We start from the raw sequence: 143,010 nt of genomic DNA, 5'->3' as shown, positions 1-143,010 counted from the left end.
GATGCCTCGACATCTCGAGGTTTATGGTGAAGGTGCTTTAATTCTTAATTTTCTTATTTAATTACTTTGTTAAATTTCTTGTGTAACACATTTCAATCTTTCCTAGTTTGATTTTAATTAAGCAGCACAAATTTGGGTTAAAACTCCTATATATTGATGAAAAATGTCCGATTGAAAATTGGCATGATCGAGCTGGAGAATGCTTAACATACCTGCAGGTAGAATTTGAGTGTCTTTCAGAAAATGGAAAAGCATGAAGTGCTTCTTAGTTTTACCAATGTAAGGTACACTTCCTATATGGACTAATGCCAATGGCTGCACTGCACACATATTGGCTAATGCAGCTTGACATGCAAAGAAACACAGTATAAGAAGAAAGATAATTAATTCTTAGATCTTAAGTTTATCAAAGATCTTAGAATTCTTCTTAAAACTATAAAATCTCTATGATTTAAAGGAAAATATGAAGAAAACTGAAATTATAATGAAAACTACGCTTTTGGAGGTTATAATGATGTATTTATAGACCCCCAAAACCCTAACCCTAAAATAAAGTAAACAAAGTCGGTTTAAGCCAAAACACGGTTCCGCGTCCGAACGGGACAATTAGCCATCCAGACGGGAACTAAACTTAAAATAGGAAATTGCGAAAAACTAACATAACGTCCGGACGGGGTTCGAACGGACTCCGAATGGAGCATTCTGACCCCTCTCGGGTTTTTCCCACCAAAGCTACATGTCCGGACGAGCCTCATGGCCGTTCGGATGGTCTTCTGCTGTTGCGCGAGTCTGGGATCGTGTCAACATTCTTCGGGGTGTCTTCACACTTACATCCGCTTGGGTCTTCTTCATAAACTCTCAAGCACTCTGGTCTACATCATCCTCCCTAGCTTGGGCAGAATTCGCCCTCGAATTCACATCCTCATCCGAGGAATCCCCCGTAAACGGCACAAAATGTTTGACATTGAAGACATCCAAACTCTTAATGTGGCTGGGCAACTTCAGTTGATAAGAATTGGGGTTGATCGTCTTCACAATCTCCACCAGACCAATCTTGCGGGCCGCTAGCTTATTGTACTCTCCAACAGGAAACCTATCCTTGGTTATGACTGCCCACACAAAGTCACATTCTTCAAATTCTAAAGCATGCTATTTCTTGTCCGCATCCGCCTTGTACCTTGTCGTCGAATCTTCCAAGTTCTTGATGGTTAACTTGTGGCCCTCTTGTATTTGTGCAATAAGATCCTCCTTCGTGGTGTGTGTCCTCTTCAAATCAAGGAGATGTGCTAAATCCAGTGGTGCACGCGGATTACCTCCATAGATGATGATGAGCGAACTAAGGCCGGTGCTCCGGTTGGTTGACCGATTGTAGGCGAACTCAGCTTGGTACAATTGCTGGTCCCATGACTTGAGATGCTCACCCACCAAGCTCCGAAGCGATGCCCCCAAAGACCAATTAACAATCTCCGTTTGTTCGTCCGTCTATGGATGGTAAGCGCTATTGAAATCGTGCCTCGTGTGAGATAGTTGCCACAAACACCGCCAAAAGTGGCTAAGAAATTGCGTGTCGCGGCCTGAGACTATGGACAATGGTAAGCCGTGCAATCGGTAGACCTCTCAGAAGTACAATTGCACCACATTCACGGCATCGGCAGTCTTTTTACACGCAATTAAATGAACCATCTTAGAAAATCAATCAACTACCACAAAGATGGAATCATTACTTTTGGGGGTTCAAGGTAAACCCAATACAAAGTCCATGCTCACATTAGTCCATGGAACCTCCGGGATAGGCAGTGGCATTTATAATCCAGCACTAGTAGCCGCCCCTTTTGATACTTGGCACACCCTCCAACAGCGCACAAACTTCTCCACCTCCTTCCTCATACTCGGCCATTAAAACTGTTCCGCCACTAGTTGGAAAGTTTTGTGTCGCCCTATGTGTCTTTCATTATGGCACTCTTGGATAATTCGCAACCGTAGGCTACAGTTGGAAATCCATAGTTTGGTGCCCTTGAAGAGGAACCCATTATACAGCCCAAAGTTACTCCGTACTCCCGAAGATGCATCACCAACAATAGGACAAAGAGAGGATCAGTCGATAAATAATCTTTTAAGAATTCAAAACCAATTACCTCACTCTTCATGGTGGTTAGGAGTGTTGACTTCCGGCTGAGGGCATCGGCCACCTTGTTCAGAGCTCCCGATTTGTGTTTGATGGTGAAGGATAATTGTTGCACATATGCAGCCCACTTTGCATGCCGGAAGGATAGTTTATCTTGACTATTGAGGTGCCTCAATGCCTCATGATCTGAGTAAAAGATAAAATCATTGTGGGCTAGATAAAAGCTCCAATGCCTCAATGATTGCACCAATGCGTAAAACTCCTTGTCATAGGTGCTATAGTTGAGCCTTGAACCACTCAACTTTTCACTAAAGAATGTCACCGGTCTTCCCCTTGACTTGGCACCACTCTAATGACGATCTTGGAAGCATCATAATGCAACTCGAATGGCAACTTAAAATTTGGGAGAATAAGCAACAGGGCCGTGGTCAGCTTGAGCTTAATCAACTCAAAAGCTTTAGTAGCTGCCTCACTCCAAGAGAACTTTCCCACTTTCATGCACTCCATGATAGGCGCCATGATGGTGCTAAAGTCATAGATGAAACGCCTATAAAACGAAACCAACCCGTGGAAACTTCTCATCTCATGTAGTGTAGTGGGAATGGGCCAATCCCGAACGGCTACCACCTTTGACTCGTCCACCACCAATCTAACCTTAGACACCACATAGCCAAGGAAAAGCACCAAATCTGTCATGAGAGCACTTGGCTGGCGATGCGAAGAACTTCTCCCTCCGGAGCACTTGAAATACTTCCTTCACATGTTGAATATGTGCCTCTCTATCGGGACTGTAAATAAGGATGTTATTGAAGTATACCACTACGAACTTCCCAATGAAAGGCCGAAAAACTTTATTCATCAACCTCATGAAAGTGCTAGGTGCATTAGATAACCCGAATGGCATCACCAACCATTCATAGATTCCCTCCCGCATGTTAAACGATGTCTTCCACTCATCACTTGGCTGCACCCGAATCTGATGATACCCGCTCCTTAGATCAAGCTTGTGAAGATTGTTGCCCGCTCAACTGGTCCAACAAATCATCCAACCTAGGAATAGGAAATCAGTACCTTACAGTGATCTTATTGATGGCTCGACTATCTATGCACATCCTTCATGTGCCATCCTTCTTGCGAGTGAGCAAAGCCAGTACCACACACGGACTCAAACTCTCTTAAATATGCCCCTTGGCCAATAACCCCTCCACTTATCGCCTCAACTCTTCATGTTCTTTAGGGCTCATGCAGTAGTGTGGCCGATTACTCGATCCTGACACCAAGTCAATTTGATGTTGTATGTCACGAAGAGGTAGGAAGCTCGTAGGGTAACTCCGCCGGAAACACGTCGGCAAACTCTTCCACTAACCTCTTGGCCTGTTCCGGAACCTCTTCTATTTTGTTGCCCTCCTTGCCCAACAGTATATACACCACCTTTGATGCCAACATCTCCGTAATAAATTCCCGTTTTGTCAAGAGTGATTGAGAATGGCCCTCCCCCTTTGCGGGTTTAGGTCCATTTCCCAAACTTGGTTGGAGTGTCAATTTCACATTGTCTACCACGAAGCTATATATGTTCTTCCGTCCATCATGGTGCACATTCCGGTCATATTGCCACGGTCTCCCTAATAACGAGTGGCACGCATCCATGGCCACTACATCGCACCACGTCTTGTTTTTGTACTTGGATCCAATTGAAAAAGACATAAGACAACGCTTAGATACAATTACCTCGGTGCCCTTTTTGAGCCACTCCAAATGGTAGGGATTGGGGTGTCGTTCAGTCTCTAGGGCCAACTTCCATACCGCTTCCTTCGCCACGACGTTTTCACAACTTCCCAAATCAATGACAAGTTGACATACTTTGCCCTCAATAGTGCACGTTGAGTGAAAAAGATTGTGGCGTTGCTCGTCTCCACTTTTTGCCTTCCGGGGTGTAAAGCACACCCTTCTTACCATCAAAAGAGGACCATCATCCCCAGTGACAAACTCTTCATTGGCCTCTCCCTCACCGTAAAAAACTACTTCTTGTCCTCTCCATTGCCTTGCTCATCAAAGGCTTCCCCCGCATCAACAAGTAGGCCCTTACCATACTTCTCTCCCTTGCGGCAATCGGTCATCCGGTGACCCGCCTCACTACATCGAAAACACTTGGGACCGGTAGTGACCCCGGTTCGGTTTGGTTGCCCCCCGATTGCGGAAACTCTACTTTGGCCAGCCAGTTGAGTGGCGCCCCTAGCTTAAATCGAACCACTTGATCGGTTGTAGCTCCCACTGCCCCCACGTCCAAACATGCCCAAGGGACCTCACGCTAACGTCTTCTTAATTAGTAACACTCTTTGGTAGGCCTTCGAAACATTGACGGGGTCAAAGAGATCTAGAGAATCTTGGATTTGTTGCCACATACCTCCAATATACTGGGACACTACTGATCTAGATAGATCCACTCGTGTCAAAAGTTTGTAGAATTCCTCCGTGTACTCATCCACGAACTTCGAACCTTGACTCCAACTCTGCAGCCGTTGGTACATGGTTCGGGTATAGTTGTGGGACAAAAAGGCGGACCACATGTGCTTCAACAATTTCTCCCAATTGTCGATCTTCATCTTGCCTTGCTGCACCCTAGATTGCTTCAACTACTGTCACCATGCCGCAGCTCTCCCTACAGCTCTACTCATCCACGGACTTCGAAACTTGACTCCAATTCTGCAGCCGTTGGTACATGGTTCGGGTATAGTTGTGAGACAAAAAGACAGACCGCATGTGCTTCAACAATTTCTCCCAATTGTCGATATTCCTCTTGCCTTGCTGCACCCTAGATTGCTTCAACGACTGCCACCATGCCGCAGCTCTCCCCGCAGTTCTTCTTCTTCTTCTTCTTTTTCTTCTTCCTCTTCTTCTTCTTCCTATTCTTCTTCTTCAACATCCAGTGTCCTCTTGATTGCTTTGGCTTGGAAAAAATGTTGAGGAACCACCAAATGAATGGCCGCCTACAGAAAAATGCAGGAAAAAAAAGGTGATCAGTAGATCCAGTCAGAAAAATAAAAGAAGACGAAAGAAAAAAAAAAAAAAAAAAATTAAGAAACTTGAAATGGGATGATAGTGTGTTAAACTTTTAAACCCCAAAAAAGATTCAAATTAGAAAGGAGGGTTGAATCTGTGTTCAAAATTCAAAATTTGAAATTGGTGTCTGTTGAACAGTAAACCGACACTATTATTAGTGTCGATTTTTGCTCAATTGACACTAAATTAAGAATGGTGTCGATTGAACAGTAAACCGACACCTTTATTAGTGTCGGTTACTGTTCAACCAACACCATTTTTAATTTGGTGTCGGTTGGTGTCAGTTTCTTAAACCGATACTATCCAAACCGTTATTAAAACCAGTTTTTTTTTTTTTTTTTTGTAGTGTAATTTCTAACTTACTATCAGTACCCAATGATTATACATAAAGGGAAAGAAAACTTTTAGAAAGCTGATGAAATGCAATGAAGAAAGATGTATGGGGTTTGATTATCACAATTAATTTAAACAAGAAAAAAGAATATATCAATACGATAAGATCCTCCTTCTTAGTGGTCTAATATATTTTTCACTAATAGAGTAATCTTAATCTGCCAGGGGCACATGAAGTAGCATCCTGACCTTTAGTACAATTTAAATTTGAGCCATCCCATCGGAAGTTTCCAGTGCAAAGGCACCTCCTCTTTCTATCTCTTGCCACATTGCAAGTTGAGTTTGGCCAGTCCTTGCAATCTCTAGACGAATTACAGCTTGGCTCCATTGGAGGCTTCCAACTAATCTCTATTTCATCTTTAACTTCAGAACTATAATTGCTAGAATCAATGGTCGAATTAAACGGTAATGACTTATTGAGCAGCAGAATTCTTGTTGAATTTATATCATTTCCTACATATTTGACTTGGATGACAATTGTTCGTGTACTTGGATCGATACTCGCAACTCAATAGGTGCCATTAGCCGTGTTGAAGCAAACCTGACCTGATGAATAGTTGCAGTAGAAACTGAAATACATGGAGTCACCACAATTTGGTCTAGTGCTGAGCGGATAGGGGATTGGGTTTGTGCCACATGGCTCATAATTTATTGGAGTTAATCCTGCAAAGATATAAAGTCTGAAACAAGAGCTAAACATTGAAAATGAGCTATAGGCCTTGTAGTATTATGAACCTGTCTAGCATTATAACATGGTTGTGAGCTGCTTGACATGTAAAATACTTGTGTAAATAGCCTGACCGCCCAAGGGCTAAGGTGATAGTGAAGCATAAAAAGAAAGATTAGTTAGTGCTATGATTTTAAAAACCCATACCAGCAGAGTTGGTTTCTCACTTCCTTTTTACCATCAATGATGTTTTTTTAATTAATTAAAAAAAAAAAAACTTTACTAAATCAGCCAGATCAGTATCTATTGATGCAATTGAGCTACGGAATTAATCCCAACATGTTCCAATATGTAAAAGGAGTACGTACCTATAACAGATTTTGCCATGCGGACAGAAACGTTAAGACCGGTTTTGTACTCCTCTTGAAGATTACTTACATCCTCTGTTCAAATTTGGCAGGAGTACTCATCAGATGAATAAGACTTGCATTGGCTGTTGTTAAGGCACTCCTTTCTGCATTCTGATTCTTTGAAAGATGATGTTGAATGCAAATGTTTGCATACGAATGGCCTATTGTTAATATTGCAGCTGCCGAAATTCCCACAAGCATATATTGTAAATGCTACAATTTTTGTCTTCCGGCTTTCTCCAAACCAAAGACCAATTTCCCTGTCCACACCCGAGTTCGATAGTACAGTAATAACCTCGTATAATTCATCACTAACCTTTCGTAACTATGATCCCCGCTATTGCTGGAATTCGATAACAAGTTTAATATGTAATAGGGCATTTCATCAATCCAACTATTTCTCCAATAATAGAGTCCTCGCTTTTCTGAGCTGGATATGTGAACAGCCTTGCCTTGTTGCAAATTAATGTGTCATTCTGTTAAATATTTACTTTGGCTGTGTTTTATTAAACTATGGTTTGTAGTAGGTGATTATGTGTGTGGATGGTGAAGCCACGTGTGTGTGGTTCTAGAACCTACCTTTGTAAAGTGTTTATGTAGTTGAATTTTCTACTTGGCAGCATCTGGAAAGTAGATGAGTAATGAGTGAAAACTATGTAAAAAGAAGAACAAAGAGTGTGAATGTAGTAGACGAAAAGGCTAGAAGCTCTCTTCAGAAAAAGAAAAAAAAAAATTCCTCCTCTCCCCTGTTTTTCCTCTGTTTTTTACTCATTTTCTGCGAAAACTCTGCAGCAGGTTTTTCTATCTTATTTCTTGTGTTTCCCTTCTCTAATTTACTGTCGATTGAGGAGAACATTCAGCCAACAAAATTTGGTATCAGAGCTTGGTTCAAAGAAAAGTTTTGGGCAGAAATTTAAATAGAAAGAAGAGTATAAGTTCAAGGAGAATCCATGGCCAGCACAAGCAGCAATGTAAATTGGACTAATGTCCATGTACCAGTTTTTTCCGATGAAAATTATGATTTCTGGTCTATAAATATGAAGACTTTGTTTGTCTCTATAAATTTATGGGATATAGTAGAATCAGGATATGAAATCTCCATGGATAATTATGCCGTTTATTATTTAACCGGCACAAATTACATAATTTGTGCCGCTTGCACAGTAAGCAGCATCACTTTTGATGCCGTTTACTGTACAAACGACACAAATTACTTAAATTGTGCTGCTTGCACAGTAAATGACATAAAAATTTATGCCGTTTATTGTACAAATGGCACAAATTTTGTAATTTACAAACGGCACAAAATTTTTTAAATTTATTCCGCTTGCATAGTAAACGGCATAAAATCTATGGTTTAGGGCTGTTTGAGCAAAACGGCATTGTATATATTTGGGCCGGTCTGTAGGATGATATCTCTCATATATATATATATATATATATATATATGATGATGAAAATGTGATTACTACTGATTTTTCTTTTCGTTAATTATAACTCAGAGAGAATTTTGGTTGCTTAGGAACTTCCTTGTAAGAGCCATATTTTGGTTGGTCGTCATTGACTATGTTTCTACATGATGCTACACAAAGATGCCCCAGTGGTGGTGGTGGGAAAGGGTGAAAAGTGTGCTTAATTTTATTAGTCGCAGCTTGATGAAGACCATTTTTATCAAACTTCCAAGAATTGTAAAGATCGATGTATTTTACGTACTTTAAGGCCTCCAGCCTCTCATTACAGGCTTTACAGCTACCCATCGAGCAACATCTATGTTATATTTGCACTCAACCGGCCCATCAGATGTTGGGCTTCAAAGAAAATAACAGGCCCATAACCTGGATAGTAAGATTCTTGGGATTGACCTTATCCCGGGACCAAGAGTCATCTGTTAAACACAAACCCCGGGACAAACACCTCTCGGGCAACCAAGCATAACCGGAACAAACCTCACTCAGGGAAGTAAAGCATACCTGAGACACATACCTCCCGAGCAGTTAGGCATACCCAAGACAAACACCCCCTGGGGATAGTCACTTACGAAAGATTCTAGGAACCTTTTATAGATGTTATTATAAAAAAAAATAAAAAAATAAAAAAATAAAAAAAATAAAAAAAAAATCTGTGCTTGTCACATGTTATTTAAAAAATAATAATAATAATAATGTATTTTTTACATTAAAAGTGACACATGTTATTTTTATAGTATAGGTTGTAAGAATTTTCTTCAACCCAATTTGGAGAATGATTCTCAAGTTGGCTAAGAAAAAGGTAAAATTTATCTAGGGGAGAGCGGTTAGATTATCATAAACTTGATAGTTAATTTTATATACCAGAAAATGGTTGTCAAACCTTCCTTATGTTTGAGTGTCTACTAATAAGCAAAAGGAATCAAATAAGCAACTATTGATTGGCATTGTAATGTTACACCAGAATAATAGACTATAGGACACAAATTTAAAAGAACAAAAATGAGAAAATACATTCTTAACCTGTAAATCAATCCAGCGGTCGCATCCGATAATTCTTTTTGGGTGATTGTTGGGAAATTGTAGATTACTTCTGGGTAGTTTGGTTGCTGACTAGTCCAGTCTTCCGAGTGAGAATCATTCCTCTAACGCGCGGGAACCCAATCACACAACTTATTGTTGATAAGATTACTGATATGAATACTCCCAAGACGAATATAATCACAAACTCACGAGAATGAAGCCAACGTCTCTTTCGACGGCACATTGGAATGCCAGCAACTCTGCCTAATACTGTCGTGCAGAGTCGGCGATTCTCCAAGAAGGACATATTTGTTATCGAATCAAAGATGCCACCAGTGGGAATCGACCCTTCAAAGTGATTGAAGGAAAGATTTAGATAGGTGAGCGTTTGAGTTTTACTGAGGCTTACTGGAATCATTCCAGATAAGTTGTTTCGTGAAAGATCAAGCACTTCGAGGTTTCGTAGTTCCCCTGTGGATTCTGGAAGATGCCCTTCAAGAGAGTTGGCCGAGAGATTTAACGTCCTCAACCCAATGCTGCTCAATAACTGAGGAAAAATAGTTCCTGTAAGTTTGTTGGAAGAGAAATCGATCTCTTGCACATTTTCCAGCTGGATTGGCAAAGGCCCTTCAAGATGATTGTGTGAAAGATTTATGAAAATTCTGTTCTTACGCAGACCTGCAATCTCTGGAGGGATACTCCCCGTCAATTTATTATATGATAAATCAAGCTTGTACAACTTTGTGCAATGCGCCAAAGTTGCAGGTATTGTTCCTGAGAGGAGGTTGTTGTCCAGAAACAGAGAATTTAGTTGAACCAAATTTCCTAAACTTGCTGGGATTTCACCAGAAAATTTGTTGTGTGACAAGAAAAGCTGTTCCAATCTTGGCAAGCTACTCATCTCTTCAGGTATGGTTCCATTTAAAAGATTGGATGTCAAGTGGAGACTTACAAGGTTGGAAAGTTTCCCAAAATTTGGAGGAATTAATCCGAAGATATGGTTTTCCTGTAGGTCAATAACTAATAGGGTGACAGGACATTGGCCGACGGAAATCGGCAATTGCCCCCCGAAGCCCATGCCGGCAAGTTCGAGCTCCTCTAGATGAGTGCAGTTTCCAAGGGCAGTGAAGAATGGATCAAGATTGGTGTTGCCATCATGACTTATCATCGAATTATATGATAAATGGATATATCGAATGTCAGGCTGCTTCCTTACAAACTCTGAAGGCAGGTCACCAGAAAAATGATTGTACTCTACATCAAGGTTGTAAAGTGAAGCATTAGTTAAAGACAAAGGAAGTTGTCCAATAAATTGGTTATTGTACAGATTGACAGTCCAAAGAGAAAGACAGTTTCCAATCTCGTCTGGAATTTTGCCTGTCAGAAAGTTTTCGGAGAAGTCAATGTTGTCTATCAAAGTGCAGTTGGAGAATATGGTAGGTGGAAGTGTACCGCTTATGTTGTTTCCTTTAATATGTAATATAGTAAGTTTGGAAAGAAGGGCTAAGGAGTCTGGTATTGAGCCACGTAGATTGTTTCCCATAAGCCGGAGATGGCGGAGATGTCGAAGGGAGGAAAACTCGGGCGGAATGCTTCCGAACAAGTGATTGTCGACGAGCACCAGTTTACGAAGGCCAGTGAGATTAGAAATGGAGGGTGAAAGCAGGCCTACAAGTTGAGTGCCACTCAGTCGGAGTTGTTCTACAAACTGGTGTTGTATGTCGCATGTCACACCGGTGAAGCTGCACACGTCAGCAGCCTCGTCCCAGTCAGCAAGGGTGAAGTAGGGATCGAGGATGATGGTCTTTTTGAATGCCAACAGAGCAGCCTTATCGGAAATCAAAGAGTGGTTCCCCTTCAATATTTTGGCTCCTCCTAACAAACAAAGAAATTGTGTGTCAGTTTTGCTTGAAAACCCATATTCCAAATCCACTCTCAAGCTTGAAAACCCAATCTGCAGCAAACGAGAGAAAAAATGGAGAGAGAAGGGAAATTTTTTTTTTTAAAAAAAAAAATCCAAGGTTCTTGAAAACTCATTCCAAATTCACTATCAAGTTTATTCATTTCCCTTTTTCTCTCTCATCTACCAAGAACAAAAATCACACATACCCCTTTAAGAAAAAAAGAAAAAGAAAAAGAAAAAAGCTTTGTAGATATATGCATGTATAATAGTGACAATACCAGGAGGCTTGGAAGTCGGAGATGCTGCTGGCACAATTGCAAATATTATCAGTACTCCACCGACTATGATTTGCAAAAGCTTCCCGCACAAGCCCATGGCCACAACTTTTTCAAGGAGATATATTGTTTTGTTATATTTTGTGTTTTGATGCGGCTGTGACTGTCCACTGTCTTCCCTTTAAAGGCGAATGGACCGAAGGCCAATTCACCGCCCCAAGCTGTGGGTTAGAATAAAATTTGAAAAATAAACTTTTGTCTTCTTTATTAATGTTTTCGGTAACTGGTTGTGCATGCTGTGTTTATCAGTTAATTAAACTAGCCTATAATCTGCTCTATTGGCCGGTTTTATTCACTATAATCCATCCAAAAAGTCTTTTAAATATTGTCAGTAACCTATTTTCTTCTCCTCACTCAATTAACCAAAAATAAAATTAAAAAAATATTTATAATATCATTTTAGCCATATTTCTTTACCGGCCCAGTAGCATAAAACACACATATCAAATAAATTTTTTATCCTTAAAAATTGGAATATGTTAAATATTTGTTCCCATAGATGTTGTTTAAAACCAAAAGAACAGTAAAGAAACAATAAATTACCAAAATGAAAATCTAGATTAATCAATAATAAAAATAAACAAAGTCACAACAACCCAATTAGTCGCAATCCATCATATCCCAACAATAATACCACCACTGCAAAATATTTTGACTAGTGTGATTGTATTTTTTCTTTTTTATCTGGTCATTGCAAGCAATGATATTATGGAAAATGGTTCGGATACCACTATCACCTTTATCATTGCGCGTGTGTTGAGCTATCTATATTAGGATTGAGATTCATAATAATTAGCTAACCAAATTATTAACAATTTTGCAAATCCACTTATTGTGGTGAATCCAAATCCATCTATCTTAGCCCTTAATGTTTTCATAATCTCATCAATAATCTTTATCATCTGCGGTAAGAAGACATGCTTGTGACAAGTTGGAAGTTGCATCATAAACCACTACCAATATATATACCTTTGTCATCATGTATTGATCAACTGTCTATTTTTTTTTTTTTTTTATTTCTTTGTATCTTTTTAATAGTATTTCATATATTTGTAAGTATGTTAAAGTTTAACTTTACGAGATAATTAATGATGAATAATTATTAGCAGCATGTTGTGTTTCACATTTCTCTTATACCTAAAATAATTGGTAGTGCGTTTCATGGATCACGCATAAGATCGCCAACTCCTAACTTGAGAAGAAACATGCTCTTCTCAAGTTGTGCTTCTGTCATTATCCATGGCAGACACGTTTCTTCCACAATCCACATTCAACCCAAGTTGGAAGGTACTGTGCTGCCATTATTATATATATATATATAAAGTAGTTAAACTGTACGTTGAGACAGTGTCTTATTGTGCGACTCAAGGTTTGGCGTCGAGATTACTTATGACTTTCAGATCTTGTGAGCTAACGATAGTATTTTGGGTTTTAAGGAAAGTAGGATTGTATCCTAGATTTTATGTTGACATATTGACTTCTTGGCTATCGGGATTGAGAACTAGGATTGAAGTACGGACCCCAATCGGCTGTGGTCTTCAAGGGACGGAACTTGATAGTGGCATAGCTGAAGGAATGGCCTATCTGGATCATCACTCCCCTGTCAGTCATTTACTATGATATGAAGCCAAAATACTCATTAGTCATTATTTTATTGGGATAGCCGATAATAACTGTAATTATTGATTACAATAACTGTATAAATACAGATAGTTATTGCATAATGTAGATACAGATACCAAAAATTATTATCTGCATCCGCAATTTCATCTCTAATTTTAGCAATGAATTTCAATTTTTTTAAATAAAATAAAATTAGTTTTTTAGCTTTTTTTTTTTAATGAATTTATTGAGTGTTTTGTCCTATTGAAAACATTTTAGCGTAGAGAAATTTACCGACTTTGGTAACTGTAGAATTTTTCTTTAGGGTATTAACAATTCTTTTTTTTAGTCTGTGGTGACATTGTCGGAATGTAAAGTGCATGACAACCTTGGAACAAACAATCAAATTTTGGACTTACTGCATTATCTCATCACTTTTACTACAATCTCTTCTAAACAAATTCCTATTCTTATTTTTTACTTCTGCCAAAGTATACTTGCAAATGACGTGTCTATATATGTAAAGCAGGGAGTTTTGAGCCAGAGTGCCTGTGGTATTGACAAGTGGCTATTTTGAAATACTGACACCTGTCTAAACTGTGCGTTTCATTACATCATATTTGGTTAAACTGTGCGTTTCATTTCATCTTATTGTTCAGTTTGTGTAATATTTTATTTTTCAGTGCTTTGTTAGTGCTTTACTGCTTTATTGTGCATGTATTTCATTCTGCATATCTCAATCCCTGCAAATCACTCTCTGCATCAGGGTGTCTCTCTCACGCATAGAAGTAAGTCCTCCTTTGTTGAAGCTTTATTCCATTTCATTTTGTGTTGTCTTGTGTTTCTTTATAATGTATGTTGCAGCTGCGTGATCCTCTGCTTAGTAAGTCTACTTTGTTCAAGCTAAGCTTGATTTATTGATTTCACTTCTCTACTGTAAGTCTACTTTGTTGAAGCTATGCTTGATTTCTTGATTTCACTTCTCTACTTAATTTGTTGAAGCTAATCTTTATTTCTTGATTTCATTTCGTGTTTCTATTACAAAAAATCTTGACAGCAAATTAATTAAATAAAAAATAAATTCTTAAAACAAACTGTTTCTCTTGGTTTTTCTTCTCCTTCTTTCTCGGTCTGCATCTCTTAGCTTCTGAATCTGTGCAAAAGAAATTTGCAGTTGCTAAAGAAAAGAGAAGAGAAATAGAAAAAGACAGAGCTGTGTAAACAAATGGAAATATGAAACCCCATGTGTTAGACAACTAGCTTTATTAGGAAAAAAAAAAAAAATTGCATTATTTTCTGTTTGGTCTATTAAGGCAATTATTCTGCACTTTTTTGGTGTATTCAAGAAAATGGGATGCATTTTGTCGAAAAAAACATTGCAGGATAAGACCATTATTTTGCATTTTTTTTTTGGTGTTTGTGTTTGGTGTATTCGACAAAGTGGGATACATAAAAATATAAAAAATATAAAAAACTTTTTCGAGAATGATTTTTTTTTTTTTTTTTTTCACTTTTTAAAAAATTAATTTTATTAAAAAAACGTTTCATTTCTTAAAAAAAAAAAAAAAAAAATCGAGAATGAACTTTATCTAGTTTTTAAACAATTATTTTTTAGTTTTTATTTTTTAAATTTTTTTAAGGGTTAAATACTAAAAATCCACTTAGAGTTTGAACACTTTATTTTTTTCTCCCTAAGTTTTGATTTGTATCACAAAAGGTACCTGTGGTTTTGATAAAGACCAAATTAGTTATTCTATCCATTGACCGTTAGTTGACTTAACGAAAGTTTACGTCACTGACACGTGGACCAATTAAAATTCGACATATGGCATAAGTGGCCACGTCATCAGTGATGACGTCGCGTCATCAGTGATGACGTGGCCACCTACTTAAATTTTTTATTTAATTTTTTTAATGAAAAGAATATATATATTTTTAATAAAAATAAAAATTTAATTAGGTGGCCACGTCATCAGTTTATGCTAGATATCGAATTTTAATTGATTCACGTGTCAGTGATATAGACTTTCGTTAAGTCAATTAATGATCAATAGATGAAAAGACCAATTTAGTCATTATCAAAACCACAGCCCGCATATCTCTTGTGATACAAATCAAAACTTAGGAGAAAAAAAATAAAGTGTCCAAACCTTGGGGCGTTTTTAGTATTTAACCCTTTTTTAATTTGTAAACAATATTTATTTTAATATATATATATATATATATATATATATATATATATATATATATTTTCATGCAAGCTAATTTGTCTTTTTCTTTTTTTTTTCCCAGCAAGCTAATTGAGTGACTCAAGATATTTCATTCTCGAAAAAGATTTACTTTAAAAAACATAATTTTAAAACTTTTTTAAAAAACAGATTTTTAGCTTTTTAAACAATTTTGTATTATTAAAAAGGGTAAAAATATTATAAGTCCTGAGTGAACTCGCCCAAAAAATAAAATCTATAAGTTTTTTTTTAAAAAAAAAAAATTTACTCCATGAGTCAATAGAAATGTCAATAAAATCTTTATAGTTAAAAGTTTTTAACTGCAGTTAGATTGGTTGAAATGCATTGTTTTGTCACGTCAATATATTTAATTTTTTATTAATTTAATTTAAAAAATAAATCTTTTTTTTTTTACTGCAGTTAGATTGGTTGAAATGCATTGTTTTGTCACGTCAATATATTTAATTTTTTATTAATTTAATTTAAAAAATAAATCTTTTTTTTTAAAAAAAAAAAAAAAACCACCATCTCCCCCAGATCCATCTCCTTCTGTCCCTTTCTTTGCATTTTCTTTGTGATGTTGTGTGTTGGTCTCTGGCGTTTTGCTGCGGAGTGGTGATTGTTTTTTTTTTTGGGGGGAATTTCATTTTTTGTCTTTTGGGTTTTCCTTGATTTTTGTTTATTGTTTGATTTTTCTCGGTTAATTTCACCTGGGCGCATGCACATATCGATCTGTTTGATCTTTGGATCTTGGGTTGTTTCTTCAAGTAATCAGCAGCAGGCAATGCTGGCATTCCTTTTAGAACATCAAAGCCAAACACCCGTAACTCCGCAAGGGCACCCCATTGCCACTGCCAAAGCTCCGATCTTGGCCGTAGTTTCGATGATTCCGATGACGCCATGTGCCCTCAAACTCTTCCTCCACGGCCCCATAATCGTTCTCATCGAATATGCTGTTGTCTTCCGTACAAAGAAGGCTTGAAACTGCACAGTAATTATCACAGTAATTTTCATTTTCTATGAATTCTGAACCAAAGATCCAAGATCCAAAAATCCAAAAATCAAACAGATCGAGATGGTTTGATCTGTTTGATCTGTTTGATCCTTGCCGGAGATGGTTTGCTCTGTTGGAGATGGTTTTTTTTTTTTTTTAATTTACTTTTTAAATTAAATTAATAAAAAATTAGATATGCTGACGCCTGTGTGATTCAGCTAATCTAATGGCAGTCAAAATGCTTGTGTGATTCAGCTAATCTAATGGCAGTTAAAAAATTTTGACGTTAAAAATTTTATTGGCATTTAAATTGACAGTATATTTTTTAAACAAACTCAGGAACTTATAATATATTTATCCTATAAAAAAATAAAAAATATATTTTTCTCTGCAGACTAATTAAAAAGAGAATTCACACTAATCACTACATTGAAACAGATTTGGCTTACATGCTGTTATTAAAATAAAAGCATATATACTGTAGTTTAATCAACGGTTAAGATTGAATTTCTCAAAATTTCTTTTAATTTTCTCTATCCTATTAAATGCTTATAAAAATAAGTCAACTTTAAAATTCAATATTGACCGTTGATTCAACTACAGCATACATGCCGTTATTAAAATAACAACATGGAAGTCGAATTCCATTAAAACCGGGCGTTCATACTTTTTTTTGGTGTTTGTGTTTGCTGTATTAGAGAAAATGGGATGCATATATATATATATATATATATATATATAAAAGTTCATGAGTCAAGTTATAAAAAATAAAAAATAAAAACTCATTTTTTTCAAAATTTTATTTTTTTATCAATGAAATGTCAATAAAATTCTTACCCTTAAAATTTTTTAAGGGCTCTTAAATTGGTTAAAACACAACGTTTGCCACCTCAGCATAGCTAATTTTTTATTAATTTAATTTATATATATATATATATATATATATATATATATATATATATAAAAGGGGTGACTGGAATCAGGTGGTCGGCCTTGCTGCAGTGCCCCGTGGGTGGGGGGGGGAGAGGGAAGATGGAGATGGAGGGAGAGATTTGGGGATTTAAATTTTGAGTGAAATTTGGATTTCCTAAAATGGGTTGTAGGCGAAAAAAGAGTTGGGTTTGGCAAGCAGATGGCCGGAGAGAGAGAGAGTGTGGGTTCGGCCGGAGACAGAGAGAGATGGACCAGATGGTTGAATACTGGGTTTTTTTTTTTATGAATTTGAAACTTGTTGATTGTTCTATGATGTTTTCTTGTAGATTGATTGTTCATTTTTTTGGGTATTTTTGATTTCATTCCCAATTGCATGTTTTCAGAATTTCAGAAATCATGGCAAGTATGCAACCATCTCCAGCAACGTTGAATTTGTTACGGGGGAAGCTCAAAAGCTGGTACTAACCCAATACAGGAAACGAATTTCGTGCTTAGTGACTGTAATCTGGAGAATCACGAAGTAATTTTTAAGGCCGTGCAAGCGGTGAAGAAGCAAAGCGGCATCGTTGTTGTCTGGTACAATGCGTTCTCCAAGGAGTCCTGGTGGTGCAGTGGAGCAAGAACCCAGTTGCTGCCGATCGGAGAAGGGTTGCTTGTGACTAGAATTGCTCGGACTGCCAAAATTGGTGGCACTGGCTGTGGAATTGGGAAGAGTCACTGGGTCGGGTTTGAGAAGGATGCGCCAGTGGCATGGTCCAGCCCGGTTGGATTAACGTCTCCCAGAAAGACTGTGGGGTTCTGATAATTTGCGGTCTTCTGGGTCGGGTTTGAGAAGGAGATGGATCTGGGCAAGTGGAAGAGATTGAGGAGGTCTGGTGTTGGGGGATACAGAGATTGAGGAACTTGATTAGTTATTATTTAATGATTAATTACAAAAAGTTTCACCACTGAGGATGATTAATTGTCTATTATTTTGGGCTAGGGAGTATTTGCTGCACCTATTCATCCCCACCTGGATCTGCAAATCAAAATATCAAAGACTTCTCTAAATAAAACAAGCAAGCCTCTACTGTCTAGTTAAGAGAACTGTTATCATTCAACTGGGTAACCATACCTTTTCAGGGGTGAAGAGAATTATCCCCGGAAAATATGGTGCTTTTCTTAATGAAAGAAAACTAGATTACAGTAAACTATTTTGAAAACTGGCAACCAAATTATGGCGACTCCTTGAAGTTTTTAGGGGATCATTCAATGGATGTTGCAGGTCAATCATGCAGATCCATATAGGAATAGTCTTTATTATTAATCCCTTTAGCTTGGGAAATTCATTCAGGGATGCTTAGCCACATAAGGAAAGAAAGACTAATCATACACATTGAGGTACATCCTAATGACTTGTATATGATAGGAATGCTTCTTGGTTGAACGGCTTGACTTGTACATAAAATAGGTAACCACGACTCATTCAGTCAGATTAGACCACCAATTGACCAATTCTATGGTTCGTGCCCGATTTCTCAAGTGCGTAATATAGGTCCTTACAGGAAATTTGGCCTCCTTCAAAGAAAAGTTTGAAAATAATTTTATGTATGATTTGTATTAACATAAACCATCTTTAATTAGACTTACAAACAGATAAGATAAACAATCGTCAAACTAATCATAAATCTATTTTTAAAATAATGATACTAAAACGGTACGTGAGAGATCAATCTGATATTATATGGCCTGCTCAGGAGCGAAAGGGTCAACAGAATTCAATGCCCATGTACCATGAATATGATACAGACGCCAATATATATATCTGCAGCTGCTGATGGTGCAGCAAGGGATATGCCACATGAAAGCAACATGGAAGAGGATACAAAGATGGATGGCCTTATAATTGGTCAAAACAGGAAAAGTATCTGCTTGTATGTCTATACCAAGGACAGATTATAAGTAAAACATCATGTAATCTTGGGTTCAGCTAATCTTGTCGCTAGTTTGAGATCACTAGTTTCTTGTAACATTTAGCTTGTCTTTACTATTGGTTGAAAATGTTATCATTATGTCTGCAAAAGACAGGCTTTCTCATTCTTCAGGCTGGCATCTTCGTATAGACTAAACCTCAACCCCACCAAGTTACTCTTGACTTTATTCATATGGTCGTGTTAGTTTAACTAAAATGATATAGTCGAGTGCACAGTATAGCCAATTTCATTATTTAAGATTTTGAAGCAATGCTTCCATGGAATACACAAACGCTCCTACCAGAAAAAATATAAACCATATATAACAGATATTAGGACACAAATTTAAAAGAACAAAAATGAGAAAATACACTCTTAACCTGTTAACCAAACATATATAAGAGCTCAGGATGTCTTCATTTGATTAGTCTCAAGACTTTGAACTCGTTGATGACACGCCACTCTTCGACTGAGAGGAAGCAGTTGAAGCGTTGCTCCGTGCCTGTGAACTTTGGCTTGAGGATGATTCAGTGAAGAAAATTATGTTCTCCTCGTTGTCAGCAAACACTTGGAGAGATCTTGGAATCGGGGCAAGGTTCACATCTAAAACTCCCTCAAGGATTTGAACTACCTGACCCATCGGCGGCCTGCTAGTTTCATCATCTTGGATGCACCAACAAGCAACTTTACAAACTCTTGTGAGCTCTTCTACATCAGCGTCTCCCTCCAACCTGGGATCTAACAGGCTAAGGACATCGCCCCCGTCACCAATGAGGCTTGCAGCCAGTTTTGGGAAGAATCTTATTTTGCCATCTGCAGCTGGCTCAGAGTTTCTCCTTCCTGAGACAAATTCGAAAAGCATCATTCCATAGCTGTAAACATCGGCCTTGGCTGTAATGGCCACCCCTGAAATCCACTCCGGAGCAAGATAACCTCTTGTGCCTCTCATGGTTGTGAGGACTCGGCTGAACTCCCGCCCAACAAGCTTTGCAAGGCCAAAATCTGCTACTTTTGGACATAAATAAGCATCTAGAAGAATGTTTTCTGGTTTTATGTCACAGTGTATGATGCACTCTCTGCATTTCTCATGGAGATAAGCCAACCCTCTAGCTGTTCCTAGAGCAATCTGGTATCTTGTTTTCCAGTCCAAAAATTTTTCATGGAAAAGATGAGATTCTAAAGAGCCATTTGGCATATAATCATACACCAGCAACTTTTTAGCACCTTCTGAACAAAACCCTCGAAGCCGAACAAGATTTACATGTTGGATTGTCCCGATTGTACTGACTTCTGTGCGGAATTGCTTCTCTCCTTGGCTGATGCTTTCAAGTTTCTTGACTGCTATGACTGTTGAATCAGATAATGTCCCTTTGAAAACAGAACCAAAGCCTCCTCCCCCCAACTTGTCCGAAAAATTCTTGGTCGCATTTTGCAAGTCTCTGTACCCAAATGCCACCAACGAACCCTCTACTGTTTTTCCTGTTCCAACAGCTCTCCTCCTTCTTCTAAGGATCACAATCACAAAAATGCCTAGCAGAACTGCTGCAACTGAGCCCGCAACAGCACCAACAATAATTCCCTTGTTATTCTTTTTACTTGGAAACTCAGAAGCTGCAAGTTTGAGATATAGAGTTCTCCCATTAGGATCATCTCCTGTGAGTTGTTTCAGATTCAAGAGATCTCCAACCCAAAATGAACAATTGTTGCTTGCATAAGCGTAAGCAGTGCAAGAGCAGTTATCCAAGCAGGTGGATTCACATTCTGCAGCATTTTCAGCCCCAACGGATTGTGGTTGTACAGGAGAACCCATGCTGGGCATTGGTAAAAATCTGTCCTCGTGCCCATTAGTAAGATTGGTATTCTTACACTGTAAAGTGGTTATCCTCCTGCACCCACCAGAATAATCCGATAAATTCCAGTCGTTCTGCGAGTTAGGAACAAAACCTTTCAAGCAGGTACAAAAAGGCAAGGAATTTGGGTTGCAGCTACCAAAAGCCCCGCAAAAATCATAAACCTCGCATTGTGTTTTCGGTTGAGACCAAAACATATTCCACAGATTGGTATTGTTTAGCCAGGTCAGTTGCTTAATCTGCCCAGAAACATCCATCACAAATCGAGAAATGATGGAAGGATCGTAAAGAGAATAAGTGAAATAACTCTCATTTGTATTGTTAACATAACTGAAGTTGTAGATATAATTGGAGGTCATTTCAGGAACTAAGCTAAAAATCTTCCCATCCCAAGCTCCACTAGTCCAATACTGAATGGACTTATTCCACAGAATAATATACGAACTGGTATTTGCCTCTAGCTGAAGATTGAAGAGGCCTGGTGCAGGATCCTCCTCATTCTTCCATGAAATGAGGCGTTGGTTTTCATTGGTAATTTTGTTGAATGCAATCTTACTACCAGGAAGCCATGTATGAGCTGGGTTATCAAAACTTTGCCATAAATATTGTGATGAATTAGACCCATCTTTCACAACAAGATTTCCATCATCTAGAAGAACAGCTTCTACAGGACTCGATGAAGTGGTGGAGGTCAAATTTGTGGACCAAACTGGGATTTGGGACTCATTAAAGAGAACCAAATTACCATCCGAGATTCTTAATACAGAAGAACTTTTATCAGAGACCGGTTTATCTCTGTTTGCCACCCAAACTATGGTTTGGGTTGAGACTTTACTTGTACTGTACCACATGCCTACGTAGTATTTAGAAGAGTTACCTGGTTTGAAGAAACCCAGTACAAAGTTCCCACCTGCAGAGACGATGGTTTGGTCACCAGAGAGAGATTCGTTGGCGGAGATGGTGTCAGCTCCAAGGGAAAGATGGTTGTTGACAGATAAGCCGAGGAAGACAAGAGAAAGCATAAGCCATGGATTCTTCTTGGTATCCATGGCTGCAAAGAATATTTGCAGAATAGCTTGAGAGAAGCGAATTCAGGAACGGGTCTAAATACTCGTTTCGCTTCCGTGTGCCAGAGGAAGTTGGTGGTGTCAACTGACGAATACGCCCGTCAGGATATTGCCTTTTTGTTGTCGCCTTGAAAGTTCGTTTCGGCTCACGACTTTTCCGAGGAAGCCCTATAATTGCGGTGAGATGGTAAGGATGAATGTTGATCATATAATTTTGAGAAATGTTTTGTTTTCAATTTTTATTTTATTTTTTGTCCATGTCTATTGTCTGTATAAGAGATAATAAATTCATTATTGAATTTGTGAAACTCAGAATTTTATAAATTTAATGATAAATTTGCCCATAATTTCGAAACAAGACGACGTTTGGAAATCAATTCAACTCAAATTTGGATCCTAAACTTTAAAAACTCATGTAATTATGGATGTTTTGAGTGTTTAGAGTTTGTACCGAATACAGATTTTATGACAAAAAAAAAAAAAAAAAGGTAAAACTTTGAATTTTTTCACATAAATTTACATATGAAATTGTACTAAAAACAGAAACAAGAAAGTTTACTACTGAGACTATTTCCTCAACAGTAAATTAAAATAAATCTTCTATACATGGTGGGCAATGAGCCTCTTCATATATAATTATGAAATAAAAAATACCAGAAAGTTTAACTTTCCCGACAGCTTGGGACAACTTTGAATGGAAAGCTTGTGTAGGTGTGAAAACTCTCCATAAAGAATCCAGTTTCCCATTCCTCCATATTCTCAAAATATAAAGCCTCCAAGGATCTAAAAGGTCGCAAGCAAACTTCCCCATAAAACTGCACCAACACTCTTCACTATGGTCATGCCTATGATAAAAAGGACTTTGAGAGATGGTAGTTGCCCGATTGGTGGCAATGATGTGCACTTTTTACACTTTTCAATTCTTAGGCGTTCCATATTAGGAAATGAAGGAGCTCTTAACCATGCCGAAAATTTTATACCACCATAGGTCCATAGCACCTGATAGTGAGCTTTTTCAAAGCCTCATGAAGCTGCAGCTCATTAAGTACCTCTAGATCAACTGTTCTGTCTTGTGGCTCATCCAAGTTGGGAGTCCATTTCAACAGCAACTCACCAAGATTGGCCTTTTGAATTAAATTGGCGTCTGTTGCATCTCGAGGTTGAATCACATTCTCTAATCTTGAAATGTGGAGTGTCTCTCGGAGATGCAACAAATGCCCTATCTCTTTTCCCGGAGCATGAACCTTTTCCCACAACTAAATTAGACAATGTCTGGAGACAAGTCAATTTACCCATTTGTATAGGCATTCCTACCAATGAACATGTTTTTCGGATATTGAGGTGGCGCAAGTTGACTAGGTTCCGAAATTTTGAAGGTAATCTCTCTAGCTTTGAACAATTCTTTAATATCAATGTTTGTAAGTTGTGGAGAGTGGTTGATGATTTAGGTATACTCACGATACTAGTGTTAGAAATGTCAAAGTATCATAGATGTTTCAAATTACCGATTGATTTTGGTAACTCAATTATATGGTATCCCTTCAAAGAGAGGACCCTTAAGCATCCTAAATTTGTCAACAATTGAAGAGGAACGTCACTAGTCAAGGAATGGGTCCCTTGCTTTGGCAACACAAGAGGTAGGAAGGTTCGTAAACGTGTAAATTCAGATAAAGCCTTAAAGTTAATATGACAAATACTGTTGCCACACAAGTAAGACAAATGCCGAGCCTTTTTAGGAATTTCCTCAAATCTGTCATCCATCCTAAAGCATGTACCTCTTGCAACCCACTGAGCCAAAGCGTTGATAAAGTCATGCATCATATTTCGTGATTCATCCTTGCTTGATTTTTGGAAAAATGACTTTTTTACCAGCTCTTGAAAATATTCACTAACCAAATCTTCCATTTGTTTTTCCTGTTGTAGCTGAATTAAATCTTCTGCCATCCACAAGAGAACAAGCTGCTTCTCTTCAAAGTCATAGCCCTCCAGCAGTATGGAACAATATGCAAAAAACCTTTCTGAATGTAAATCTAGATGGTGGTAACTCCACATAAGAAATGGAACACTTTTATCTCTCTCTTCTGGTGCATCCAATATCCTCATGTTGGATACTTCTACCCACCTGCGATGATCCGGTTCATCAGAGTGTAGGAGGCCTGCAAAGGTTATGGCCGCCAAAGGCAAGCCTTTACACTTCTTACCGATTTTCTCACCAATACCTTTAAGGTTTGGAGCTGCACTAAAGTCACTTACTCCCAAGACATGTAGGGTAAATATAGAGAAACAAGCATCATCAGACAACAGTTGCAGAGGGTGAGCTAGAACTTTAGTTTCTTTACCCATCATCTTTGATGAAACTTCCCAATCGCGAGTTGTGATGATAATTCTACTTTCTGTAGTAGTCCCTCTAAGGAAAGGAGTACGTAGGCTATCCCACTTCCTGTAATCACAAGTCCAGACATCATCCAGAATGAGTAAAAACTTCTGAATTTCCAAGCAGTTGATTCTTTAGTTTGACTTGCAACATTTATAGATTGCCATTTCATTTGAGTTTCAAGATTTCTATATCTTTGGCTTCACTGGTTTGAATTGGTTGGGTGATAACAGATTCAAAAATAGTTTTTGTCAGCTTTTCAACATCAAAATCTTTAGAAACATGAGCCCATACTTTCACGTTAAAATGACTTTGCACACGTTTATCATTGAATACAAGTTGGTCAAGAGTTGTTTTTCCTACGCCTCTTATGCCATGTATCGAAATCATAGAGATCTCAGCGTCATTATTATATGTTTCACTCAGCAATAATTCAACTATAGCCTCTTTTCTCTCTCCCTCCTATAAACACGATCTTCATACACTACAGAAGTCAAGGGCGTCTTTCTTATCCTCCTATCAACATTTTCTATCAAACCTAGTTCATCTTTTTCTTTCATGATATCTTTGAATCGCTTAGTGACTTTATTTATTAAGACAAGAGTTACAAGACCTCAAGAGACAATGGTTACAAGAGATCAAGAGATGTTAGTTACAAGAGCTCAAGAGAAGTAATAAGAACTTAAGTGACAAGAATTACAATTATGGTTGTTAATGTAGAAGTAAAAGAGACTCATACTATTTCTCTATAAATCGAGCATTGTATACAATCAAATAATAATAACAAAAAAATTAAAATAAAAGATGTAACCACAAAAAGGCTTTGATGTGTGAACGTAAGCCATAAGCCGAACCACCTTAATTCTCTGATTCTCTCTTCCTTATTCTCATTTCTCTTCTCTAAATTATAAATTCTAATATGGTATCAGAGCTATAGGCTAACGCCAATTTTGGATCCTATGATTTTTTTTCTCTCACAATCTCTCCCCCCACATGCCACATCTTAAAATAATAATAATAATAATAATAATAATAATAATAATCCATATTTGGCATGAGCATCATCAACGATGGTTTCTCTTTCAATTTGCTCTTTTGTTCATCTACCGGGATATCATGATACCCTTGAGCAGCACAGAGATAGCTCCTAATGCATGAAGAAGAAATCACCAAATCCGAACGAAGAGAACTCAACCCATCGCAAGTCCACCGATTTTCGTGTCGTCTCTTCAAGTAGATGCGCTTGCTCCAACCACCCTGAACACTTTGTCGTTATCCGAAGCTCCAACGGACACTCCATCATGGATCTATGTGCCACCAGCTGAAGCCCATAGACTGGCTGTTTCACAAGATGCAATAGTTGCAGAGTTTATTTATTTTATCTATTTATTATTTTTTCCAGTTTAGCCATTTGGAGGTTGCAGCTTTTGATTTTATGTTTTGTAGCATTTAAAAAAAAAAGAAAAAAAGAAAATAAAAAATAAAAGCATATGTTTAATCCATGCGACATATTTAAGGCCCATAGTTGGCCCAATTTTATTAAAGGCACATCTCATATCACCGTCGCCGACCACCTCTAGCCAATACAGTCCAAGAAAATCAAATTCAAGGCTTCAGCAACTTCCACCTTGAGTTTGAGGGGGAATGTTAGAATATATTGTGTGAGATTTGACATTATGAGAATATATTTGTATTGATTGTAATTGATAAAATCAAATTAGAAACATTCAATACTGATTTGATTTTATCAACCATATATTTTTGTATTCTCTTCACATCCCTATAAATAGGGAACATTTGTATTGTAAAACAATCATTCAATACGAGTATAATGTAGCCATTTAGGCTTTATCTATGAACGTAGGCCATAGACCAAACCACGCAAAATATTTTGTCTCTTGTTTATTTTATTATTTTGCATTTGATATTCATAACATTATAAATTTCTTCATGGTATAAAAGCCACTAGCCTACACTAGTGATCGATCCAAATGGTCCTGTGGACTTTATTTTGGTTTGTTTTATTTTTCTTTGATATAAAAGAAAGAAAAAGGGGGTGGAAGAGCTCTGTGAGAAGAATCCACCAGTTTTCTTCTCCAGCGAATCCACCGTCAACCTCATCTCCTCGAGCCTTCGGCTTTAGCATCTTCTCTAGAGTTGTCCAAAGCTTCGAAGTACCCTCTCTCCACCCGCCACGTTTTGCAGAGAAACCTTGAAGCCCCTTTGACCACATAACCGACATCTTCTTTGCCATCTTCTCCACCAACTTCTCCTCAGATTTCGCCTCCAACCGGAACCATTCGGCCAATGATCCATGCACCATCACGCCGTACCTGTTGTCCGTAGCTGTCATCAATCCACACCATTGCGCCGCACCGAAGATCTTCTCCTCCACCATCCCTTGACCCAGAGATACCTACTGTCTAGCATCAGCCCACCTTACAGAAAGTGTCACTCAGCTGCACTGTTCACAACCCATGCCATCACTGCCACCAGCAACGTGTGCTATCAATTTGGAGAAGAAATTGAAGGAGATGAATGGTGTTTGGTAACGGTTTTGATTTACCCTTTTTTGAGTATGCAGATATTCCTATTCTAGTTTAGGAATATATATCTTGATTTAGTTGCTATAGGAGTTCTGTTTGATTACGGGATTAAGGCACTCCTTATCCCAGTTTATGTAATCTGCAAGCGGGATATTCTTGAGAAAAAAAAAAAAAAATTGAGTAAAAAAAATGGGGAAAAGAATCTCGGTTGACAAAAAAAAAAAAAAAAAATCAAAAGAGGCCAAGTTGCCCGTCTTTAGGCCCATAGTTGGCCTCTTTCTGCTCGGCCTTTGTGGTATTGTTTAAAACCCTGACCACTTCAGCCCAAAGTTGGCCTAATCATTATTTGCTCTATTGTTGGTCCTTTGTTAACCTAGACCGATTTTTTGGCCCTTTGTTGGCTCAAAGTCTTTCAGCCTTTGTGGTATTGTTTACAATGACATTTTTGGCCCATAGTTGGCCCATTTCTCTTCAGCCTTGTGGTACTGTTTAAAACCCAGGCTCATTTCAGCCCATGGTTTGCTTTTGCATTTTAGCCCATAGTTGGCCTAATTTTATTGAAGGCACATCTCATATCACTGTCGCCAACCGCCTCTAGCCAATGCAGTCCAAGAAAATCAAACTCAAGGTTTCAGCATCCTTCACCTTGAGTTTGAGGGGGAATGTTATGATATATTGTGTGAGATTTGATATTATGAAAATATATTTGTATTAATTGTAATTGATAAAATCAAATCAGAAACATTCCATACTGATTTGATTTTATCAATTATGTCCTTTTGTATTCTCTCCACATCCCTCTAAATAAGGATAATTTGTATTGTAAAATAATCATTCAATAAGAGTATAATGTAGTTATTTGAGCTTTATCTATGGACGTAGGTCATAGACCAAATCACGTAAAATATTTTGTCTCTTGTCTATTTTATTCTTCTGCATTTGGTATTCATAGCATTATAAATTTCTTCAGTTTTCACACTATATATCCATCATGCATGTTTGGTCACCAAAGGTTACCAAAACAATTAAAGAAGAAAAAACCCCAAAAAAGAAGGAACAATTAGTATGAAGCATAACAATTACTAAAGCAATAGGGATGATCAGATGATAAACTAAATAACCGCAAATCCCTACACCAGTAGCCATAGCCAATTGCATTATTTGAGATTTTGAAACAATGCTTCCATGGAATACACAAACCCTCTGGTAGTAGTGTCTCATACGACTCAACATCCATCTCATCATCATGGCTTAAGACATGGGTGGTAGTGGGTAGTTAACTTCATCAATTATTATCAATATTTGTTAACATGGGTAGTGGGTAGTTTTTTTAGTAAAAGTAGTAACCGTTGTTGTATTAAGTTTATATATATTTGTGTCACTAGAATAGGAAGAGTAAAGAAGAAAGTGTTTATACTGTGATATTCCTCCAGCTCTAAGTGGAGATTTGTATTGTAATTACTCCCATCCTAAGTGAAGATTATCAATTTATCTTTATTGACTCTGATAGGGACCTATCACACTCCAACCAGAAAAATATAAGCCCTATATAACAGTTCTTAGGACACAAATTAAAAAGAACAAAAATGAGAAAATGCGTTCTTTACCAAACATATATGAGAGCTCAAGACGGCTTCATTTGATTGCTCTCAAGACTTTGAACTCGTTGATGACATGCCACTCTTCGACTGAGCGGAAGCAGTTGAAGAATTGCTCTGTGCCTATGAACTTTGGCTTCAGTGTGACTCGGTGTAGAAATCTATGTGCTCCTGGTTGTCAGCAAACAGTACTTGGAGAGAATATGGAATCGGGGCCAGGTTCACATCTAAAACTCCCTCAAGCATTTGAGCTACCTGACCCATCGGCGGCCTGCTAGTTTCATCATCTTGGATGCACCAACAAGCAACTTTACAAACTCTTGTGAGCTCTTCTACATCAGCGTTTCCCTTTAGCCTGGGATCTAATAGGCTTAGGACATCGCCCCCTTCACCTATTAGGCTTGCAGCCCTAGTTGGGAAGAAACTAGTTTTGCCTTCCGCATATGGCTCAGAGTTTCTCCTTCCCGAGACAAATTCGAAAAGCATCATTCCATAGCTGTAAACATCGGCCTTGGCCGTAATGGGCATCCCTGAAATCCACTCCGGAGCCAGATAACCTCTTGTGCCTCTCATGGTTGTCAGGACTCGGCTGAACTCTCGACCCACAAGCTTTGCCAGGCCAAAATCTGCCACTTTTGGACATAAATTAGCATCAAGAAGAATGTTTTCTGGTTTTATGTCACAGTGTATGATGCACTCTCTGCATTTCTCATGGAGATAAGCCAACCCTCTAGCTGTTCCTATAGCAATCTTGTATCTTGTTTTCCAGTCCAAAAACTTTTCATGGAAAAGATGAGACTCTAAAGAGCCATTTGGCATATACTCATAGACCAGCAACTTTCTAGTACCTTGTGAGCAGAACCCACGAAGCCGAACAAGATTTACATGGTTGACTGTCCCGATTGTTCTGACTTCTGCGCGGAATTGCTTCTCTCCTTGGCTGATGCTTTCAAGTTTCTTGACTGCTATGAGTGTTGAATCGGATAACGTCCCTTTGAAAACAGAGCCAAAGCCTCCTCCTCCCAACTTGTCCGAGAAATTCTTGGTCGCATTTCGCAAGTCTCTGTACCCAAATGCCACCAATGAACCCTCTACTATTTCCCCTGTTCCAACAGCTTTCTTCCTTCGCCAAAAGATTACAACAACAAAAAGGCCTATCAGAACTGCTACCCGCAGAACGGCTACCCCTGCAACTGAAACCACAACAGCACCAACAATATTTATCCCCTTGGCCTTATTATTCTTTTTACTTGAGAACTCAGAAGCTGCAAGTTTGAGATATAGAGTTCTCCCATTAGGATCATCTACAGTGAGTTGTTGCAGATTCACGAGATCTCCAACCCAAAATGAACAATTATTGCTTTCAAAAGCATAAGCAGTGCAAGAGCAGTTATTCAAGCAGGTGGATTCAATTCTGCAGCATTTCCAGCCCCAACGGATTGTGGATGTACAGGCGAACCCATGCTGGGCATTGGTAAAAATCTGTCCTCGTGCCCATTAGTAAGATTGGTATTCTCACACTGTAAAGCAGTTCTCCTCATGCAGCCCCCAGAAAAATCTGACAAATTCCAGTCGCTCTGCGACTTCTGAACAAAACCTCTTAAACAGCTACAAAAAGGCAAGGATTTTTCGTTGCAGCTACCAAATGCCCCGCAAAAAGCATAAACCTCACATTGTGTTTTCGGTTGAACCCAAAACAAATTCCACTGATTGGTATTTTCTAACCATGTATATTGCTTAATCTGCCCAGAAACATCCATCACGAATCGAGAAAAGGTGGAAGGATTATAAAGAGAATAGGTGAAATAACTCTCATTTGTGTTGTTAACATAACTGAAGTTGTAGATATAATTGGCCCTCATTTCAGGAACTAAGCTAAAAATCTTCCCATCCCAAGCTCCACTAGTCGAATACTGAATGGACCTATTCCACAGAATAATATACGAACAGGTATTTGCCTGTAGCTCAAGAGAGAAGAGTCCTAGTGCAGGATCCTCCTCATTTTTCCATGAAATGAGGCGTTGGTATTCATTGGTAATTGTGTTGAATGCAAGCTTACTACCAGGAAGCCATGTATGAGCTGGGTGATCAAAACTTTGCCATAAATATTGTGATGAATTATACCCATCTCTCACAACAAGATTTCCATCATCTAGAAGAACAGCTTCTACAGGACTCGATGAAGTGGTGGAGTTCAAATTTGTGGACCAAACTGGAATTTGGAACTCATTGAAGAGAACCAAATTACCATCCGAGATTCTTAATACAGAAGAACTTATATCTGAGACTGGTTTATCTCTGTTTGCGACCCAAACTATGGTTTTGGTTGAGACTTTACTTGTACTGTACCACATGCCCATGTAGTATTTAGCAGAGTTACCTGGTTTGAAGAAACCCAGTACAAAGTTCCCACCTGCAGAGACCATGGTTTGGTCACCACAGAGAGATTGGTTGGCGGAGATGGTGTCAGCTCCAAGGGAAAGATGGTTGTTGACAGACAAGGCGAGGAAGAGAAGAGAAAGCATCAGCCATGGATTCTTCTTGGTATCCATGGTTGCAAAGAATTTTTGCTAGAGAGAAAGAATCCTGGAAAATACTTGTATCGCTTCCTGGTTGCGTTTGTTGAAACAGGGGAAGTTGATATAGTCAACGGACTTATAAGCCCTTCAAAATATGAGTTAATGAGCTTGTGTTGAAAATTCTTTTTTTATCACGGTGAGATGTTTGTGTTTTGTTTTGTTTTTTTTTTTTTTTAGTACGGTGAAGTGTTTAGGATGAAAGTAGACGATATAATTTTCACCGAACGAAGTTACACTTCACAGTGGATGGAAATAAATTCATTCAATTTTTTTTTTCTAATTAAAAAAAATATATATGTTTAGTCTATTAAAATAATATGTTTTTACAAATACCTATTAATTTTTATATGCATTTTTAATTTTCACATGGATTGAAAAATGTATGTCATGAATAGGTCATTGGTCGCACACTAAAACCTGGATCAACTATGACCAGAATGTAGGAAATAGAGAATGGTCAAAGTAACACACTGGTAGTCATAATTGAAGAGGTTAGTGGGTCACACATAGAGCCTTGAATCAACAATGCCTACAAAGCAGGGAAAAGAGAAATGTCAAAGTGACCCGCGTGATCCTAACTGAAGAGGTTAGTTGGTCGCACACATTGCCGTATATCAACAATGTCTACAAGGTAGGAAAAAAAGAAATGTCAGAGTGACTTGCTCGTGGTTAAGCGGAAGTGACTCTGATGCTTATGTCAGTGAATGACTTTGAGAAGTAAATTAAGCAGAGAGAGTAAGTGTGTTTGTTAAGGAGAATGGACGTCCCTCTCAATAATCCACCCCTTTCCTTTTTATAGAATTTCTCATGCACAATCAATTGAGGGAAGAGATTCAAGGATCATCGAATTTAATTATGTGACACCCACTCTCTTAGCTCACGTTTCCATCATTTTCTAGTTGTATTAGAATGCTAGTAATTCAGGTGGCAAGAACTAAGATATTGTGGATGTTGCTTCTTTTTGTACCCTCTATATCTGATCAGTCATGATAAATTTGGTCCAGCTAACCTAATCGATTTAGGTCTGGTCGGCCTAACATAGATGACGTACGACCGGCTTGTAGGCTCCTTTGCTAGTGGGCCTGGCTTAAAGTGTATTTAACGTGAGCTGGTTTAATATCCAAGGAAGGCATACTCTCAAAACGCAGGGGTGTACAAGCAAGACAATTATTAACCGCTAACTGCTAATAACTGCATAATCGACTAGACCGATTGCAACTAGCTTAGGGTTAGAAGAAAATGATTAATAACCAGTAACCAGTTTGTAATATATATTATATAATTAATAATAATGTGGTTTTGGTATAGGATTTGAACCTCCTCTTACTACTTTCTTGTCTCAATTTTTTCATTCACATTTCACACTCTTCATCCAGACTCTTAAAGCTCACACTCTCTTAATCACTAGCACTCAGGCTCTCCCATACTGATGACTCCTATGTCCACTCTAAACAGCTCTCTCTTCAGCTTCGGAGGTACGATGTTTGTTTGATTGCTAAGACTGCCCAAACAGTATTAGTCGTTTCTAATTAAGTGTTTGGTTGTTTGAATTTGTAATGTTTGTTTCCCCATTCTACTAATATGGATCCATTCTGTATGGCTTAAATGATAATCAGCAGAGAGTTACTATCGAGGATGATACTACAAGCCCATTTGTTTGCCTTGGAAATAGCTATTACTCATTTTATTATATGGCCTACATAAGTTTAAAATAGGCCTTAAAAAGAGGTTTAAGACACTAAAAGAGGCTCAAAAGACCCATTATTTGAAAAGCGATTAGCGGTTAATAACTGTCAGTTGCGATTAAATGCTAACCGGCCTGACGGTTGGGACTACAATTACTTAAAAATAATAATTACTAAAAGCGGTTGCAGTAAAAAGGGAATAACCGCTACCACAATATTTGTATAACCATACCAAAGGGGTTTACTAACTCTAATACCCCACTATAACATTACATTGCAAATTAAATTCTACCAATTTGCCTATCATTTGCCGCCCCTTCGACTGGAACCTTGTCCTCAAGCTTCCATGGAATATACGAACACTCCTACCAGAAAAAAATATAAGCTATATATAGCAGTTATTAGGACACCCATCGCTTACCTGTTAGTTTCATCATCTTGGATGCACCAACAAGCAACTTTACAAACTCTTGTGAGCTCTTCTAAATCAGTGTTTCCCTTTGGCCTGGGATCTAATAGGCTAAGGACATCGCCACCTTCATTGTAATGACCTAAATTTTAAAACTCTTATTTAACTAATATTAAATAGATTAAAAATATAATCAATAAATTAGAACAATGATATGTGGATTAATGATATTAAATAACTATTTAGTGTTAAAGGTATATTACATTGATTTTTTACCTCTTATGTATATTACTTCAATTCTAAAAATTTAGCTTCACTAATATGTTTATGGGCATAATTAAACCCAATTTAGTAAATAAATTATTTATATTGGCGTTTAGTGAAGTCATAAATTAATTTCAAGCTTTTTAATTTTTAACCTAAAAAGCGGTGTCTTAATTTTCATACTGTCTAAATGAGATTAAAACTGCTAAAGAAAGATATCAAGACTAGCCACCTTTGTTGAAAGCTTAAAGTCTTCTAGTAATGAGGGTTATGGGAAATATCATGATAATAATAATTTAATAATGCAAGTGGCGAAGTGGGAATACAAATAGTTAAAGCCTAAGTTGAATTGGAAACTTTGTACAGGCCAAAAATAGACTCAAACAAACTCGGATGAAGTCAAACCAAAAATATAAATGTTTTTCTTGGAGTCCTCTATCTACTCTCAAAATTTCATGTCAATCGGAGTACGTTTGGACATTGAAAAACGGATCAGGATACACTGCCCTCATTTTAGACGAAAATACTAATTGGTATAGAGCATGAAATATGGACTAGGTTCATTCTTTTGGTTAAATACATCTCAACCCTTAGATCAAATGTGTAAAAATAAATCATAACCATTCATTCTCTTATAAATAGAGCCTAAGCTAAAGTCACTTTCACTTGAGCTTTTCATTTACAATCTTAGAACAAGTAAAATTGTTTGCTCCTCCTTTCATTTTATTTCTTAGTTCTAGTCAAATACCATATAGCTTAGATCTTTCTTATAGTGTTCAAGTGTTCTTAATTTTCTAAACTAGCTACCTAGAGAAGATTTGGTGGAGTTTTACTTTTAAGGATTATTGGGTAAGTGTTTCTTGTATAAATATCATGATTTATTGCTTGTATCACTTGTTATCATTTAATTGTTTAAGACCCAATAAGCGTATAATGTAAAATAGCGTAATGGATACAAGTGAATTAATAATAATGAGTTAGTAGACAAAATCAATTAAGGGCTTATGATATTATCTATATATTATTTACTTTACAGCTTTTCCATTCAGTCATTTCTTTTATTGTCATTTAAATTTTAATTCATATTTTTGGCGGTCATCCCCAGAATATGAATTAAGTATTTACATTCAGTCATTTCTTTTATTGTCATTTAAATTTTGATTTATACTTTGGTAGGTATGGACCATTGGTCTTATCTCCGAAATATGAATCATGCTTTATATATATTATTTATAATATTAGTTTGTATTTAGTGATACTGGCCATTAGCCTCGTCACCAAAAATGAATTCAGGCATAAAGCTAGTTATAAGTGACTATCTTAGATTAAAATGAGTAAGTAAAGATGAAGTGATGGATAATAAATAAATATAAAAAGATGAGGGCCTTTAAACAATGATATTATTAGAGAATGAACTAAGTATTGTTTGTATGTATGTATTTATATGCAAAAGTGGAGCAGAATACTACCCTAAGGAGTGTAAGTATGGATATACTTACTGAGTACTAGCTTTGTTTTATTGTTATAGGAATTCTTATTTTGTCTTATTAATATAATTTTATAATACAACTGCTGCATAATATGTCTAATAAAATAGGCTGATAAGATAGCCACCTTAAGAACAAGATGGGTGAATTGCCGCGAGGAACTTTCGGTATCTTAGTGGATGGGGGTATATAACCGTCCAACAGGCCTAATATATAACTAAGCTGGGGCGGTGTAGTTGCTAGCACCAAACAGGTAAATCTCTAAAGTGTGAGGGACATAACGGACCTAAGCGGGCTGAGAGCTCATGACAAGAGATCTGAAGAAAGATTATCATAAAACATAAACTAATCTGTCATTACGCTGCATTCACAACTCATTCATTATTATATATTTTAGTCTTTAATCTTACTTGTTCAAACTAGTCTTTTAGTCTTTATCTCTAGAAAAATAGATTACTCACTTGTTTGCCTATGTAAATATGATAACGTCATATTTACATAGATCTTGATGCAGGAATAGAAAGTGAGGACGATGGTCCTTTTACTGGTTTTGATGGTTGATAGACCATCTACTGCAGGATTGATGCTTACTTTATGGAGCAAGACTCATTTATGTTAACCGCTTTTATTACGTATGGTGATGTGTGTGAACTTAATAAATATTACTATATTAATTTAGATGCCGTCAGTGGCACATATTTGGTACACCTAGTGTGTACATATGTTGTAATGAAAACCATGTTTCTATTTTATATTGCCTCGAGGTATTTCAGTCAGCTCAATTGTGTTGTGTAAGTTATTCCTAGGTCATAGAAAAATAAAAAAAATATACATACTCCGCTGTAAGATTGTATTTTCTAAAGTTGCAGCGTCATGACTTCGATATTTGCTAGCTCAAATATCGGGGCGTTACATTCACCTATAAGGCATGCAGCTCGAGTTGGGAAGAAACTAGTTTGCCATACATTTTGCCATTCGCATATGGCTCAGAGTTTCTCCTTCCCGAGACAAATTCAAAAAGCATCATTCCATAACTGTAAACATCGGTCTTGGCCGTAACGGGCATCCCTTTCCACTCCGGAGCAAGAGAACCTTTTGTGCCTCTCATGGTTGTCAGGACTCGGTTGAACACTAGCCCAACAAGCTTGACCAGGCCAAAATCTGTCACTTTTGGACATAAACGAGCCACCTCCGGCAACTTCTGGGGTGGCTGCCTTTTTAAAAAAATAAAAAATAAATAAAATTAATTTATAAGTTTTATATATTTATATATTTTGTTTTAATTATTTATTTCGGGGTATTTTTGTCTTTTAAGGAGATTTAACGTCTAAAAGAGAATATTCCATCAAATTTAATGAGTTTGACTGACAGAAGGGAGTTTTGAGAAGAAAATGATAGTCTGATGGAGTCTTCCTGTAAGGTTGGCAGTTCATGGGGATATTGACATTGCGTGGTAGTTCACGGGAAAAAAAGGTAATTACCAAAAAAAAAAAAATAGTACTAAGGATTACATTGAGAATAACTTTAATGTGGTCTTGGCACAAATCAAGGCTTTTATGCCCACCATTCAGAAGTTGACACACATCAGCTTGGAACAAAAAAAAAAAAAAAAACACATGATACAAAACACAGGATTTAACCCACCCTTATTTTATTTTATTTTTTTTTTTTTTTTAAAAAAAAAAAACCCTCCCAACATAACCACAGCCAACCACGCTAGATTTTGTCGCCACCCATTGAACCCCACCGACTAGGCCAGTATCTCTATCCCTCTCTCAATCTCTCTTCGTATCTCTCTCTCTCTCTCTCTCTCTCTCTCTATGGTAGCTCTGAGTGGTGATTCTTGGAGATTTCGGCATGGGCAGTGGGGTTCGACTTGGACGGCGGCGTATGGGCGTGGGCATGGGCGGTGGGTGGGCAATACTTGCATTTTTGGCCGTTGTGGTAGGATCAGACCTACGATGAGAGAGAGAGAAAGATCCGGCATGGGCAGCGGCCTATGAGTGTGGGTGGTGGGCGAGATGGAGAGAGATCCGGGCGGCGGTGGTAGGTGATGGGCGGTTGGCGAAGGTGAGCGGTGGGCTGTGGCTCAGAAGCTATGTTGGAAGGATTTTTTAGAGAGTGAAAAAGATTAAATCTTGTGTTTTGCTAACATATGATTTTCTTGTACCAGGCTGGTGTGTCAACCTCTAAATGGTGGGCACAAATCCCTTGATTTCTACCATGACTACAGAGAAGTTGCTCGTGGATTACACTATGCTTTCATTAACTTGATTGTTTATCATACATAGATCCTTAATTATAATTGAATAAATCGATATTTACAAGTAAACCTAAATTGACTTATACTTCTTCCCCTTTTTTCTCACCTTTCCCTAAAAAAATCAACTTCAAATCATTTTAATTTTTTTTAACTTTCTATACCATATCAATCACTTTTTATTACTATTTAAACACAAATATTTACTACAAAACAAAACTTTTTTACTTTTCCAACAAAAAATTCAAAACTTATTTCTACTGTTGTGTCACCATAATCACTTTTTACTAATATTATAAAAATAAATAAAATAAAACTCAACTCAAAATGCTTTACCAAATATACCCATAAATCATTTCTAAACTCTCATCAGTTTTCTCAGTGGTCTGCACATTGTCTATTTGTTGGCCTGAGGGGACTTTGACAATTTTTTGGTAGTTTGTGAGGACATTATTGCAATTTAAAATTTGGCGACATTGTCCAATATAAAATTTGAGAGAAACATTGTCAATTAGGAAGTAGTTTGTTGGGTGATGGATCAGCTCTTAAGGCCCAACAGATCCCAAATCCGATCTCAGCAAGTCAACATACCCGACAAGGCCTCGGACAGCTTAGCCTGAGGAGGTGTCGGACACCGAGGATGTCTCGGACACCGAGTCCGAGACTCAACTCCTTGGTAGGTATCAGACACCGAGTCTGGGACTCAACTCCTCGGGAGCAAAATAGTCAAGAGCCGAGGGTAGACTCGTCATTCCACAACAGACGGTCCTAGCCCATTTGAAAAGGCTCCTTACAACGTAGACAGCTGTTAGTATATCAATTATCCCTATACAAACGGGATAAATAATCATTCAAATTCAAAAGGTTATCTCACTCAAACAGAAGCCTTATCACTTATCCCGGGATCTTAGGTTACTAAGATCATAAAGTGGCGAACAAACCCTACCCTTCTCAAATAACTGCAAAACAGTATTGAGGGATAGGAAACCCGAGACGTACGGGGAGCAAACTCTGCTCCATGCCTATAAATACAAGTCTTAACTTAAACCAAAGGTAAGCGTAATCCTAGCTCTAAACCTTTGATTGCTTATACACTCTTCCCTTAAATTCTAACTTAGGTATCGGAGCTTCTCCGCCGAGACACCACCAAGGACTCTAATCCTATTATTCTTTTCGTGTGTAGTATGACGTATCCTCAAAACTCTCAACACCTACCGGAAGGCGTGCCATGTCACCACTCGAAAAACTATGCATCAACAATTTGGCACCATCTGTGGGAATGTTTGATCAATTCTCACCATCCACGAATCCGATATGGTGACTACACGTTCCCATTCTCAACTGGAGCACCAAGCCGACATACCTCGCGCTGTAGCCGGAGTTGCCCCTAATATAGCTGATGTCATGAAACAGATGACGGAGTCCATGAATGCCTTAAAAAAGCAGAACGATGATCTTGGTGCAAGGCTTACGATTGCCAAAGGCCGAAATAGCCGGAGGGATCAAGAGCGGGAGGAGAGGTGAGGAAAAAAAGTGAGGATAGGTGTGAGAAGGAGAAACACGACGAGATCCACAGAAGGAAGTAGATCTAGAACCAGAACCAAGATCACGAAGATGATATGAGTTCAGTTCAAGTCAGCCATCACACAACTGTCCAGAACGAAGAGTATCGCCAATGGACGAACCCTGAGAGGTCTCATCATACTAGGCCTCGACGAGAACAATCCCGCCAAGAAGACCATCATAACAAAGGGCATAACGAGAGCAACGTTAATGTTGACCTGGAGGATCTCAAGAAGAAATATGTAGAGATGGCTCGCCAGATGGTAGATGGCGAAGAGAAGTCAACTGCAGGGGAACTCATGGAGAACACGAATCTACCATTCACCACTCGAGTCATGAATTTTCCCTTACCTGACAAATTCAAGATGCCCCGAGTCAATAACTATGATGGCACAAGATATCCTGCGGAGCATATGAAGAGTCTCCGCGCTCATTTCATCCTCCATGACATCCCAGATGAGATTTCATGCAGAGCCTTCCCCTTAACTTTGGCTGGAGTAGCCAAGGATTGGTTCGGAAGGCTCCCAGCCAATTCAGTAGACTACTTCAAAACCCTAGGGCGCCTCTTCTTAAGTCAATTTTTAGCTACTCAGAAGAGGAAGAAGAATCTGGCCTATCTACTCTCCCTTGTTCAAGGAAAGGATGAGTCATTGAAGGAGTTCATGCTTAGGTTCAACAAGGAGAAGCTAACGGTTGAAAGCCAGAATGAGCAAACGATACTTGATGCTTTGATGCATGGAGTGAGGGCTGAGGGGCCGCTGATGGCTGAGCTAGTGAAAAAATCCAAATTAATAACTCTCCGCCAATTTTTGAAAAAGGCTGAGGAGTACGTTAATCAAGAAGAAACTATCGGGGATCTCATGAAGTCTTAGAGAGAAGAAATCCAAGCTAAGGTTGGTGTTGGTAAGGTAGTACCAACAAGCTTTGGAAAAAAAAAAGAAAAGAAAAATGTGAAGAAGTCAGGGAAGAAGACAGCCCCATCGTATCCAAGGATGGATCCTCAGAAACTGCAGAGCCCGAGGTTCACCCCACTGAATACTAGCATGACCGAGGTATTCATGGCGATCAGGAGAGATCCTACCTTCAAATGGCCGAGCAAGTTGAAAGGTGGCCTAAAAAGATGCGACCCTCAAAAGTTATGTGAGTATTACCATGACCATGGTCACTTAATTGAGGAGTGCATAACCCTACGACAAGAAATTGAAATTCACATCAGGAACGGGAAGTTGGAGAGATTCCTGGCAGATGAGAGAAACCGAGGAAGAAACCTCCAAGAACCCCCGTTACTCGAAGAAAACCAACAAGCCCTCAAAAACCGAGAAATGAGGCCGAGGGATGATTGGTATGTTGAACCGATGCCTAATCAGTAGGCAGAATTGAGACACAATCGGAATGCTCACCCACCTTGGAATCAAGACGTAGTGAGGGAGATCCACACTATCTCTAGGGGAATAGCTAGTGGAGGAAGATCCAGTTCATCTAGAAAGGATTATGTGAGAAAAGCGCAGACGAAAGATGAAGAAGTTTTTTCTGTGCAGAAACCTCCAAAGATCACAAAGAAAGATTCGATGGCTATGTCCTTCTTTGAAGAAGATGCTAGGGGGGTCATGATTCCCCATGATGATGCGTTGGTAGTAACGCTGACGGTGGCTAACCATAAGATCCATCGAATCTTAGTGGATAATGGCAGCTCGGCTAACATTTTGTATTAGTCAGTTTTCAAGCAAATGGGTGTTGACCAGGATAGGATCCAACCATTTGACTCACCGTTGGTAGGATTTGTAGGAGAGCAAGTCCAGCCAATAGGACTCATCTCTCTCCCTATCACTCTAGGAACATCTCCTAAGCAATCTACAACCATGGTGGATTTCTTAGTGGTCGATCGACCGTCTGCTTACAGCGCAATTATTGGTTGACCATCCCTCAATGAGTTGAAGGCTATAACTTCAACTTACCACCTAATGATAAAATTCCCTACGGAAGAAGGAGTCGGAGAAGTTAAAAGAGATCAAGCCGCAGTAAGGAAGTGTTACAACATTTCCCTCAAGAAGAGCTTGGATCGTATCCCTTTAACGATCAACACAGTGGAAAGCAAGAACAAACACCCACCAAAAGGAGAACCAGCCGAGCCATTAGAAGATGTGATATTGGGGGAAGATAAATTTGTGAAGGTCAGAACACAGCTCACCTCAAAAATCCGAGACGCTCTAGTAACTTTTCTCAGAGAAAACCTGGAGGTATTTGCATGGACCCATGTAGACATGTTGGGAATCTATCTCGATGACATTCTCCATTAGCTTAGTGTAGATCCGAGCATGAAGCCAGTGAAGCAAAAGCGAAGGAAGTTTGCTCCAGAGCGGACTATGGCCATAGCTGAGGAGGTAGAAAAACTACTCAAAGCTCTGTTTATCGAAGAAGTCTATTACCCCGACTAGTTGGCTAATGTCGTACTGGTCAAAAAATCCAACAGGAAATGGAGAATGTGCATGGACTTCACAGACCTCAATAAAGTATGTCCAAAAAATAGCTTTCCTCTACCGTACATCAATGCGTTGGTAGACTCGACAGCGGGATATGACCTGTTGAGCTTTATGGATGCATTATCTGGTTACAACCAGATCTACATGCATCCAGAAGATCGAGAGAAGATTGTGTTTATAATTGACCGAGGCCTGTACTGAAACAAAGTCATGCCCTTTGATCTAAAAAACGCAGTAGCAACATATCAGAGGCTGGTCAATAAAATGTTCGGAGACCAAATTTGACGCAACATGGAGGTCTACGTTGACAACATGCTGGTCAAGAGTGTGCTACCACAAGACCATGTATACGACCTGCACGAAACATTTAAAACATTGAAGCAATACGGAATGAAGTTAAATCTTGAGAAGATCCAGGCAATCTTAGATATGCAATCTCCTAAAAATACAAAGCAACTTCAACAGTTGACGGGTAGGATTGCAGCGTTGAACTGATTAATTTCTCGGTCAACTGAAGTGCCTTCCATTCTTCAAAATCTTAAGAAAAGCATTTGAGTGGTCTGAAGAATGTGAAGAGGCCTTTGAGCAATTGAAGAAGTACCTGGTAAGTCCACCCCTGTTAAGCGAAACTGTTCTCGGAGAAGCACTATATCTATACTTAGTTGTTTCTCCAAAAGCGGTTAGGGCAAATCTTGTCCGAGAAGAAGATGGCGTACAGAAGCCAGTGAACTTTGTTAGCAGAGCATTGAGAGGAGCCGAGGAACGGTACCCTCAAATGGAGAAGTTGGCATTCGCACTAACTATTGCGTCTAGAAAGCTCCGTCCATATTTCCAAGCTCACACTATAAAAGTCTTGACCGAGTATCAATCAAAGAAAGTACTCAAGAAGTTAGATCTGTCTGGCAGATTGGCTAACTGGGCAATCGAACTCGGAAAATTTGACATTGAGTTCCTTTCATGGAATGCTATCAAAGGGCAGGTACTGGCTGATTTCTTAGCAGAATTCACCAATTTACCTAGCACCAAGGAATGGCCGTGAGATGGGACATGGGTAGTCTATGTGGATGGGTCCTTAACAAGGAAAAATGGCGAAGCTGATGTAGTGTTGATCACTTCAGATGGAAAGGAGTTATATAGCTCTGTGAGATTGGAATTCAAGACTACAAACAATGAGGCCGAGTACGAAGCAGTCCTAGTAGGACTCGGCTTAGCTCGTGAAATGAGAGCCGAGTTCGTTGAGTTACGAAGCAATTCATAAGTAGTTGTCAGACATATCCGAGGAGAGTTCGAAGCCAAAGGAGATAAAATGAAGCTGTACTTATCGAAAGTATAGGATATGCAGAATTCTTTCAAAAAATTCTGCATTATGATGATCTCGAGGGAAGAAAATTAAAGAGCTGACCAGCTAGCTTGGATAGCATCGACAACCACCAATGACATGGAAGAACCCGAAGAACCCATCCAGACTTTAACACGACCTGCCATAACCGAGGCGGTCTCAGTCTCGATCACCAAAATTATACCCAAATGGCAAAGAAGCATAGTGGAGTACTTGGAAAATGGAATTCTCCCTTCAGACAAGAAATTAGCAACTCAGATGAGAACTAGAGCTGCGAGGTTTACCCTTATCAATGGGACCATGTACAAGCGGGGTTTCATGCCGCCACTCCTCAAGTGTATCTCCGAGGAAGAAGGGGATTATGTCCTTCACGAGATCCATAAAGGCGTCTGCGTCAGTCATTTAGGAGCAAGAGTGCTAGCACACAAAGTAGTCCGAGCTGGTTTCTACTGGCCAAACATGAGTCGGGACTCGGTACAAACAGTGAGAAATTGTGACAAGTGCCAACGTTTTGCCAACATTACCAAACAGCCCCGAGAGGACTTAAGGTCAATCTCCTCACCATGGCCCTTCTCACAATAGGGAGTAGATATAGTAGGACCATTACCTCGTGGAAAGGGGGGTGTTCGATTTGTAGCCGTAGCTGTGGATTATTTCACCAAATGGGTGGAAGTAGAGGCCCTAGTGAACATCACAACCAAAAGCATAGAGCGGTTCCTGTGGAAGAACGTTGTCTGCCGGTATGGCATTCCATATGCATTCATAACGGATAATGAGAGACAATTCTACTGAGATTCATTCCAAGAATGGTGTGCCAAGCTCCACATAAGAAACTACTACTCCTCTCCGGGCCATCCCCAGGCGAACGGACAAGTAGAAGCCACCAACAAGACAATCTTCAAGATTCTGAAGAAAAAACTTGGAGATCGGAAGGGAGATTAGGCAGATGATCTCCCAGAAGTCTTGTGGGCATACTGAACAATGAGAAGAACTCCAACCGAGGAGACCCCATACGCTTTAGCTTTCAGTACCGAGGTAGTCATCTCAGCCGAGGTGGGCTCGGGTAGCTACCGAGTGGAGACCTTTCAACCCGAGACTAATGATGAAGGCTTCCAACTACATCAGGACTTGTTATAGGAGAAACGGGACCAGACCCAAGTAACATGTTAGCTTATCAGGAGAAAGTAGCTCGGTACTTCAACAAAAGAGTCAAGCATAAAAGCTTCAAGGTTGGAGATCTAGTCTTACAGAAGGTCACCATCGCCGCCAAAGACCCAGCTGAAGGAAAGTTAGCTCCAAACTGGGAAGGACCCTACAGAGTGATCGAATGCAGAAGAGCAGGAGCTTACTACCTCAAAAATTTGGAAGGAAAAGCACTCCCCAAGCCATGGAATGTTGAACATCTCAAAAAGTAATTGTCTAAGTTATTATAGTAAGGTGATTCTTGTTTTCTTTGTAATTTCATTACATTTCATTAAATAAGAGAATCTCCTGAAATTTCAATAGCCTTCAAAGTCTACGAAAAACAAAATAAATAAAATCATTCTCGGGGTATACAGCCGAAGAGGCTTCCCCGAAAGATTGAAGCAGACAACAAAAAATGCTCCCTTCAACTCAGCATAGCTGAGTCATCTAGAAAGAAAAACCTAAGAGCTTTCTCGACACTGAACTCGGTGGAACATAACTATGGCATTCTTCCAAAAATAACCCATCAATAACGTAAATCCTTCAAAGAAGGTGTGTTCGAGAAAGGTTAAACAAATAACTCGTCAAGAACGTAAATCCTTCAAAAAATGTATGTTCGAAAAAGGTTAGACACTTTTTCTGAGACTAGGCACATAGTCGAAAACACTCTACCAAGTAGTCACAGGTAATTCATAAATTTTTATCAAGATTGCTAAAGAATTATACATGAGTAATTTCATTAAAACCTGGAATATTAAACCTATGATTCGCAAGTCAGAGAACAAGTATACTAATAATCTCATTGCAAGCAAACAAAATTGATCATAATATACAAATACGCCAAAAAGCTACTCTATACATTAGCCCTCCTTCAGGTTTACAACACTGGTCTCGGAAGCAGAAGGGGCCTTGGCACCGTCACCAGAAGCAGTCCCTTCACTATCCGAGGACTTTTCCTCAGAGTCAGGGAACGGCTTATGAGCAAACTTGTCGATTCCCTCTGCATCAACTAAGTTGTTTCAAAGCTTTATCAGTAACCGGGATAGTCTCAGGCTTCACAGTGTTGAGGTCCACAGTGCGAGCAGCGTCCTTGGCCCAGGATTGAAAGGTCGAAAAACCAAGGATGATCCAGTTTGCCCAAGCACTGATAAGCGCCGAATGTTGCACATTCAAGCCCCTTAATTTACATATGTTAATTACTTAGCATTGTTATTTGTTTGATTTTGTTTTGTTTTTGTGTTTCAGGTCTTATTTGACAAACCATTGAAAATTGGGCTTAAAAGGGCAAAAAGCTGGACATTCTGGATCCAGGATCGAGCACAGCTGTTCCTGAGCTCGAGCGCACGTCTGCGGCCAAGGATCGAGCGTATGCCTGTGCTCGTGCGCACAACAGCTAGGCTCGAGCGCACAAAACCTCGGATCGAGCGCACTCGGGCGTGTATTGTACGGCAACAATCCTTTTCCAGCGTGGTTTTGGTTTTCAGTCTCCCAATTGGACTGGGAGACTGACCACCGGTTCTCTGAGGGTTTCTAGGGCTTTTAGGGTTTTCCTAATCCCTATAAATAGGGCTCTAAACATTGTAAACAGACACACCGCTTTCTAGAGTAAAAATTCAGTAAATTTGCCTTTGGAGCTTAGAAGATCATGAGCGGCTAAATCCCTTCGTGGGGTGTTGATGTAACCCTATCCAAGCACAATGGTTTGATTGTATTTAATTTTTAGATTTTCAATTTATGCATGTTGATTGTATAACTATGAGAATTGCTACCTTTTGATTATGTTCTTAATTATTAAATGCACTTGTTCTTAAATTCCAAAACCAATATTTGTGAAATTATTCTCTTGTCTTAGAAAGTATTTTACTTTTATTGATCTCAAATCATTCTTGTTTTCTGTGATTATGAGGATGATGGTTATACAATGGGTTTAATTGACATATGATCAATAGGATTTAATAGGCCATGCCTAGGAAAGACGGATTGTACTACATCCTAGTTTAATGTAATTTAGGTAGACAGTCTGTGCCAACCGAAGATGGGTTATACTTATTCAATGATTGTATGTATCCTGTTAAAGAATTTGATAATTTATACCTAGGGAAGACGGGTCGTACCGCATCTTAGTGGTTAGGTGGACGATCCGTGCCAACCGAAGATAGATTATGCGTATTCTTTAATAAGATAATTTCTTCTTTATTTATAACATGCATAGAATGAATTTCTAGAATTAATTATGATTAACCATTGTTGTGCGGATAGAGGTGAAGTTAATACCCTACACTCTCTCTCTTATTTTAAATCTCTTTTATTTTCATGCACTTTAGTTTTAAAGAAAATCAAATCAAATATCTTTTTAATTAAGTTAATTTTAATCTTTCGAATTTGATAACAAAACCCCTACAGTCCTTGAGGTTCGACACCCTCTCTATAGCCGTATCCTACAAAGATTCGTCTTATTGCGAGTGGTTATTTTTATAATTGATATTTTTGGTCACAAAAATACCACATCAAACGCTGTCCCAAGTCCACGAGGCATATGACAGCTATTGTAGATAGTTGGCAGATCGGACCTCGGCTTCTTCCAGTCGCAGTTTCCTTTCATCATGTTTTCCTCGGAAGAATTTCAGCCGCTCCTCAGTAATTGTCCAACCCTCGTCGGCCTCCTTGAGCTTGGCCTTTTGATCGGCAGCCTCGGCCTGAGAAACCTTTAGCTACTCCAAAACTTATGCATGCTTTCTTTCGAGTTGAAGTAGATCCTCTTTGATGATGGAGTTGTCCTCTTGAAGTTTCGAATGTTTAGCACGCATAAGTTTTGGAGTAGCTAAAGGTAAAGGTAGGGCTTTGATATCCACCACTAATCATACTTAGCTAATATAACAATATGCCAATGCTTTGATCATGTTATATATATCTAATGTTTGTCAACCTAAGGGCATGGCGTATACTCCTTAAGCTATAGATTTCCCTAGGCATGACGTATACTCTAACTCTTTTCTTTCCTAAAGGATTTAGCATGGTGTATACTAAGTTGTTCCTTAGGAAAGCATATGTTCTATGGAAATCGACAAACACATGAGGCCTAGGGCATGGCATATACTTCCGGTTCTCCATGTTGATTAACCCAAGAATCGCGGTGTGGATTCTTTTGTTACTTATGTTAAACCCAGGACTCGGCCATCCAAATTGATTTAACTAACTAGTCCATACCACATGCATATGTTGATCAGGCACACACATATGAGGAATTCATGCAAGTAGGCATTAATCAAGTTAAATAGCAAAATAAGATCATCACAAAGGCGCCAATATTGAAATATTAACTAAACATAACTAGGGCTTCAATCAAGCCCTACTAATTAAATTAGCTACACATAAAATTGATGTTAAACATCTTCATAAAGAAAAGAAAGGAAAGGGAAAGAATAAACCCGAGACTTAAACTTGAAGAGCTCCTCCTCTTCTCCTTACAAAGTATATCAATTCTAGAAGCTTAAGGGTCTATTTATAGGTTTTAGAAGTTCTTGACAAAGTAGCAAACCTAGGGATTTCGTAGGGTTTTGAGACCTATTACAATTAGGAGTTGGAAAACCCTAATATGGAAAGAGAGACATTCTGGCCGCCACTTAATGTGTCTCATGCGCACGGGTGCGATCGATCGCAACCCGTGTCCGCTCGATCGCAGGTCTACGATCGATCCCTCTTCTATCATGCGCTCGATCGCTCCTGGCCTAATTTGTGTTTGATCCTCTCAGGTACTGCGCTCGATCGCAGTTACCCTGTGATCGATCGCAGTGTTAGGGAGCTCCAATTTTTTTCATCTTCTCTCTTTGAGCTCAAATCATTTCGATGTACTTCATTTTCTTCCAAAAGCATGTAAAAGTATGAAAAACACAAAAAGGAATTAAAATGGCTTAATTAACTAAAATCAAAGGATTAAAACCTGCAAGTTAAGGGCTGAAAATATGAATATTTTAGCACTTATTAGCAATCGGTGATAAGACCCGAGGTCTTCCCCTTTCTTCCACCGCCTTGGTGCGCACTATATTCTCGTCAAGCTCCATTCCAACCTAGTTGTCCGATTCCAAGAATTGGTCTACCTACTTTAAAAGTTGTTGAATATTGGGATCTGAGTGCACGGGGGATGCCAACTCTACCAGGATAGAGGTAGTGGGAGCAGCACCAAAAGGATTCATCGGAGTTGCCGCCAAGGGAGTGGCAGCAATGGGGTTATCAGCATGAATAGCCTCGTAGGTAGTTACTGAAGCCACATCAGGCTCTAGATTAACTCTCATCCGTGCGACCAAAAGATCGGCAAAGAGGGATTTCCCCTTGTCAGCCTGAACAGCAGGTTTCTTACCCTTCACTAGTCTCCTCTTTTTCAGTTGAGGGACTTGGGGTTCCTCGGGCTCGTCAATCAGCTGCAGAGCTTTCTTTGCTCGAGGCTCGTCCACCTTTCCCTTGCCCTTGTCCATAATAGGCTTTCGGGGGGTGGCGCCTCGGGTGTTGGCCACTGAAGGGGTCAAATCTACAATTGTCGGAGCTGGTCTCTTCCTTGACTCCCCTGCGCCATCTCTGGTGGCATACAAACAGCTATTTAGCCTAGCCGTCATGACCAACTTCTTGTAGGTCATAGCCTGTTCATGTGTCTGGGCTCAGGCCAATACCTTGTTTACACGGGCCATTTCATCCTTTGAAAGGCAAATCTCCTTGTGAAGGCCCAAGAGAGGGGCGGTCATTTCCCGAGGTACTCTCAGCCCCTCCGCCTTCTCTCCAAGAGCGAATTCCCACTACCCCTGTGCGAAGAAATATTTCTTCTTCCATTCATGGTTGCTTGTAAAGGTCTTGTCCATCTGAATGAACTTCCCTCTTCTTGTTTGGAAGTTGCAAGACCATCGCTATTGGGATTCTTTTGGATTCGGTACATCCATAAGAACTCCGAGACTATGAGACGCTGCTCTTCTCCGAGAGCCATGGGCCATACGGCAACACAAGCAAAAAACACTCTCCAGGCGTTAGGAACCAGTTGATGCGGAGCCACATTCAGATGGCCTAGAAGCTCACGTACAACCCTTGGAAAAGGTAATTTGAGACCTGCTCGGAACATATCTTCATTAAGACAGACCTCGTGTCTTCCAGCGTCTACTATTGCACCCTTCCTTTCATCATCAAAACGGAGCTTCACTGATTTAAGGATGTAGCAATCCAGAATGATTATACGCTCGTCTTCTTTAATCAAATCTGGCCTCCATAAGGCTGGGTAGGTCTTACCCAAACCATAGTTTGATTATGATCCTTCGTCTTAAGACATAGTCGGATTCGAGTTTTGCCTAGAGGGAAGAAAGCAAGAAATTTTTCAAGAAGGCTGGGTGCAAGATAAGTGGCAAAGAAAGAAAGAGAAATCTTTTATAAATCTTGAATAGGCCAGATGGACGGTCAGTGTCGGTTGGAGAAGCAATGAGGATGAGAACGCGTAGCCCTAAGAGGTGCCTCGAAAACATGCGCAATAAATGCGCCAAGAAAAACGCGCCTCTGCAAATCACACGTGACAGTTGACACCCGACAACCGAAAGAACGTCCACACAGACACACAGACACGTGGAAAACCGACACGTCCTCGGCCATACCAACCAACTCGGCAAAAAATTGGAGGGAAATTTCCTGCCAAAATTTGAAATTCAAACTTCCCGCCTTAGAGGCCTTGGACTTTCACTTAAAGAGAGTCAGGCCTTGGAAGGCCAATCCATTTATGAACAAGAAATTTCTATAGTCTTTCAGACCAGAAAATTGGGGGGTAACTGTTAGGTCATGGATCAGCTCTTAAGTCCCAACGGATCCCAAACCCGATCTCAGCAAGTCAACATACCCGACAAGACCTCGGATAGCTTAGCCCGAGGAGGTGTCGGACACCATGGATGCCTCGGACACCGAGTCTGAGACTCAACTCCTCGGTAGGTATCGAACACCGAGTCTAGGACTCAACTCCTTGAGAGCAAAATAGTCAAGAGCCGAGGGTAGACTCGTCATTCCACAATAGATGATCCTATTCCACATTTGAAAAGGCTCCTTACAACATAGACAGCTGTCAGTATATCGATTATCCCTATACAAACGGGATAGATAACCATTCAAATTCAAAATGTTATCTCACTCAAACAGAAGCCTTATTGCTTATCCCGGGATCTTAGGTTACTAAGATCATAAAGTGGCGAACAAACCCTACCCTTCTCAAATAACTGCGAAACAAATATTGAAGGATAGGAAACCCGAGATGTACGGGGAACAAACTCAGCTCCATGCCTATAAATACAAGTCTTAACTTAAACCAAAGGTAAGCGTAATCCTGGCTCTAAACCTTTGATTGCTTATACACTCTTCTCTCAAATTCTAACTTAGGCATCGAAGCTTCTCCACCGGGTCACCATCGGGGACTCTAATCCTATTATTCTTTTTGTGTGTAGTCTGACGTATCTTCAAAACTCTCAACACCTCCTGGAAGGAGTGCCACGTCACCACTCAGAAAACTGTCCATCAACATAGTTTAAAGAGCTATGTAGACTTTTTCTCTATTTCTTTCGGATAAATGTTACGCACTGTCAAGTGTTCACTTTTTTATATGACAGTAAAAATCATCATTTTTTTATGGAATAATAAATAAAAGTATGTGTAACATGCAATAATAACTTTTTCACCCAACAATTTATATTCATTGGTCGAAAGAAATTAATCAATTTTAGTCTTTGAAAGAGAAATGCTACACAAACTCTTGAATTTATATTCTCAAATGCTTATTCTCTGACAGTAAAAATCAACATTAGATCCAAAATACAATTGTAATTTTTCACTGTTATGTCAGAGAATAAACATCTGAAAGTAAAAAATTTGGAGTTTGTGTAACATTTCTCGTTATTAAATTGATATATATCAAAAGTATATATAGTTTTATATGTATTTTTAAATCTTATATATAATTTAAAAACATATAAATTTAATAGATTAAATTAGAAAAAAAAAATTATTCTAAACTTAATTTGAAAAGCAAAATAAAAAATTTGAGAAGCGTAGGGTTTATCTTTTCTTTTCAAAAGCACCTTTTGCGGTTCTCTCTCTATCTCTCTCTCTCTCTCGCTCGTAAGAGTCATCTGTTTGACAATTAATGACAGTAACTATGTTATTTTTATTTTTTATTTTTATAATCAACAGTAACTATGTTATTAACTTGCATAGGAATAGAGTTGACGCAGGAAGTCGAGAGAGAGGAATAGGTGATTTGCGATTTGTAGATGAAGAAGGGGAATTCTGTGCGATAATTTTCGTCTGAATTGTACAAGGATCCGTTTACTTCCAGGTTTTTAAAACATAATTTTTACTGGTCAAACCGAAAATGATTTTCGTGTGAACCAAAAGCCTTTACATTTTTTAGAAAATGATTTACCATTTTCCCGTACTCTTTCAGACAGACTCATCCTAAACCCGACTCTTCTCTCCGTTCACGCTCAAAACACACGCTTCGCACAACTCCTCTCTCTCTCTCGGTCGATTCTCATCTTCTCCTTCACGCTCAACAAGCAGTCATCTTTCTCGGTTGGCATCTCAGGTACTCTCATCTCTCTCTCTATTTCTTTGTTGAATCGTATGGAGCGTTTCATTCTCTAGAGAAAAAAAAAAATTCAGATTTGGTAATTTTTGTTTGATTTTGGTTTCTTTCTCTGTAATCGTATGGAGTGTTGGTGGTGGGTGTGATGAGAAAAGTGATTTGTGGATGGTTGATTATATGGGTGTGTCCAGGTCCAAGTCTCTTTGTAGTTTCAGGGGCGGTTGGCTGTTTGGGTCAGAGGATGGGCATCATTTAGTTGTGCTAGGAGTGCTGGCGTCTATGGGGGACTTCTTTTAGATTCTGGGAGAAGAAGTGGGTTAGATTGAGGAAAAAATGAAGGTTTATTGACTTGAAGCTTGATTACTCATCAGAACCAATGCAGGAGTTCTCTGCTGCAAAAATGGTTGTGATGACAGATCAAGAGATAGGTTTTGGTAGCATGAGAGGGAGTAATTTTGTGGCACATGAATGTGGTGGTTCGTTTGGTAATTTCTCTGGAGATGGGAGTTTCAGTAATGGGGGTTCCTGTAGGATCACGGTGAATGAGGGTTTCTTTCTTGATTCTGTTTACATAACTAGTCTAAATAATCGCTCTTTGTGATAGAATTACATAATATGTTTAGAATTTTATGTAATTCTTCAACTATGTTTAGAATTTTTCTTTCTTTCTTTTTTCTTTTTTTATTTCCTCAAGTTAATTGCGAGAAATATGAGAACGATAATTCTGCGGTATTTGTTGCTGCCCAAAATCTGTGTTCTCACTTTTTGATTTTCCTTTGAGCAACTGGGTATTATTATTTTGTCTCATGTCAGGACCATGCCAATCCAATTTCAGCCTGGAGAATCTAAAATGTGCTTCTTTTTGTTTTGTTCTACCCCATGATCCTTTCACATCTCTTGAAGCTAACTACAATCATAAATTATTCAAAATGGTTTTTGAAATATAGTAGAGATGCTTGCTTAACAAATTATAGCTAATATGAAAAACTTTTTAAAATGTGATAAGTGAAAATGTAAATAAGTTAAGCACCTGTCTGTATAAAGTGAAAATAGAATAATTTTTGGGTCATATCTCCCTTAATCCAGATTATGCTTTAACTCCCCCCATTAACTCCACGTTGGGATCTCCTAAAACTAGACTCTTTAGTGGATTGAGATCAAGCAATCAACTGGAGGAAATTATTGGTTGCAAGGCGATTTGATCCCACCATGGATCATATTCCTTTCTTTTCTGTTTCTTTTTTATTTTTTATTTTTATGATTTAGACTGTAACAGGAACATCTCACCTAAAATATTATTGTAGTTTTTCAGCTGTGGAATTGTTGTTGTTGAGATTGTATATGCATGGTATTCATGTTCTCAGCATTGTTGCTGTTTATGCATGCATTTGTTGCCTGCTTTAATTTCTATGGGGATTGGGCCTATTGCATGGGTGAGGGAGCTTGTCGTTGGCATTTGCCTCTAATTTTTTTTTTGCTCAATGTTTGCTCAGTAAAGTTGTATGTGACTAATATATAAGAGAGATGTTGTGGTTTGTCTTTTGACTGGGAATTTGCCTCTTTCTCTGCAACTGTTCTTCTGCCAGTTGTGAATATATATCTTCCTTTCTGTCTTCACTGAATGGCACCAACGTTATACTTGGGCTGATTCTTGTCCTGTGTAAACATTTTATCAGTTGACTTAAAGTACAAGACTTGTGTTGCTGGTTTGCTTCGAATGAGTATGTTGCTGGTTTGCTTCGTTGGCTTCGAATGGTTTGCTTCAAATGACCATTGATATGATGAGTTTATGCTCGCATCTGCATTCGATTATTTGATGGGAGATGAGAATGTTGCAAAAAGATTTCTGGCAAGGAATGCTAAGTTTAGAAAGTTTTTGTTGGACAACTTCTTCAAAAACCATGAAAATTAAAATTTGCGTATTATCGATATGTAGTAAGATACTAATTAACTTGGATGGTAATTCTTTGGCCAAAATATTGTAATATTTGTGGTTGAAGTAAATGGAGCCTAATTTTAGTTTGATTTTCAATATGAAATTTTTGATTTCATCTGATTTTCCATTCACAATTTGTGATTTTGTCTTATTTGCGTTATTCATCGGATTTTTGTGTAAATAAAATTTTTTAAAAACGATTGTTTTAATAAAATATAGAAATTTAGATAAATGATTGAATATAGGTTTAACAAAGTGGTTAATTAAACTAGAAAACATAGATTTTAATTACACCATGGTCGTCCATTCTCCAGAATTCTTCCAGAAAGCTTTGTTCTCTCTCCTCCAGAAACCAAATCCCCTACTATCTTCGGCCAGCTAGGGGGGAGGGAGTCATGGCTCCCTCCTCCCATCTTTCCTCCCCTTTCCTTCCCTCTCCCTTTTTAGCCGCCTCTTTAGGGGTGTTATCTGCTTCTTCGGAGGTTCTATCCGCTTCTTCGGATGTCCTATCCACCTCCTTAGAGGTCCTATCTTTGTCCAAAACCATCACCAGGCCATTCTCCACCGTCAGTAGCTCGGTTGCAGCTTCATTCCACCGTCCTCAACCTTCGATCCGCCAACTTTTTGAAGTTTTTGAATTTGATTTTTTCAAAATCAGATTTGTAAATTTCAAGAAGCCACTCCCAAAGACGCGCCACTCCACCGGGATCTTGGGGCTCTCAACTTTTAGCCGCCATTTGTCATGCCTCCATCGGACCTCCACACGCCCGAGAGTAGATCTTACTCTCCAGTGCGTGTACCACACGCATCGTCGCGTGGAGCACCCTCTGCGGCGTGTGCAGGCTTGCTTCGCCACTCCACCCAGCTGCCGGCCTCTTCTGGTGTTCCCTGTTGTCTCGTTGGCAAATATTGCAAGCGCGTGCTCCTCACAAGCTGGCAGGTTTTCCGCCACTCCGCCTGGACTTAGATTTTTTTACTGTTTCCAGTCTTGTATTTTATTTTTGGTTTGTTGTTGTGTAGCTAACTATTTAAACCGATCTGGTTGGGCTTCAGACTCTTTGTCTATGAAGATGATCTTTTTTTTTCTCTTTTTGGTTTTTGTCTAGTTCTTTGAGGTACTAGTAGACTGTTTGGATTGGGTTTTTATTAATCATAACCGGTTGGGCTTCAGACTCAATGTCTGTGAAAGAAACCTTTTCTTTTTTTTCTTTTTTTTGTCTTCACTGTTAGATTTCATTTAAACCTCCATTGCTTCTTAGGAAGCTTGTTTAGATGTATGATAGGAGTATTCGTACTCCAAATGGTAGTATCCATTAGATTGTGCCGCGGCAAGGGTTTCCTCGGGCTGCATTCGCAGAACCTATTCATTTTCTCCTACTTAGAGGTGCTAGTGGTCTATCTAGATTGGGTTAATTTGTCCAAGCTTATTTTTAGCTTTATGTCTAAGCTTTTATTAGCATCATGTCCGTTCTATAACATGTTTCTAGTTTAATGGATGCCGGTTTGTTACAAAAAAAATAAAATAATAATAATAATAATAATTACACCATGGCCTTGTCATGTGCAAAATTTCCAAAATCTTATTCAGAAACATTCTCATTCCTCAAATGTTCAAAGTCTACAACTTATACTAGGGGTGTCAACCCGGTCCGGTTTCTCAATTTTTGGCCAAAACCGGGAACTGAAACCGGAACCGGGACCCCGGTTAACCGGGATCCTAGATACCAATCGGTTCTGATTTTATCTGGTCCGGTAACTGGTTTTTTAAGAAAATTGTTTTTTGGGCTTATTTTAGGTATTGGGCCTAAAATAAGCCTTTTTTTTTTTTTTTTTCATAAGTTGGCTCATTTTTAAATAAAATCTATTAGTTTTTTTGTCTAAATTAAATGAGTTATGTTGTGATTGTTTCAAATAATTATTACAACAATAAATATAAACTACCAACAATAAATACTTTATATATATTCAAACAATATATTTCATTGTGAGCCTAAGAAATTGTAAGAACCAAACTTTACGCAAAGAAAAGCATCAAATAAGTGACCCAATTGACCAAATTTCCAGATGCTTAATACCCCAACATTAGAAAATGAACAACTACTACAATCAATCCAATCAACCCAACATCAGAATTCCATCAAATATTGTTTAGATGTTAATATTATACACTAAAGTAACAATATATATAAATATTACAACAATAAATATAAACTACCAACAATATATATATATATATATATATATATATAATATTTCTTTGTTTTCCATTTTTCCTACTTTCTAAACTGACTGTCTAAAAATTTTAACTTAGCATAATAATATATATATTAAATATATAAATATAATAATATATAAATATTATTAAATAAAATGGAAACCCAGTTCCCGGTAAAAACCGGGTACCAAAAACCAGGTACCGGAACCGGGTACCTGATTTTTGGATTTTTTAAACCGGAATCGGAACTGGGTCCCCAGTTTTCCGGTAATTTTTGACACCTCTCACCTGTACATGTACTGCCAAAGAATGTTGTAAATGTGTATTTCAGGGAAAAAAAAAAAATTGAATTCTTTCAAATATTCAATGCACCTTTTATTAGTCTCCAAGCTCACAAAACCATACATGCCCCACTTCCTGATTTACACTTCACAGCCATTGAGGGACTTCATTTCTGTTCCTTGTTTCCCCTCCAAAGTCCAAACCAAATCTCTTTCCTTACCCTTTTTGAAACCCAAAATTCCCTAATATTTTCCAGCGTTTCCTACCACAAACCGTATAATAAACATGCTGTCCTACAATAATTTGCTAGTATGAAGCATAACAATTAGTAAAGCAATAGGGATGATCAGATGATAAACTGAATGACCGCTAATAGTTACACCAGTAGCCATAGCTAATTGCATTGTTTGAGATTTTGAAGCAATGCTTCCACGCAATACACAAGCACTCCTACCGGAAAAATATAAGCCGTATATAACAGTTATTAGGACACAAATTAGAAAGAACAAGAATGAGAAAATGCACTCTTGACCAAACATATAAGAGCTCAAGATATCTTACATTTGATTGCTCTCAAGACTTTGAACTCGTTGAGGACACGCCACTCTTTGACTGAGAGGAAGCAGTTGAATCATTGCTCTGTGCCTATGAACTTTGGCTTGAGGATGACTCAGCGAAGAAAACTATGTGCTCCTGATTGTCAGCTAAGTGCCTGTGAACTTTGGCTTGAGGGTTACTCGGTGTAGAAAACTATGTGCTCCTGGTTGTCAGCAAACACTTGGAGAGAATTTGGAATCGGGGCCAAGTTCACATCTAAAACTCCCTCAAGAATTTGAACCACCTGACCCATCGGCGGCCTGTTAGTTTCATCATCTTGGACGCACCAACAAGCAACTTTACAAACTCTTGTGAGCTCTTCTACATCAGCGTTTCCCTTTAGCCTGGGATCTAATAGGCTTAGGACATCGCCCCCTTCACCTATTAGGCTTGCAGCCCTAGTTGGGAAGAAACTAGTTTTGCCTTCCGCATATGGCTCAGAGTTTCTCCTTCCCGAGACAAATTCGAAAAGCATCATTCCATAGCTGTAAACATCGGCCTTGGCCGTAATGGGCATCCCTGAAATCCACTCCGGAGCCAGATAACCTCTTGTGCCTCTCATGGTTGTCAGGACTCGGCTGAACTCTCGACCCACAAGCTTTGCCAGGCCAAAATCTGCCACTTTTGGACATAAATTAGCATCAAGAAGAATGTTTTCTGGTTTTATGTCACAGTGTATGATGCACTCTCTGCATTTCTCATGGAGATAAGCCAACCCTCTAGCTGTTCCTATAGCAATCTTGTATCTTGTTTTCCAGTCCAAAAACTTTTCATGGAAAAGATGAGACTCTAAAGAGCCATTTGGCATATACTCATAGACCAGCAACTTTCTAGTACCTTGTGAGCAGAACCCACGAAGCCGAACAAGATTTACATGGTTGACTGTCCCGATTGTTCTGACTTCTGCGCGGAATTGCTTCTCTCCTTGGCTGATGCTTTCAAGTTTCTTGACTGCTATGAGTGTTGAATCGGATAACGTCCCTTTGAAAACAGAGCCAAAGCCTCCTCCTCCCAACTTGTCCGAGAAATTCTTGGTCGCATTTCGCAAGTCTCTGTACCCAAATGCCACCAATGAACCCTCTACTATTTTTCCCGTTCCAACAGCTTCCTTCCTTCGCCAAAAGATTACAACAACAAAAAGGCCTAGCAGAACTGCAACCCGCAGAACGGCTACCCCTGCAACTGAACCCACAACAGCACCAACAATTATCCCCTTATAATTCTTTTTACTAGGAAACTCAGAAGCTGCAAGTTTGAGATACAAAGTTCTCCCATTAGAATCATCTCCTGAGAGTTGTTGCAGATTCAAGAGATCTCCAACCCAAATTGAACAATTATTACTTTCATAAGCATAAGCAGTGCAAGAGCAGTTATTCAAGCAGGTAGATTGACATTCTGCAGCATTTCCAACCCCAACAGATTGTGGTTGTACAGGCAATGCCATGCTGGGCATTTGAAAGAACCTGTCCGCCTGCCTATTAGTAAGATTGGTATACTCACACTGTAAAGCAGTTCTCCTCATGCACCCACCAGAAAAATCTAACAAATTCCAGTCGCTCTGCGACTTCTGAACAAAACCTCTTAAACAGCTACAAAAAGGCAAGGATTTTTCGTTGCAGCTACCAAATGCCCCGCAAAAAGCATAAACCTCACTTTGTGTTTTCGGTTGAACCCAAAACAAATTCCACTGTTTGGTATTTTCTAACCATGTATACTGCTTAATCTGCCCAGAAACATTCATTATAAATCGAGAAAAGGTGGAAGGATCGTAAACAGAGTAGGTGAAATAACTCTCATTTGTATTGTTAACATAACTGAAATTGTAGATATAATTGGAGGTCATTTCAGGAAGTAAGCTAAAAATCTTCCCATCCCAAGCTCCACTAGTCCAATACTGAATGGGCCTATTCCACAGAATAATATACGAACTCGTATTTGGCTGTAGCTCAAGAGAGAAGAGTCCTGATGCAGGATCCTCCTCATTCTTCCATGAAATGAGGCGTTGGTTTTCATTGGTAATTTTGTTGAATCCAAGCTTACTACTAGGAAGCCATGTATGAGTTGGGTGATCAAAACTTTGCCATAAATATTTTGATGAATTAGACACATCTCTCAGAGCAAGATTTCCTTCATCTAGAAGAACGGCTTCTACATGACTTGAAGTGGTGGAGTTTAAATTTGTGGACCAAACTGGAATTTGGATATCATTGAAGAGAAGAACCAAATTACCATCGGAAATTCTTAATACAGAAGAACTACTATCGAAGACTGGGTTATCTCTGTTTGCCACCCAAACTATGGTTTGTTGGGTTGGGAATTTACTCATACTGTTCCAAATTCCTATGTAGTATTTAGAAGCGTTACCTGGTTTGAAGAAACCCAGTACAAAGTTCCCATTTGCAGAGACAATGGTTTGGTGAGCGGTGATAGATTCCTTGGCAGAGATGGTGTCAGCTCCAAGGGAAAGATGGTTGTTGACAGACAAGCCGAGGAAGAGAAGAGAAAGCATGAGCCATGAATTCTTCTTGGTATCCATGGTTGCAAAGAATTTTTGCTAGAGAGAAAGAATCCTGGAAAATACCTGTATCGCTTCTTGGTTGCCTGTGTTGAACAGAGTCAACGGACTAATACGCCCTTGAAAATATCAGTTAATTAGCTTGTGTTGAAAAATATTTTTTCCCCAACTTTTCCGAGGAAGCCCAAATCACGGGGAGATGATTGTTTGTTTTTTATCGGTGAGGTGTTAAGGGTGAAAGTAGATGATATAATTTTCACCGAACGAAGTTATACTTCACAGTGGAGGTAAAGAAATTCATTCAATTTATTCTATTAAAATAATATGTTTTTACAAATACCTATTAATCTTATATGCGTTTTTAAAAATGTATGTCATGGAGAGGTTAGTTGGTCTCACACGGAAACCCGGATCAACAATGCCTGTAAGGTAAGAAATAGAGAATGGTCAAAGTGACCCACCGGTAGTCTTAATTGAAGTGAGTCAGACACCAAGCCTTGAAGCAACAATCCCTACAACAAAGTAGGGAAAAGAGAAATGTCAGAGTGATCCGCTGGTGATCCTAGCTGAAGAGGTCAGTTGGTCGCACGCATAGCACTATATGGGGGTGTTTGTTAAACACCCCAGCACTGTTCATTTTACAGGACACTGTTCATAGATAAAAAAAAAAGAAAAAAATAATAATAATAATTTGTATGGAAAAATGAAAAAGTGGTATTGAGAAATAAAAAATTTTGTTTTGTAGTGATTTTTTTATTTGAATAATAATAAAAAGTAAATGATTAGATATAAAAAGTGAGTGATTTGATATAAAAGTAATAATATTTTTTTGGGAAAAAAATGAAGTGAATAGTGTGGTGGATGTGGGGAATGTGAGGGAGTTTAACAAACACTCCCATTGACAATGTCTGCAAGGTAGGGAAAAAAAAAATGTCAGAGTGACCTGCCGGTGGTCCAACGTGGGTCACTCTAATGCCTATGTTAGTGAATGACTTTGAGAAGTAAATCAAGCAAATAATGTGTGTTTGATAAGGATAATGGGCGTTCCTCTCAGTGATCCAACCCCTTTCCTTTTTATAGAATTTCTCGTGCACACTCAATTGCATAAAGAGATTCTAGGATTCACCAAATTTAATTATGTGGCGCTCACTCTCTTAGCTCACATTTCCGTCATTTTCTAGTCGTATTAAAATGCTAGTAATTTAGGTGGCAAGAACTAGGATATTGTGGATGTTGCTTCTCTTTATGCCCCCTATATCTAATCAATCATGATAAATTTGGTCTAGCTAACCTAATCGAGTTAGGTCTGGTCGCCCTAGATTAGCTCAAGCTTAGTCAACCTAACATAGATGACGTACAACTAGCTTGTAGGCTCCTTTGCTAGTGGGTGTGGCTTAAGGTGCATTTAATGTGGGTTGGTTTAATACCCAAGGAAGGCCTGCTCTCAAAACGTAGGGGTGTACAAGCGGGATGGTTAATAACTACTCACCGCATAATCGACTAGACAAGTTGCAACTAGCTTAGGTTAGAAAAAAGCAATTAATAACCGGTAACCAATTTGTAATAAATATTATATAATTAATAATAACGTCGTCTTGGTATAGGGTTTGAGGCTCTTCTTACTACTTTCTTTTTTTAGTTTTCTCATTCACATTTCACACTTTACAGTCAGACTCTCAAAGCTCACACTCTCTACACGTGCAAACTCACTGAAGCTCCCACCTCGTAGTCACTCCGGCTCTCCCAAGACTCCTAAGTCCACTCTCGACTACTCTCTCTTCAACTTCGGAGGTACGATGTTTGTTTGATTGCTAAGACTGCCCAAACAATATTAGTCGTTCTTGTTGTTTGAATTTGTAATGTTTGTTTTCCCATTCTACTAATTTGGATCGATTTTGTATGGTTGAAAGCCTTAAATGATAGGGGAAACTTCACAAAAGACCCTCAAATTCTCACGCAATTTGAAAAAACCTCTTAAATTTTAAAACTTCTCAATTTTGGCCTCCCCCCCCCCGAACTTTTAGTTTGATGCAATCTACTCCATCAATTTTTGGATGTTAAAGTGTTGATGAAATGACTTTTATACCCCTAAAACTTTTATAAATTTATAAATTTATCCTTAATTTCAAATTGAAAATTAAAAAATTGAAATAAAAAATTGAAGGGTAATGTGGTCTTTTTAATGGTTTCTGTCCGGACTTAACAAAAAAAAAAATTAACGGAGGGGTCAATTGCATCAAATTGAAATTTCAGGGAGTGAAATTGAGAAATTTTAAAATTTAGAGGGCCTTTTTAATTCGTGTGGTAATTCAAAGATTCTTTGTGAAGTTAACTTTAAATGATAATAGATCGAGTTATTACAAAGCACATTTTCTTTGCTGTGGAAATAGCCATTACTCATTTTATTATATGGCGGCTGGCCTAAAGAAGTCTAAAATAGGCCTTAAAAAGAGGTCTAAAATGCTAAAAGAGGCTCAAAAGACCCATTATTTGAAAAGAAGTTAGCGGTTAATAATTGTCTTCAATAATCACATAATCGCAAATCGCAGCTAATTGACCTAGCAGGTGGAGCTGCGGTTACTTCAAAATAATTATCACTAAAGCAGTTGAGGTGAAAAGGGAATAACCACTACCACAACCGTTTGTACAACCATACCAAAGGGGTTTACTAACTCTAATACCCCACTAACATTACATTGCAACTTAACTTCCACCCATTTGCCTATCATTCGCCACCCCTTCAGCTGGAACCTTGTCCTCAAGGTTCATACTTGTTGCTCTGCCTCTCCTTTGGTCGCCACGACCTCCAATGGGTTGGTCATTCTCAATGAAAAGGAGTTTAGGTGCACGACATTTATGCCCTGGAGTAAATCGTTTATTGCAATTGAAACATAACCCTTTTTTAAGTTTGTTTTGCATCTCCTCTCAACAAAGTTTCTTTACCGAAAAAACGGGTTGAGTGTTAGGGATGTTGCTGCATCACTATCTAGAATGTGAATTGCCCTTTGTACATCCGATTCAGTCAATTGATGTTGCCGGGCCAATCTCTTATCTTGCATTCAGGACATCTATATGGTTTCCCCAGGGACTTGGGTCCAAACATCTTCACCTGTGGGACTATCTTTGTCTTCATTAGATCCTTTTGTTGCTATCCAATAGCCCTATTGGCCAGCCTCTCAATAGTTACTAATAGATACGACCATAGGTACATAACCCGCCAACTTACTAATAACCCACTAACTCACATGGAGTAAAACAGTATATACAAAATGTCACTATTCAAACGTCCTTAATTAAATAGAAATGTTTTTTGGGCGAAAAATGTCATCTTGCAAACATCCTGATTTTGCTTAATTTTTGTAGTGAGAGGATATTCATGTGTATTTTATTATTTTTGTATTATATTTTTTTTCATGGTATTAGAGCTAACATCAGTTTTCGATCCTGTAAATTTTTAATTTTTAATTTTTTTTCTTTTTTTTTTTCTCTCTCTCATCATTTCTCTCCGATTTCACTTATATCATAGCACAAAACGTATTTGGGGATCCATTCAAAAGGGGAAAAAAAAAAATTTGTGCATGACTAGCAACCTGGGTAGGGGTCTTGGTGGTCAAAAACTTCTTTGAAATTCGTTTCCAATCAATCATCGTTCCCAAGCTTCTCCAGATCAGCTAGAAATATATTATGATGCACGCCAGATGAGAAAAAAATAAATTAATCTTTAGTTTTATTTAGATTTTATTGATTAATTAGGTTTTTTATATTGTAAGAGTTTGTACTTTTGTAATTTAATAATGGGTTTGACCCATAGTGGGTTGGAGTTATTTTGTAATTTAATAATGGGTTTTGCTCAAAAGTCAATCAATTTAGAGTTAGAATTTCTCAACGTCTATTTAAATGTTCATTTGTATTCTAAAAAGATTAGATTATGATTACTAAATAAATGATGTTTTCTTGGAGGCATGATTGCTCTCGTCTTCTTGGTGATGAGACTCTACCAAAACTCCATTGTTGACCGGTGAGACTCTGTAAACAGTTTGTATTATTTTTCTGTTATTATTTTTTTTTTTATCTATTTTCTATTGTTCTCTTTCCGTACTGAGTCATATTATATGCTCTGCGTCATTTCATTAAGAGATATTTTCGAGATTAGCAGCGCATGAAGAAAAATCAAAGAGAGTAAACATCAAACAATCTCCCGTGTCTTCTCTGGCATCCTTTCTTGACACAATCTCCACTCGCCTTGTCTCCCACCTCTTTGGCAAACCGTGTCTTGTCCAGTTACTCCACTAGGCCCAACTTTTGGACCCAGGTTCATTTAAGGCCCTTTGTTGGCCTCATTTATGGCTCATAGTTGGCCTCATTTTAGCGAACAATTGGTTTTTATTTTAGCCCATAGTTGACTCCTATTTTAGTTCATAGTTAGCTCTCTTTTAGCCCTTTGTTATTAAAGATCCATCTTTGATCAATGTCGCCAACGGCCTCCAATCACTATTGCTGGCCTCCATTAACACAGCGAGTTTCCTGTCATTGCTGAATTCAAATATTTGAATATATTTAAATTTGATAACCTAAAAAGTAGAATATTACAATCAAATCTAAAATACTGTATTCCTATGGAATAAAATTAACCAGTCAAAAAATTATTCAAACCTTATATTATTTGTAAGAGTGAGAGCTCCACTAATTGTTTATATGAGGTATTGAATTCCTCGAAAATCTTATCATATCTATCAATTCGTGTTAATTATCATCCCATGCTACTATGCATACAAGATTCATGATCAATCAACAATGAACAATGGATTTTACAGTCATGTATTTTGCTTCCTCACTTTTGCCGGACCTAGATCCTCTCCATTTCAAATGAAATGGAGGAGATCCATTTAGTTATTTTTATGAGGCAATTTTGTCATTTTATATTTTTTGGACAAAAATGCTCCCTAATAGTAACTAAATAGATCTCCATTTCATTTGAAATAGAGAGAATGCTTCTCCACTTTTGCAAGCTTTAATCCTATATTTTGCTTCCTCACTTTTGCAAGCCGACGAGTAACAAATTCTCCAATGCAAGCTGACGAGTAACAAATTCTCCAATAAACTTGGCGACATCATGTTTTAGTAAAGACCAACATAAATGATCTTGTAGCCAATGAAAAGGCAAAAGGCAAAAAAAATAAAAATAAAAATAAAAAATAACTCCATTTAATTGTACAAAACCAAATGCAAAGAGCTTTATGAATAGTATCACACAACATGTTTTTAATGGGTAATTCAATCGGTTAGAGTTTATGTTTTATGAAGTTTATATTATTAGTTCAAATCTTTTTTCCACCTTAATCTTTATTTGTGTAGACATGTCAAAAATAAAAATAAAAATATTACCTAACATGTGGCGTCACACTATTCATGAATGCATAATAATTTTAACCTTACTCTCTTTTTTAAAGTTTCTTTCTCGCAACATGGCAATGCTAACTTGGCTGAGCGATGATGGTTGAGCTGCTCACAGTGTTCCTGAAGGAGATACGGTGGAGCTTGCTGGCGACGATGGCCATGCAGGACCCAAGGGTTGAAGGAGATTTGGTGCAGGCTCAGGAGGAGGCACCACGTGTTGCCTCCGTTGATTAGGAAGAATATGATGATGGCAGACGCGATATTATATATGGTTCAGTGACGAGAGAGAGACTAGTTGAGTGAAGAGTAGGGCGATTTGCGATTCGTAGATGAAGGGGAATTTTGGTGATTTGTAGATAATTTTCGTCTGATTTTCAATTTGCAATTTGTGATTTCATCCGATTTCGTTTGATGTTCGATTTGCAATTTCGTCTAATTTGCGATTTGCAGTAATTCGTCTGATTTTTGTTTGAATGAAACATTTTAAAAACGATTATTTTAATTAAATATAGAAGAAATTTAGATAAATGGTTGGATACAAGTTTTGAAATCTTAGGTTTAGAAACGTTCAAAGCCGAAGAAAGATGTAAATGTGTCTTCCAGGTCAATGCATCAGCTCTGCTTTGTTATCGTACTCGCATGGTATTCCACAACAAAATTGAATTCTTTCAAATATGCAGTACACCTTTTATTAGCCTCCAAGCTCACAAAACCATAAATGCCACACTTCCTGATTTACAGTTCACAGCCCAGAACAGCCATTGAGGGACTTGATTTCCCTTCCTTGTTTCCCCTCCAAGCCAAATCTCTTTCCTTACCCTATTGACACCCTAAATTCCCTAATGTTTTCCAGAATTCTGAACACAAACCCTATAATAAACATGCTGTCCTCCATTAATTTGCTAGCGTGAACCATAACAATTAACAAAGTAACAGAGATGATTAGATGATATACTGAATAACCGCTATTAACAACTCCAGTAGCCATAGCCAATTGCATTATTTGATATTTTGAAGCAATGCTTCCATGGAATACAGAATCACTCCTACCAGAAAAATATAAGCCATATAAAACAGTTCTTAGGACACAAATTAGAAAGAACAAAAATGAGAAAACGCGTTCTTTACCAAACATATCTGAGAGCTCAAGATGTCTTCACTTGATTGCTCTCAAGACTTTGAACTCGTTGATGACATGCCACTCTTCGACTGAGAGGAAGCAGTTGAAGAATTGCTCTGTGCCTATGAACTTTGGCTTGAGTGTGACGCGGTGTAGAAATCTATGTGCTCCTGGTTGTCACCAAACAGTACTTGGAGAGAATTTGGAATCGGGGCCAGGTTCACATCTAAAACTCCCTCAAGCATTTGAACTACCTGACACATCGGCGGCCTACTAGTGTCATCATCTTGGATGCACCAACAAGCAACTTTACAAACTCTTGTGACCTCTTCTACATCAGCGTTTCCCTCCAGCCTGGGATCTAACAGGCTAAGGACATTGCCCCCTTCACGTATGAGGCTTGCAGCCCCAGTTGGGAAGAAACTAGTTTTGCCATCAGCATATGCCTCAGAGTTTCTCCTTCCCGAGACAAATTCGAAAAGCATCATTCCATAGCTGTAAACATCCACCTTGGCCGTAATGGGCATCCCTGAAATCCACTCCGGAGCAAGATAACCTCTTGTGCCTCTCATGGTTGTCAGGACTCGGCTGAACTCTCGCCCCACAAGCTTTGCCAGGCCAAAATCTGCCACTTTTGGACATAAATAAGCATCTAGAAGAATGTTTTCTGGTTTTATGTCACAGTGTATGATGCACTCTCTGCACTTCTCATGGAGATAAGCCAGCCCTCTAGCTGTTCCTATAGCAATCTTGTATCTTGTTTTCCAATCCAAAAAATTTTCATGGAAAAGATGAGATTCTAAAGAGCCATTTGGCATATAATCATAGACCAGCAACTTTCTAGTACCTTTGGCGCAGAACCCTCGAAGCCGAACAAGATTTACATGGTTGACTGTCCCGATTGTACTGACTTCTGTGCGGAATTGCTTCTCTCCTTGGCTGATGCTTTCAAGTTTTTTGACTGCTATGACTGTTGAATCAGATAACGTCCCTTTGAAAACAGAACCAAAGCCTCCTCCCCCCAACTTGTCCGAAAAATTCTTGGTCGCATTTTGCAAGTCTCTGTACCCAAATGCCACCAATGAACGCTCTACTGTTTTTCCTGTTCCAACAGCTCTCCTCCTCCTCCTCCTAAGGATTACAACCACAAAAAGGACTACCAGAACTGCTGCAACTGAGCCCACAACAGCACCAACAATTATCCCCTTATTATTATTTTTACTTGAGAACTCAGAAGCTGCAAGTTTGAGATACAGAGTTCTCCCGTTAGAATCATCTCCTGAGAGTTGTTGCAGATTCAAGAGATCTCCAACCCAAAATGAACAATTATTGATTTCATAAGCATAAGCAGTGCAAGAGCAGTTATTCAAGCAGGTGGATTCACATTCTGCAGCATTTCCAACCCCAACAAATTGAGGTTGTACAGGCAATGCCATGCTGGGCATTGGAAAGAACCTGTCCGCCTGCCTATTAGTAAGATTGGTATTCTCACACTGTAAAGCAGTTCTTCTCATGCACCCACCAGAAAAATCTGACAAATTCCAGTCACTCTGCGACATCTTAACAAAACCTTTCAAACAGCTACAAAAAGGCAAGGATTTTCCGTTGCAGCTACCAAATGCCCCGCAAAAAGGATAAACCTCACATTGTGTTTTCGGTTGAACCCAAAACAAATTCCACTGATTGGTAGTCGCTAACCATGTTAGTTGCTTAATCTGCCCAGAAACATCCAACACTAAGTGAGAAAACATGGAAGGATCGTAAAGAGAATAGGTGAAATAACTCTCATTTGTGTTGTCAACAAAACTGAAGTTGTAGAGATAATTGGATTCGTTGAGATAATTGGACCTCATTTCAGGAACTAAGCTAAAACTCTTCCCATCCCAAGCTCCACTAGTCCAATACTGAATGGACCTATTCCACAGAATAATATACGAACTGGTATTTGGCTGTTGCTCAAGCGAGAAGAATCCTGGTGCAGGATCCTCCTCATTCTTCCATGAAATGAGGCGTTGGTTTTCATTGGTAATTTTGTTGAATGCAAGCTTACTACCAGGAATCCATGTATGAGCTGGGTGATCAAAACTTTGCCATAAATATTGTGATGGATTAGACCCATCTCTCACAACAAGATTTCCTTCGTCTAGAAGAACGGCTTCTACTGGACTTGAAGTGTTGGAGTTCAAATTTGTGGACCAAACTGGAATTTGGAACTCATTGAAGAGAACCAACTTACCATCCGAGATTCTTAATACAGAAGAACTTATATCAGAGACTGGTTTATCTCTGTTTGCCACCCAAACAATGGTTTGGGTTGAGACTTTACTTGTACTGTACCACATGCCTATGTAGTATTTAGAAGAGTTACCTGGTTTGAAGAAACCCAGTACAAAGCTCCCACCTGCAGAGACGATGGTTTGGTCACCAGAGAGAGATTGGTTGGCGGAGATGGTGTCAGCTCCAAGGGAACGATGGTTGTTGACAGATAAGCCAAGGAAGAGAAGAGAAAGCATGAGCCATGGATTCTTCTTGGTATCCATGGTTGCAAGGAATTTTTGCATAGTAGGCTTAATAGCTAGAGAGAGAATCCTGGAAAACACTTGTATCATTTCCTTGTGGTGTGTGTTGAAACAGGGGAAGTTGATATAGACTATATAGTCAATTAACCAACTAATACGCCGTTCAAAATATCAGTTAATGAGCTTGTGCTGAAAATTCTTTTCTCCTCAACGACTTTTCCAAGGAACCCCAAATCACGGTGAGATGTTTGTTTGTTTGGTTTTTTTTCATTTTGAGTACGGTGAGGTGTTAAGGGTGAAAGTAGGTGATATAATTTTCACCGAACGAAGTTTTACTTCACAGTGGAGGGAAAGAAATTCATTCAATTTATTCTTTTAAAACAATATGTTTTTACAAATATCTATTAATTTTATATGCGTTTTTAAAAATGTACATCATGAAGAGGTTAGTTGGTCGCACACGAAAACCTGGATCAACAATGCATGTAAGGTAAGAAATAGAAAAATGATCAAAGTGACCCACCGATAGTCCTAACTGAAGATGTCAGTGAGTTAGACACCGAGCCTTGAAGCAACAATGCCTACAAAGTAGGGAAAAGAGAAATGTCAGAGTGACCTGCTGGTGATCCTAACTGAAGAGGTCAATTGGTCGCACACTTAGCCCTATATCAACAACGTCTGGAAGGTAGGGAAAAAAGAAATGTGAGAGAGACCTACCGGTCGTCCAGCGCGGATCACTCTGATGCTTATATCAGTGAATGACTTTGAGAAGTAAATTAAACTGAGAGAATAAGTGTGCTTGGTAAGGAGAATGGGTGTCCCTCTGAATAATCCAACCCTTTCCTATTTATAGAATTTCTCATGCCCAGTCAATTGAGGGAAGAGATTCGAGGCTCACCGAATTTAATTATATGGCACCCACTCTCTTAACTCACCTTTCCGTCATTTTCTAGTTCCATTAGAATGCTAGTAATTCAGGTGGCAAGAACTAGGATACTGTGGATGTTGCTTCTTTTTGTGCCCTTATATCTGATCAGTCATGATAAATTTGGTCCAGCTAACCTAATTGAGTTAGGTCTGGTTGGCCCAACATAGATGACGTACAACTGGCTTGTAGGCTCCTTTGCTAGCCGGCTTGGCTTAAAGTGTAAAGTGTATTTAAGGTGGGCTGGTTTAATATCCAAGGAAGGCCTACTCTCAAAACGTAGGAGTGCACAAGTAGGACGGTTATTAACCGCTAATTTAGGGTCATTCAAGTAGACTCTAACAGCAGCCACCCCTCTCTTTCTTTTTCTTTATATGTATAGTTTTACGTGTGTAGGTGAAAGATAGAGAAATTTTGAAGTTTTTAGATGTGAGTAATTGTTATAAATGCAAATTTTGAGCGCCCATATTTTCAAAATTGGAGACGTTTAAATCGTAACACACTCTTCAAACATTTCTATTCACGCGTGAAAGGCGATGTTTTTCAAAAAGTCACTAATTGGCCTTTTTTTTGTAGTGTCTCTAGCTAGTTCTTTCTTAAGCTAATATATTTAGGTGCAATGTGCAAGGATGTGTATCTACACACAAGTATGTTAATAATCAATGACAAAAATCGTTGCACGAAATAAGGAGAGAGAGAGAGAGCTGGGAGAGGAAAAAATCGTTGAAAAAAACAAAATGTTAAAGAAAGAGAGAGGGAGGGAGAGAGAGAGAGAGAAATAGCAAATAAATCATATAGATATCATCTAGCATATATGACACTGTTCATAAATGCATCTAAAATGCACTTTAGATGGCTAATCTATGTGGGGACACTTTTAATCATTTACTTAGCCATTTTGCATAAAAGTGCAATATGGCTAATCTAATGCGAGTGCTCTAAGAGATAATAATTAAACAATGAAAGTTTATAAAACTAAGCATGGAAGGTTGATTTTTAAAAGGTGAGAGTGGTTTCAAATCGTGCCTACAAGAATTAAACTTGGAGTAAAACTCCTTATTAACACCCTACTTGGCGATAACTCCTACTCACCCGGCTAGAAGATTATTTATATACTAAGGGCATATTTGAGATTGTATTCAAAGTATAGAGCTTTTAAGAGCATGTTTGAACTTGTGTCTGAGAAATAGAACTTTAAGTCAAAAAGCGTTTTTTTGGCAAAAGTTGCATTTTTAAGCTTTTGCCAAAAGTACATTTAGGTCATTTTTAGGCTTTTTGGACCTTTAAAAGCGCTTAATTTTTAGGATTTTTGGGCTTTTTGAGTGTTAAAAGCACTTTTAGGCCTCTTAATCGCAACCCCAAACAGGTCCTAAGTCAAAAAGCATTTTTTTAGCAAAAGTTTCATTTTTTAACTTTTGCCAAAAGTGTGTTTTAGCCATTTTCAAAGTAAAAAATTAAGTCAAAGAAATACTTTTAGAATTTTTTATCAAACATGCCAGTTCTTGTTTGACAAAATATTTTAAATACTAAAAGTACTTTTTAAGCTCTAACGAAATCCTAAATCAGCCTTAAGGGTACCAATGATTATTGGAGTGTTCCGATTTTGTCTATTAACACATTGTGGCTATTGGTCAACAACTTTCCGAGTCTTTTCGTCATCTTCTAGCCCCCATTTTCGGATCTTTTTCCAAAACGCATTGTCGCCACTTAACTAGTAAGTGGAAGACGTAGAAAAGCACAAGCAATGGAAAAAGAAGACGTACTTGATAAAAAGTGAGAAAGTTAAACCACCACAACAGCTATGGCCTTCATGTGACATGGTGTGAAATCATATTGCACTCAATAATGGAAGCATCTGAGTCACACTTTTTTAAAATCCCATTTGGAGTCTGTAGGCTATAAAAGCCCTTCACTTGTAGTTCTGGCCTTTATCAAATTAAATAGCGAAAAACATAGTAAAAGATCATGGATAGCTATTTGTCTCACTCCATGTTCATGCGCTTGCTTTTTCTTCTCTCAATATTGTTCCTTGTTATTTTAACATTTCTTTCTCGCAACATGGCAATGCTGCCTTGGCTGAGCGATGATGGTTGAGCTGCCCACAGTGTTCCTGAAGGAGATCCGATGGAGCTTGCTGGCGACGACGGCCATGCAGGACCCAAGGGCTGAAGGACACTACTTTCACAACGTTCTTGAAGGAGATTTGGTGCAGGCTCAGCAAGAGGCACCACGTGTTGCCTTCGTTGATTAGGAAGAATATGATGATGGCAGACGCGTTATTATATATGGTTGAGTGAAGGGTAGGGCGATTTGCGATTCGTAGTTGAAGGGGAATTTTGGCGATTTGTAGATAATTTTCGTCTGATTTTCAATTTGCAATTTCGTCTAATTTGCAGTAATTCGTCTGGTTTTTGTTTGAACGAAAAATTTTAAAAACTATTATTTTAATCAAATATATAAGAAATTTAGATAAACTGTTGGACACAAGTTTTGAAAAGTAGTTAACTAAAATCGTAGGTTTTGAAACGTTCAAAGCCAAAGCATGTTGTAAATGTGTCTTCCAGGTCAATGCATTAGCTCTGCTTTGTTATCGTACTCGCATGGTATTCCAGAAAAAAAAAAATTGAATTCTTTCAAATATGCAGTACACCTTTTATTAGCCTCCAAGCTCACAGAACCATAAATGCCACACTTCCTGATTTACAGATCACAGCCCAGAACAGCCATTTAGGGAATTGATTTCCCTTCCTTGTTTCCCCTCCAAACCAAATCTCTTTCCTTACCCTATTGACACCCTAAATTCCCTAATATTTTCCAGAATTCTGAACACAAACCCTATAATAAACATGCTGTCCTCCATTAAATTTGCTAGCGTGAACCATAACAATTAACAAAGTAATAGAGATGGTTAGATGATATACTGAATAACCACAAATAACAACACCAGAAGCCATAGCCAATTGCATTATTTGATATTTTGAAGCAATGCTTCCATGGAATACACAAACACTCCTACCAGAAAAATATAAGCTATATATAACAGTTATTAGGACACAAATTTAAAAGAACAAAAATGAGAAAACAGATTATTTACCAAACATATAAGAGCTCAAGGTGTCTTCATTTGATTGCTCTCAAGACTTTGAACTCGTCGATGACACGCCACTCTTCGACTGAGAGGAAGTAGCTGAAGCGTTGCTCCGTGCCTGTGAACTTTGGCTTGAGGATGACTCAGTGAAGAAAACTATGTGCTCCTGGTTGTCAGCAAATACTTGGAGAGATCTTGGAATCGGGGCCAGGTTCACATCTAAAACACCCTCAAGGATTTGAACTACCTGACCCATCGTCGGCCTGTTAGTTTCATCATCTTGGACGCACCAACAAGCAACTTTACAAACTCTTGTGATCTCTTCTGCATCAGCGTTTCCTTCCAACCTGGGATCTAATAGGCTAAGGACATCACCCCCTTCAGCTAAGAGGCTTGCAGCCCGAGTTGGGAAGAATCCAGTTTTGCCATCTGCTGAAGGCTCAGAGTTTCTCCTTCCCGAGACAAATTCGAAAAGCATCATTCCATAGCTGTAAACATCAGCCTTGGCCGTAATGGCCACCCCTGAAATCCACTCCGGAGCAAGATAACCTCTTGTGCCTCTCATGGTTGTCAGGACTCGGCTGAACTCACGCCCAACAAGCTTGGCCAGGCCAAAATCTGCCACTTTAGGACATAAATAGGCATCAAGAAGGATGTTTTCTGGTTTTATGTCACAGTGTACGATGCACTCTCTGCACTTCTCGTGGAGATAAGTCAACCCTCTAGCTGTTCCAATAGCAATCTGGTATCTTGTTTTCCAGTCCAAAAACTTTTCATGGAAAAGATGAGATTCTAATGAGCCATTCGGCATATAATCATAGACCAGCAACTTTCTAGCACCTTCAGAGCAGAACCCACGAAGCCGAACAAGATTTACATGTTGGATTGTCCCGATTGTACTGACTTCTGTGCGGAATTGCTTCTCTCCTTGGCTGATGCTTTCAAGTTTCTTGACTGCTATGAATGTTGAATCGGATAAGGTCCCTTTGAAAACAGAACCAAAGCCTCCTCCCCCCAACTTGTCTGAGAAATTCTTGGTCGCATTTTGCAAGTCTCTGTACCCAAATGCAACCAATGGACCCTCTACTGTTTTTCCTGTTCCAACAGCTCTGTTCCTTCTTCTAAGGATTACAACCACAAAAAGGCCTAGCAGAACTGCTGCAACTGAGCCCGCAACAGCACCAACAAGTATCCCCTTATTATTCTTTTTACTTGAGAACTCAGAAGCTGCAAGTTTGAGATTTAGAGTTCTCCCATTATGATCATCTCCTGAGAGTTGTTTCAGATTCAAGAGATCTCCAACCCAAAATGAACAATTGTTGCTTTCATATGCATAAGCAGTGCAAGAGCAGTTATTCAAGCAGGTGGATTCACATTCTGCAGCATTTCCAACCCCAACGGATTGTGGTTGTACAGGCGATCCCATGCTGGGCATTGGTAAAAACCTGTCCTCGAGCCTATTAGTAACATTGGTATTTTTACACTGTAAAGTGGTTATCCTCATGCACCCACCAGAATAATCCAATAAATTCCATTCGTTCTGCGACTTAGGAACAAAGCCTTTCAAGCAGCTACAAAAAGGCAAGGAATTTGGGTTGCAGCTACCAAAAGCCCCGCAAAAATCATAAACCTCGCATTGTGTTTTCGGTTGAGACCAAAACATATTCCACATATTGGTATTGTTTAGCCAGGTCAGTTGCTTAATCTGCCCAGAAACATCCATCACGAATCGAGAAATGATGGAAGGATCGTAAACAGAATAGGTGAAATAACTCTCATTTGTGTTGTTAACATAACTGAAGTTGCAGATATAATTGGAGTTCAATTCAGGAATTAAGCTAAAAATCTTCCCATCCCAAGGTCCACTAGTCCAATACTGAATGGACCTATTCCACAGAATAATATAGATAATGGTATCTGCCTCTGGCTGAAGATTGAAGAGTCCTGGTGCAGGATCCTCCTCATTCTTCCATGAAAAGACGCGTTGGTTTTCATTGGTAATTTTTTTGAATGCAATCTTACCACCAGGAAGCCATGTATCAGTTGGGTAATCAAAACTTTGCCATAAATATTTTGATGAATTAGACCCATCTCTCACAACAAGATTTCCATCATCTCGAAGAACAGCTTCTACAGGACTTGATGAAGTGTTGGAGGTCAAATTTGTGGACCAAACTGGGATCTGGGACTCATTGAAGAGAACCAAATTATCATCCGAGATTCTTAATACAGAAGAACTTTTATCAGAGACTGGTTTATCTCTGTTTGCCACCCAAACTATGGTTTGGGTTGAGACTTTGCTGAGACTGTACCACATGCCTATATAGTAGTTAGAAGAGTTACCTGGTTTGAAGAAACCCAGTACAAAGCTCCCACCTGCAGAGACAAGGGTTTGGTCACCAGAGAGAGATTGGTTGGCAGAGATGGCAGAGATGGTGTCAGCTCCATGGGAAAGATGGTTGTTGAGAGAGAAGCTCAGGAAGACAAGAGAAAGCATGAGCCATGGATTCTTCTTGGTATCCATGGCTGCAAAGAATTTTAGCAGAGTAGCTAGATCTTCTGAGGAACAATAGCTATGTTTGGCGAGGGAAGAGCCCCGCACTGCACCGTTCCAGCTACAGTGCCAATTGACACGTGGCAGCAGAAATTGATTTTTTTATCTTAATTTTTTTTTTTTTTTTAAATCAAAATATTAAAAAAAAAAAAAAAAAAAAAAAAAAAGAAAAAGAGGAGACCGCTGGGGTGGTTCCAGCCACCCCTTGGCCAAAATGGGGTGGCCGGACCACCCCATTTTTGGCCAAGGGGGTGGCTGGAACCACCCCCTGGCCGATCTGGGGGTGGTCGAACCACCCCCGTGGCCAAGGGGGTGGTCCGGCCACCCCCTTGGCCCAAAAAAAAAAAAAAAAAAAAAGGGAACGGGTGCATTTGGGGGTGGCCGGACCACCCCCAAGGGGCTGGGGGTGGTTTCGACCACCCCATAGCGGCCGTATGGGGTGGTCGAAACCACCCCCAGCCCTTGGGGGTGGTCCAGTCACCCCCAAATGCACCCGTTCCCTTTTTCTTTTTCTTTTTTTTGGGCCAAGGGGGTGGCCAGACCACCCCCTTGGCCACGGGGGTGGTTCGACCACCCCCAGATCGGGTAGGGGGTGGCTGGAACCACCCCAGCGTTCTCCTCTTTTTCTTTTTTCTTTTTTTTTTTTAATATTTTGATTTAAAAAAAAGATAAAAAAATAATTTCTGCTGCCACGTGTCAGTTGGCACTGTAGCTAGAACAGTGCCGTTCCAGCTACAGTGCGGAGCTCTTCCCTTGCCAAACATATATATATATATGTGTGTGTGTGTGTGTGTGTGTGAAAGATAGAAAAATTTTGAAGTTTTTAGGTGTGGGAAATTGTTATAAATGTAAATTTTGAGCGCCCATATTTTCAAAATTAGAGACGTTTAAATAGTAACACACTCTTCAAACATTTCTATTCAAGCGTGAAAGGCGATGTTTTTCAAAAAGTCACTAATTGGCCTTTTTTTTTTAGTGTCTCTAGCTAGTTCCTTCTTAAGCTAATATATTTAGGTGCAATGTGCAAGGATGTGTATCTACACACAAGTATGTTAATAATCAATGACAAAAATCGTTGCACGAAAGGAGAGAGAGAGAGAGAGAGAGAGAGCTGGGAGAGGAAAAAATCGTTGGAGGGAAAGAAGAAAAAAAAATGAAAAGAAAGAAGAAAATGTTAAAGAAAGAGAGAGGGAGAGAGAGAAATAGCAAATAAATCATATAGATATCATCTAGCATATATGACACTGTTCATAAATGCATCTAAAATGCACTTTAGATGGCTAATCTATGTGGGGACACTTTTACTCATTTACTTAGCCATTTTGCATAAAAGTTTAATATGGCTAATCTAATGCGAGTACTCTAAGAGATACTAATTAAACAATGAAAGTCTATAAAACTAAGCATGGAAGGTTGATTTTTAAAAGGTGAGAGTGATTTCAAATCGTGCCTACAAGAATTAGACTTGGAGTAAAACTCCTTATTAACACCCTACTTGGCGATAACTCCCACTCACTCGACTATGAGATTATTCATATACTAAGAGCATGTTTAGAATTGCGTTTAAGGTATAGAGCTTTTAAGAACTTGTTTGAACTTGCGTCTAAGAAATAGAGATTTAAGTCAAAAAGCGTTTTTTTTGCAAAAACTTCATTTTTAAGCTTTTGTCAAAAGTGCACTTTTGTTATTTTTAGGCTTTTTTTACCCTTAAAAGCACTTAATTTTTTTTTACCAAACGAATATTTTTTTCTTCAAACAGATTTTTTTAGTGTTAAAAGCACTTGCAGGCCTCTTAATCGCAATCGTAAATATGTCCCAAGTCAAAAAGCATGTTTTTAGCAAAAGCTTCATTTTTTAACTTTTGCCAAAAGTGTATTTTAGCCATTTTCAAAGTAAAAAAAGTCAAAGAAGTACTTTTAGAATTTTTTGCCAAACATGCCAATTCTTGTTTGACAAAACATTTTAGATACTAAAAGTACTTTTTAAGCTCTATAACGAAATCCTAAATCGGCCATAAGGGTACCGATGATTATTGGATTGTTCCGATTTTGTCTATAACACGTTGTGGTTATTGGTCAACAACTTTCCGAGTCTTTTCGTCATCTTCTAGCCCCCATTTTCGGATCTTTTTCCAAAACGCATTGTCGCCACTTAACTAGTAAGTGGAAGACGTAGAAAAGCACAAGCAATGGAAAAAGAAGACGTACTTGATAAAAAGTGAGAAAGTTAAACCACCACAACAGCTATGGCCTTCATGTGACATGGTGTGAAATCATATTGCACTCAATAATGGAAGCATCTGAGTCACACTTTTTTAAAATCCCATTTGGAGTCTGTAGGCTATAAAAGCCCTTCACTTGTAGTTCTGGCCTTTATCAAATTAAATAGCGAAAAACATAGTAAAAGATCATGGATAGCTATTTGTCTCACTCCATGTTCATGCGCTTGCTTTTTCTTCTCTCAATATTGTTCCTTGTTATTTTAACATTTCTCTTCTTTCTCTCTTTTTTAACGTTTCTTTCCCGCAACATAGCAATGCTGCCTTGGCTGAGCGATGATGGTTGAGCTGCTCACAGTGTTCCTGAACGAGATCCAGTGTAGCTTGCTGGCGACGACGGCCATGCAGGACCCAAGGGCTGAAGGCCACTACTTTCACAACGTTCTTGAAGGAGATTTGGTGCAGGCTCAGCAGGAGGCACCACGTGTTGCCTTCGTTGATTAGGAAGAATATGATGATGGCAGACGCGTCATTATATATGGTTGAGTGAACGGTAGGGCGATTTGCGATTCGTAGTTGAAGGGGAATTTCGTCTGATTTTCAATTTGCAATTTCGTCTAATTGGCAGTAATTCGTCTGGTCATTGTTTGAATGAAAAATTTTAAAAACTATTATTTTAATCAAATATAGAAGAAATTTAGATAAACTGTTGGATACAAGTTTTGAAAAGTAGTTAACTAAAATCGTAGGTTTTGAAACGTTCAAAGCCAAAGAATGTTGTAAATGTGTCTTCCAGGTCAATGCATCAGCTCTGCTTTGTTATCGTTCTCGCATGGTATTCCAGAAAAAAAATTGAATTCTTTCAAATATGCAGTACACCTGTTATTAGCCTCCAAGCTCACAGAACCATAAATGCCACACTTCCTGATTTACAGATCACAGCCCAGAACAGCCATTGAGGGACTTGATTTCCCTTCCTTGTTTCCCCTCCAAACCAAATCTCTTTCCTTACCCTATTGACACCCTATGTTCCCTAATATTTTCAAGAATTCTGAACACAAACCCTATAATAAACATGCTGTCCTCCATTAATTTGCTAGCGTGAACCATAACAATTAACAAAGTAATAGAGATGATTAGATGATATACTGAATAACCACAAATAACAACACCAGAAGCCATAGCCAATTGCATTATTTGTTATTTTGAAGCAATGCTTCCATGGAATACACAAGCACTCCTACCAGAAAAATATAAGCTATATATAACAGTTACTAGGACACAAATTTAAAAGAACAAAAATGAGAAAACAGATTATTTACCAAACATATAAGAGCTCAAGGTGTCTTCATTTGATTGCTCTCAAGACTTTGAACTCGTCGATGAAACGCCACTCTTCGACTGAGAGGAAGTAGCTGAAGCGTTGCTCTGTGCCTGGGAACTTTGGCTTGAGGATGACTCAGTGAAGAAAACTATGTGCTCCTGGTTGTCAGCAAATACTTGGAGAGATCTTGGAATCGGGGCCAGGTTCACATCTAAAACTCCCTCAAGGATTTGAACTACCTGACCCATCGTCGGCCTGTTAGTTTCATCATCTTGGACGCACCAACAAGCAACTTTACAAACTCTTGTGATCTCTTCTGCATCAGCGTTTCCTTCCAACCTGGGATCTAATAGGATAAGGACATCACCCCCTTCAGCTAACAGGCTTGCAGCCCGAGTTGGGAAGAATCCAGTTTTGCCATCTGCTGATGGCTCAGAGTTTCTCCTTCCCGAGACAAATTCGAAAAGCATCATTCCATAGCTGTAAACATCAGCCTTGGCTGTAATGGCCACCCCTGAAATCCACTCCGGAGCAAGATAACCTCTTGTGCCTCTCATGGTTGTCAGGACTCGGCTGAACTCACGCCCAACAAGCTTGGCCAGGCCAAAATCTGCCACTTTTGGACATAAATAAGCATCAAGAAGAATGTTTTCTGGTTTTATGTCACAGTGTATGATGCACTCTCTGCACTTCTCGTGGAGATAAGTCAACCCTCTAGCTGTTCCAATAGCAATCTGGTATCTTGTTTTCCAGTCCAAAAACCTTTCATGGAAAAGATGAGATTCTAATGAGCCATTTGGCATATAATCATAGACCAGCAACTTTCTAGCACCTTCAGAGCAGAACCCACGAAGCCGAACAAGATTTACATGTTGGATTGTCCCGATTGTACTGACTTCCGTGCGGAATTGCTTCTCTCCTTGGCTGATGCTTTCAAGTTTCTTGACTGCTATGAATGTTGAATCGGATAAGGTCCCTTTGAAAACAGAACCAAAGCCTCCTCCCCCCAACTTGTCTGAGAAATTCTTGGTCGCATTTTGCAAGTCTCTGTACCCAAATGCCACCAATGAACCCTCTACTGTTTTTCCTGTTCCAACAGCTCTGTTCCTTCTTCTAAGGATTACAACCACGAAAAGGCCTAGCAGAACTGCTGCAACTGAGCCCGCAACAGCACCAACAATTATCCCCTTATTATTCTTTTTACTTGGAAACTCAGAAGCTGCAAGCTTGAGATATAGAGTTCTCCCATTATGATCATCTCCTGAGAGTTGTTTCAGATTCAAGAGATCTCCAATCCAAAATGAACAATTGTTGCTTTCATATGCATAAGCAGTGCAAGAGCAGTCATTCAAGCAGGTGGATTCACATTCTGAAGCATTTCCAACCCCAACGGATTGTGGTTGTACAGGCGATCCCATGCTGGGCATTGGTAAAAACCTGTCCTCGTGCCCATTGGTAAGATTGGTATTCTTACACTGTAAAGTAGTTATCCTCATGCACCCACCAGAATAATCCGATAAATTCCATTCGTGCTGCGACTTAGGAACAAAGCCTTTCAAGCAGCTACAAAAAGGCATGGAATTTGGGTTGCAGCTACCAAAAGCCCCGCAAAAATCATAAACCTCGCATTGTGTTTTCGGTTGAGACCAAAACATATTCCACATGTTGGTATTATTTAGCCAGGTCAGTTGCTTAATCTGCCCAGAAACATCCATCACGAATCGAGAAATGATGGAAGAATCGTAAAGATAATAGGTGAAATAACTCTCATTTGTATTGTTAACATAACTGAAGTTGTAGATATAATTGGAGGACATTTCAGGAACTAAGCTAAAAATCTTCCCATCCCAAGGTCCACTAGTCCAATACTGAATGGACCTATTCCACAGAATAATATAGGAACTGGTATCTGCCTCTAGCTGAAGATTGAAGAGTCCTGGTGCAGGATCCTCCTCATTCTTCCATGAAATGAGGCGTTGGTTTTCATTGGTAATTTTGTTGAATGCAATCTTACCACCAGGGAGCCATGTATTAGCTGGGTTATCAAAACTTTGCCATAAATATTTTGATGAAGTAGACCCGTCTCTCACAACAAGATTTCCATCATCTCGAAGAACAGCTTCTACAGGACTTGATGAAGTGTTGGAGGTCAAATTTGTGGACCAAACTGGGATTTGGGAATCATTGAAGAGAACCAAATTACCATCCGAGATTCTTAATACAGAAGAACTTTTATCAGAGACTGGTTTATCTCTGTTTGCCACCCAAACTATGGTTTGGGATGAGACTTTGCTGAGACTGTACCACATGCCTATATAGTAGTTAGAAGAGTTACCTGGTTTGAAGAAACCCAGTACAAAGCTCCCACCTGCAGAGACCATGGTTTGGTCACCAGAGAGAGATTGGTTGGCAGAGATGGCAGAGATGGTGTCAGCTCCATCGGAAAGATGGTTGTTGAGAGATAAGCTGAGGAAGACAAGAGAAAGCATGAGCCATGGATTCTTCTTGGTATCCATGGCTGCAAAGAATTTTTGCAGAGTAGCTAGATCTTCTGAGGAACAATAATTACAAGAGGGATTCAGGGAGAGAGTCCAGGAAGGGGTCTAAATACTAATATCTCCACCTCGTCCCTGTTGCCACTTGCCACTTGCCACTTGCCAAAGGTAGTTTATAGACCACACTGGCGACTACACCCTTCAGCATATTTGTCGTGTTGCGTCGGGTATTGTGGGGGCAAACTATTTCTTTTTGCCTCTTGACTTTCATGTAGAAGCCCTTAAAATCACATGGTTGTAGCCTCGAAGGGGAAAGTATATCTTATAATTTTCTCCTCCCACTAAAAAGGGAAACAACAAAGAAAATAAGACATTTTTTTTCTTGTTATTCTTTTTAAAGTAATTATAAGAAAGTATAGGAAGAATGGATGACACCCATAAATATGAGATCAAAATACATAGAAACTACAATAAAAACTTACCCATGCATTCATTCTCTCAATTTTTTTTTATTAATTAATTAGACATAATTGTCTTCAATTCAATTGCAAAAACCTTGCACAATAGATCTTAATAGGCCTATTTGACCGATTAAATGTTTGGACAATTCAAAATTTATTCGGCCAAATGGTCTCATCAGGGCCTTTCTCACAATATACTATATCTAAATTTTTTAGAAATGGTAGTATTATCAATCAGTTGTAGACTACGCCTCATGAAGTAAAGATTACTAGTTTAAATTTTTTTCTCCCTCTTTTCTTATGTGGGTAAGTCAAAAAAATTAAATAAAAATTAAAAAATAAATAAAAAAGGACAAAAATAAAAATGTTCCTGATTAGATATGAGATGGCCATTTTGGTCATTTTGGAGGAGATTGAGTGGCCACATCACATGCCCCGTGCTGCCGTGCACTATGCGGCGAAAAGTCAAAGAAACGCTTTCAAATCCCAGTGCAAGACAACCTTGGAACAAAAAGATGAAATTTTGGACTTTACTACAATATTTAGCATAATTATTTCTTCACTTTGTCTCTGTAGAAGAAGACCTTGGCTGGGTCAAACTTGTGGTCACAGTTTTGCACGCACAGACCACAACCACATATAAAACCTTTCGATTTTCGAAGGATTTAGATGTGAACGATTATTTGTGGCATGACTTGGTCCACCACGAGTCACAGCTTACAAAGGTCAATTTCACCTTTCCAATTTGTCCTACGTGTAGGTCCACTGAGCATCATTTGGGTATATATAACACATCCATGCCATACGTATTTCTGACCGAATCAAACCTACAAAAAATCACGTCCATCAACGGTGTTAAAAGAAGTTAAGACTCAAAGCCACATACATCTATTAATCTCCATATGATAATGGGTCTTGTTTCTTATGAGAAACAACAAAGCGAGAAAGGCATATACGTGTGCCGTGTTGGAAAACATAGACAAGTCATTTTCACTCGGAAAAAGATTTTTGGTACTGGTGGGTTTTTGCAGTTGCGCCTAATTGGGTTCACATGCCCCACAGATTTTGACCCGCTATTTTCTTGGATTCGGCTATAACCCACCATTGGTCAATCTGTTAGAACGTTCTCTATCTCGGCCATGACTTGCGGTCTATCTAGACAGCACCAAAAGAGACCCCAGTAGAAGAGACACGAGTCTGCTGCCGCCAGCTCGCATTAATTTATTTTCCACCACCCAGACTTTTTCTCACATCAGGATGGTAAAAGAGTCATGATACACATTTCTCTCAATTATTTTTCAACCATCTTTTTTTCTAAATATAATAAATTTATCATTGATTTGTGAATTTATGTAAGTTACACAAAAATTTAATAGTAGATTCACCTATTTATTATAAGAAGATTGTTGAAAAATCGTTGAGAAAATAATTTTTATCATTTCTCAAGCTCCTCAATCACACGGCATGAGAACAAAAGCGTGAATTCTATGATATCAGTCAATGTACCTAATGGAGGACGTTGGTTGAATTTAAAAATATGAGAAGGAAGAAAGTTGAAACGCATAAAGAACAAAAGTTCAGAGGGTTAGACTATCTCTCATACAAATTACAGCACACGTTTGCCACAAGAATTTCTAGATAGTCCGCCCATAACACCTTATTGCCGTCAAGCCATCATATGAGAATTCCCACTTCGATCTTTCTCAGACCTAGACTGCTACAATGGCTTTTCTTTTCTTTTTTTGACAAATTACAGATAGCTTCTTCTTCTTCTTCTTCTTCTTCTTCTTCACTAATGTCAAACCAGATGACCAGAATAAACATTTTCTTCTTCTCCATTAAAAACCCTCTTCTGCTTCTTCTCCACTAATGTCAAACCAGATGACCAGAAAAAAACCTCTTCCTAAAAGTCCTATGAATACCTAGGAAACAAGTGTATGACAAGTCATGACCAAATCCCACTCCACCACATGCATTTTCTTCCGGAGGAAACTCTGATACTAAGGGCCCGTTTGGTTTGCGAATAAACCCCTAGAATAGAATGACTATTTCCATGAAATAGTCATTTTTTTATTTAGTAGGGATTTATTCTTAAAAATAGTTATTCTCATAAAAATGATTAATCACATCCACACAGGAATAGTTATTCCTTATGGGAAGGATAAGGTTTTTCAAATTTTTTTTTTCCTTAAACTTAAAATAATAAAATTAAAAATTAAAAAATATAAAATATAAAATATTAAAAAATTGGTTAAATGTGTGGTGGCCGACCACCCAAACGGGTGGCCAGCCACCACAGAATGCACTAGGGGTGGCCGCGCCACCCCCGATGTGAATCGTGGCCCCGATGAGAATCCAGGGTGGCGGTGGCGCAGCCACCCCCGATGTGAATTGGGGTAGCTAGGCCACCCCAAAATCTCACTGAGGCCACGATTCACATCGGGGGTGGCGCAGAGGGCCTCGGTGGCCAGCCACCCATTGGGGTGGTCGGCCACCACACGTTTAACCTTTTATTTTTCTTTTTTCTTTGTTTTTTTTTTTAATTTGAGATTTGGGAAAATTAGAAATCAAATGGGTTTTTTAGTAATTTTAGTTCAATTCCAATTATAAAATCTGTATTGCTATCAAACTAGAGAATTTGAATAACTATTCCATTTCAACTTCTTCCATTCTCAGTAATAACTATTCCCTTTCCTAATGGAATACGCATTCCGCAAACCAAACGAGCCTTAAGTCTTAGTTCCATGAAGTCAGTTTGATTGCCAAACTCTCAAATATAACTCATGTAAATTTGTAATAGAGTTTTTAGGCATCATCCCAGAAAACCACCAAGAAAAAATTAATTGAGAAATTTATATTCAAAATATAGAATAACTATGCAAATCTCTCATAAAGTCTTATCTAAAATGTGTGTGATGCTTAAAAGCTTTATGTTTTCCATGACTAATACCCTTCCTAGCTGCATTCTAGGTACATAAAAATGGCATTAAACATGCAGAATCAGATCAGTGAAATTGTTTTGAAAGCTTAGTCAAGACTCAAAATTCTTTACACATGATAACCAACAAAATTATACAATGGACACAACTACAGCCAAAAATCTTAAACAACAAGAAGGGAACGTTCAAACAAATACCTTTCTTCTTAAATCAACATGTTATCTGTAATGCATATGTAGCAACCCAGATTTTTAAAGTCTTATTTTAGAGATATTAAATTGATGCTATGATTATATTAATATTCATATTAGGTAATGGCATTTACTTTGAGGTTGAGATATTTATTGATGATATTAGGTAATAATATTTATTCTTGAGGAATTTATTAGATCTTATGAATATTATTGGAATGAATATTTATTTGAGGTTATTATATCATGATGATGATTTTATATTGATTATTTTATTGGGAGATTTAAGAGATATGATAATTGATGATTGATTGGTATAATTTGGAGTATGATTGTAATAATTGGTGATATAATAGGATAGTAAATGGTAGGTATAAGGATGGTAGAATAAGAAGGTAGAATAGTATAGGGTTGGTGAAATAGTATAGGGTTGGTAGAATAGTATAGGGTTGGTGGAATAGTATAGGGTTGGTGAAATAGTATATGGTTGGTGAAATAGTAAAATGAGGGTATAATTGTAAATTGAAGGTAGAATAGTATTTGATTTTCTCCTATAAATAGAACTCTTCTCCTTCACAATTTTCACCACTCATCTCCTCTCCCATCTCTTGCATATATTCTTCCTTCTTCCGCTTTTTACTCGGTCTTTCTTCTTTCTAAGAGTGTTTACTCAGAACAGAGAGAGAAAGGGCGAGACCAAGCGCTACAAGAAAGAAAGAACACAAGAGAAACCGAGAGTGAGATGGAAAATTTAAGACAGAGAGCTGAAGAGGAAGAAAGAGAGTTTAGGCGAGAGAGAGAGAGAGAGAGAGAGAGAGAGAGAGAAAGAAAGTCAGTGAAGGGATTGTTATGGGTATGGACCAACTGCAGCTGAACGGGTTTCAAGTAATTACCTTTGATGATCCATTCATGTAATCCACTGTAAGTATTCTTACTTACTGAGTATGATATTGATATCCAATAATACGGATTTTTGTGGTTTTATAACTTGTCTAGCATTTTGCTATATATATGATTCAACAATGATTTATATTGTCGGAAATCAATTGACTCACTACTTCACAGTTTTTTGTAGTGCTTGCAGGAATGGAAAATCAAGGTAATTATGCAGTTGTGATTAGAGATTCATATTGAGATGTACAGAGATTCCAAGTTGGTTAAGTTTTGTCTAGAGTTTAGACTGTCGGATAGATTTGTATAAATGCCTTGTACGACATAGCTTTGGGTATTTTTGTATAAAGAAAAGTATTTTAACAGTATTTTTTTTGTATTGATAATTACAGTTTTTCCGCTATATGAGATTGTTACAGCATATCCTCGGAACAATTTATTTGAACAGAATTGCAATGGCCATGTAATAGTGGATTCTTTTCTTCTCAACAACTTAGAGGTGCTTGAAAGACTAAAAGCAAGAAAAAATATTTTAACACAATGTGCTTGTTGATTTTCAACACGGCTTCTCTACCATATATAAGCAGGTAAAGAACATGTACTCATATCCCAGAGAAAACCAAAGACCTACCTTCGATCTTCCTGTTTGCAGCAGTTCATCCTGAATTCCATTCTGTAATGCAAATTATAACTCTCGGATATATGTGGGAGAAAAGGAATAAAAAGATCCTTCTTTACACCTATATGTCGCGGCAGTTTCAAACTTTACAATTGGATACTCAAATCTAAATTTTACACGCAACATCAGTCATACCTTTATACTGCCGACAATGAATGCTAATCAATTCAGACAGTCATCTTCCATAATCTTTGCACCACGCTGTATTCGTCTCAATGCACTTATCCTGCTCACATGAATACCTGAATGTTTCACCATCACTGTCCTTTCTCTTGTCCTCTCTGACTCAGCAGAAGCACCACCACTGCTAAAGGCAGTTCTAAGACAGACAGCTGGAACTCTTTCATCTCTCTCCTTTCTCTTGTGTTTGTGAAGTGATCTTTGAACTGGTTGGTTCGCTCCACAAAGGCATCCAAAATAGTACAGAGGATCAACATAGCAAGATGATGAAGAGACAATGCCTTTCATGCTGGTTGGCTGGACAAGTTTTATAAAATCCTCTATCTCTGAAAAGCAAGAATGATCAGAGTATGGAACAGTATAGATGTACTTATGAAACCTTTCAACAGAACCTGAATTTGCATTTGGGTTATCATTATGGTTCCCACTGTTTCCACTCCACTTACTTTTGTTGTAATGAGAAGTTAAAAGAGAACCAAAAAGTTTGTCACCTCTTTCAAGAGATTTTGTCACCCATGGAAGACCAGATGGCATGATGCCAATAGTTGGGCGCATTGTATTTAGTCCCTCTAGAGTTTCAATGTTAAAACTGTAACGAGGAACAGCTCGCACTCTTGTAAGAGAGGTCTTGGTTGTAAATATGTCATGGAACCCAAGAAGGTGCATAGTTCGCAAGCGTTCCGGCCACACCCAAATCTGTAATGAAGAAAAAAAGAGAATAGAGTGTAAAAAATAAATAGGCAACTAATAAGAACAAAAAAAACATTTAAGATAAAGTGTCAATATTTGTATACCTACTTAATTTTACACAGGGAGAAGAGGCACTAAGCATATAGAGAATCTTTTAGTCAGATGATCAACGACACAGTATAAGTTTTCCAAATAGTTTATGGTATTATTATTTAATTTGCTGTTTAGAAAAAAAAAATGCAACAAAATTGATCAACGATCAAAAGGCTTTCTAAAGGTGATTTCCAAAGTGAAAGTGCCATTTAGCTGCATATGCATAATAGTACATCATGCACTTTCAGAGACCATCATAATAATCCATATATAAAAAGCTAGATTTTTCTCCTAATAAATGGGCATCAACAGACCTTTATTTTAAGCGTGCGTGAAATGTGAAGCAAAAGATCTTCTTTCCCCAAAGTGTCAATCGCAATAATGATATCATGTTCAGGATGGGAGACAATGATATCGACAACCTGTAACCAGCCATAAATTTAATTAGCAGTAAAACAAACATCTCTTAGCACTATTACATCATTGTAGGGAAAATTAGTATGATATTTGATAGGAAAAAAAAAATTGGATTCTGGAAAAGACCCTAAACTAGTACTGGTTGTCTATCCTAACTTAGTAATGATATTTAGAAGGTTTAACATAGTAGTGCCGATTGTTCAGTAACGTGCAGCTATAAAGTGAATAAAACTGCATCATACGATCAAGGCAAAACCAGAGAACCTTGCAGAGAAATGAGGAAGTGCACCTGCTGAGCTGCAGCTTGTCGAGAAGGAAAAATGTATGATGGATTGCAGTATGTGTTATCCAAGTAAAGGATGTCGACTACATCATCCTTGAGAGCATCAAGGAGCATGGTCCTTCCTACCTTTGCCCTCTTACTAGCTGTTTCCCAACGGAAATCACCAGTGAAAAGCAAACAGCCAAACTCTCCACGGAACAAAAACATGACTGCGCCTGTTGGATCAAGAAAAACAAATGCACAATAACAAGTATTTTCAGTAATTGCACCATCAATGAATAAAGGCCTCGCAACAGACAAATTAGGTTCAATAATAGAACCAGGTCCTGGATTCAATCATATTCTCTATGGTGGCTATGGTTTTCACTACAAAAGATAAAAGATTCTACCACAACTTCCACATAAAAAAACAGACTGCAATATCTTCTCCTTCAATGTTTACGACCAGAATCCACAAACAACCTTAATTAGAACAAGAATGTGATGGTACTCTTGAAGCTGTGTTTGATAAATGTAAGCTACCATCTAACTAAGTATAAGATATGCTTAACACTCTTTCCTCCGTAAATAGAGGAAATTTGAAAGCATTTATTTTCATCTAAAGCAAAATTGTTGTCATTGAGGATAATCTATTAAAATATCTTGTTATGCACATAATTATTGCGTTGGTTAGCACATTCAAGCACTAATCTACCTATCTAACCCATCACAAATGCTGCCAAACAACAAAACAAATTGAAATTATGGCATCCGAATTGCATCTTCCAAACAAAATTTTCTTTGACACCTTTACAAATTACGAGCATTAATCTACACGCGCAAACAAACCCTCACAGACACATATCAATCAACAATCCATAAATATTGAGATCGTAATTTATCCTATTAACAAGAATTCCCTCTTTCTTAACATGTTGCTAATCTAAAATGCAAACTAATCCAATCCAATCCAAACCACATTATATTCCATAAGAACCTAAACCAAGCAACTGGAGAGCAAATTTACCAGGACAATGGTGAGCGTCGATGGCCATGACCTCGACGGTGATGCGGGACTGTAATGTGGAAGAGGGAGAGAGAAGGGAAAGGGAGTGCCACGCGCCGAAGGGATCGAGGATGCGGAGCAAAGAGAGGTTGAAATTGGGGAATTTGGAGGGGAAGAGGTTGGCGGTGAGGCGGGAGCAGAAGAGTGGGCCCTTGGCCCAGGTGGGCGACAGACCCTGGGTGTGGTCCGAGTGCAGGTGTGTCAAGAAGTAGGCCTGGCTCTGGCTCGTCCACCGGTCCACCGATATCAGCCCCTTCTCCATTCTACGCAACGGTGGCGTTTTGCACCGGCATGTGGAGAGAGAGAGAAGGGGGGAAAGTGGATTGTGTTATTTTGGCGGAGTGGTTGTTTTTGAAATTTTCATTTTGAACTTTGGGGATTTATAGGTGGTGGCGGGAGTTGTACGGGAGTGAGGGAGGGAATTTGAACGGGCCTCTTGGAGCCTTGGACTTGGAGGGCAGCATCCCTAATTGCGGATCGGAATTCCATTATTATCCCTGCTCTGGTAGTGGGAAGGGGATGTGAAAGTGGGGTTTTTTGTCATCCGAGTAAGTTGTTTGGATAGGGCATCTTACAATTCCCTATAATTTTCTCTCATCTTTCTCTTCGGACAAAAGATGAAGGGATCCAAATTTCTTCATGGATTTACTGTCCGTTTGGTATCTGGAATAGTTATTTTTTTATTTGATAAATGTCTATTATTAAAATTAATTATTCTCATGAAAATTACTATTATGTTACACACATTTAATATGCAGATATACTCTTATATCTGTTTAATAATTATTTCTTTGTTTGGTAGTACAATATTCTCTTTAAAATAATAAACTATTCCTATAGAAAGAAAAAAGAAAAAGAAAAAAAATTAAATGAAATCTATGGATAATCATGATAAAGCTGAGGGGTCAAAGTAGCATGCTAGTTGTGACAGCGAAACCACTTCTAATGCTTAAGATAGTGAAAACGGATTTGAAAAGGTGTACAAATGAAGTGTACGCAAAAATAATGTATAAAAACTAGTGTACCTATGAGATGGTTTGTTTTACTTTTTGTAGAGGCTATCCATCCTTAATTAATAAGTTGGCTTGATAAGGCAAGTCCCACCACTCGTTGGGCATAGGAATCAATATTGAATGTGGTGTATCTTTGTAATTCAATTTCCTTTCGAGTGTTGGATCCGTCAGCCCTTCATCATTACCAAGAAGGCTTGGAATCAGTGAAACCCTAAGCCTTGTGAAACCCTAAGCCCCCCCTCCAGAGCGTCGCCGCCTCAGCGAAGAAGGGATGCCCGTTGCCTGCATCCCTCCTCCCCTCGACCTCTCTGCTTTGGGTGCTAGTATTTTACTTGATGTCCCTAATCCTGGTGCCCCCTCTCTTCCCCCTTCCTGCCTCTCCTTTCCCCCTATGCTTTTTCTCCCTTTTTGCCTCTGTGTCATTCCCCTGGGCGCTCTTTTCCCCGCCATCTCCATTTGCAGCGCTCCCTGCTTGGGTTGAAACGAGTTGGGTGTTGGATCGGCTTGCCTTCGCCTGGTCCTCCGTCCTCCTCCTGGCTTCCCCCGATGCCTGCCCACCTCCTTGCTTTCCGATTCCGCTGTGCCCATCCCACCTTTTGCACGAGTTCTGTCGATCCGGCTGGGTTTGTTTTTCGTTTCTCCCTGATTGCGCTTCTTTGCTTTCGTTCTTTGATTTTGGTTCTTTGCTTCCCAATTTTGTTTTTAGGCTTGTTTCTGTCTTTGGTGTTTTTTGTTCTGTTGTGATTGTGTTCCCTCTCAGTGGGTACTGTTATTGGGGGTTTTCACTCAAACCCCCCTCCTTATTTGTTTGTGTGTGCCACCGATCTCCTCCATGCCCGCTTCACCGCTCATCGCTCATTGTCGGGTCTTTTCACGCACCCCTCCCGCGCCAAGCTTTTTGTGCCACCTTCCGCGGCGGTTTCCGGCCAGCTCGCGATCAGCCTCCTCCAGCTGCTATGACCCACTTTGTGTGTTTTTTTCGCGTTTATTTCGCATTGTTGTTTTTTCTGTTTTGTATTCCCTTTGAATTTTCCTGTATTTTGTTTTCTTTGCTGTAATTTCTTTTCCTGCATTTGTTTTGTTGTTCCCTTTATTTCCCTGTATAGTTTTTCTTTTTGCTGGTATTAAGGCTCTCCCCTCCTGTTTTGTTGCACCTGGTTGCTGCCCGTTGTTATTGGTCCAGACCCTTGGGTTGTGGATGTAAACTTTATCCTAACTTTCGGGTTGATGAAGATGAGTATCGACTTAGGGGTTTTGCTCTCAAGGTCGAGGAATAAGCGCCACCTATACATTAGATGGTGTCTGTTTGATGCAAATATGATTTTTAAACCTAATGATTAGTCATAAGTTAGCAGATACTTTGTTATGATTGATTTGGTCTGTTGTTGATGATTGTATCTTTAGCTTCGGCTATGATTTACTTCAGAGTTTTTTGCTCTGTTTGTAAGAGCTTTATGCTCGCGACTTTTATCGATGAATAAGTATGATATACTTCAAAAATGAAAAAATAAAATAAGAAGGCTTGGAATCGCAAGGCATTACAAAGATTGTACATTGCTTTCCTTGAAGAGACTATTACCAATGGCTCATTTTCATTTAAGAAATGCTACTCGGCATTCTTAAGTAATATTCTTCTAACATTCTTTCATAATTAAGTGGATTATGTTCATTACATGATTTATTGTTGTTTGGGGCGTGTGCAAAGGGAATGGCTCCAATGTGTACATTGTTTGGTAAGCCTAGGTCTCAGGCCTGGGCTGACAAGCCCTTGCCTGGCCCTCTAAACCTTTCTACATCCTAGATAAGTTGGCTCTCAATTCTGAAGATTAAGCAAGAAAATGTTGACATCCTTTACAAAAGGTGAAACAAACCATGTCATAGGTGGTACTCATTACATTAACCTACCATTAAATCTTAATACTTATTTAGATGTACATAATAGTTATTGGTGATATAGTGACCATAAAATGTTTCATTGGAGTCTCGAAAAAAAGGTAAAGGGTTAAAGTGGCATGGCGGTGGTGACGGTGAAATCACTTACAAGAGAAAGTGAATTTGAGAAGGTGTATAAACAAAATGTAAAGTAAGAATTAAATGTGTAAAAATAAGTATTAAGCATTTGCTCGGGTAGCTCCATATTTCAACCGTTACTTTCTTGATTATTTGGAACTTGCTTTGCCTTCTGCTTCTTCTTTATGAAGTATACTTTTTATTAGAATACTAGCAACAACTTTCCTAAATCTCATTTCATTTCTTAAATATAGAAAAAAAACTCTTAAAAAAATATCTGAAACTGATTTTAATATAAAAATATTTTTTTTCCTCTCTTTCCTCTATCATTTTTTTGAAAGTTAAAACAATATTTTAAACGGTTTTTCTTTTTCCCTAACATTTAAATTAATTAAAAAATATTGCAGGGCGTATTTTCCTCAAAGTCTTTAATTAAAGGATAAAGTTTTTCTTCAAACTGGGTTAGAGGAATTTTATTCAACCTACTCTATAAAATTAACATGTATTCCTTTTTTTAATAGCATGTAAGATGCACGTATTTTTTTAATAGTAGGGACAAAGTTTGAATAAATTTTATTTAAAACCCATGTGCATCTTATATATTATTAAAAAAATGAACACATATTAATTTTATAAAGTAGGTTGAAAAAAATTCCTCCAACCCAGCTTAAAGAAAAACTTTGTCTTTAATGAAACATTGTGCGCGGAGTGCTTAGAAACGACAATAGACCGTGATTGATCAATATCAATTATTTTATTGCCTTGTAGCTTTCAACACATAACTCTAACTTTGACCCTCGATATTTCAACATAAATTAGGCATTTGAGCGGCACCTCATTTGCTCAATTGGCCTTTTGTGGAAGAAAATTGTGACCGTTCGAAGGTAGACACTGGCCTTTTGGATAGTTTTGGCTAATCCTTTTTCTAAATCTATTTGAGTGTTTATAACTCTTTGTTAAAAGGGTCCACCAAAATATTTCATTAATCAACTTACTTCTATTGGGTAAGTAGCCGAATCACCTTTAGTGAAGGGTTATTTCACTACTTAAGGGGTGATTCGGCTAATCTTCAAAGATTATTAAAGGTGGTTGGATCATTCTAGAGTATGACAAGACAACAATGGAAGTGATAAGATGAGTGATGTTCAGCAGTATTGAAGAGGTGGCAAAGAAATATAGGAAGAGACGACACTTGGCGGCGAGGTAAGACAATTGATTCTGCAAAATGTATAAAACGATAGCTACTCTATGGCATCCCAATCATGTATCTACAGTCTCAAAATAAAGAGTAATACTAAAAACTACACTTTTGACGCTTACTATCATACATTGCACGTTCTGCTGACATAATAACAGCGCCTATCGGTCTTTAAATCAACCCTTATTAGTAGTAAGTTGTTGCGTATATCATTCGTCCGTTCATTTGCTTGGTCACTGTCCCATGTTTGGGGTCACTAGAAAGTGATCGGGGGTTGAAAAGTAGCCCCAATTTGGACACAATGGCTTTACACCTGCATCCAGCTAATGATTTATACATGAAGAGTCCCCTGGACACCGGAGCATCTAAGAGAGCCGCTCATGTCTTTGTTCCTCAACCATGACTCACAGGCTCATAAAAAAAAGACCTACCAATTTGGCTTCTTTTGGATTTTAATGTTCACCCTTTTTTGTCCTTAATAAATTTTCTTTTTTCTTTTTGTTGACTATGCAACCCACAGTGTTTGTTCTTATTACAAAAAAGCAAGTCCCTAAGAGTGAAATTTCACCTTTATTTTTTCCCTCTCTAAACACGAGATTTTTGTAAACCATCAGCCATCAATTAATATCGATTGTGTAGATCACGGTTGTGGATCACGCCTAATGAAGAGGAGGTCATTAGTTCGAATCTCCCATCCCCCTTCCCTTATATGGGCATGTCAAAAAAAAAAAAAAAATTGATTGTGTCAACGTCTCACATTAATCTTATACATTTTTCTAGTTTTTATTAAGAAACCCTCTAATTGGATTATCTCATAATTGCATGCAATTTGAGCACATTCATAAAGATGAGGTAGACTCAACTACTCTAGTAGCTCAATGCGGGATTTACCTATTCATAACAAGTAAATCCAATGAATCCGACTTACAATCTGTTATGCCGTAGTTTAATCAACGGTTAAAATTGAATATTAAAGTTGACTTACTTTTAAAAGTTTTTAATAGGAAAGAGAAAATTAAGAGAGATTTTGAAAAATTCAATCTTAACCGTTGAGTAAACTATAGCATATAAGCCAAATTCAAACCCAACAACCTCCTCTTTGTGATGTTGTCTGAATTACATAGAATTTGAGCAACAAATTGTAAGAAATTCTAATCCCAAAACTCTTAGCATCGAGAATATTTACATCTAGTTCAACAAATTTTTTCTCGATTTTAACTAAAAATAACTTCTCTTTATTCTAGATACTTCTCTTAGCTCTCTCACCAACATCTTGTTCTTATGTTAACTATCTACTTTTATTATTCAATTTAAATATTATTTTTTAAGAATTTCTTTAATCTTTCTTAATAAGAGAGAGAATATTAAAGATTTTTTAACTGTCTTTTTCCCATTTGGTAAATCAAGTTTACTATTATTTCAGCTCACCAGATGCAACTCATTTTAGTAAAATTATATTGTCTAATTTTAGCTACTAGTTGGAAAGGAGACCTACCCACCACCTAGTCTCCCTCCCGTTCCGACATCCTAACATGATTACGTCTTATGATTCTCATCTCTCGCTGTTTGGGAAAGGACCCCTTTTCCCATTATAATTTTTTTTTTAAAAAAAAAAATTTGTAAGATTTGATTGATAGTTAATAATCACTATATCAAAATATTTTAAGGCATGTTTGGAAGTGCGATTTTAATAGGTGCATTTTAAAAATTGTATTTTAAAAATTGTTACTTTTTAAAATTACATAGGCGTTTGATAAAACATGTTAAGAAGTATTTTTTTTTTTTTATCAATTGAGTATTTGGATAACATTAACATATAATTGTGGTTTCATAGTCAAATTTGTAAATATGCGCCAAATATTGTTTTAAGCAAAATCGTAATTTTGGTTTAAATTCGCACATTTTCAAATAAACACTTTTAGTCAGCTTATAGAAATTGCGAATTTTTTTACAATTTTAAAATTTACATTTTTAAAATCGCAATCTCAAACATTTAAAAATTACAATTTGATTTAAAAACAGATTATTTTTTTAAAAACGCACTACCAAGCTTTCCCTATTTAGTCGGTGATTAATGACCTTCTCAAACTTATTAATGGTCAACTGTAAGTGTTTTGTCACCATAATAAACCATAACCACCAACAAGTAGACGCAATTGCTTCAAATTCTTGATTGTCTTGTTTTTTTATGTCCTTTATGAATTATACAAGTTTTCGTTATATTTAATTAATAAAATTCCATTAATATTTAAATTACAATGATTTATAAAATTCTAAAATCTAGAGCTTATATTATACAATTAGCCTGAAACAAAACTATCCATAACCGTAACCATCACACCCTTGTGGCAGAACTTGCAATAACGAAAACACACAGCTAGCAGAGAGACTTGTGCGATTCACCGTGATGACCTCCCACCGGAAGATCGCGATCGCCGTTGACCTGAGCGACGAGAGCGCGCACGCGGTGAGATGGGCGGTGGATAACTATCTGCGGCCGGGGGACCACGTGGTGCTCCTCCACGTGCGCCCCACGAGTGTTCTCTACGGCGCCGACTGGGGCTCCAATCCCATCCCATTCACCAATGCCCAAAATCTCGACTCTGCCCCTCTATCCATGGAGGCCTCCCAGCGAAAGCTGGAGGACGATTTCGACAATTTTACGGCCACCAAGGCGACGGCCCTGGCGGAGCCGCTGGTGCAGGCCCAAATCCCCTACAAAATCCACATCGTTAAGGACCACGATATGAAGGAGCGGCTGTGTCTGGAAGTGGAGCGCCTGGGGCTCAGCGCCATGGTCATGGGCAGCCAAGGGTTCGGGGCCTCCAAGAGGATGGTCAAGGGCGGGAAGCTGGGCACGGTCAGCGACTACTGCGTGCACCACTGCGTGTGCCCCGTCGTCGTCGTGCGCTATCCGGACGAGAAGGAGGACGCGAAGATCGCCGACCAGGTGGAGCTCCACCCGGTCCCCGAAGAGGACCTCGAGTACCAAGACGCTTCGGATGAGCCGAAAGGTCGTTCAATTAACTTTCTTGTCGTTTAACTCTACTTATTATATTCGATTCTTTCTTGAGTTTTGGCTTTTGGATTTTGCTTTAGATGCGGTAAAAAATAGAACTTCAAATAAATCTCTTTTTTAACGCATGTGATTTAATTTAATTTTTTCACAATTAAATCTACACCCTTGAAAAAATAACCGAAAGTTTCCAATGGGAAATTGTTGTTTTCACTTTGCGAGCTCTCTACTTTGGTTTATTTACAGTTGTATGATAAACATTAGAAAGAGTAGGAGGCTAATGACGGTTAATAGAAAGAATATTAATTAAATAATTAACTTTAAGGGCAGTATTAGAATATTAATTAAATAATTAAAAAGTTACTCTTAAGCGTTTAGAAACAGTTGCTCTGGTACGAATCTCCCTTGTTGGGTTTTACTTCTCCAAAACGTCTGCAATCTGCATATTGTAAGGGATTGAAGTCTTAAATACCAAAAACTCAAAGGTTTTGCACTTATTTCTGAACTAAACAGTATATATCATGTATGTGTCAGCAGATGCTTAAAGAGTGCTCCCTGCAGTGACAAAGTCCTCCTGAGCTCAGGTGATGCCTAAATAACTATTAATTTACAGTATTGTCTATTGGCTTCTTCTTCTTCTTCTTCTTCCTTTTTCCTTTTTAACAATTGCTGTTTTAATTTGCACTGGTATTATGAGAGGTTGATACACAGACTTAGCTGGTAGAGCATTTTGTGCTCTTTCGTTTTTAACCTCTTGACACAAGGTTCTGGCACTCTTATTCTTTCAATGATAGAACTGTTTGGGATTTTAACCTTGGGATGTGGGAATTCCTTGTGTTTTAGTAGATTCTTTACATCTGATGTTGTATTCTATATGCTTTTCAAATCCACATGCTTGTTTGTGTCTAGTTAAATATTGGTAGAATATGAACTAATTAAATTTATTATTTCGTATTAGCTTAAGGTTTTGAAATAACGGGTAATTTAACGTGATGTCAGAGTAAAAGTCTGGAGTTCGAACTTTGACTCTACAATTTCCTCTCCAAATTTCAGGTGTCAAGAGTAAAAAGTTTGGAGTTAGATTCGATATTTCATATCGATTTAAGCTTTTGGGATAACTAATAATTTAATAAAAGACAATTGATATTATGATTTAGCGGTGGCAAGAAGTAAAAACTGACACGATATGGCATTGCATCCATGTTGCAGAAGGTGATGAAGTCAACTGGAAAAAGTGGAGGCTGCAATATGGGGACAAAAATCTGAAGAATGTGATGGAGATTTCTTCTTGGTGCATGTAAAAATGGATGGTAGTGGCGTTTTTGGTCACTGTCTGTATGTTTTCCTCATTATGAAGTGTTTGTGGTATATATATATATATTGTATGGTGAACTCTTTGGGGAACTGTAGCTTCGAAGTTCCCCCACACTGTTTTACTGTCTTGTATAGGAACCAGTTTTTATAGTGATTATTGGTTAATATTCGTTTTTAACTTTGCAAAGCCACTTCTTTACTACACTTTGCTGGAATGACATGCAAATATTGATGTAGAAATGGGAACAGTCTCAAAGAAAAATATAGTAAGGCTAGAAATACAAGAAAAGCATAATTCTTGAGGCATTTGATGAGATAGATTCATTCCAAGAGGGGAAAATGTTCCAAAAAATCTCCCAAAGAAAGGATTTTCAATCTTTCATCTCGAGTTCCAAAGAGCTTTCCATTCTTTTGGAGTAAGAAAAGAGGAAAAGAAACATTCCTAGCAAGACTTGGTTTGTAACCAGCTGGCCTATTCTGAGAATCGAGGGAAATTTTGAATTGATTTGGACTGTTACATGAGTATTGTGAAATAATTATAGGTAGTTTTGAACATTACACTTTTTCAAATGCCAAAGACTCCCTTTATGTTTTGGATGGCAAATAGATTCCCTGTCCTGAATCTTAAAACTCCACTAGAAATTTTCAAATATAATATCTCGTTTGACTTTAGAAGCAGAAAGTGCTCTTGACATATGAAGGGATTGCAAAAGCTACTGATTTAATAAGGGTGCTTGAGATGAGAGCTTTACCCCACCCAGAAATTTTTTAGAGGTTCTTTTGGGAGATGTCCTAAAACGCTTCTTCTTTGAGCAGTCCAATAAAACAGGTAGGCAAAGAACTGAGTTCATGGTCTGAGCCACTGATTTGGGATTATTTACAGATTGACACCAGACTAGAAACAATATAACTCCAGACAGGATTTATGGGTCACATTTTTTTGAAAGGATGCCCTATCAAAGAGAATAAGGCATATAGAGCTATCATCAAACATTAGATCTCACAATGTGCCAATAGTGTTTATAAAACAAAGCAGAACAGCCTGGGGCCTTAGGAAGAGTGCAAAAGATTTCTTTCTCAGAGGGAATGGCACATAGAGATTTGTAATCTTCTTCGGTGACAATGGGGATCATCCAGCTCAGAAGACAAGATCGGATTGGTTGAGGAATAAACATTTTGAAAATGATCAGAAAAGCAAGTACCAATATCATTTCGATCAAAAATCCACACACCATCTGAAATTTTTAAAAAGATCAATAGGGTTTGATGCTTATTCCATTTTTTCAGGGCATTTTTTGCGGCCTTAATTTTTTTAAAAAAAAGGTATGGGCTGGAGAACCAAAGAAATTCCCTGCCCACGCTTCAGCATTAATAGTAGAGCCGAAAGATCACGGGTTTAAAACTCTTCGAATCAAAAAGGCCTAAAGGAAAAGAGTTGAGCCACAAAGAGTGTTCAAAGAAAATTGGGTGATGATCTGAAGTTGTTGGAATGTCAGGGATTGTGGCAGTAGGAAAAGCAAGTACCATTCATGGTGAAAGGGTTCCCTGAACCTAAAACCAATCATCCCATGAGTATACATAAAATTGCAGCCATGACATGTGACCTAATATTCTCAAGTCTACTATATGATACCAGCTTCTACATTCTAATAGCCAATGACCCTCCCAAAATTTGACAACTATTAAAAAGAAACGTCAAATAAACTGATATTATTCTGAAACAATGAACTTATTCAATGGCAGGCTGTTCACAAGGGAGAGAAATATCAAATAGCAGGAATAATAATAAAACACACATAAAAAAACCCAAATCCCAAGTGCCATGTGAAGCATTATTGTAAAATCTAAGCATCTCAGAGAGCTTACTACCCAAGCTAATGATAGAGGCAAGAACACTTTCCGGCCAGGCCATACTATAACCAACCTCAGTGCCATGTGAAGCATTATTGTAAAATCTAAACATCTCAGAGAGCTCCTAGGGTTCCCTCACTTTGACTCCTGCGAATAGAAAGATCTGGCCTCAAGTTGGGAAGTTTGGTACTGGAGTCAAAATAATGGTGCCGATTATGTGTTGTAGCTTTGGTTCCCACTGGGGGAAGGGCACCATGCCTGCTGCCCTTGGACTGTTTTGGTGACACCGCTGCTTGACTTTTGCGACCATGAGTTGAGGAAGAGGGCTTGTGAGCAGCGGCTAGACCATGGCTGACCTTTCTTGAAGTCTTGTGATCTGATCTAACAACACGGTCTAACTGATGGGAACCGATGCCTAACCGAACTGACCGATCTGCGGCATCCTTCAAACTGCTCGCTTTGATAGGCAACCGATTGAAGTAAACCAAATGTGGAAGAAGACCTTGCAGATATTTCTTCAGTTGTTCATCTCCAACATTTTTCTGGGCCGGGTTTCCTTCCAAGCTGATGGCTTGCAAGGAATTGTAGTTGGCAGCAAGCTGGCCAAGACATTTGGCTGTTGAGATTTTGTTGAAGCGCAGATCCAGCACATTCAGTTTTAACAGTCGGTGAAGACCCTCAACCTCGCTAATTTTATTTCCAGCCAAGTACAACTCCTTTAGAGAGGAACAAGAAGCTAGACCTTCAAAAAAAAAAAAAAAAAAACAAGTTAAATCAAAATGAGAGAAGAATTTTGAAGATCCACAAATTTTGATTGAGGATTAATATCATGGGAAATAAATAAAAATGAGAAGCCAACAACTTTTAAATTGTAATCCAGACTACGGTATACCGTGTCCAATTCTCAGTACTCGGTTGTAGCTCAGGTCCAGTACACGAAGTCGTGTAAGTTCCCGCAAACCTTCAATAGTTGAAATATTATTTTTTGACAGATTCAGTATATGAAGTCCTCGAGGAAGAGCACCAGCAGTTATCTTCACTGGAAAAAGTTAGCAAGAAGATCACAAATCAGAAAACAGAATTCTTCCAAAAGGGAAAAAAGTAAATAAGAAGAAGATGAAGCTGCTGTCAGAGAAGCAAACCTATGGCATTTCCTGAGAGATTGAGCACCCTCAGGCTTGCAAATGCACTAAGAAATGGGATCACAACCAATCCATGATTTGCCAGGTGAGCTGTGGTGGCTATGGCGCTCAAAGAAGAAATATATTTAGCAGCTTCCATGCCAGGAGTGATCTTACCATCAATCTTTGCAGTCGTCATACTGTTTAGGATATTGGGGTTTCTCTTCACTTGGTCATCAGACTGGGATGATTCATTTGTTTCCTCCAAAGGGCTGCAAAGTTGAAGATCATTAACCCATTCCTCAATCCGCTTCATCTTAAAATCCTTGCTCGGTAATTCATCCCACCGGTGAACTGAGGATTCTCCTTGAAGGTTTTTCACAGGATTTACCTCTTCTGTAGCAGGCACTATCCAGTCTTTTGCTAAACCAGAATAACTATAGGAATCATAACCATAATCAACTGAATTTTTGAAAGAATTTTTCTCAGCTTTATCAGAGCCATCATTTTTTACTTGCTCTTGTGTTGCCTGCCTTTCAGATTCATGACCTGGTATCTCTCTTCGCCTTATGTCTAAAATATGCAGATCCTCAAAAGAACTTGACTGCAGTGCTACATGTCTGAAAGGCGAACACCTTCCAGAAGTGGGTGTAGAGGCACCAATGTTGGGCAAAGAACATGATTTTACAATCGAGGGTGGGGTATGAGGTGTATGGTCAACAGAATCACCAGGACATTCGCCAGATAATGGAGTATCAGAATTTTCAAGGCCTTCCTTCTCTGAATGCTGTGGGTCTCCAATAGAGAAAATTGATTCGTAATTGACATTGTCAGGACTAAATCGGAAAGAATCCAAGTTGGGATTTTCTTGATACTCATCTGGTGGGCTCAGCCCTTGATCCTTGCTGGGACCTGGCTCTGTCAACCCTTTGTGGTCTTGGAAACCCTCACAAGAAAGCTCCAGATCGGTCTCATCCTCAGTGTCATTGCCTGCAGACACCCTGCCCTCCTGGAACAGTCCACTTCCTACAGACTGACTTTTCTTAAGGTACTCTCCCCGGTTAACCCCTATGTTGCTCTCAACACTAAATTTGCTCTTCACGTCCCCTGATTTCAATCCACTCTCAACAGGAGACGCACTTGTAAAATGTTTGTCAATCTGAGTATCTCCTTGAGCCTTCAATAACAACGAGTCTAACCTGGTATGATTAGGTAAATCCTTTGAGGCTTGACTCTGAGAAAAGTCTTGCGATGTCTTATACATTTTCTCCACAGAAGGTTGAACAGTTTTCTGATTGAGAAAGGGATACACAGTCAAAATAACCATGAAATATTACTTTAATTATACTAAGTTTAAGTATTAATGGCCTGAAGTGAGTCTTCCACTTACCTTTGGTTTGTGGATATGAATGGGAGCATTGAAACATGAAAACCTAACCATTGCGGTTAAACTGAATGGAACTACATCCACACTCAGCCTGCTTTATCTTATATGAACGCCTAAACAATTGCTGTTAAACTGAAGGGAACTACATCCACACTTGGCATGCTTTAACTTATATGAAAACCTATTACTGACAAACTGGATTATTTTTGTTGAATAATTTCCAGAAGCCTGAAATTGTTATGATACAGTGATAACTACCATCAAGCATCTGGGGACCCAGCCATCAATGGCCTTAGCCATAATCAACTGATAAACCCTCAGAAATACGACACAATCTCCAAATGTGTGATGATCTCGATTTTTTCAAAACACAAACCAAAATCACTCCTTCAGTGGAACTACCCCACACCCTCTTTGAGGTGCGAGAAGAGTTTGACTTTGTTGCAGCGGCCAGAGTGAAAGAAAATCTTTGCCAACTAGGAGAACCCAAACCCAAACATGCAAAAGAGAAGCTGGCCTGCTACATAGAAAAAAAAAGGTTAAAAACACGAAAAAATAAAAAATAAAAATAAAAACAAAAACAAAAACAAAACAAAAAAAAATTGATGATGGGTGACTTTACTGCATATCTAGAGTCCCATTAAAAGTAAGGTGCATATGTAGACAAGATACTTAAAGTAAAACCAAGGAGAAATATGAGAATCGGGCAGTAATTTCAAGGTACAGCACAACAGAAACTTCAAAGAATCTACAAAAAAGCCAATAAAATTTAATCTTTGCTGTCTTTTATTCCTTAACTCCCAACAAACTTCTCATATATATATATATATATATATATATATATATATACAAGCTTTCTTCGGTTCCAAGAAATATTGAAAAAAGGAAAGTAAATGGTTAAAGAAGGTTACAAGAAATAATAAAAATGCTTATATGAGAATCGGGCAGTAATCTACACAAATTCTTCTCTTTTCCTTCTCATTAGAGAAAGCACAACCGCATTCCATTCAAATTGCAGTGGCTAAGAGAGCTAAACCCATTCAATATGGTTATGCTTTGTTTTATTACCAGAAGATTGGAGTAAAAGAAAAGAAAACCAGGAATGTTACAACAGCCACTACAACTCAACCTGTTCTAACATTTCAAAGTTCTTTAAAAACCCAAGCTTTTCAAATCAATCTTTACTACTCCACTATTTCAGCAATGAAATTGAGCACAATTGGGCACTGACATAAAATTTCAAAAAATAAACAGATCTACGATTCAATTCATTCCAAACCGGATTTAGAATATATATATATATATATGAACCAAACTACAGTTGAAACACCTCACATATTAGATTGGATATCAAACTGTAAAAACCTTCAGCAAGAGAGAGAGAGAGAGAGAGAGAGAGAGAAGCTGACCCATGTTTAAGTGTCAAACCGGCATAATTTTTACCAGATAATACACCCTAAAATTCAATTCAATCCAATCTGCTCCATTTACCAAATATCTTAGCATCTTTCACTCCAAAGAGATGAACAATAGCCTATTCTTTTCTGTTTTCTCAATGGTATATGAATGAATAAAGCCAACATGAATAACACAGTATAAGAACATAGGAATCTCTAAAACCCAATACAAGATACACCATAAACATTATTTACTATCGTATACACCCCAAGAAAACAAATAGCTTAGCATACAACAATAAGAAAAACCCAACAAAATCATGTTTTTGATTTCAGAAATCAAAAACCCAGAACAGAAACAAAGAAAAAAAAAAAAAAAAAAAGTTGAGGGTCTTGAGACAGAGATCTGACCTCTCTCTAGCCAGATTGTAAATTTTGGACTTGTTCTACGAGAGAAAAATTGCCACAGAATAAAGCCACCGAGCTATTATATTGATAAAATGATATTGTTTTCAACAAACGGCGTGTGCCGAAGCTTTATACCACCAACTCCACACCTCTCGTCTATAATATATAAGCCAATCAATGGCCATGATCTTCCCAACTTTCAAAATAAATACTTATTTCTAAAGGATAAAGGAAATCCCTTTTTCTTTTTTTGAAGGGTTGAAGCGATAAAATACAAAATAATAAGAACTGGATTCGGCTAATGTGAACGCGTGATTTGTGGCCAAAACTCAAAAGCAAATTATTTACCTTTTTTTAACTCTTCTATTTTATATATATATGTGAGAGAGAAAGAGAGAACTTCGCGTCCACACAAGAAAGCTCAAAGCTTTTATCGTGTGGGGTAAAGAAGGAGCGTATCTTGTCGTTTTTACGCAAAGATTGGCGTAGAATGAATCGTCCTTCTTTCATCAGGAATGGGAACTGGGAGCTTCGTGGAGGGTAGTTTCCACTTTCCAGCACCCTCACAATCTTTTTTATTTATTTCTATTTCAAAAGACACACATAACATTGATTACGTGTGGTGGAGGTACATTGCTGACATATGGCAAATGGGAACTATTAATATATGTTCTTTCGTGCACATGTCGCGTTTTAATTGGTCCAACTTGGATTTATTAACAATTGGTAGGTTCTTCGATTAAGAGAATAACGAAAAATTATATGTTGTTCTTAGAAAATTCAAGTTCTTAATTATCAAAATTAAAAATTTGAGTCCTTTTATTTCACATAACGTTAAAAATTATATATTAACTTACTATTATTGATGGTGTAATATAACTAATGCTATAATTTTTTAAAAATATTTTTGATAAAATAGTTTCAAATAAATAAATGTAAGATGTTTTTACAGAAATCATAACCGGAAAAGGATTGGAAACGGATCCTCTCCATTTCAGAATCCCTCAATTTTCTCTATTTAGTGCATTTTGAAGGGTAGTGTTGTCTATAAATTTTAATGATGGTAATGCATTAAATGCAATACCCTTCAAAAGGATCTGGCTTCTATGCGGTAGTGAAAACTACTGCATAGAAGCTGTAGTTCAAAACGGCACCGCTTGTATCCAAACGGTGCAGTTTTGAGACCTGAAAAAGTAGGGCATTTTTTTAAAATAATAAAAAACTATTAACAAATTAAAAAATATAAAAAAACTATAAATATTAAAACGATTAAAAAACTTTAAAAAACTAAAAATAAAAAAATAAAGAATAAAGAAAAAGCAAAAGCAAATGAATGTCGCAACAGCATCTGTGCTGAGACCGTGGTGTTGTTGGCGGAACTGCGATCTTGATGTGGGGTCCCGGCGAACCTGAAGTGGCTTGAAGTGGGCGCTAGCGAACCTGAAGCAACATGAAGTGGGGTTCGACGAACCGATGCTTCGTCCGGCAAGAACAAATCTGAGGTGAATTTCGGCGAGATTGAGCCGAGGGTTGGCAAACCTGTGATCCGGCGAACCTATGCTGAGGTTCGGCAAGCTTGAGCCGAGGTCCGGTGAAGCTGGGGTCGTGGGGCCATTGGCGGAACTGCGAGGTTCGCTGGTTCGCCGAGTGGCCGCTGGCGACTTCTGGTTCGCCGATGGTTGTCCACTGGCGGATTTGATGGTTCGCGGACGGTGAGGGTCACGATGGGAGGTGGCTCCAGCCACCCCCTTGGCCAAAATGGGGTGGCCGACCACCCATTTTGGCCAAGGGGCCACCCCCTTTTTCTTATTTCTTATTTTTTTAATTTTTAGTTTTTTTTTTAAGTTTTTAATTGTTTAAATATTTATAATTTATAATAATTATTTTTTATATTTTTTAATTTCTAAATAGTTTTTTATTATTTTTTTAAAAAATCCTATTTTTTCACTTTCCAAAACTACACCGTTTTTATCCAAACGGTGCAGTTTTGAAACTACTGAGGATCCCTTCAAAATACACTAAATGGAGAAAATTGAAAAAATTGAGAAATTTTGAAACGGAGAGAATCATTTTCCAAAAAGGATTTGGTTTGTAGCTAATTATAATGCATTAATACTAATGCATCCAAAACATGTGTCATTATCATTGTTTCATTTCATAGAGGAGAAGGGAACAATCTAAAGCCCATTTTATTGGGCCGAGAATTATCCCACCATTGGAGTCGGCCCATATAGATATCCACACCACACTGATCAAATTCATTCTCTCACAGAAAACTAGCTGTATTCCCTACTGCCATGGCTTCCAGGTTGCAATTCGTCAGAAGGCTCCCAAGGCTTTTAAAGCCTTCTTCTTCCTCTTCTTCTTCTTCGACGATCCGTAGATTCAGTTTTCTGCTTCTAGAAGCTTCGAGGTCTGAGACAACTCGGTGGTCTCCTGCTTGTAGAACCTTCTGCTCTCGTCCACTGAATCTCGGAGACGATCCTCAAGGCCCCGCCGCCATTGATTACAGGTGCGTTAATCTTTGTTCCTCTGTTGGGTTCTGGAGAAACCTAAGGAAAATCAAATAGAGAGTAAAAAGTTTGACTTTTTGAGTTCCGTGTTGAATGTTTGTTGTTAAGTAATGGATAATTTACCCATTCAGCTTAGATATAATACTTGTTGTTTTCTGAAGTCCTAAAATGTACGGAAAATAATGAAAATTTTAGAGCTTACATCTTTAATTTTGGTTTTGGTTTTGGTTTTGGTTTTTTTTTTTTTTTTTTTTTTTTTTTTTTAAGATTTGAGTGAGTGGTTTAGCATTTTTCTTTAGTTTTAAGAAATTGGTTTAATGGAAATGGACAACAATGGGTTTGCTAATGATTAATGTGAAAACAGTTCTGTACTGCAGGAGGATGAGTTTCACAGGCTAAGCAATTCCACAATACATCACCTCCTAGAGAAACTCGAGGTATTTGTTGCCATTGGCTTGGCTTGTTTGAAAAATCTTGCTATTTTTGCTTAATTTAAGTGTTTTAACCTGGTTTTCCACATACCTGTTTTGGAATAGAGGCTTAGACCTATATCAGGCCTTGATGTTTGAAATGGATTTACTGGTTGTATGTTGGTTTATAGATGCTGTTATCTAGATTTGTATAGTTTCTCTGATTGTCAAATGCGAATTGTTCCTACTGGATATTGTAGAGTGCGTAAAAGTTTTATTTTGTGTTAGTTATCTTACATTATCTTATGTTTTTGTGTTCTTTTATGACAATAAGCACTCACAAGCAATGTGGTTTTGATTGTCTTTGGTGCGCAGGAATATGGTGATAATGTTGAAATAGATGGCTTTGATGTAGACTATGGGGTGAGAGTGTGATTAATTCTTTTTTAGAATTGGCTTAATTTTTTAAGGCATTGCAATTGTTGTAACATTTATCGGGTGTGCATGTGGCAGAATGAGGTGTTAACCTTGAAACTCGGGGATCTGGGTACCTATGTATTGAACAAACAAACGCCAAATAGACAAATTTGGCTATCTTCCCCAGTGAGGTATGAGCTATACATCGTTTTTGTGAACTATATATATCTGTTGTGTTTTGTAATCCTTATGAGCATTATTCTAAACTGGTATGCTTATATCCTTGAAGCTGTGTATGTTGAATCGCATAATGTCACCATATCCTAGATTTCAGCTGAAGCAGCAGCAAATGTAGAGTGGACATGCTCAAATTACATAATGCCTATCAATCTACCAAAAACTAGACTTTAATGATTGTTTGAAAAGATTCAGCTTAAATCTTTTCAAGGAAATTGATATGAGATCTTCATTGAGAATTATCCACAAATTGCTTTTACCGTACTATAAATCTACTTAATGCACTACAATCGATTTATCACTTTTTTGACATGCTGTTAAAAATGATTGGGATCTATTGAAATTCGCTAAAATCGGGGTTTTTTTTAAAGGTTAGTTACCTTCACCCCCCCCCCCCCCCCCCCCTCTCTCAACTTCTACTTATTTACACATCTGCACATGTCGTGTAATGACTTGATTTCACAAGTCTTGTGGTGGGCCCTAGCTTTGTATTACTTATTTGTTCTCTTTTTCTCACCCAGCAGAAGTACTTTCTTTCCTTCACCATGAAGCATTTTGATCGACTACCGTTAGTATATATGAGTTATAGTCATTTGGCCATTCAATAAGAGAGCAGCAGTGACTTCATGAGAAGAGAGAGAAAGAGAGAGACTTGAGAATGTTCTCATTTTTTGTATTCTCACAAGCTTGGTGTGTCTTACGGCACTAAGAGAATTTAGAGAATATTTTCTCTTTTGTGTGATAGTGGGATTTGGGTGTATTGAGGCTTTAGGTTTGAGTGGTTTTCTTTGTACTACTCTTTGTACTCTATTTTTTTGATAGTGAATTTCCTTGGGTCGTCTCCACCAATAGATGTAGGTTTGTTAAGCTGAACTACTTAAATCTTGATGTTTTGTGTGACTATGTTATTTTCTATTATGCTATTTTCTGCATCATTTGGGATCCTAGAATTATTTTATCTCAACACTACAAACTACCATTTGTCAAGCTCTACCACCTTAAACTACCAATCGTTGGCCAAAAACCCTTTCCATTAGGCCAACTCATTAAATCCGATGGCATCTTGGTCAGGTGCATAACACATGTTTTTTAGTCATAAAATGACCAAAGTACCCTCAAGTAAAAAATTACAAAAATAAAAAACTGAAACTAAAAAAAATAATAGAGAGAGAGAGAATAGGGGTGGTCGTCGAACCACCCCAGGTACTTGGGGGTATATCGGCACCCTCGATCACACAGGCCACCTCCAAGCGTGTTTCAGGGTGGTTCGGCCACCTTTTTTTTTTTTTTTTTCTTTTCTTTTTGGAATTTTTAATTTGAGTTTTTTTTTCTTTTAATTTATTTAATTATTTTTTAAATTTCTTAATTTTAAGGATATTAAGTAAATTTCGTTTCTAAACTCTAGATATTTTCATCATTTCACAACTAAAAAACACACTTGTATAGCACGTGATCAATATTCTGTCCCTTTTAACAATCTTGACTAACGAAGGGGGTTTTTTGCCAATGGTTGGTAGTTTAAGGCAGTTAACTGTGAGAGGTGGTAGTTTGTGGGGGCAATGTGTAAATGAGTGGTAGTTGAGGGAGGTTAAAGGTATTTAACCCCTTTTTAATTATCTTATGCTAGATTACCACTGAAAGTAATGTGTGGGTGTTTTTGCTACTTAAATGTATGTTTCTGCTGATTTATTGCGATAAACTTATTCTGCAAATTAATAGAATTTTGTGGTTTCACCAAGCATCAAATTGAATATTTATTGTTTGATTTGAAACCCTAAGTTTCTAGAGACTTGGTATCCTCTTGTTTGATAGGTCTTATTTGCACCCATGAGTTGATCATTCCTTATTGTTACCTTAGAGCTAGGAATTTTTAATAAATTAGTTAAACAATCTGGGTGGTGGTTGAAATTTGTTCTGAATGATGGTGGCCACCTTTATCACTCAATTACTCTTTTGGGGCCTAGGACTAGTGCAAATTTCTTTGAACCTTTATCTTTTTTCAGACCTTGAAATTGATGAGGTGTGCATCATTGATGGATGAACTATAAAGTAGCAGTACATAGTTTGTTTACTTATCAAAAAAAAAAAGTTTGTTTATATGGTCATGTATTGTTTCTGTCGGTATAAATTAGTTAAACAATCTGGGTGGTGGTTGAAATTTGTTTTGCCTGATAGTGAGGCCATCTTTATCACTCAATTACTCTTGTGGGGCCTAGGACTAGTGGAAATTTTTGTGAGCCTGTATCTCCTGGCAGACCTTGAATTAATGAGGTGTGCGTCATTTATAGATGACCTATAAAGTAGCAGTACCTAGTTTGTTTATATGGTCATGTATTGTTTCTGTCATCTTTAAAAAATAGTTTGTTTATATGGTCATCTATTGTTTCTGTCATCTTTAAAAAATAGTTTGTTTATATGGTCATGTATTGTTTGTCATCTTTAAAAAATGCAGCTTAGAAGTTTTGAACCTTTTGCATTTTTTAACTGGGCAGGATTTATGGTATCAAAATCAAGTCATAAAATGACTTGTCATCTTCTCTCTCTCCTCATATTTTAACTTCTTTTCCTATTATAATCACTTTCGAAAGAAAAGCCAACTAGGTTGGAACTCGACATCCATGAGCATACTCCTAATGGAGTGGAGGCTTTTAGAATTAGACTCATCTTTGTGGAGGAAAGTTACAGGGAAAAAAATCTGTTTTGTTATTCCTCCCTAGGCAACTGGATTGGTTTGTATTCGGAATCTACCTTATCCTCCTAAGACTGGGGCTTCCACATTTGTTGTATGTGCACAAACCTTTAAGTTATTAGCTTGGAATGTACTTTCCCGTATAGGGATCCCATTGGATAGGAACATGCATTCCTCATGCATCAAGGAAGAGACTCCTCGCCAAACCTCATGTGCATGCATGGAAGAGGGGCAGGAGGGTTTACATTATCTAGACACATCTTTGATGCCTAAAGATTGTAGCTCTAAGATGTAAATGTGATTGCATATATTTGGCATGTTCTGCTTACAGATGAACACACGAAATGTTAACAATTCAAGATCCGGGCTTGCCACCAAATCTCTAGTTGTGATCAAATGGAGGATGTGAATAGGTCTTGCATAGATTATGTCTAAGAAAGTATAGCCCATGATCATTCAAAGCATTACTAAATCAGTGGTACATTAAAAAATTAGGCTTCACTGAAACTTTTACAGACCTCCAGGTTTTAGAATTACGATGTAACATGTTATACATTATAATTCAGCTCTACATTTTACAGCATGTGTTCAGACTTCAAATACCTTACCCCCCAACATTTGTCGCACTTTCAAGCTTTGTTCAATCTGAAAATAGTTAATGCTATCACAACTCAGTAAGTAATTAATTAATTCTATGGCTGATGAGATGAAGATCATACTTGCTAAAATATAAATCATCTCAGCAAAGAGAATCCAGCTTGACAAATTCTGCAACTCTGATCTCTTCTCCCTTACAAACTCTCTGATGCTCCCAAAATACTAAAACTGAGACCCCCAAACCCCACCCCCCCCCCCCCCCTCTCTCTCTCTCTCTCTCACTTAAGTCTGCAGAGGATGATCTGATTACACAAACATACACACCAGCATTTTTGTACTCAGGATGTCTTATCTTCAATCCTGTGCGTGCTTTTGTGGTCCTGTATATAATTCACAACAAATTTGACATCGGATGTGCTTGTGATACCATCTAATGGGGTGCTAACTTTTCTTTCATTCTCTTTAGAAGCTTTTTGGGGGTTGTGCCTTCTTTGAAATATCATGAACAATTCCTGTAGGTTGATGGCCTTATCAAGAAAATATAGTAACAGTTAGAACATTTATTCGATCTAGAAATTAATCAACAAACTCTTCTTATTTAAGTGGCTGCCTTGCAACCTCGTGTCTTCCAACAAAAGAAGGGGGCTTAGGTGTGCGTTCCTTACTTGAAGTAATTGTACATACCATAATAGCATAACAAATTTAATTAGTATTAGGGAAAAATGCTCCAAACGTCTCTGAGATCACTTTTTATCAAATCGCTCCCTAAGATTTAAGTTTTATCAAATAGACTATTTTTAGAGTCAGGTTGAGTCAGATTATTCCAATGTTTAATTACTTAATTATTTCTTGTTGTACAAAAAAAAAAAGCTTTTGTGAATTTCCTATAGAAAGAGATTCTGCTTTCAATACTATCCAATATCCCTCCCAATATTTTACGAATTCGTTTCTTATCTGTCAGGAAGTGATTGAAAATTATGATTCATTTCTAGAGTTGGATGTGAAAGACATCTCTTGTTTAAAACCAATTGCTCTTTATCTATCAAAGGGGCATGCTTCATCATTTATAGGCCATGTCTGTTAATGCAGAAAATTTACCAATGAAACGTGAATATGGGACTAGACCCAGCATTCTATGTTATATGTGAGGTGTCTACAATCTTTGTCTATGTTATTTGCACTATTAGGCTATTCATAATGGACTTCTTTAATGAAATTCCTTTCCTCTGTTTTTCTGAAATTCTCTTCTGCCATCTGAAAGACATGTTTTTCATGCAGTGGTCCCGCGAGGTTTGATTGGGATCGGAATGCTCAAACTTGGGTCTATAGGCGGAGCAAAGCAGATTTGCTGAATATGTTAGAAGGTGAGCTGGAGCGACTGTGTGGTGAACCCATCAGTCTTTCTTAGACTACAGCAAAAGCTGTGATGGGAAGTTTTGTTTCAGTTCTGATACTTTTTTAGCTTTTGCCTCCTTTGTGCTTATATTGGTTCTTCATTGATTTTTTAACAGAAAGTATAAATTTTATGGTAGATTTATATGGACTGTTACTCTGTGTACTCAGGACTCAGGAGATAAGAAGAAGAAAAAAAGGACAAGTAATTAATAAAATAATAATAATAAATTAAGTACATAATGTAGCTACTTCCTTTTCAAAAAGCATCCTCATCATCTCATTCTTTCCTAAGCATTTTTTCATTGTTGCCTTATTTTAAAAAATAAAATAAATCACATTGTTTTAAGTATCAACAATTTGCTGTCTAATGAGCAAGGAAGAAGTATCAACAATTTTCTTTTATACGATTTGCTGTATCAAGTGCGAAGAGTTTGTATTTATTGATCATTCAATTGTTTAAAAAGAAAGAAATAATTGATCATTCAGTTAATTGGTTTTTTGTTCATCACCTACATGTAGTCGGGTTTCCATGGTGGAATCGAAAATACCAGATTGAGCTCAAGATAACCCAGTCGTGGACTGTGGCAATCTTTTTATTTTTGTGGATCATCCATTTCAAATGAACTCTCATATCATTACAACAATGCCAAAAGTGGCTTTTGGGTGTATGTTGGATTGCTTTGAAGATGCTATGAGAGCAGCTGCAACCGCTCCCTTTGGCCGTCGAGTTTACCCCCAGTGAGTTCCGGTGCAACTACAACCACCACTTTGGTCAAAGGGATGGCTGCAACCACCCTGAACAACCCCATAAAAGCTACTTTTTATTTTTATAATTATTTTCTTTTGGGTTGTTGTAATGATTTGGAGTGTTCTTTCGGTGCACCAACCAAAACCCAAAACTTTTTATTCCCTGATCTTCTCTAGGATGTTTCCTATGTCTTTTCTAGTCACTCTCTCATAGCCCACAGCCCACATGTACTATTTAGATTATAAATTTGAGGGGCACGTACGTTTTAAAAGCAAGCAAACATCAAAATGGACAAGCACAGCATCTCTTGGTTTCCATGTATAAAGAATCATAAATGAAGAAGAGAATATTAATTAAGTACACTGTAGAAGCATTTTTGCAAGTAAAAAAAAAAACTAGAAAAATATTTTCAGTCGTACCAAATACTAAAAAATATGATTTTTTTTTTTCTTTCAAAAATCAGTTAAAAATAAATAAAAAATTATTAGTGTGAATTATTGACCCTCTCTATACTGAGAAGGTAGACGGAAATGGGTGCCTGCTTGACAACCTCTTAGGGGCTTGGAAAGCATATTTTTCTACTTCAAAATGATTATTATAGATAGAGTATCCCGTAAATATGATCCAGTCTATAGTCAAGCTTCAATTATTTTTTTGTGAAATGAGTGATTTTTTTTTTTTTTTTACTTTATATTAAAACAAGTTGACATTTGTACCCAAAAAAAAGACCAACATTTGGACACGTTTCTACTTTCTATACTGACCAAATAGTGCTAGTGTGTGAGGAGGCTGCTGCAAATTACAACCGTACAAGTTTCATTCACTAATTTGCAATTACAGTCAAATAAATTATTTTTGTATGTTATTTTTATTATCGGTGAAAAGGCCTAGTCACTAACCGCAACCGCCTATGCGGTTAGTAAATTTTACTAACCGCCTTTACTAACCGCCCGGTTAACGGTTAACCTCATCTTACTAACTGCTTTTTTTGGGCTTTTTTGTTTGGTTTTTTTTTTACTGATTTTGAGAATTAGGATATTTTTTGGCTTACTTTAAACGTTTTGTTTTTTCTTTGCAGTGCCATTTTAGCATAAAAAATTGCTATATACAATAAATTGGGCTGAATTGCTACCAAAAGGAGCCCAAAAGTAATTAATATTAATAAAATGCAACATTTACCAATATTTTAAACAAAGAATTAAATACAACATACAAATAATTACCACTATACTACAAGGACTTATTGTCATATATATATATATATATGACAATAATTGGCTAATTAACCATTTGGTGTCTCCCTGAATAAGATTTTTTATTTTTTTTTTCCTTTTTGTCAAGTGAAATGGATATTTTCGGTCAAAATTTTGTTTTACTTATCTAGTGGTATACATTATGCCATGTGGCGAATATGAAGTCACATTATTTTAAAAAATTAGATGACATTATGTCGTTTATATAGTTAAATACAATAAAATAAAATCATCACCATAAAACAACAAAGATCTTTGCCCTTCACTTTCTGGTTGTAGCATTTCTTTATAAACTTTTTTTTTAGGGATAACTTCACTTAAAATTCCTGAATTACTACCGTTTTGAGATGATCTTCTCAAATTTCAAAAATTTTCAATTTCATCCACTAAACTTTCAATTTGACGTAATTGACCCCTCGTCAATTTTTGCCATTAAACTCTAATGAAAACCACTAAAAAGACCAAATTATCCTCTCTCATTTTTATTATTTGAACTTAATGGTAAATTTAAAATTTTATAAAAATTGGAGGAATATAAAGGTCATTTTATCACTTTTAACGTCTAAAAATATAAAAATAAATAAAAATTGACGAAGGGGTGTACATTGCATCAAATTGAAAGTTCATGGGTAAAATTAAGCGTTTTTTAAATTTGAAAATGCATTTTCAAAATGAGTGGTAGTTCATGAGATTTAAGTGAAGTTTTATCTTTCTTTTAAATTGGTCTTTAAAAAAAAAAAAAAAAAAAAAAAAAAAACTTAATTTATCAAATTGACATCTCTCATTAAAGTATGTATTTTATTTTATTATTTAAAATGTCAATTCAATTGAAAGAAATTCAGAAAACTTTATTCTTCAATTACTTGACGTAGCCCACTACTTCGAATGTGGTCATCAAAAAATAAAAATAAAATAATTTAAAGCCCCCCTGCTTCGAATACGAACAATTTAAAGCCCTCACAAAGCAACCAACGAACATTGGACCTTGTGAATTGGTCAGTAAAGAAATCAATGGTGGAACATAAAAGAGAGAAATAATTGTTTGTACTTTCATCCTTTTATTTTGTAAAAGTATTATTAAATTTGTGGACCATATTTAAAACAAAACAAAAAAATCAAATATAAATTTACAAGAAATGATTTTTTTTTTTTTTTTTTATCATCTTTATTTTTAAAATTTAAAGAGGAATTAAATTTTATGGTATTAGAGCTGTAAATTTTTAATTTTTTATTGGATAAAGTCTACTTAATCCCTTCAAACTATTACTCTAATAACAATTTACTCCCTAAATTATCATCTGCGACTATTTATCCTCTAAACTACCAAAATAATGACAATATACCCCAACTTTTAACAAAATGACTAAATTACTCTTACTAAAATAAAAACAAAAATATTAAAATTTACTTTTATTTTTTCAAAATTTTAAGAGTATTTTTGTTTTATTAAAAATTATATAAGGATAATTTGAGAATACATTATCATTGTTTTAGTAGTTTTAAGAATAAATTATAGCAATTAACAATTTAAAAAGTAAATTATAATTAGAATAATAATTTGAAAGGATTAAATGGAATTTCCATAAATTATATTATCACAATCAAAAGACATGAAATGATGGTCAACGGAATCCTAAGAAATTTGATGGTGAGGGAGATCCTCGGAACCGGTGGTTAAGAAATTTCAGAAAGCATACAACCAACCACCACCGCGAAACGACACCATCCCTCAAAACACTCAACGATTCTACACCACAAAACCCAACTCACTTGATCCCTTTGTTTTATTTATTTCCTCCCAAGCAATTATTTATTATTATTTTCAAACAAAAAGGTTTCTTTAATAACAACCCCCTTCAACAATACTCCAATTTAATACATTAATTAGACTGCGTTAGTGGCTCACAAGCCTCTGGCTCCGAGGAGCCATCCACAGCCATAATCTTTTCTCACGCATTTTTCTTTTCTTTCTAATTCTATTACGCATAAGTCGTAGCACAAGAGACAAGAGTTCATTTCCGAGATATTTAGAATTTTATATTCAATGCATGTACCCTTGATGTGATGTCCAAACATATTTCGTGCCAGATTATAATTCGTTTAGAACATAAGATTTTTTTATTTTTTTATTTTTTATTTTTTTTTTTAACTTTAATCAGTTAATTTTGTTTTGAATTAGCATAACGTATAAAAAATTGTCATATCTAAATGTTGTTTGTCAGGGTCGGAATGAGTCGAGACATTAATATAAAACTATAGGTCAATTATAACTCAATTCATTAGTTTAAACGAGTTACATCATTCAATTATAACCTACTGATTTTGGGTTGGATTCGTGAGTCGTATTGAAATTGCCAACCTTGCAGAACATACAATTATATTTATTGACCATTGTGATTTGTAAAGGTCATGGCCAGTGGCGGAGCTAAAAAATTATTATTATTATGAGGGACGAACTAAAAATATGAAAAGCAAGGTTTAAAACAAATAATTTATTACAAAATATATACCAAACCATGTTTTAATAAAGAAAAATGCTGACGTGACATGCTTAATACACCTTTAAATCAATCTTAATTAAAAAGAAATATGCTATGGCAAATGAATATGCTAAATAATGTAAAATATAGCATTTTAATTTAGAGAAATGCTATAAAGAGAATTAGTCTTCTATGAGTCCTCTCAAATATAACATGCCTTTTAAAATTATCATTTAAATTTAAAATTATCATTATTAAATTTTAATTTACTGTTAATTTTAAAAGCTATATCTCATTTGAAAGGACTCACTCTACTCCTCCTTTTATAGGATTACTCTTCAATTAATAAAATAACCAACATGAAAAACTTCTATGGGGTTGTATACAACAAACCCATTTTTTTTACCCTCCAATAAGAGATTAACACCTCAACTTATTACAACTTAAAAAACAGAAAACATATTCACCAGATTATATTAAAAAATTTACTAAAGTTTAAAAAATTTCACCTCAAATATATGGACGTGATCTATTGTGTTTATTTTATTTGCTCAAGTAGTATATGCCTATCGCTCATTGAAGAACACAAAACAACAAATATGTGCCACATCCTGGCCCGTTGAAGCAGCTTTCAAAGCAAATTATAGAAGTATGCATACGTATGACGGTATGAGGACGTGACTTGAAGCGAAGCCGCGTTGAATGAGTTTTGCTACAAGAGAAGTGACCCACTAGCCTAGGCTGCCTAGCCTAAAACCACACGTTAGGACCATTGCCTTGCAAGAGAGAGAGAGAGAGAGAGAGAGCAAATGTGTGGCGCTGGCGAAAGAAATAAGCAAAAGCAAGGAAAAACCACCAACAAAGCAGCAGCTGGTTTTGGAAGATGACATGACGTGAGGTTGGTGGTGGATTGGTTCAATATTCGTGAGGCTATTGGCCATGACACGCACCCTCACCCTCTTCAAAGCCAACCACATAATAACATTTCTTCTACTCTTCTAGTTCTAGAGGTCCCCATCATCCACCGCGCCCTGATCCTCCCTATACACCCCTTTACACTAGCGTGCCTCAACCTCATCCACCCCATTTTCTGCCACTTCTGAGACTGCTAAATCACACCACCTCCATCATGTGTGCCCATTTATGTTCACCCATTTATGGTATATCCTCGTGTTCTTTCTCTGTGTGGCTAACTCCCCTTCTCACCCTATTCAAAATTACGCCAACCCACACCAAAATAGAACCCATTTCTATGGGGATACGATACTTTAATCTTCAACATTATAAATTAATCGTAATATAAAAAATCACGTGGACTAAATTCTTGAAAATTTCCGCTAAACAATGCCCATGAAATTTGACATATAGATCTCCATTAAATAGAGGAAATGTGAAATCTAATAGAGAATCCATATGAATGCCAATACAAGGTACTTTTTCAAGACATAAAAATTCTTTGCTAAACTCGGATACCACCCTTAAACAAGGAAAATAAGAGAGAACCACAATCTCCATCCTCTAAATTAGTAGTACAAATTAAGTAACGGGGAACAGCTAATACTTTTGTTAGAAGGAGGGGGTCAAATTATGAAAATATCTACCACAAGCTACCTCAAATCGTACGGCTAAGAGAATCCGAGGGAAACAAATCAAGGGCTTTTAGATTTAGATCCCTCTCTCGGTTCACGGAGATCTCGCCGATTATATTTTTTGAACGACATAATGGTCGCCGAAGAAGATGCCGAACCGTCATAAAGTTGAACCGGCCGGTCCGGTTCGGTCCTCTGGTTCTTCCAAGGCCTCGATGAGTCAGTCGAAGTCGCCTCCCAGTCATCCGCCTGAGCCGTCAAAGCCGCACCGCCCGATGAACGGCCGAGATCGTCCTTCTATATTAAACCAAAACAATAAAGGAAAATAAAATAAATCTGACCTCTCATTTCGATTTTTTTTTTTTTTAAAAAAAAAAATTAAAACAAAAGGCAGTAACTGACCTGAGGGCTTCGAAGATCTGAGCCATTCTGACGCATTCGCTTCAACGAAGAGACTCTCACCGGTTCCTCTTCGCTGCTCGAGCAACTCGCCGATGGCGGAGGCGTCGTCGTAGACCACGGCACCACCTGATTATCCCCCTCCTCCTCCTCCTCCTCTTCCTCCTCACCACCACCATCATCATCGTCGTCGTCGTCGACTACATCATCTACATCGTGATCATCATCATCTTCATCGTCGTCGTATTCGTCATCATCATTGCCTCCTTGGCTCTCTCTCACTTCTTCTTTGTTTCCGACGCAGCGCTCGCAGACGGAGACCGTATGGCCGAGCTTGGCGCCGGCGGCCTTCCAGGGAGTTTGGGACTGGCACGCGTGGCAGAGAAGGGTCCGGGAGTGGCGAGCCACAAGGAAATTGGCTCCGTGGACCTTGGCATCGCAGTCCCAGCACAGGCTCGCCTGGTCCGACTCGCAATAGGCCCGGGCCTGGAGCTTGCACAGCTCGCACTTCTTCATATTTCTCTCTCTCTCTCTCTCTCTCTCTCTTTTTCTCTTTTACTCTAAGGGAATTTTCTCTCTCTAGTTTCTCTCTCTTCTGCGAGACATGGATGTATGGGTGAGATCGAAGGAGGGGAAGAAAAAAGAAGAGGAGCAAGTTGCAGTCCTTATAGGTACAAGTACAACCCTATATTTGCTTCAAATCACGAATTTACCTCCCTCGGCTTTTCTTGTGCTGTTGTCTTCGTGTTTTGTCTTTTTTAAGCCCAAACTTATCCCTTCAGCTCTTTTTTACAGCTCTCTTTTACCATATTCACTTTTTTTTTTTTTTTTAGTCATATATAGAAGATTTATTTAAATTAAAATTTCCAAATTTAATGGCGTATATTCTATTAAATGAAATGAAATAAAATAAAATTATAAATATGAAATAAAGCATCTCCGTTACATTTAAAGTGGAAAGAATCCTATTTTGAATTTATTAACGGTGAGTGAGTGCGAGTCAAAGCAATATTCATCATTTTATTATATTTTAAAAGTGATAAATATTAATTAAAAGAGATAAATTAAAAGCTCTATTTTTATTAAATTTTAAAAGTGATAAATTAAAAGAGAGAGAAAAACAAATTATGTATATACGTAATGGTGTGGTTGAAGGGTATAAGTGACATTTGGAGCTGAAAAAGAAAGCTCCAGACCTAGGGGTTCTGGTTGAGAACTCCATCATTAACCATTCCTAGGATGTGGTGTCCTAAACTGCCAGGTGTCGGATCGTGAGGGAACAAGAAGCTTCTGTGGTCTACATATATACCGTTCGTTTGGTTTTGCTTCCCTTGGTTCGTGCAGGATATTTTTCTGGTTCGATGTGGGCGTGTCATCTACGTGGCACAGAAGATAGCGCCGAGATCTGATTCGCTTACGTGGCTTGATTTGCTTCAGGGAGATTTGGCCACATGGGCTGCAACTGATTTGGGGTATACGACGTGTACAAAGGGCCCCCACGAGATTTCAATTATTTTCTCCTTGTGTTTTCGGCCCACGCGCTTGCAGTGTTGGTGCAATACACGTCCCCTTGTTAATTGAGCCAGCATTGAATGTAAATAGGAGAAAAGATAACTTAAAAGTTGATTTATGACCCAGCATTAAGAATTGATGGAAGACACCCAAAGATCAGTAAAATTGAGGGGATTTATTTCATCACGCTGATTGAACTTTATAAATCTTGTTAGACAGTTGTCACTCCAGTAGCCCTTTAATCATAATCCCTGCAAAAAATAAAATAGGATCATTAGTACACCGTTCCACTTTCGATGCTTAAGTTAAAAATAATAATAGTAATAAATAGTAATCAGAAAGCAATAATTAGAATGTAAGTATTAGAATCTAGAGACTAAAAAATTTTATAAAAAGAGTCATTTAACAAGCTGTCTACTCTATTTCAAATTGAACTTTGATTAACAAAGCTCTATAAATATCAAGTGTCTAAAGGTAAAAATTATTTAGTTTTAAAATTTTATATATTTATTTTCATTCCCTCTCTTATTTATCAAGAACAGAAAAATAATTAAAAAAAAAAGAAAATAATAATATTTAACTAAAGTAGAGGAAAGTACAGTGGATTTGATATTTGGTTCACTTTAAAAGTGGCTCTTCAAATTTAAAAGTGAATTTTTCTCTTTAAATTTAACTTTTATTTAGAGAGCTCATTATAGATGCTCTTATATGGTATAGTTCTCATACTTTTATAGCTGGGCTGGATCGAGTGTCATAGGAGGGCTCTCGCTAAGAGTATGTTTGGAATTGTGTTTGAAAAATAGAATTTTTACGTCAAAAAACAATTTTGGTAAACATTTCATTTTTAAATTTTTTTAGTAAAAAATTGATACTACTTTTTTAGTACTAAAAATACATTTAAGCTCTGAAACGCAATCACAATCGGACTCAAACTCTCATAGAATATCACATCTTTATTTTTTGGTTTGATTTTGATTTCGGTGGATCTTCTATAACTGCTTGTCAAAAGTTGATTAGTATCTTATAGGATCAGGTTTGCTTAGTGATAGAATTGGGATAGAACTCTTTTATCTGCTGGACTGGAGTTTGAATTGCGTGTGCCTTAACCGTTGAATGACACGACATAATTATTTCCTGTATCTAGTTCGGCCTGGAGGCTATCCTGGACAATTCCAAGCCTTTTTCTATATGGGCTTGGGTCTCAGTGGTAGCCTGATAGGTGAGGTTGAATTCGGTGGGCCTTTCTAGGGCTCACTCCAATAGCAGCCCAACTGGAATTAGTTAAGGTGGGCCTTTCCAAGGTTCACTCCCGTAGTCTGCAATTTTCTTAGATCACAGTAGATTTTGATCATTTTCTTCATACAAAACTCTTTAACTTATAGACGTGTCAATGATTGGAAAGCAAAATTCCTCTCGCAAGCAGGGAAGGAGATTCTGATTAAAGCAGTGATACAAGCGATACCTGCTTATAGTATGAGCATCTTTTTGCTGCCCAAAACACTATGCAGTGAGCTGAATGGAATCATACAGAAGTTTTGATGGGGGCACAAGGATAATGTGAAGAAGATACACTAGATGAGCTGCGAGAAAATGGGGAGATCAAAAGCTAAAGGAGGTATGGGATTTAGAGACTTAAGTTGCTTTAATATGGCCCTTCTAGCCAAGCAAGGGTGGAGGATTATCCAAAATCCCGATAGCCTGGTGGGGAGCATTTTAAAGGCCAAATACTTTAGCCGAAGCTCTCTATTGGAAGCAAAAATTGGTAGTAGGCCGTCCTTTGCATGGAGAAGTTTATTGGCTGCTACTGCTCTGTTGAGGGAAGGGATGATTTGGCGGATAGGGAATGGGCAGAGTGTCAAAATCTGGGGGTCCAAATGGATTCCTAAGCCAATCTCCTTTACAGTTCAGTCTCCATGCTCATCTTTAGAAAGTGATGAAAAAGTAGCAGCCCTAATAGACCCACATTCAAGGGGCTGGAATGTTCCTTTGATACAATCAATTTTTGAGAGAGAAGAGGCAGAAGTTATATGCAATATCCCTCTCAGTAGATTTGACCGTCCAGATAAAATGGTCTGGAGAGCAACGCCATCGGGAATATTTACCGTCAGAAGCGCCTATTTTTTGGAGCAAGAAAGAATTCAAGGTGAGAGGGGTGCGAGCTTAGAAGGGAACGGCTGGGATTTTTTCTGGAAGTTGATTTGGGGCCTTCCAATCCAAAATTCCACGAAAGTTTTCCTCTGGAGGGCGTGTAGCAATCTGCTACCAACCAGAGATAATCTTCAGCGGAGGGGAATGGACCTGGAGGTGGGGTGTTTTCTGTGTAGTTAAGAAACCGAAACTATAGTTCACGTGTTGTGGGAGTGTCCAGCTGCACGGGATGTATGGGACAGAAAAATCCAGAAAATGGGAGTTGTGGGTACAAATTTTAGAGAGGTATTGGTGATGCTTTCGGAAAGATGTAGCTCTGAAGAGATGGGTTTAATTGCAACTATCCCCCGAAGCATTTGGAAAAGGAGAAATAATGTCTTGCATGGAGGCATTTTTACACACCCAAACCGGTTGGCCTATGAAGCAAAGGAGACCCACGAGATTTTCCTGGAAGCGAACCAAAATCAGGACTGGTCAAATGAAGTTTTAAGTGAAGTAGGTGTGGAGTTGGAAGTCTGGAGGTGTCCGCCACCTGGTTTCTACAAAATTAATTGGGATGTCGGTATGGATGAGAGGAATAATCGGCTGGGGGTTGGGGTGATTATAAGGGATTCATATGGAGAGGTCATCGCAGCAAGGAGCTTGACAATTCAGACCAAACAAAAACCAGTTATAAGGGAAGCCATGGGAGCAGTTTATGCAGCAGAGCTTGGACGTGACATAGGTGTTCAAGATGTAATTTTGGAAGGGGATTCTCTGATCGTGGTTAATGCGCTTCAGGCTATGACTAAGGATTTAAGTCCTTACGGACACCTAATAGCTGATGCTAGAATGCTTCTACGACATTTTCGAACGGCTCAAGTCAGACATGTGAAGAGAAATTCTAATAAAGCTGCACACGGTTTAGCTAGAGAAGCAGTTAGAAAGTGTATTGATAATATATGGATGGAGGAGACACCCCCATGTATTTCTGATATACTTGCTCTAGAGCGTGCAGCTCTTGTAATTTAGAGTTTTTGAAACTCTGGATTTTCTCATTAATGATGAATTCTCAATGATTTTTACAAAAAAAAAAAAAAAAAAAAACTCTTTAACTTATAACTACACTCAACCACCTAATAAAGGAAAGAAAAATATCCTAAAGTTTAATATAACTAAAGAAAGGAAAAATATAACATATATGAAAAGGTTTTAATGCTTGAATGCATCTAAATTTGGTAACGAAATCGAATCATGTTGCTGAGTAATGATATAAAGGGAATTAAAGTCCTTTTTGAGTTCTCCCCAATGTGATGTGCCTTTTAAAATCACCAATATATCAAAATTCAATAATGATCATCTCAAATTTAATGCTGATTTTAAAAGACACATCATACTTAGGAGAAGTTTAGTCTTCCTTATACCATTACTCTCATGTTGCTTGCTGAAACGGTTCTACTACAACCCCAGCGCACGAGCGCTAGTTCGTGCAGTTCCTCGAGCACATCGTCAAGCGGATTGTGTTGTAACTCTGTTTCTCTTGCATCAAAATCCTTCTCACATTAACATGTGAGAGGTATGTTTATATATACACACCATTTGATAGAGATTTACAAGCAAAGATTACAAAAGATAAGATATAGTTAACTAATGCTGCAAGTGTGGAGAACCATGGTTGGGCCTGAGTTGACGGTAATTATTAGAATCCGTAGAATTCGGAGGGTATTCCCTATAACTAAGTTGGATTGAATGACCTTTTTCAAATCCAATCTATCAAACTAATATATGTTTATAGATATTTTTTTCCTACTAAACAAACTTAAATACTTAATGATCCGCAAGAAAACTTCGCTCATAGGCATCGGGCCGGCACCACAGGTGTCAGGCTGAGCTTTGAGATAATGAGATAATAAATGTTTTTTGTTATTAAAAATGGATTAAAAAGTGCAAAGCTATACTCATTATACCAGCTAATTAAGAAGCTCAATTGGAGGAGTTTCATTTCATGCATACCAAGGAAGAAACCTCTAGTCTAGTGGCAGTCTTAGCCAAGCATGGGCTATATATATATATATATACACACATATTTTGTTGTGGGCTTCTACTATTTCTTCTTCCAGCCAAGAAGCTCTAAGTTTATTAAGGTGTTTGAGGCCCAAAGTGCAGCACCAGTACTCAACCTAAGGCCCTGAAGGAGGTTTTGCTTTTGGTTAGAATTCAAAGAAGAAAAGGCCACTTCCTTATTGTATATCTCATTCTTCCAAATCCTTCAGCAAACAATCTCACATTAGAGAACAATTGTGACTATGCTATTGGAAAGGTAAATTGTACCTACACTCTATGATGCCAATTACATAAAATTTTCATAAAAAAAATTTAATAGCTCTGTTTGTTAATGTTTTTTGTTGGGCAAACAAGTTAGTGCTCTACAACAAAGAGTTACTAAATTTGAAACAAAACGTCGACAGCAGGGTTCGAACCTGCGCGGGCGAAGCCCAACAGATTTCAAGTCTGTCTCCTTAACCACTCGGACATATCGACAATGTTGAACTCTTTTCTCCAAAATAATAATTTAATTTATACCATTTCCTTTCAGAATTTTAGTGCGACTTATTTAATAACTAGATTGCAACTTCTCTTTGAAGTATTAGCCCCGCCCCAAAACATCTATCAAAGTAAAGAGAAACAAGAAGGAATTAACAATATGAACTCAATTTAGTTTTATTTATTAAATTTGGCCATTAAAAGATAATAACGACTCTAGATTTCAGTCAACTTACATTAAATATAACTGTTAGACTTAATTAGAGCGGTAATTAAGTTGAATTGACGCAAGTATAAAATCTTTTAAGATTGGTTTATTTCATTTTGTTTTAAACACAGAGCGAATCTGTAGTTTATCTCTGAACTTGATTATATGTGAAGTTTGGTTGTTTTTTTTTTGTTTTTTTTTTTTTTAATTTTAATTTTTTTTATCTTTGAAACAAGCTAAGCCAATAGCTTCTTTAGGAACTGCTTGATTATTATTTTTTTTCTTATATAAAGTAAATATCATCTTAAAAAAGTATCTTAAAAATTTATCTGTATAAGATCCGCACTAATTATTAGTCAATTATCATTTGAGTTGATTAAGTTATAGAATATTTTCTATTTATGAATTTATAAAAATTAAGTTCGCCAACTCGTATTTATAACAAATCATACATACAACACTTTAAAATTAATAAAAATGAAGTTTTACCAATTTATAAAAGCTTATATGTATAAATCAAATCTAGTTATACGTGCAATATATATACTATAAATATATATCATTATGAACATCTCCATCTCTTTGTAGCCCTGACTTAGCAAACACGGTAAGCATACTTTCATACGTTGGTAACTTGCTAAATTTGACACATCACTAATTCGAAAACTGAAAAAAAAAAAAAAAAAAAAAAATTTGAGACCTTTAGTAACGAGTCAAAGCTGACACATCACCATTAGTAACATGTCAAATTTGACACGTTACCAACTGAAAAACTGTAATAAATAAATAAATAAATAAAAGTTTGGCAACTTTAGTAACGTGTCAAATTTGACTCGTTACCAAATAGTAACGTGTCAACTTTGATACGTTACCAAAGAATTTAGTAACGTGTGAGAAACTGCCACATCACCATTACGTCACCACATGGTGACATGTGAAAAAGTCTTACATTGTAGACACGTCACTAAAGCTTTCTTACTTAGTGAGCTGTTTTAGGTCAGACCGTCAGAGAAAAAGGGCATAGAAGTCATTTTTCAAAAAAGTTGGCCGTGGAATCATTTGTTGTATTCCTTCTTAGAAAGAGATAGAATTAAAGAGGAAGACGATGGACCTTGACGTTTACTTGCCATCTTGTCATTTTAATTAAAATTATATATTTATTGGAAAACTTCACGTACCCTTATCAAACTATCATTCAAATTACTAAAAAGTTGACAATATCCTTCCAAAGCCAGCAAAAATAAATAAATGGCAATTTCACACAAATTTTTGTACGTTTGATTAATAGATTTATTTTTGTTGTCTCTGCTTCTAGACACTTCACATAGCAGAATAAATTATGGGAAAAATATAAAAAAGCCCCCCAAACTACTAGCCGTTTGCGATTTAGCCCCCTGATGTTCCAAAACTCATAAAGTAGCCCCCCAAACTACCAAAATTTTGCATTTTGGCCACTCCGTTAGTCAAAACCGTTAGTCTGGACGGAAACCTCGAAACGACGCCGTTTTATTAGGGTTAAGTTACGAAATCGCCCTTATGGCATTTTTTTTTTTTTTTTTTTTTTTTTTTTTAAAGCTGGAGCAAAACGGCGCCGTTTTGCTTATGGTTAAGGAACCCTAAGCAAAACGGCGCTGTTTTGCTTAGGTTTATAGGTAACAGTTTGGCCTCCTTCTCCTTCACGCTCACGCTCACGCTCACGCATCTCACCCGTTCCCCTGCCCCGCCTGATTCTCGGCTTCCCCGTTCACGCAGCCCCACCGCACGGTGCGCCGCCCGATCGTAGCCATCCCTCGGTCACGCAGCCCCCCTCGCACGCGGCGCCGCCCGATCGTAGCCATCCCCCGGTCACGCAGCCCCCACCCAGCCCCGCGCACGGTTCCGGCCGGTCGTCGCAGTCCCATTCACGCATCCGGTCCCGTCATCCCGAAGGTAGCCCACTTTCCCGATTGAGTTTTTCCTATGGGTTTGGTTGTTTTGTTAAAGATTTTGTGGAAAATGGGTTTGGTTTGTTTGTAGAAGATTTTTCTGGAGAATGGGTTTGATTGTTTTGCAGAACATTTTGTGGAGAATGGGTTTGGTTGTTTTGTTAAAGATTTTGTGGAGAATGGGTTTGGTTTGTTTGTAGAAGATTTTTTTGGAGAATGAGTTTGGTTGTTTTCCTTCACATTTTGTGGAGAATGGGTTTGGTTGTTTTGTATATGTATTGATGTTCTGATTAAGTGCGAAGGAGAATTCGCTTTATAGTGTCCAAAAGTGATATGGGTCCCTATGTTTAGAATATTTTTGTCTCTATATTTTTGCCTTGTCTGCAGCAGACCCGTTGGTTTTGAATATAATTTTTTTGTTGTTAAAAATTGAAAGTTATTGGTTGCTGTGAATTTTTTTTTGGTTAAACATAGAAAAGTATTGGTTCATGTGTATATTGTTTGCTTATTGTCGGATGGGTTGGTTTAAAATTTTGCATTCTGCCTTCCCTTTGTTCTGTGGTCCCCCTTGTTGTAATGCATGTCACGCAGCCGGTCCCATCGTCAACGATGGAGAAGTTTGCTGGCGAAGATGATGCGAATGGCTGTGTATTGTCGGTGGGAAGTTCGCCGGTGAAGTCTACCTCTATGTGTACGAAATGCCTATGCGGAATAGAATCACCAGTGATGACTTCTCGCACGCAGAAAAATCTTGGTAGAAGGTTTATTGGATGCGGTAAATATAAGGTGCGAATTTAGGTTTTAAAAATGAGGGGTTTTCGATTTCTTTCTTTCTTTCTTTCTTTATGCTTTTCTCCATTTGATTCAAATGTGTACAGTGATTGCTGGTTTGGATTTGTGGGTCTATTCTAAGAGATGTGTTCCATGTTGTGTAGCCAATGTTTTTTTGTGGGTTTCATTTGATGTTTTTGATGATGACTACTTATATTAGACGTTTTTCATTTGCTTATGTGATGAGAATAGAAGACTTACACCCATTAATATGAATTTGTTTGAATAAGTAAGCTGCCAAAAAATTAAGGAAAGAAAAAAAAAAGAAGAAGATATTTGATGAACATATTCATTTACTTTTGAAATGCAGGACCCCATTTTCTGAGACCCATTCATCACTTTGTATCCCAATAGCATATTCACTTTGTATCCCATTCATCACTCTGTATCCCTACTTATTAATTTGGTTAATTGCTTCTTGAAGTTTAATGACATCGTTTTTATGTACATGATGAAAACATATGTCAATTTATTCCCAATAATAATAATTAATAATAACATGGTATATATTCCCATTCTATGCGACTGTTTTAGCTCTCTCTTAGAGCATACAGCAATTATTTATTGTTCTAAGCAAATAAAGATAATGTTAATTAGAAAGGTGGGTCTTTAGACTCTTTTTTTTTTTTTTTTTTAATTCTTATTATTATTTTATTTTTTATTAGAATTAGGGATGTAAATGTTTCACACTCCATAAATAGAAATAGTTTGAAAGCTCATAAGGTCTCCTTTTGTTGTTGTCTTATTTGTCTTCTTTTGTTTTTGACTCTCTTAAATCAAATAACATTGAAGAACTCCATTGTGAATTATATTACACTTTGTTTGTGAATTGGTTAGTAATTCTCATTTATGAAATATGCAGAGCGAAAGTGATCGGGGTTGTGATTATTTTATGTGGGTTGACGAAGAAGCTATACTCCCTGTGTCACAGTTTGATGCCCAAATAGCTGATCAGAAGAAAGGTTTTGAAACTGAAGTGGCAAAGTTGACGTTGCAAATTGCTGCTGAAAAGTACAAAAATAATAGCATTGAAAAAAACTTAAGGATGTCATTGGCCACTTGTTTGATCTTAGCTTTTTTGTTGTTGTATTGTTTTGTTAATGATAGGGAGAAACGTCACTGCACTGTTAGTAGGGCAATGTTGCCGTGAGAGGGAGAAACCTATGTACGTTAAGGACTATTATTTAGTATGTTGTATTAAAGTGTGAAACCTATGTTAAAGTGCGAAACCTTGTTTCAATTTCCTAATATGACGATTTGATGAGTTTCAATTGTTTGTACATTTACCTATTCCAAGCGAATTGCATTGATTGTGTTCTATAAAGTAGTGTTTACACCTAGTCTTGGTATCATTGGTGTTTTCCTCGTGCAATTGTAGTTAAGAGCCTGTTCATGATACAATTTGATAAAAATGAATTTTCTATCAAAAATATAATGGTTTCATACACAAGGTACATGTTGTAAACATAAACCAAATATATAATACACATCCAAAATAACCAAATTGTAACGGCTACAAGGTTAATGTGTCTACCATCACCTATATACATATTACACATCCAAAATAACCAAATTGTAACGGCTACAAGGTTAATGTGTCTACCATCACCTATATACATATTACACATCCAAAATAACCAAATTGTAACGGCTACAAGGTTAATCTGTCTACCATCACCTATATACATATTACACATCCAAAATAACCAAATTGTAACGGCTACAAGGTTAATCTGTCTACCATCACCTATATACATATTACACATCCAAAATAACCAAATTGTAGCATTAACCATACATATATATATATATATATATACACATCCACAACGATCAATGTGCGATGTTCGTAATCCATTTTCTTGGTGTCTAATATTTTTGCCAATCTGGCTTCTTCCTTTTTCTCTTGTTAGACTCCATGACTGCAATTGCCTTATCCACAGTCGGCACAATCGTTTTACCTCTTCTGGCAGGTGCTGATGTACATGCAGTAGTACGCCCCAAATGTTGTTGAGAATGCTGAGAAGATCCGCTTGGTAAAGGAGTCCCTTCTAGGTGCGATGTTCCATGTTCCTGCGTCGACAACTGTGGGCTCATATTTGGGGAACCAATAATAAAAAATAAAAAATTCCCAAAATTGTAGATACGTTTAATACAAAATATATATATATAGAAGACAAAAGACATTAACAATCAAGAAGGCGACTATTGCAATGTAGGACCCTTCAAAATCAATGGAAATCAGAGAGATGATATCAATCAAGGCATTTATCAAAAACTACAGATATCAAGGCATTTATCATAAGCTACAGATATCAAAAGATTAAGAATTGATATGAGATAAAAATAAGACAAGGAAATACCCATTGTGATATTCTCATCTTCTAGAACCATAAAACATCCACTTTACTGAGTCGCATACAATAGTTTTTTAACACGAATTTGATTTTGATCGGACAAAAGCAAACCTCCCAGCTACCTCCCCACTCTTTAGCTGAGCACAATGATTTGGTTCAGTTAGCATCCATTTAGGGCGAGAAAAACCTAAAATCTGTTGTTTGTTAGCCAAATTGTTGGCTATGTTAAACTATATGACCTTCTCAAACTGAAGGGAAAAGTAAACATCAGTGGTACCAACCGTACCATTTCTTATTTCTAAAAACAAATTTTGGTTAAAAAAAATATATAAAATAAAAAAAGGAAGTATTTGGTACCGTTCGCAAAACAACATTCAAAACCTCCCTAATAACAACTAACTATTTCGAAAAATGTACACAAAAAGTAGATTACTGAGTCTTAACTTGAAAATCATATGTCGGGTAGTATAAGAAATGAATAAAACAAAATTTACAGTCTTTTCTTTTTCTATTTAATATTTTTCAGAATCAGATTTCAGGAATTTCAAAAACTAATTAGCAATAACTAAATAATACAAACCAATTCAATCCCACATACGTATAAACACAATTCAATTTTCTTCTCCGCTCCTCTCTCTACCATAGCCGCAACAAAACATTAAGTAATAAAAACAAACTATACCAAACCCTAACGAAAACACAACAATCCATTAACTTCTGCTCTATAAAACCCCAATTAACAATTTCACAAACACAAAGCTCAACGAAATGGAACTCAGCAAACTGAATTCAAACACAATTTAACAAGCCAAACCAAAATGAATAAAAAAAAAAAAAAAAAATCATCGAAGAGATAAATACAGACAAATGTTGCTTTTTTGTCTATAATAAAAAGTCACACAGCATAAAAAGTCACACAGCATACAAAAAACAAGTTTACATAAAAAGTCTAACATAGAAGAATAGTAGACTCTCCCTAGTAATAACACGTTTATTTCCAAAAATACCAAAATAAACACTTAGTGTGTGAAGTACTCACATTGACACTAGAAAGCCTCTGAGATTGTGTCGACTGTGTATGAGGAGGTCCGTATAACCTTACGGTATTGACAGTACCAGTACCCTGAAACGTTGTAACATTTCACAATATTAAATATTTGAAATAACATTTTATTATGTCATCCAAAAGTAATATTATAATCATGTGCTCACAGTAGAATTGCCCTGAGACTGTGGGGTTTGATGTTGAGATGGCCCATATAATCTGACGGTGTGGACTGTACCCTGAAACTGACCTCTACCTCCACTCCTAGTCATAGGTCCACTAATATGCAGTCCAGTGGGCCCTCCCCTAGTTCTTGGTCCACCTCTGTGCAGCCCAGTAGGCCCTCCCCTAGTTCTTGGTCCACCTCTTTGAAGTCCAGTAGACCCTTCTGGAGTAGGTTGAAACTGACCTCTACCTCTACCCCTACCCCTACCCCTAGTACTCCTTCTACCTCTAGAAGAAGCATCAGCATCTTGCGAAATCTGCAAATATGATGTCAACTTGGTAAATCAAATGTAATGAACTAATTATAATGAGTAATGACATTTAAACAGTTTATCACTTACTATTTCAGCATCAATGGTTGGCTGGGGAGTTGGGGTCTGATCATGTACACTTCGACCACTATCATCTTGTACCTATGATAATAAGCTTGTAAATTAATAACATCATACAATATATAATGAACAGGAGAAAATCCGCTTGACAAAAATTAAAAATTAATAATATATGTATGTAGTAACTCACCTCATGTTGTCTTCTACTACTGCTTCCTCTTCTATAATTCACTGCCTCTGTTCTGTTTCGTGGACATGTTCTGCTATTGTGTCCAACCCCTCTACATTTGCTGCATCTCATCCTCACTCCACCCTTCCTCATACGGTATTGATTAACCGGCTCTTCTGGACCCCTTGTCCTTACTTTTCTGGGCCTCCCTGGTTGTATTCTACTTATAGGGGGGTCCACTTTGTCGCAGTTAGTCTTCACCCATTGGTCCTCTCCAGGCATTGGATACACAATTTCATCATACGCCTTTTTATACATCTCAATGCTATACCAATCGTCTACGTAATCCTCAGGGTTTGCATTAAAAAACCAAATTGCAGACATTGCATGTGCACAGGGAATTCCTGTCATGTCCCACTGTCTACACCCACAAGTTTTCCTCAACAAATTCACAACATATTGTTTATTATTGTGGGTTACTTCGTATAACCCATCCCCAGCATATGTGCTGTAGCAATGCCCAGCAACTTGTCCAATTTCGTCCAATTTGGCAACAACCCTTGGACATAGCGTACCAGTCATGGTGCGGATGCCATCCCTCTTCGTTTGATATCTCTTCATCAACTTCTTCCTTATGAATTCCAGCATGGATATGATCGGCAGGTCACGCGCATTCAGGATGTAAGCATTGAAGCACTCACAAAGGTTGTTGACAAGTAGATCACACCTTGGGAATGTATTGAACCAAGCCCTGGACCATGAGCTTGGGTCAACATTTGACAAGTAGTTGTGTGCATCCTCGCTTATATGCTTCAATTCATCCATTGCCTTATAGAATTCAGCTTCAGTGTATGCAGCAGCCGCAGCCCATAACTTGTCTTTCAATGCAAGACCACGATGCCCTGCGTCTCTGAAGTTGGCATACAAATGCCTCACACAAAACCGATGGTCACCCCCGGGAAGCACCACGTCAAACGCTGGTTGTAGCCCCTACAACCACAATGAATAATAAACAACACTTTGTTATCTTTTAACAAAAACAATGAAAAACAATAAAGGAATAAACTTAATGAACTCATAATATAGTTACCTTTTGACGATCAGAAATAAATGTCCATCCTTGTGCAGGAGGGGTGCCAAGATCTGAGAGCAATGTCTCAAGAAACCATATCCAACTGTCTTTGGTTTCTGCCTCAACAACTGCAAGAGCCACTGGGTAAATGTTATTATTGCCATCCCTCGAAATGGCTGACAAAAGCTGTCCCTTATAAGTTCCCTTCAAAAAGCACCCATCCAACCCAATGATAGGCCTACAACCAGCTCGAAAACCTTTCTTCATGGCAGCCAATGAGAAATACAACCTTTGGAAACATGATGGGTAGTCAAGTAAAGGTCTCTCAACCTTCATCATCACACAACTACCCCGATTCGTTTGTCTAACGGTTTCACAATAATCCCACAGCTTATTGTATTGCAGCTTTACTTTGCCCTGCAGCATTTCCTTTGCAATTCTCCTAGCCCTATACAACTGACAATTATTAACATCAACACCCCATTTGTCTTTCACTTCCCCAAGAATTGCCTTCAACGGCATGTTAGGTTGCACTCTAAACTTGTCAATAAGTTTATCAGCAATCCATGCAGATTTCACAGTCGAATTCCTATGCTGCCTTGTACAAGTGTGCTTGTCTTGTATCGATATAATTTGAAATGATTCTTGATCCTTGGATTTACGGCCATAAACCCGATACCTACAACGTGGATCTCTGCATACGACAATACATTTGGCTAGGTAATTTTTTTTAAACCTTACATCCTTCCCCTTCTTCAAATTGTTCTCCCTAATTGCTTCTCTAAACACTTTGATTGAGGGAAATACCTGCCCATTACTCAACTGTGGATTCGACATGTCAGTCGGTTGAAACTCTGTTCGCCTAGTAACAAATCTGGAAACAGATGAAACCTCATTCTCCTCGTCACTTCTAGGAGGGGATACAAGAATGTCACTTCTAGCCATGTCAGAGTTTGCCTCATCACCATCAACCTCATCACCATAGCACTGACCCCCTCCACTACCTTTTTTAGCTACCCTTGCATTTGCATTTTCATTATCATCCTCCGCCGCCTCATCACTCTCCCCCTCCTCATCATTATCCTCATCCCTATCCTCATCCCCCTCCTCATCATTATCCTCATCACCATCCTCACCCTCATTACCCTCCCCATCACCCTCGTCATTACCCTCAACACCACCCTCCTCAACATTTCCTCCTGCCGTGGATGGCCCAGGTAGATTGCTATCTTCATCAAACAAGTCCGGTTCGAATACTTCTTCCCAATAAGGATCATCTCGATCAATCCTACTATTTTCACAATGTTCACCATCACCATCATCATTATCGTCATCATCTTCATCGTCATTAACTGCAGGCTCATCAAATGAAACAAGATACAACTCAATAACCGGTACCCCTTTATGTGCAGCAACCATTTCCAAGACGTTATGATCCGATGAAATTAATTTCAAACCCCCTTGAAGAGTACAACCTGGTTGTAAGTAATACACTAGATCCCCTGACTTGTATCCATAGTTTTTTACTATACCCTCAATCTCAAAAAATGACAACTTGTCCTCATCGTACGTCTCATCATGCACATCTACCTCACCCCCCACATATGTGCACGTAAACCCCCTATTAATCTTACCACCGTAATGCACCTCGAACACAAGATCTCGTATAGTCATCCTAAACAATAAAAGAAGTAACGAAAATTAACAACTCAATAAAATATTAAAAAAAAAAATTTACTAATAGAAATTCAAGTTTATGTAAATATCAACTACTATTAAGTACAATTTAACTTTAACTAATTTAAAGTCACTTCACAGGAAAATAAAAATAATAATAATAATAATAATAATAATTAACGTTAAATTGTACAAGGCATGCAATCTAAAGTAAGGGAACATATCGGAAACAAATCTAGACACTATATGGTCATTAATTATGCACACCCAATTATAAAGGCACATGAAGCTTCATATGATCATATGAGTATTTTATATGACATTATTATATATGGCCACGTCACCCATTGCGGATGGAGGTTGGAAATAGTGATCGGATGTAGGGTTACTCGACACTATAAAATTATCATGATTGTATATGTGCGATAAAAAAATAATTCAAGAATATATATTTACGTTACTAGAGTAAAAATGAAGTAAGTGCTATACATATTCTTTTTTCCAATCTAACTTTATTTATGTTACAAAATGACCACACAATTTTGTAACTTTAACTGATTTTTTTTTTTCCAATAAATAAATATGCAAGCTTCCCTTACACAAATTAAAAATTAAAAAATTTTCATCCTTGTCAACTTCGACATTCTCAAACACGTGCAACATACAAGTAGCAACAAAATACCACCAAAGTGAGACATATTCCTATCTTTGTCCTCTCCCATGCATGCATGATGCATATAATTAAGGAGAGATAAAATGAAAATGAAAAGAAAAAAAAAGAAAAAAGAAGAACAAGAGAAGAAAATACTAATATTTGAATATTGAAACTTTCACATCATAAGGGAGAAAAACGTGTATATTTGGATACCCCTTTTGGAGCTAGTCAAGCATGGCCTCAGGATGCAACTAATTCGTTCACATTTGTGTTTTGTGTTTAACCCTAGACATTTTCACTTTCTTTTTAACTTAACCTATTCCAAAATTTTTGCGAAAGAGTGGTTATATTCCAAACTTTTTAATGCCTACTTTCTATTGGAGTTCATTTAAGAATTTGCAAGCCAAAGATGTGTTTTTTTAAAAAATAGTTGAAAGTTCCTCATTTGGGAGTGCATTTTAAATAAAATGGCGTTATGTAGCATACAAAAATCATAATTCGACACCCAAGCCGTAGGTTGAAAGAAGCAAGGTGGGTGCTCTACATTTGGACAATTTCATTTCTTTTTTGTTAATTTTCGGTCACCTTATGATGTATTGCTTGTCATGGTTTGTTCAGATTTTTCTTCTTTCTCTTCCTTTACAGCAGACAATAAAGGGGACCACATGTGACATGCATTACAACAAGGGGGACCACAGAACAAAGGGGAGGCAGAATGCAAAATTGTAAACCAATAAGCAGACAATATACACAGCAACCAATAACTTTCAATTTTTAACCAAAAAAAAAATTTATACTAAAAACAACGGCTGTGCTGCAGACAAGGCAAAAATATTCTAAACATAGGGACCCATATCACTTTTGGACACTATAAAGCGAATTCTCCTTCACACTTAATCAGAACATCAATACATATACAAAACAACCAAACCCATTCTCCACAAAATGTTCTGCAAAACAACCAAACCCATTCTCCAGAAAAATCTTCTACAAACAAACCAAACCCATTCTCCACAAAATCTTCAACAAAACAACCAAACCCATAGGAAAAACTCAATCGGGAAAGTGGGCTACCTTCGGGATGACGGGACCGGATGCGTGAATGGGACTGCGACGACCGGCCGGAACCGTGCGCGGGGCTGGGTGGGGGCTGCGTGACCGGGGGATGGCTACGATCGGGCGGCGCAGCGTGCGAGGGGGGCTGCGTGGGGGCTGCGTGACCGGGGGATGGCTACGATCGGGCGGCGCCGCGTGCGAGGGGGGCTGCGTGACCGGGGGATGGCTACGATCGGGCGACGCACCGTGCGGTGGGGCTGCGTGAACGGGGAAGCCGAGAATCGGGCGGGGCAAGGGAACGGGTGAGATGCGTGAGCGTGAGCGTGAGCGTGAAGGAGAAGGAGGCCAAACTGTTACCTATAAACCTAAGCAAAACGGCGCCGTTTTGCTTAGGGTTCCTTAACCATAAGCAAAACGGCGCCGTTTTGCTCCAGCTTTAAAAAAAAAAAAAAAAAAAATGCCATAAGGGCGATTTCGTAACTTAACCCTAATAAAACGGCGTCGTTTCGAGGTTTCCGTCCAGACTAACGGTTTTGACTAACGGAGTGGCCAAAATGCAAAATTTTGGTAGTTTGGGGGGCTACTTTATGAGTTTTGGAACATCAGGGGGCTAAATCGCAAACGACTGGTAGTTTGGGAGGCTTTTTTATATTTTTCCCATAAATTATTTAGCGTTAATTATTTAATGATACATTGCACAGCACATGCCAGATTTAGAAACGTCATGTTTATTCATTCACTCGAATGTAGAGTGTAGGTAGATGTACATATCATGTGGGTCTAGCAATTACGGACGGTTGGCATGCAAATTTTGGAAGAGAGGCCATCTTTTAGTCTTCGAAGACCATTAACTCTTTTAAGTCTGTGGGGGTGGAAAAACAGAGTGCAGTTGTCGGAGGCCACAGAATCATAATAACATGTTCCTTCTTGGAAGGAGATGATGATGAGGACAAGAATTAAAGTTGAAAGACCTTGACCATTGCCTATTCCGCCAGCCACATACTCCCTCACCAAGTGGACACAAATTAATTGCTGTGCTTTAGAGAATTAGAGGTGCTGGATCCAAGAGTCCCAGAAAGATTCGATGCATTAACAAGCTTAATTACAGTTTAATTGCATCAAATTCGATGATCCTAAAAGTTAGTCAGTTTACCAAACAAAAATGAGCAGAACAAAACAGAGGTCACTTTACAAAATTCCACATAATCTTGTTTTATGTTCTAAGAAGTACTAGAGGGATGGAAGTCTTAAGACTGGTTATCCCTTGGACCATTTAAAAAGGTGCAGTGGACAATCTTGGATGACCTTCACATCGTTTGCCAGGTTACCTTTTCAAGCATTCACCTTACTCTAAGAAACTTCTCGTTTTTTTTAGCAAGAAATTACCAAAAAGTGCTTAATCTTCTAGAATTGCATGCCAATTTTATCTAGGTCGAGATCCGATGCTTCTTTCATAACTATAAGAGTTGCTTTCGCTTCATTGACTGTAGGATGCTTTTGAAGGTTTTATTTTTTTGGTCGGAGCAAAGAGGACCTTTCCATTCGAGCCTCTGTGTGATAAGCATCTTCTAATTTAATACGAAAATTTATTTTTAATAGGAACCCAATGCACTATTATTTAAAAGAAATAAATAAATATTTATTTTTTTATATGAAATAAGAATAGAAAATAGAAAAATAAAAACAAAAAATTCACCAATAATTAATATCAAAGAAATAATGACATATTATGGAAGTGAATTTTTGGGAAATAACTTTTTTCTATTTTATATGTAGGGTCAATAGTATCGCCCCAAAATTTATTTATTTATTTATTTTTTTTTAATTTTTCAGGGGTCAATAGCGGTAACCCCATAAAGGTCGCCGTTGCTATAGACCAGCTAATGACCTTTTTAATTATTATTATTTTTTTATTTTTCTCTTCTCAATAGCGGCGACCCAATAGTCGCCGCTAATGACATTTTTAACTTTTTTTTTTTCTTCTTCTCAATAGCGGCAACTCCATAGTCGCCGCTATTGACCCCTTATCAGTGGCGCCCTTTAGAGTTGCCGCTGTTTTAGACCAAATAGCGGCGACAATAAGTCACTTTTAATAACTTTTTTAATTATTATTATTTTTTTTATTTACTTTTCTCTTCTCAATAGCGGCAACCTCATAGTCGCCGCTATTGACCCCTCATCAGCGGCGACCTTGAGTCGCCTCTGTTTTAGATCAAATAGCGGCGACATTCTGCTAATGACCTTTTTAATTATTATTATTTTTTATTTTTCTCCTCTCAATAGCAGCGACCCCATAGTCGCCGCTATTGATCTCTCATCAGTGGCGACCTTTAGAGTTGCCGCTGTTTTAATTAGACCAAATAGCGTTGACATTAAGTTGCCGCTAATGACCATTTGAATTATTATTATTTTTTTATTTTTCTCTTCTCAATAGCGGCGACCCCATAGTCGCTGCTATTGACCCTTCATTAGTGGCCGCGCCGTTGTCGCCACTAATTAAAGTTTTTCAGAGTAAATTCTCTATTTACTTATTTGATCCAATTAGGGTTTTTCCAACAATCCTATTTGATGCCAAGTAAAACTAAGATTGTTCTGATATACAAATGTTATATTAAAACATACATGGAATATACAAGTGCTATATGTCTATTGTAGAATTAATATAAAAGCAATATGTCTCTGCTAATGAAATAAGTTGGCATGTTGCACCTATATGTCTCCGGAGTATGCATTAAATGGAATTTGCTCAGTTCATTCCAATATTTTTAGTTTTAGTGTAGTTCTACTTGAGATTATCAGTGAAAAAAAAAATGCATGAATTTTTTCGGTCAGAACTATATGACCCTTTTGGGTTATGTAAGTGCGTTTAATCTTTTCTTTTTTTTTTTTTTTTTTTTTTTTTTTGCAGTCATTAATTTATTTGGTCCTTTTAAACTTCATGAAATTTTGATTTTGAACTTGTGTGATAACCCAAATGACTGCCACACCATTTGGGTCATTTGGGTGATTTTGATTTTGAACTTGTGTCTCGGATATTGTGTAGAGGTGTCAAGGCGGTTAGTAGATTTCACTAACCGCAACCGCTAATCGCCTAACGGTTAGCGGTTAGTGAAATAGATAACTGTCCACTAACCGCTTTTTCAAAATTGGGCTTTTTGGGTCGGGCTTTCTTTAGGGCTTTTTGGGCTTTTTTTTTTTACCTTTTTTTTTTTTTGGTATTTTTAGTGTCTTCTTGGGCCCAATTGCTATAAAGAGAGCTCATATTGAAAAATCAAAAATATTTGACCAAAAATTTACATTTACTTGTACTTTAAAAAAATTTCCTTAAATATTAAATCATAACTGGTTAACTTTTAATTTTTTTTTTTTTTAAAAAAAAACAACATAAAAAAAAAAAATTCAATTGTGATTATAAGTAACACATTGTTGAATTTAATGTCAATTACTTAATTTGATCTTATATAATCATATAATCTCATAAAATTATAGCATATGATTAATTATTTAAATTATTATCATATTTACTTATAATCTTTTTTCTTTGAATTGAACTTAATATCTAATGGTGAATGGTAATGTCCAAACTCCTAAATCCTAAATTCATAAAGTATCTAATAATGCTTTAATTAAATTGTAGTTATAAGTAATATATTGTTTAATTCAATTGAATCAATTGTGATTATCATTGTACATGAATCATATGATTAACTTGTAAACTTATGACTTATGAGTTATGTCATATTATATATGTATTATTTATTATTATATAATCATATGATTTAATGATCAAGTCATCATGTGATATAGTCATATCAATTATAGTGATAATATATAAATTACTAAAATTATAATGATAATACATTAATACTTAAATTGTGTTTATAAGTAACACATTGGTCATTTTTTAATCCAATGTCAATTACTTAATTTGATATTATACGAATCATTTCATCTGTACATTAATAATATGATTCACTTGAAGTCTTGAATAAAGTATTTGAATTATAGGATTAAGTATTGATATTATACATTTATATTATTTATATGCATATGTAGACTTATATAGACTTATACGTTTATAACATACATTAGAAATAAGTCTCTAAATATTTAATTGTTGTATTAGTATGAATTGGTATACTTATGAGTTATGTCATATTATATATGTATAATTTGTTATTATATAATCAAATGATTTAATGATCAATTGATCATGTGATATAATCATATAAATTATAGTGATAATATATTAATACTCAAATTGTGATTTAATGATAAAGTGATTATGTTATATGTATAAATATTTTTATAATTATAATTATAAAAATATATTATATAAAAAGGCGGTTAGCGGTTAGTAAACCCAATAACTGCTAACCGCTAGGTGGTTATAGCGGTTAATACGATTAAGCGGTTGGCGGTTAGCGGGCGGTTTTTAACCGCCTGCATTGACACCCCTAATATTGTGGATAAAAAAACATGATATTGGATTTCATTAGACAAGATTCTACGTGAAGTTTGCAATGCATATCAATTCGTGAAGTGCATAAATATTGGGCTCTAATGCATACAAGATGACCCAAATGACTGCCACACCATGTCAAATGTTTGTTACCACGTTTGACAGTGAAGCTGCACCAGTTCCAACTCCGAAACAAGCTTTTATTTTTATTTTTTTTTCTTCCAAGGACAGGCCTTTCTAGCACAACTAGTTCTTCTACTAGTCTGGACACATATACAAAATCAACTAATAGTTTAGGAGGAGCATGATAATGCATAATACCAATGCAAGTTTTGGTGAGTTTGTCCTTAGCTAGACTTGCAAAGTTTCTAGTGTACAAAACAATATATTCATTGTTTAAGATTACAAGGTTTGTAGACAAAAACTTTATGTGATAACCCTGTTGCTTGCACCATTGATTATATTCAATATAATCTAAGGACCTTTTACATTTACAAAGATATATAATTGTAATAATTATGCATGTAAAAATATTATATGTCATATGCTTAAAATAATTTAATCAATGAATAACAACGTATATTCATTACAAACTTTTGAATTTCCAAATAAATCATTTATATAAACATATTTTTTTTAGTGAGCTGAGGATTTGAGCAGTGTTATTCACAAGCAAAAATACGTTTGTAATCACTGATTGCTTAGTGGTGGTTGTAGAAAGACTTCTTATCCAAGTGGGAAAAGAAGTCGATGTGGGCTAAAGCAAAAGACACTACAAAAAAAAACAAGGTTTACTAACGCATGGAATAGAGACGCTTTAATAAAACATCCCCTTATAGGGACGTTTTATTGTGTAAACGACACAAAATAAAATTAGCAACGCCTGCGTAGAAAAATGTCCTTTTAATTCGGGACATTCAAATAGGGCATGCCCCAATTTAGTTAATTAAGTGCGCCTGGCTAGCAAGCGCCCTTAATTCGGGATGCCTGCTATCAAGGCGCCCTTAGTTAGGGGCGCCTGCCAGTTAGGCACCCTTAATTAAGTGCGCCTGGCTAACAAGCGTCCTTAATTAAGTGTGCTTGGCTAACAAGCGCCCTTAATTAAGAGTGATTGGCTGGCAAGCTGTAACATCCCCAGCCCGTTAAGGCTGAGTTTGCCACTTTTCTTCTTTTACAACAAAAGTTCTTGCAAAGATCTATAAGGTCTATCAGAATACTTGATTTTAAAGGATACGAAAAATGTATAAAACATTATTCAAGAGATATTATTTCAAGCGAAATTAAAAAACATTAAACTTTAGTTGCGGAATATCATATCATTACAATAACTTATATGAAAAGACTTTGAAAATTAATAATTATTCCCACCCCATTCCGGCCTCCTATTCCAGCATCCTTTCTACCTGAAAACAAGAAATAAAACTGAATGAGCCCAAAGGGGGCCCAGCAAGTAAAATTCACAACCACAAATAGTTTTACTCCTTGTTCTCAGTTTTGAAAATCGTTTTCGCAAATAAATATAATTCTAGCCATAATAATATCTGTATGTACGGTTGCATCTCCCGTAACATATACATACTATTACATCTAGTAATAGATCATCGTTGTAAATCATCTTTATAAATCATCATCATAATGCATCATTATAAATAATCTTTGTAAATCATCATAGCATATCATCGTTGAAAATATAGTATCATTTTCTCATATAGGGCCCATGTACACTATTACCCCTGTGCACGAGGGTTGCGGGTCCTTGTGACCATGGCACTGAACTGTGGCCACAGCCATGCCCGACCGTCAATTAACTCTTTCTTGGTGCACTCAACGGTCTAGTTGATGGAATACCACCTTCTGGCATAGCCTCCTTCAGTGGTTTCGCCTCCATCCGAGTATCGGTACCGAACTCTCATCTTATCTTATCTTGGGGCCAAAAATACTCTCCTCCATACATGTGCCCTCATTTCATAAACATTTATCTCATCTCTTGTACTTTTCTTTGTACTTCTTTTGATGCATCTTAGGGCAACATGTAGGAGGGTTTATCATCTTTTTTTCTTTCTTATAATCATCATCATTTCTCAACTTTCTTTTCTTAAAATGGAAACTTTTCCAAATATAAACTTGTTGTGCTTAAAAAGCATTTAAAGAAATAAAACTTTCTAAATAATTCTTTTAGAAATCCTTCATGCATGCAACATATCTCCATGACAGGTAAATAAAATAATCATTTACAGTTTGATACAAGAATATATAAATAGCATGACATGAAGTAATTTTAGAAGGGGTAGTGAATTTACTTACCTCTAGACTGAAGCTAAAAGTGGTATGAAGGAATCCAGTTGCTCCAATATGACTAACACCACTAGTATATCTTTTGAAACTAATTTCTAAAGTCCGCTATCTCTTGTGTTCTTTCTTTCTTGTAGCGCTTGGTCTCGCCCTTTCTCTCTCTGTTCTGAGTAAACACTCTTAGAAAGAAGAAAGACCGAGTAAAAAGTGGAAGAAGGAAGAATATATGCAAGAGATGGGAGAGGAGATGAGTGGTGAAAATTCTGAAGGAGAAGAGCTCTATTTATAGGAGAAAATCAAACACTATTCTACCGTCAATTTACAATTATACCCTCATTTTACTATTTCACCAACCCTATACTATTTCACCAACCCTATACTATTCTACCTTCAATTTACAATTATACCCTCATTCTATCTTCAATTTACAATTATACCCTCATTTTACTATTTCACCAACCCTATACTATTTCACCAACCCTATACTATTCTACCTTCAATTTACAATTATACCCTCATTCTATCTTCAATTTATAATTATACCCTCATTTTACTATTTCACCAACCCTATACTATTTCACCAATTACCATTCTCTAATTACCACTCTCATAAATTTCCCAAGAATTAAAATCCTTAGCTACAATGGATATTAA

At 37.6% G+C, this 143,010-nt stretch overlaps 9 protein-coding genes, 1 long non-coding RNA gene, 2 other non-coding genes and 4 pseudogenes across 18 annotated transcripts; 4 read left to right on the top strand and 12 right to left on the bottom strand.

The window, feature by feature from the left end:
• Positions 1–5,028: 5,028 nt before the first annotated feature.
• Positions 5,029–11,422, bottom strand: LOC148585278 (uncharacterized). The gene is made up of 5 exons (XM_088516696.1): positions 11,326–11,422; positions 9,355–11,019; positions 6,614–6,688; positions 6,120–6,241; positions 5,029–5,112 (listed from the first exon to the last, which is right to left on the bottom strand). Exons 1-5 carry the CDS (start codon positions 11,420–11,422, stop codon positions 5,029–5,031), a joined length of 2,043 nt encoding a protein of 680 aa, XP_088372822.1.
• Positions 11,423–13,713: 2,291 nt separating this feature from the next.
• LOC132180867 (uncharacterized) lies at positions 13,714–18,150 on the top strand. 2 transcript variants are annotated; one of them, XR_015912198.1, is made up of 2 exons: positions 13,714–13,772; positions 17,523–18,150. It is a non-coding gene; the product is annotated as an uncharacterized LOC132180867 (long non-coding RNA). The 2 variants fall into 2 exon arrangements; XR_009440202.2 differs by lacking the exon at positions 13,714–13,772 and adding an exon at positions 17,227–17,397.
• A 1,182-nt stretch (positions 18,151–19,332) lies between these two features.
• LOC148585277 (G-type lectin S-receptor-like serine/threonine-protein kinase At2g19130) lies at positions 19,333–22,132 on the bottom strand. Its single transcript, XM_088516527.1, has one exon. The coding sequence runs from the start codon at positions 21,988–21,990 to the stop codon at positions 19,522–19,524; it is 2,469 nt and encodes an 822-aa protein (XP_088372653.1). The 5' UTR covers positions 21,991–22,132; the 3' UTR covers positions 19,333–19,521.
• Positions 22,133–28,577: 6,445 nt separating this feature from the next.
• On the bottom strand, positions 28,578–31,078 carry LOC132182698 (G-type lectin S-receptor-like serine/threonine-protein kinase At2g19130 pseudogene; annotated as a pseudogene).
• Positions 31,079–56,266: 25,188 nt separating this feature from the next.
• On the bottom strand, positions 56,267–59,003 carry LOC132181700 (G-type lectin S-receptor-like serine/threonine-protein kinase At2g19130; annotated as a pseudogene).
• A 6,293-nt stretch (positions 59,004–65,296) lies between these two features.
• LOC132182572 (G-type lectin S-receptor-like serine/threonine-protein kinase At2g19130 pseudogene) lies at positions 65,297–67,973 on the bottom strand (annotated as a pseudogene).
• Positions 67,974–71,812: 3,839 nt separating this feature from the next.
• Positions 71,813–74,522, bottom strand: LOC132180769 (G-type lectin S-receptor-like serine/threonine-protein kinase At2g19130 pseudogene; annotated as a pseudogene).
• A 3,159-nt stretch (positions 74,523–77,681) lies between these two features.
• On the bottom strand, positions 77,682–80,664 carry LOC132180760 (G-type lectin S-receptor-like serine/threonine-protein kinase At2g19130). Its single transcript, XM_059593694.2, has one exon. It carries the CDS (start codon positions 80,575–80,577, stop codon positions 78,100–78,102), a length of 2,478 nt encoding a protein of 825 aa, XP_059449677.2. The 5' UTR covers positions 80,578–80,664; the 3' UTR covers positions 77,682–78,099.
• Positions 80,665–85,504: 4,840 nt separating this feature from the next.
• On the bottom strand, positions 85,505–88,816 carry LOC132180763 (DNA repair metallo-beta-lactamase family protein). The gene is made up of 4 exons (XM_059593699.2): positions 88,387–88,816; positions 87,387–87,595; positions 86,995–87,102; positions 85,505–86,593 (listed from the first exon to the last, which is right to left on the bottom strand). The coding sequence occupies exons 1-4, from the start codon at positions 88,685–88,687 to the stop codon at positions 85,880–85,882; spliced, it is 1,332 nt and encodes a 443-aa protein (XP_059449682.2). The 5' UTR covers positions 88,688–88,816; the 3' UTR covers positions 85,505–85,879.
• Positions 88,817–94,932: 6,116 nt separating this feature from the next.
• LOC132180767 (universal stress protein PHOS32) lies at positions 94,933–97,154 on the top strand. Of its 2 annotated transcripts, none has more exons than XM_059593707.2 (3): positions 94,933–95,660; positions 96,200–96,246; positions 96,875–97,154. In XM_059593707.2, the coding sequence occupies exons 1-2, from the start codon at positions 95,054–95,056 to the stop codon at positions 96,205–96,207; spliced, it is 615 nt and encodes a 204-aa protein (XP_059449690.1). In that variant the 5' UTR covers positions 94,933–95,053; the 3' UTR covers positions 96,208–96,246; positions 96,875–97,154. The 2 variants fall into 2 exon arrangements, with proteins under 2 accessions (XP_059449690.1, XP_059449689.1); XM_059593706.2 differs by having other exon boundaries at positions 94,934–95,660; positions 96,872–97,154.
• Positions 97,155–98,658: 1,504 nt separating this feature from the next.
• Positions 98,659–103,401, bottom strand: LOC132180762 (Outer arm dynein light chain 1 protein). 2 transcript variants are annotated; one of them, XM_059593698.2, is made up of 5 exons: positions 103,144–103,401; positions 101,339–101,855; positions 99,970–101,239; positions 99,720–99,866; positions 98,659–99,569 (listed from the first exon to the last, which is right to left on the bottom strand). In XM_059593698.2, the coding sequence occupies exons 2-5, from the start codon at positions 101,387–101,389 to the stop codon at positions 98,941–98,943; spliced, it is 2,097 nt and encodes a 698-aa protein (XP_059449681.2). In that variant the 5' UTR covers positions 101,390–101,855; positions 103,144–103,401; the 3' UTR covers positions 98,659–98,940. The 2 variants fall into 2 exon arrangements, with proteins under 2 accessions (XP_059449681.2, XP_059449680.2); XM_059593697.2 differs by having other exon boundaries at positions 101,339–101,852.
• A 1,058-nt stretch (positions 103,402–104,459) lies between these two features.
• On the top strand, positions 104,460–112,395 carry LOC132180764 (frataxin, mitochondrial). 4 transcript variants are annotated; one of them, XM_059593704.2, is made up of 7 exons: positions 104,460–104,642; positions 105,413–105,652; positions 106,018–106,090; positions 106,439–106,486; positions 106,577–106,671; positions 111,282–111,367; positions 111,918–112,395. In XM_059593704.2, exons 1-7 carry the CDS (start codon positions 104,614–104,616, stop codon positions 112,019–112,021), a joined length of 675 nt encoding a protein of 224 aa, XP_059449687.2. In that variant the 5' UTR covers positions 104,460–104,613; the 3' UTR covers positions 112,022–112,395. The 4 variants fall into 4 exon arrangements, with proteins under 4 accessions (XP_059449687.2, XP_059449684.2, XP_059449686.2 ...); XM_059593701.2 differs by having other exon boundaries at positions 104,460–104,852; XM_059593703.2 differs by lacking the exon at positions 111,918–112,395 and adding an exon at positions 111,567–111,848 and having other exon boundaries at positions 104,460–104,852.
• Positions 112,396–117,259: 4,864 nt separating this feature from the next.
• On the bottom strand, positions 117,260–118,520 carry LOC132180765 (uncharacterized). The gene is made up of 2 exons (XR_015912116.1): positions 117,871–118,520; positions 117,260–117,765 (listed from the first exon to the last, which is right to left on the bottom strand). It is a non-coding gene; the product is annotated as an uncharacterized LOC132180765 (transcript).
• Positions 118,521–121,782: 3,262 nt separating this feature from the next.
• On the top strand, positions 121,783–122,538 carry LOC148585276 (uncharacterized). Its single transcript, XM_088516694.1, has one exon. The coding sequence runs from the start codon at positions 121,783–121,785 to the stop codon at positions 122,536–122,538; it is 756 nt and encodes a 251-aa protein (XP_088372820.1).
• Positions 122,539–123,965: 1,427 nt separating this feature from the next.
• TRNAS-UGA (transfer RNA serine (anticodon UGA)) lies at positions 123,966–124,047 on the bottom strand. Its single transcript has one exon. It is a non-coding gene; the product is annotated as a tRNA-Ser (tRNA).
• A 4,836-nt stretch (positions 124,048–128,883) lies between these two features.
• On the bottom strand, positions 128,884–133,888 carry LOC148585275 (uncharacterized). The gene is made up of 8 exons (XM_088516693.1): positions 133,284–133,888; positions 132,233–133,178; positions 131,164–132,132; positions 130,983–131,054; positions 130,584–130,898; positions 130,411–130,494; positions 129,200–129,292; positions 128,884–129,099 (listed from the first exon to the last, which is right to left on the bottom strand). The coding sequence occupies exons 1-8, from the start codon at positions 133,886–133,888 to the stop codon at positions 128,884–128,886; spliced, it is 3,300 nt and encodes a 1,099-aa protein (XP_088372819.1).
• Positions 133,889–143,010: the final 9,122 nt, after the last annotated feature.

The sequence above is a fragment of the Corylus avellana genome, chromosome 5, assembly GCF_965113065.1.
Source record: "Corylus avellana chromosome 5, dhCorAvel1.hap1.2, whole genome shotgun sequence".
Classification (NCBI taxonomy): domain Eukaryota; kingdom Viridiplantae; phylum Streptophyta; class Magnoliopsida; order Fagales; family Betulaceae; genus Corylus; species Corylus avellana.
The sequence above is the reverse complement of the archived record's forward strand: the minus strand, read 5'-3'. Positions and strand labels throughout refer to the sequence as shown.

What these genes read in the sequence shown, in the direction of transcription:
- LOC148585277 (XM_088516527.1), bottom strand. Translation starts at nt 21,990, where the DNA reads ATGGATACCAAGAAGAATCCATGGCTTATGCTTTCTCTTGTCTTCCTC.
- LOC132180767 (XM_059593707.2), top strand. Translation starts at nt 95,054, where the DNA reads ATGACCTCCCACCGGAAGATCGCGATCGCCGTTGACCTGAGCGACGAG.
- LOC132180760 (XM_059593694.2), bottom strand. Translation starts at nt 80,577, where the DNA reads ATGGATACCAAGAAGAATCCATGGCTCATGCTTTCTCTTGTCTTCCTC.
- LOC132180764 (XM_059593701.2), top strand. Translation starts at nt 104,698, where the DNA reads ATGCTGAGGTTCGGCAAGCTTGAGCCGAGGTCCGGTGAAGCTGGGGTC. An exon ending in CCCGCCGCCATTGATTACAG is followed by an intron (nt 105,653 to 106,017) that starts GTGCGTTAATCT and finishes ATGTGAAAACAG; the next exon opens with TTCTGTACTGCAGGAGGATG. An exon ending in TGGCTATCTTCCCCAGTGAG is followed by an intron (nt 106,672 to 111,281) that starts GTATGAGCTATA and finishes TTTTTCATGCAG; the next exon opens with TGGTCCCGCGAGGTTTGATT.
- LOC148585278 (XM_088516696.1), bottom strand. Translation starts at nt 11,422, where the DNA reads ATGGGCTTGTGCGGGAAGCTTTTGCAAATCATAGTCGGTGGAGTACTG. An exon ending in TCCGACTTCCAAGCCTCCTG is followed by an intron (nt 11,020 to 11,325) that starts GTATTGTCACTA and finishes TTTGTTTGTTAG; the next exon opens with GAGGAGCCAAAATATTGAAG. An exon ending in GAGACGTTGGCTTCATTCTC is followed by an intron (nt 6,689 to 9,354) that starts GTGAGTTTGTGA and finishes AAATTTGAACAG; the next exon opens with AGGATGTAAGTAATCTTCAA.
- LOC132180763 (XM_059593699.2), bottom strand. Translation starts at nt 88,687, where the DNA reads ATGGAGAAGGGGCTGATATCGGTGGACCGGTGGACGAGCCAGAGCCAG. An exon ending in GACAAGCTGCAGCTCAGCAG is followed by an intron (nt 87,103 to 87,386) that starts GTGCACTTCCTC and finishes GGCTGGTTACAG; the next exon opens with GTTGTCGATATCATTGTCTC. An exon ending in CACGCACGCTTAAAATAAAG is followed by an intron (nt 86,594 to 86,994) that starts GTCTGTTGATGC and finishes TCTTCATTACAG; the next exon opens with ATTTGGGTGTGGCCGGAACG.
- LOC148585275 (XM_088516693.1), bottom strand. Translation starts at nt 133,888, where the DNA reads ATGACTATACGAGATCTTGTGTTCGAGGTGCATTACGGTGGTAAGATT. An exon ending in CAACCATTGATGCTGAAATA is followed by an intron (nt 130,899 to 130,982) that starts GTAAGTGATAAA and finishes TCATATTTGCAG; the next exon opens with ATTTCGCAAGATGCTGATGC. An exon ending in AGAGGCTTTCTAGTGTCAAT is followed by an intron (nt 129,293 to 130,410) that starts GTGAGTACTTCA and finishes TGATATCTGTAG; the next exon opens with TTTTTGATAAATGCCTTGAT.
- LOC148585276 (XM_088516694.1), top strand. Translation starts at nt 121,783, where the DNA reads ATGGGAGTTGTGGGTACAAATTTTAGAGAGGTATTGGTGATGCTTTCG.
- LOC132180762 (XM_059593698.2), bottom strand. Translation starts at nt 101,389, where the DNA reads ATGGTTAGGTTTTCATGTTTCAATGCTCCCATTCATATCCACAAACCA. An exon ending in TTCATATCCACAAACCAAAG is followed by an intron (nt 101,240 to 101,338) that starts GTAAGTGGAAGA and finishes TTTCTCAATCAG; the next exon opens with AAAACTGTTCAACCTTCTGT. An exon ending in AGTACTGAGAATTGGACACG is followed by an intron (nt 99,570 to 99,719) that starts GTATACCGTAGT and finishes TTTTTTTTGAAG; the next exon opens with GTCTAGCTTCTTGTTCCTCT.